We start from the raw sequence: 144,179 nt of genomic DNA on the forward strand, positions 1-144,179 counted from the left end.
TACTCCCTTGTCCTCTTCATAGACGCACTCATACACCACAAGTGGAAAACTGCGGTGCTGTGTGGTCTGAAATCCAGTGTAGGCCTGTCACACCCCGAATGCCAAAAAAGCAAACCCAACACAAGAAAAATCTGAACACTGCCCCTGTTTGAAAAGAAGCAAGGGGAATTTCACCACAGTCTCTCCTTGCAGGAGAAATTTTCTTTTTTTTTTCTCCTCACACTTTCACCTTATTAGAGTTTGAACTGTGCATGCATACTTTTAGTTTTTCTTAAAAAACCCCCCAAAATATATAAATATATATATATATATATATATAAAATTACCAATATATGCATAACCCTGGAAGCTAGCTTCTTTTTTTAATATTAATATTTGAGTATCTGAATTTGCCATTTTAGATTTGGTTTCTCTTATGTTTGTGTGGGATTCTGGCCATTGCCACCATATTGCGAGTAGTTTTTTCCCCCTGAAGAACAGAATATGGACTTGTGTATTAAATTATGATGATGCATACTGTGAATTCAGGTCCTTGTTTTGTCCTTTTTTATTTTAACTTTTTTTGTGAGGGGGAGGGGTGGATTGTTGGTCAGTGGTAGACGTTATGACCTTACTTGACTTGAGGCGATGTAAATGGTGTTTATGTAAAACAATCATTTCTTTCAAGGACTCGATGCCCTAGAGAGAGGTGGCCTGAATAATCTAAGCTTTTCATGTGTGCTACCACTTCTGACTAAACTGAGATGTTGCTCAATAGTTCTGCTCTGAGGGTTGACGGTGGGTGGCCAGTGCAAGGAAGACTTCGTGAACAAAGGGTTTCTGGTCTTAAATGCAAAGCCTGGCTTAGGAACAAGAAATTAGGAAAGCCAGTGAAGAAGTTGTACATTAGTGTTGTACACATCACCCAGCTGCTCTCTGACGTTAGCCTGTTAGCCGCTACACTGGCAGCACTCTGGACAGATGAAGTATCCTGTGCAGTCCAAGAGCGCTGGCTCCCTGCACGTCGGACAAGCTCAACACACCTGGACCAAAAAAAAAAAAAAAAACCTGGCTGGATGTGATTACCTGCAAGTCCTGCTGGGTCCATGGTCCACTGCTCTGGCTGAGAAGCATCCAGAAAAAAACCTCCAGCCCAAGGCCCTTCACATTCACTCCAACAGAAACTGCGTTAAAAGTCTGCATCGCCACGCCTGTGAATTCTGCCATAAAGTTTTGACTGAAGCTTGTCATACCTAGTTCACCTGCTTTTCTGACATCTTTCTTCAGTGTTTGGTGGAATAATGAAAATGTGAGAGTACAGAACACTGTAGAGTGACTAATTTAACTTTTATATTCAACTAGTGGTGGACACGCGGGTATGCAGTTCGGGCTGTTTTGACGTATTAGCTTTTTAGAGTTACTAGAGTAATTCTAAATAAGAGAATGTTATAACTAGATGATGTTTAGAGAGTATATTCCCATTTAAAGTACTTCTAGTCCATTGTTTAAGTCTGTATTTTGTGTGGATGAAGCTTTACTGTTTCTTTGCCACCAATCTCACATCCCACTGTTGCTGTAAATGTGCCTTTCGATTAAAGCTCTCCTGTAAACCCTTCAGTGGATGTTGTGAGATATTGTCACCACCTTGTGATGATTTTGCAATGTTGCAACATTGTTTCTGTGGCAGACCAGGGTGTACTTCAGCTCAGTGAAACTCAAAGTGCAGTTGATACTTGGAAACGTCTGTAGATTTTTGTCTTGGAGGCAGTGTTACGGAACTAAGCTAAATAAAAAATTACCATGCTATTTATAACTGATATTTCAACACCCAAGTTTTATGGAACTCAATCTAAACTGTAGACTTAAGCAATTGGAAATACATTTGTAAAATCACTGACTGTGGTCATTAAAGACCCTGGAGTGCTTATCCCAAGGAGAAGGATATTTTATCAAACCCTAGTTTAATTGCTTATATACAGTCAGTGAGCAGTTTATAAGGTATTTATAAGACTTGAAAAATCTGAAAAATAAGTCTTCTGCTGCTGTAGCCAACCACTAAGTGGTTTGATGTTCAGAGATGCCCTTCTGCATACCACTGTTGTAATGAGTTACTGTCACATTCCTGTCAGCTTTGACCTGTCCGGCCCTTCTCTGATTCTCTGTTATTAATAGTGCTGCTCACTGGTTGTTTTTAGTTTTTTTGCAACATTCTTTGCAAACTCCAGAGACTGTTGTGCGTGAAAAAAATCCCAGGAGGTTTCCGAGATACTCAAACCACCCTGTCTGGCACCCGCGATCATTCCACGGTCAAAATCACTTCAATCACATTTCTTCCTCATTCTGATATTTGGTCTGAAAAGCAGCTGAACATCTTGACTATGTCTGCATGCTTTTATGCAATTAGTTACTGCCACATGATTGGCTGATTAGATATTTGCATCAACAAGCTGGTGTACAGGTCTACCTAGTAAAGGTCTCACTGAGTGCATGTCCCTGTGTCTTCAGCAGATGTGAGTATTGTAATGGAATTGTGCCTGGCCTGGGGGAACATTAGGGGTGCCTAACCCACACTCTTCTCTGTAGCACAGTGTGGGTTTCCTGGAATGCAGTACAGCAATGGATCAGTGTCATGTTGCCGTCCGGGTTTGAAATTGACTAAGAGAGAAACAGAATAATTTAACTTGTGTAAGCTATTCAATGTACAGAGCTTTTAAATTGTATAATACCTATTTTTCTGAAAAATTGGTTCCCTAGAAAAATAATTTCTCACCGATATGTAAGATGATGCAATACTGCCTCTGAGAAACCGTTTTTATACGTACTGTCAACTAGATTTGTTGGGTTTCATCTGAACTAAGATGGTGAGTGATTTGAGAGAACAACTGTAGCGCACCCATGCCTGTGTCCACATCCAGAGAATTTCTGAGCGCATGAACTTTGACCTTAAGAAGTGAAAGGTTCACTTTAACATGGTGGTGTGTTCTGTGCTCATATGGCCGTTCTGAGAAGTGTTCATTGCTTTTATGTCCTTTTTAGATCATTTGAGATTAGTCACATTTGTGGGAAGTGCGTGGCGTCCTCAGCACGCTGAATGAGCTGTAGAAATCACTGATGTTCTCCCCTCTCCTCAGTTACATAGCTCTGTATGAGAATGTTAAGTGATTGTAATGTAATCCCTATTACTGCTCTGGTGGAAATATCACACAATGGCAATATTAGGATTGCATCTTAGATTGAGGCGGCACGGATGGTGCAGTGGGTAGCACTGCCGCCTCACAGCAAGGAGGTCCTGGGTTCGAATCCCCGTCGGCCGGGGCCTCTCTGTGCGGAGTTTGCATGTTCTCCCCGTGTCTGCGTGGGTTTCCTCCGGGTACTCCGGTTTCCTCCCACAGTCCAAAGACATGCAGGTTAGGCTGATTGGAGAGTCTAAATTGCCCATAGGTATGAGTGTGTGAGTGAATGGTGTGTGTGCCCTGCGATGGACTGGTGACCTGTCCAGGGTGTATTCCTGCCTTTCGCCCAATGTATGCTGGGATAGGCTCCAGCCCCCCTGCAACCCTGTTCAGGATAAGCGGGTTAAGATAATGGATGAATGGATGGATCTTAGATTGATCTTAGTGTATTGTGACATGGTGGAATCTTATCTGGAATCCAGTTTCTGTGTTTAAAGGCATACTCTGCGGGACTTGAAAATATTATAAAATAGCCATGCTCAGTTATTACTATGATGCACAGGTAACCTGTGTCTGTGTTCACTTCTGCCCAATACCATGCCTGTGTCTATAACCTATTTGTTATTCTAAAAATCGTTTTGAGACATTTCAAAGCATTGCTGTATCTGAAAAGCATGTGGCCAATAGAAGGAGGAGGAGCTGAGCAAGAGGAAACGTGTATAGATTGGCTGTACAGCTGCTGCTGGGTTAGTGAAAGAAAGGGTTGCCTTGGCGGCCTGCTAACCAAATAGCTGGTCAACAATGCATTCAGTGTTGTTAAATAGCTGCCATTAGGAGCTAATTAAATTCAGTTACAGTATGTTTGGTAATGTTAGCTGGCTGGTCATAATGGCCTGAGGATTTGCTTTCGGTCTGATATTTTACAAAGTAACAACTGGCTGGAGGCTCATATGCGCTAGCTATCGTTAGCTAGCTAGGTAATCAGTACCATCTGTAATAACTATAGCTACAAACCTGTATAATTTTTTTTATTTTTTCCCGGATACAATTGCAGTTTTGCGACTACGGGGTGAATGTGCATGCCTTTTTTAAGCCTTTTTGCCACGGGGGTTGGCTGGTAGGCCGCAGCCGGGAGATCACCTAGCCTACTAAACCCGATATGCTGATTGGGAAAGGCATTCATGTAGCTAGCACAAAGCTAGACTGCTAAGCTGCAAAAAATAAATAAAAGCAAGAATGAATATATGTTTTTTTTTAGCATGCCTGCAGTAGTTACAAAGCTACCAACAGCTAGCCAGAATAAAACCTCTAGTTATATAGGTGGGTGAGCTTCATCCTGAGAGTGTAGGTGGGGTTGAGGATGGGGGCATAAATGTTTTTTGATGGTAAACACAGGACGTTAAGCAAGGAAAGAAATCATGCATAGTATTCCTTTAAACATGAATTATTAATCATTTTATTCATAGAATATGGTTACAATCATATTTATATGAGAGAAAGATGCACAACTGCTTGTCCAGTATTCCATGACCAGATCACTGAATATCAAAAATGGAAATCTCTCATTTAGATAAGTATTCAGACCCTAAATTCATTATTGCAGAAGCCCCTTTGGCAGCAATTACAGCTTTGAGTCTTCTTGGGTAAGTCTCTACAAGCTGTAAATGCCTGGATTTAGCCAAGCGAGCTGTTATATGCATTTTCATAAAGAGTGGCTTCCAGCTAGCCACTACCATAAAGGCCTGATTGATGGAGTGCTGCTGAGATGGTCGTCCTTCTGGCAGGTTCTCTCATCTCTGCAGAGGACTTCCAAAGCTCTGCTAAGAGTGATCGTTTGGTTCTTTGTCACCTCCCTGACCAAGGCCCTTCTTGCCTGGTTACTCAGTTTGGCTGGACGGCCGACTCTATGAAGAGTCCTGGTGGTTCCAAACATCCATTTCACAATTATTGAGGCCACTGTGCCCCTGGGAACACTCAAAGGTTGGTTTTATACCCTTGCCCTGATCTATGCCTTGCCACAATTTTATCACAGAGGTATACAGAGAGTTCCTTGGACTTCTTGGCTTGGTTTTTGTCCTGACTTGCAGTGTAAATTGTGGGACCTGAAGATAGTTAATTTCCACGTGGAATGAGAAGGCTACAAAAACTCTGTCAGTGTTTCAAACTACATATTTCCACTGTCATTATTACAAAATGGAAAATAAATGGAGCAGTTTAAGTCAATACAAGGTCTGGAAGTCCAAGAAAGATTTCAGATAGAATGGGCCGAGACCTGGTGAAAAATATTGAAAATAACCCCCACATCACTGCAAAAGTGCTGCAAAAAAGACTAGCAGACACAGGTCTAGCTGTTCACAGGACAACAATACAACATACTTGAAACAAGAAAGACCTACATGGCAGAGTTACAAGAAAGAACAACATCAACACAAAATTCAGAAGTATGCAAAAGAAAACATTGAGAAGCTTGAAGCCTTTTGGAACATTGTGCTTTGGACTGAGGAATCCAAAATTCAACTTTCTGGCCACCACCAAAGAACATATGTTTGGAGAAAAAAGGGTGAAGCCTTTGTCGAGAAGAACACCTTGCCAATTGTGAAGCATGGAGGTGGATCCATTATGCTTTGGAGTTGTGTGGCAGCTGGGGGCACAGGAAATAGTGGAAGGAAGAATGGATTCCACCAAATATACATTTACATATACAAATATACAAATACAGACATTCTAGAGGCTAATGTTCAAAGGTCAGTCCATACATGGAAGTTGAAGAGAGGTTGGGTATTCCGGCAAGACAATGATCCAAACCTAAAAAAACAAGCATGAAGTACCTCCAGGAAATTGGAATAGCCACCACAGTCGCAGTCTTGAATATTACTGAAATATCTGTGGTGAAATCGCAAACATGGCATACACGCAAGGCCAAAGAATATTTGTGAGCTAGAGGTGTCCTGCCAGAGAGAATGGGGAAAAATTCCAAAAGCGAGAATTGAAGGACTCTTAACTGGCTACAGGAAGCGTTTTCAAGCTTTTATAGTTGCCCAAGGAGGAGTTGCAAAGTACTAACTGACAGGGTTCCCAAACTTTTACACAGGACCTTTTTTTATTTTTTTATTTAAAAAATAATCTTGCTTTAAACATTTAGAGGTCAGGTTCACTTCATTACATTAATGGCATTTGGCAAACGCTCTTATCCAGAGCGACGTACAGTTGATTAGGCTAAGCAGGAGACAATCCTCCACTGGAGCAATTCAGGGTTAAGGGATCTTAACCGGGGATCGAACCACCGACCTCGTGGGTCCTAGTCATGTAGCTTGACCACTACGCAACAGGTCACCACTGTTCAGTTAGATATTAATTGTAAAAGGCTTTTTCACCTGAGGTGCCCAGATTTTTGTACCGCACACAGGTGTGTACCTTTCTTAACCAAGTCTCATCAATTAAATGTGCCACAGGTGGACTCCAATCAAGTTCCAGACACATATCAGTATAATTAAAGCAAACAGGATGCACCTAGCCACAATTTTGAGTGCCATAGCAAAGGGTTTGCATACATATGTAAATGAGAAATTTCAGTTTTTGATTTGTAATAAATTAGCAAAAGATTCTAAAAACATGTTTTCATTTTGTCATTATCAGTTATTGAGTGTAAATTGATGGGCAAAAATTTTAACCATTTGAAATGAAATCTACAACACAATAAAGCATGCAAAATGTGAAGGGGTCTGAATACTTCCTGAAGCCACTGTATAATTATCCGAGTACTTTTAGAACAAGAGACTGTGTTCTCTGGCAATGCAATTATCAGTTTTCACCAGCAGAGAGAGCAAGTGTTTTACAAATGCCTAATACAACATGCACATGGCAATTGATCGTTAAGCACTCAATGCAATTTAGTAATTTGACATTTGTTATCTTTAGGAACTTAAAATGTATGATGTAAGGCCTGACTTAGCAGCCTTAAATAAGTTAATGATACACAATATTTTCCATATGAGCATATAGGCCTGGATCTGGTGACTAAAGCCTTGTGATGGTATCATTAGACAATAAAAAATGTGAAATATGTGAGTATTTCATACAAGGCACATAATAATCAAATTGTAAATGTTTGTGTATGTCTGTGTTTGCAGGCTATCTAGCAGTACTATAAGCCACCACAAGAGAGTGCTACAGCACTGCACTTCTGCTATTTCTTCCCCTCTTCTGAATTCGTTTTGTTTCCAGGTTTTGTCTACCTGGCTGTCGTCAAGCTTTGTGTTTTTTATTTGTATTTTTAACTGAAGTTTTGAACAGGGTGGGAAGACGAGGACTTCACTGCCACAGACAGCTCAGAAGCAGAAGAGACAGTTTCTCACCTTTCTGGCCGTGACTAATTTCTGACAATCGGATAACCTGTCAGTTCAGCCTCTGTGCGCCCCCCAACTCCCCAGCAGTGGCCTGTCAGCCTGAGCGATGTGCTGAGTAATATGCCGGGATGATTCAGACTCCTCCTCACTTTCAGCAGCGCTGCTTTCGAAAATGTCACCCGCATCAGCTCGCCGTGTGCCTGCTTCCAAAAACCCGATCTAGTTTATTACGCACAGTCCTCATTGAAGACTTGCATATTTTTCCTCAATAACTATCAAACCAGTTGTTTTTTTTGGTCTTTTGGGAAAGTTATACGTTGGGGGAAAAACAATAGTACTACTTTCAGTGGAGAATAGCCAGGGACGTTACATTACATTAATGGCTCTTATCCAGAGCCAGATCGATGTACAGTTGATTAGACTAAGCAGGAGACCCTGGAGCAATGCTCAAGGGCCCAACGGCTGTGCGGATCTTATTGTGGCCACATTGGGGATCGAACCACCGACCTTGCAGGTCCCAGTCATGTACCGTAGCCACTACAGGCCGCCCTACTATATAGCCGACATATTCCATCTACCCATAGAATCCCAATGGGCCCCTTCACAGCCTAAAATAACCTTACACTCTAAAACATAAGGGCTGATCTTTTAGATGAGATCAAGATTAATCGCTCAATTTTTGAAAGCAGAAAAACTTTTTGGGGCAGGAAAACTGCTGTTATCCCATGTCACTGTATGCCTACGACCTGTTAGCCACTAGGTGTGCATGGGGACGCACTGCCATTTAGCTGGCGCAAATCTGCATGTCAAATCACTGAGGCTGTGCAATGCAGGTCTGATCAGTTCAAAGGGTTCTTTCACACCTGGCTTGTTTGGGGGGAATGTTTTTGGATAAGAGTCCAGACACTTTTGACAGGTGTGAGACCACATTTTACACCTGTCAGTGCGGCTTGCTTTGCAGCTCGACTGCACAATTCATTTGTACGCGGCGCCTCTGGACTGATGGTGAACAAACTGCAACGAGGCTTCCTTTAAAAGTATTGCTACATGAAACCAATTGGCCGAATCCTCGACAAAGCGGCTTTTTTTCTTTTCTTTTTTTTTTAAACGGTGTTGGAAGAATAACCTGCAGTTTTCATCATAGATATGCTGTAGTGTTCGCATACGTTAATATGTTAACACATTATTGTAGCCTATCACTATGGAAAAAAAATTAATCTGACATTAAAATATTTTTTATAAGAATATTCAACGTATGAAAGTTGTTTAATAGTGGTTAATGAAGAGTTCATCGATTGGGAAGCAGAAGCCTACTGAGATGACAAATTAAATTAAATTAAACAAGTGACAGCAGCCGATCAGCCTCGTGACTGCATCCAGACGGCTCCTGTCCACACATGACATCTGGAATATTGCGCCTGACACCGCGGTGGCAGCCTTAATGAAACTGTCCCGTCAAATTAAGCGTCTTCAGAAAATGAACTCCCCTTGGCACCGATGGTGTCCCTGATCTGCGTTTCTGCCTCTATCTAAAGCTAGTCTTGCAGCTCCTTCACTAGCATAACACACCACGCAGGGCAGGCCTACCGGCTAATAGCCTAACGGCGGCTACAGTAAACCCAGCGAAAGCAACCGCGGAAAGCGAGCGTTGGAGGTCGTGTGGGCGTGTGGCAAATTCCATCCAGGCAGACTGTAGCTTACTCTGGGGTTACGGGTTTAAAAACACTACACTCCGACATCCACCTCGATGTGATTCCCATTCAGCCTAGGACCGATGAAGAGAACGCTGACGTATCTCAGTGTGGACTCGGCTCAGGAAGCGGCCAGTCCCTGCATTGTATCTGTGCAGAGACTTCGCCGTGCCCTGACCACAGGGGCCAAGCTGCTGACGACGGTAAGTCCATTACATCACCTCCTCCACCTTCGCCACCTTTCTTCACAGCACAGTCGGATCCCATGGCACCTCATGGCCTTGTTAAAACATCACACTGCAGCTAGATGGACGAAAATTAACCAGAGCAAAAAGTTTGAGGAAAACAAGTCGTTACCCCATTGCAAACCCATATATGTTTAGCTCGTGTACTGATCCCTTTGGAATTCTAACATCGACACAAGTTTCCTTACATGATCCGCAACTGTAGTGTCTTTTTGTTACCCTCTAGGGGGCAGTATTACCCTCTAGGGGACAGTATTACCGTCTGCATGTGTTCTAAATGCATTCACAAAAAGCCTTTTAAATGTCTCTCATTGTAGACAGTCCTCGCACACAAACGCACAATAAATGTTGTTTGGCATGTGCCATTATCCATAGTACATGACCTTCGCTACATTTTACATAAATCCATTCATACGGCTTGATATGTACTGAAGCATTATTTTGTTCAGTCGTACAGTGGATCAAAGGGCGCAATCCCTGTGTTGTCTAAAGCACACTAAGGTCAAAGTGTTTTGCGCATACCAGTGTGCACGTATAAACAGACCCACTGTGTTATATGCTTGTTTAGATTTTTTAGACTTTTGCTCCTTCTAGAAATCAATGTTCTTTCACTTACTGTAATTCATAGAATGCTCAAAGGCTGCCATTTGCCATAGTTTCTTTCTTTCTTCTTTCTTTCCTTTTTCCGGCGTGCCTGTAGGGTCTTACAGCGCCCCACAGGACCTCACATCAGTGCCCATTGATCCGAGTCACAGCACCGATCACTGTGCTGTGAAACGCATGTCAAAACTCCAACCGCGCAAAAACCGCACGCTATCGCGTTATGGGAAGGAGAGTCTGTGTCTGTGCCAAGCGGGAAGATGAAGAACCTTACCCCAAGCTCATTAAATAACCAGGCTCGCACACAGATGCTTCCCACTATAGAAACTTTGCAATTAGGATTTTATTTTTGGTCATAGTGACAGCTCTCTCTATCTCCCTCTCTCACTTTCTCTCCCTCCCTCTCTCTCCTTATCGCTCTCATTCGCGCACGCACACACACACACACACACACACACACACACACACACACACACACACACACAAAACCCAACCAAGGGGCAACAGGGTCTTCTCCGTATGGGTTTAACATCCCGGGCAAAATTAGCTCAATCAATTTGGAAGCAAAGCCCAAGCTAGGGCAGATCATGAATAAGACAAATAAAAATGACAAATAAAAATGAAAATCATGACTGATTGATGGAATATAAATAACTCTCAAATTATGCAAATGTCTATAGTGCCTATTAAGTTCACTCACTGATTTAATGACCCGGCTTGCAGGCTTAAGGGGGTAATCCTTTCGTGGAATTGAAATTGGCAAAAGAAGCATTGGCTGGCGCACGGCGGAGAATCCATAGGATATGTGAGGAAAGAAGGAGGGAATGTTGTGTTTATTGCGATCTTACACAAATACGGCAAATCATAAGGTCACATTTCCAAATGCCATTGCCATGTGCACTTTGACAGAATATTTGCTGAAAGAATATTTGCAAATAAAAGATGCTGTGCGTGAGCAGGATCTGTTGAACACGCATGCATGTAGACTGATATTCAGTTCTATTGCATTTTCATGATTTGAATTAATCATGGAGAGTCATTTCTCTGAAAATATTTCTCTAAAATATGTGTCTCTGTGTTAAACTGTCTGTTAATAACACGAGTACAAGTATCCCTGCAAATTCCCGCTACTGAAGCCTTAAACACTAAGGGTGCACATCTTTGTCTTAATAAGGCATAGATTAAGTGATGGGCAGCAATGATAATAATTGCAACTTCACATTATTCGTGTTAGTCGGGATGACAGATTGCTTGCATCCGTGCAATTCAAAGGGAGAAAACAGATTTCTTCTATTCCTCTAATGGTAAATAATTTATGGGCTGCAATTTATTTTAATTAGATTTTTTTATATGAAATTGAAAAGACTTGGTACATGGATTCAATGTGTCATTCATTTTTATTGAATGACATTTCCAGTGAATAATTATCGCTCTGTACCACCACGCTGAATAACTGTCAGGGCCTTTGGAATCACGCTTGGCTTCCATAGAATTGAATGACCTCTTGATTCTTCCCCCAAGCATTCTGCTCTGTGAATGAAAGGACATTTAATGGAAACACCCTTATTCATTCACAGGCAGCGAGAAACCCTGCGACTCCACGAGGAGAACAAACACAGAGGCCGTTCTCCTTCAGCTGAATGCACTGGCTTTCAGTGGCTCCATAACACGCGGCTTAATGTCACATTCGCCGCTAGTTTTTGCCTTGGGGAACAGAAAAAAAAGACAAGGTGCTGAAGTTGGGACAATGCCATATAAACGGACGCTGTTGCTAAGACAATCGGCTGCTGTTTTTATTCCGGGCCTCTTGTTTGTTTGTCTCCTGACCTTGCCTTTCCTTTACGAGAACGTGTGGAGCCGCGGCAGTGTTTTCTGAGATAACGCTCTGTAAGGCCGGTAAGTGCCTCAGGTTTCCAGGAGACGGGAGAGGTGTCATGGACCTTGAGGGAAGGGACGAGGCGCGTTCGCTAGGCTGCGGCTCCAGCTGCCTCTCACCGGCCGCGCGCTGCACCTGCCCCGTACGGCCGCCGAGGTCTGTACGCGCAACCTCCTCTCCACGGCTCTCCGTGAAAAGCACACCGTTTAATAACTCCCATGGGGCAGAGTTTACCTTCGCTGTGCGATTGCTCTATTGTTTTCATTCATGGTTTGGACATGAAATGCGCCATTTCGCTTGACTGCCGTTTAAAAAGCACATTTAAAAGATAACCTCAGAGTTAATGTTATACTTTCATCTTGGTAATTCTCTTTGAACAGCATTTCTGAGCAACCTGTAGGGCTTTACCCTGCTTAGGTTTTTGAAACAGCAGGTAGCTGGTTGACCAGTCAGACCTACTCCGTAGTCAACATGGTTTGACAAAGCTGAAGCTATGTTTTGAAACAGCTGGTAGCTGGTATTTCTAGTTGGTTATCGCTGGATTGTACACCGGTGCACTGTGACTTTCCTGTTCAGAATGCCATGCTATCCCTCTATGAAGCGATTTTTCATAGAGGGATAGCATGGATAGATTCTGAACAATGTGATATTTTCAAAATAAACATGCATATGCCCTGCTATAAGTCTCATGTGGGTAGGGAACCAAAGTTGATTGGCTAGAGCCAAAGTTGTTTTACCACTCAGCCGAGTAATCAGATCGATTGTGTTTCCTGTTCTCCTGCAGTCCAGTTACTAAATCTAGTTGAGAAAACCCCCACAGCTGTTCAGTGTGATTACGCACTGTACACAATGGCCTTCAGTTGGAGGTAATTCGCTAGCAGAGGGTCTGAGAGGAAGTGTGCTGTGTGCTGTCTCCCTTTACCCATCATGCAACAGCACAAATTTGTCCCCAAAGTGTTATCAGGTGGGTTAGGCTTGTTTTTATTCCTGCCTTCATCCCTGTGGAGGGAGCAGACAGGCTGTGAATCACAGGAAAAGGAATTTAAAAAGACTGCAGTCTGAGCCAGCATTCTCTACAGAGACTCTTATGTCATTAGATGTGTTAATAGATAGCATTCCCTGTTCTGCTTTCTGAAATGGAAGTGTACCATTGAAAAGCTACACTCGATACCCCTCTAACCCGCCATCATTGCCAAGCGCCTCCGAGAGTCGCAGCTATTATCTCCTTGTGTGCCAGTGAACTCATTTCAATGATTTCAGCGTTCTGGGCCCCTTGACTGGGTGTGATTGGTGCCGGCACTGTTTCCTGCTCTGTGTTGTGCCTCCCTGTCGAGGCCCAGGGTCACCGCACGCTGCTCCTCGCCACCGTGACATCATGCCCCCGCAGCGTCTCCAGGCTCACAGTGCACCGTGTCTGTGAACCTTTGACCTTACGTAACCATCCAACCCCAGTGCGTTTCACAAAAAAAAGACCTCTAACAACAAACCAGACTGATTGTTTTCAGAGGGAATTAAGGTAACCAAGGCAAAAAATAAATAAATAAATGAAGCAAGAAAATAAGAATGTTTGAGGTGTATGTTGACAGGAGGTTGCCATACCCTGGGTGTATGATAGACAGGAATGCAGTTTTTGGCCATGTAGTTATGTAGATGTGTTTACCTGTCTGTTTCAACACTGGTCCACTGAAAAATGGGTTGCATGGTATCAAACTGAATTATGTTGCTTGCTCTGATGTTGAATACTACAGGTAGGCCTATAGGGGTGTCTAAAATAAATCATTTGATGCAGTTTTCTGACTTCAGATTCAAGAGACACTGCTGTTTATCAGCTGGGAACCATTAAATGAGGGCCAATTAAGCAGCAATATTTCCATGTCATTTAAAGGGGCATGGTAGGGCGATACCTAAGGAAGTCAGTGATGCATCAGGACACAACGAAGTGTTATTGTGTTATAGTGCGTAAGTTGAAGTTCAATCTGGGTCTGAGACATGGATCTAAGAATGTCCTTCCTCTGAGATACATTCAGGGTCATTTCTTTTTGAATTCCTTCAAGGGAGCTGTAATTCTGCATAGAAGCATCTTTTGAAATGATTCATACAACCGCCCCCCCCCAATACAACAGACAGACAGCTGAAAGCTAACGATTACGATAATTCACACCACTTTGGCTATGGCTTTAGTGCCGACCTTGTGCCATCATTTCAAAAATCCATCTGAGAAAGCAGCTTGCACTTTGTAAAGGTCAGAACTGCTGAAGAGATCCCACAGATTCCCAATTTAACCAAACACAATGATGCCAGGGAGCACTGCAGGCTGTGTAGGGGGAACGTCTTCCTCCCTGAAAGAAGGAAGGCTCTCAATTAGTGCTGACGCTTCAACACAAAGACGAGGATAGCGAGGGATCTCTGGAAATGATTAAAAACAGTCAATTACTGATTCTCGAATAAACCTTCTGACATTCAGGCAAACACTACCTTGAATTCAGTTTCCTAATGCTCGTTATATTGATTTGCAGATTTTGGAAATGTGAAATGCTGATAATTGCTCGCTGAGAGAAATGACTTCTAAAGTTTTGGCTCCTGAAAAGTTTAGGTGTGCACTTGAGTGCACACTCAAGGACTGATTCAGACATGGAAACGATGCCACAGAGGACTAATTAGAGGCCATTGCTTTGTGTTGCCGTGTTGGGAAGCCCCTTAGAAACAGAGAGACCAAGCAAAAGAAAAACTGATGCCACACAAGAGTTAGAAATGTGACCTCTCTTTTCAAGGTCAAATAATCTTTTATTGTGTTTAAACACTACAATACAGTATATAGCCATATAAAATTCTATTGTGTATATAAATTATGCTTTCAGTACAGCAGTCCCATTACAGCTTTGGTACAGTATAATTGTTTTAGTTTTAATATATATATATATTTTATATATATATATATATATATATGTATCTATATATGTGTGTATATATAATATAGTCTTAAATACTTTCAGCTTCACAAACTCAACACAAAGTACAAAACTAATCCAGTTTTAGGTTTATTACAATCTACACAGTGGTGATCAGTGAAAAGGAAGAGATCTTCACCCAGTGAATGCATGTCACCTCGCTAAGCTACAAAGGCCTCCTGTGAAGGAACAGGACTAAAGTATGCACCATTTACCAGCAAACATATCAATTATTACTGAGTTTTTCTCTTTTTTTACAGAATATCTGCCACTTTTGCTCTCCTCCCCTGCAATTAAAGGCCATGGTTAGAAATGTCCAGTGCACTGGTTGGTGTTGGGGGTGAGGGTTGGGTGGGGTGGGGGAGTGTGTCATGAACTAGTCATGTGAGATTGGGGCTTAACGGATCCTCCTATAATGGGTGGAGCTACCATGAGCTGTCGATTCCTGATTCCTCAAAGAACTGTTCTCCATAGTGAAATGCTGTGATTGGTTCAAACCGGTAAGTGACTGTCGGCGTTTTCGAGTGATGTCGGTTTGTTAGCTTGATCACAACTCGGCCACCCGACTGCTTCACACGTTCACACGCTTTGTGGCCGGAAAATTGCAAGATAACTTATGTGTGGCTACGTGTTAGCTCCTATCGGACTGTTTACATTCTAGGCTAGCAATCGACTAGCAAGTTACATAGCAAGCAATTTTTGTCTATTTCTTGGGGTCACAAATGCAAATACCACAGCTAATTAAACGCTGCAATATTATCTTTATCAAAGGATGTCTGTCTGTTTCAAATTTGTAGCTGCGGCGCACTTATGGTTTTATTGTACGACATTTCGTATGGTTCACAGAGGACTTGGTGTTTTGCTCGGCCATTTTCGATCCCCGTTTCCGACGTGATCATCTGATATAATAAGGTATTCACGCGGGTCTTTCCGGTGGGAAACTCGAACTGATCGTAAATCCGACATCACTTGAAAGCAGGGCGACAGCTCATAATAGCCCTACCCGTGTTGAGGCTGACAAGGCCTCACTCTGCCAGCACTAGTAGTGACTGCCTGCAGCCCCCTCTGGTGTCAGTACTTGACCTGCCAGCCTGGGCTGCTGAGGCTGGTGCAGTTGGTTCGGCAGCTGGCTTGGACGACGGGCACAGTGCTGGATGGGCAGGGGGCGCCCACCAGTCGCAGGTTGCCAGGCGGGGAGGGTGGCATCACGTTGCAGTACACAGGGACGCCCTGGTTGGGCACCGCCCCTTGACCTGACTGACCAGGCAACATGATGGTCTGTTGGTAAGACTGCTGGGGTATCCCTGGAGAACCCTGTGTCATTTGTACCTGGGTAAGGGAGATGAGGTGATACACATAAGGGCCACAAGCTCCACAAAAGCACCACACACAAGTCTCAGTTACTCAGTTTCTTTAACCTGCAATTGTGCAGTTTAATCAGTGGCATAATGCTAATGAGTACGCACGTGGTACTATGGCTTATTTTCCTGGAGAGAAGCTTTTTGAAAGTTTACTTTTTAATTGAATAAATATCACCAGTTGATTTATGCTGCTATATAATTCCATTGATTATTTGCTAGCTAACATCTTAACATATTCTTGTTTTGCTGTCTTCGGCCAATATTGTTTGGTAATATAATTTAGCAATATAATGGCATCAGTTTTCCTAACTCTGATTGATGTTGTTTGTGTGCTCGGATAGGCCTGTTTTATGGATAACCCCTTATGACTGGATGCGGATGAGAGGCCCACCTGATATGAAGACATAGGGGGGTATGGAACCATCACACCGTGAACCTGACTCCCCTGTTGGTTGGACATCATGTTCTGGTTCTGGTTCTGGGGTTGCTGTGGTACACCCATCAGAGTTTGGAATCCTGGCTGCTGATTGGATAAAACAGGTGGGTAACCTGGTGAGAAAGAGAGAAAAAAAGAAATAGCAGTCACATTATTATCTCAATTTCTTTTCTCAGAAGACATCTAAGGTAACTTCCACAATGTGTAGTTTACCATTCTGGACAGCTGAATAGTTAGTAATTTAGCTTCCAAGTACCAAGTTTAAGGATACCACAACAGTTCCCTGAAATGCCGAACACACCTGCCACCTTATGGTTATAACTCCCAATTCAGGCAGGACACCGCGTCTTACATTGTTTTGGCTTTGGGGTCATTTCAGTACACTACCCGATGGCTTTGTTCCATGCCATGCCGTCGTAATTTTCTCTGGTTCCTGTTTGCATTTTTGGTACCTGATGTAATGCCTCTAGGATTTCACTGTCGGCATTAGGTGCAGCACTTAATTTGATGAAAATCCTCTCCATGCCGGATTAATCGAATAAGTGATCATCCCTTGTTTTCAGATGGGTGAAAAACAAGTGTCCAGGTGTAGCATGCTGGATGAATTATTTATTCATGGGCCAAAAACAAAGTATAGTTGTAGTGGATGCAAAAATCCCCCCCAGCCCCCCCCCTCTGTGAAACTACTCTACAAACATCTCACGTTTCCAGAGTACAGGAGGAATCTGAGCTTGTCCTGGCATCCAGAAGAGAGAGTGGGAGGGTGAATCCACACGAACCATAGTTCTGTAATAACCATGTTGTTCTGCTAGAGAGGGCACCATCCCGATTGGTTCACAGGAGTCAATGATTGACAACATACTTGTATGGTGGCCCCACCAATCATAGGGTTGATGAAACCTCACTTGACTGTGCTTCCGTAGCCTGTCCCTGTGTGTCAGGTTAAGCCTGCGTAGCTCAGCACTCCGTAGCAACCCTAAGCTCTAATTAAATCTGAAAGGCTAACTACTATGCTGCTCTACAGAGCTGAAAGCACACAAAAGATAAGTTATAAGCTGTCATAGAAGTTGTTGGCGTAGAACAATGTTTCTAAACTGGCCCTGGGGGCCACTGTGTATGCAGGTTTTCATTAATTTCAGGGCCCCCCTCCTACCATGCCCCCCCCCCACTACTGAAATGACGGATTATTTTGCAGACCCCCTCCCCTCAGAGCAAATTTGTAACCGTTATAACTGGTCGCCTCCTGGTTTCTGATTCAGCTTGAAGGATTGGGAGGTTCAGATGAAAGTATGAACTAAGGTCAGTTCAATTTATCCTTTGTACCAACCCAATTTCCTTTAACAGAACAAATCTAGCCAGAGGTCTGTCTATTTTTGGAGGAAGGTTAAGATGAATCTCACTGATACAAGAAAGAGCAAAGGGTTTCACTCAACATCTAATACAGGATAGAAAACAAAGGCAGGAATTGTACCTCTCTCTGTCACGTTCTCCCGCTCTGTCACGTTCTCACTCTCCCTCTCTCACTTCCCCTCCCTCTCTCACTTTCTCTCTCCCTCTCTCTCAGAAAAAAACGAGAGCAATAACAACGAGACGAGGGACTGATATTTATCCGGCTCCAGTTTCAGCGCGTTGCGTAAAAACCGAATCATTCTGATTAGCTCCTTTCCGCATCCGACAGAAAACACGTCGGCCAATCGCTGAGAGACGGGGGCCTCGTGTTTACACAATGTAATGAGAGAGAAGATGGCAGACAGAACAATGGCCCGGGCCCGCCCCCTTAGCCTTCCCAAAACCCTGCCGGTGCCAGGGCCGATTCATCCTGGACCGCAGACCGCACGCTGAGGGTGGGGTGGGGTGGGGGGGAGCTCTGGGGAGCACGAGCGAGCTAATTAGCGCTCTCCTGAGTTCGCGGTGCATTCGGAAGAAAAGCATCCCAATTAATCTTGCAGACAAAGTGTCATTGTGCAGCCTGGCAGAGGCTCTATGCTGAAAGCCACACAACAATAACCCATCAATTAGCGGGAGTGAACGGCGCTGCGCTGCAGCTGAGCCCCCCCACCCCCACCCCGCCGCAGAGCTAAGAGCTCACCCCAGCCATCGCTCCTACCAGGAAAACAATATTTGAACAATGCGCAGGACGCCATTGCTAACCCCCCCATACACACACACACACACACACACACACCTCATTCCAGGTTTTTTGATTTATCTTCTAATTAAAGCGGCGAAAGACTGCGTCTGGAGAGGCGGCCGCGGGGCTTTTGTGCGTATGAAGGATTGCCGGCGCCTCCCCAGGACCCAAACGCCTCTCCGTAATGGATCGTTCCAAACCGGGCCGTTTGGGGGTGGTGGTGGTGGGGGGGGTTTAAGCTCCCTTTATCAGGCATCTGGAGGTGAACCGGGAAACAAAAGCCACCGCGCTCCTGACCTCCGATGGCGGGGCCAGCCGGCAGGCGCTCACGCTACCTGCATTACTACCTGCCAGGATCTTTCTCCCTTTTATTGTTGGCGGGATGGCGCAGGGGGGAGGGGGGGTTCGGCGGTATTGTGGGCAAAGGGAAGGAAGCGCATAAAGCTCCCATCAAAGCGCCATCTCCTCGCAGCGAGGCTGCCTGTGTTTCCCCCTGTTTAATGAGCCGTAGCCACGCGATGCTATCAGCCTTCCTATAATGAGCCCGAGCAGCCATTGCTATTCCTGTGGCACCCACAGCTCGCCTTAATGGCGGGACGAGATCGCTCTGTACACCGGCTCTCAGGACACGGGCTACTGGGCCGGAGAATTCGGCTCAACTCCCGGACCTCACCGGCTGGCACGCCGCCATTTCCGCCCGACCGCCGGGCCTGCCACCTTTCTGACGGGGGGGGGAGCCAGAGGCTAAAATGGAATTACAATAGCAGAAGCATTTATAAATTAAAAATATTTTTTTAAATAAAAAGGTCAGAGTGATCTGAGAATTAACTGACATTTGACCATCCAGTGATTTGAGTTGCTTGTGGTTATATTTGTTGGACTTAAGTGCTCTCATAGACACAATCAGGTTTTCAAAAAAGGCTGCTAATTGGTCCTTATTTTAATCAGGGTATGCTTATTAATCATGCGGAACAATCAAACAGTTTCACGGTGAATACCAAATGAGCGTGCGCTCTCTGTAGAGCTTATTTGTGGCTCTGACGGCTAGCGATTATGCGTTTCTCCTTACGGCGCTGACGGTGGATAAACACTTGTCGCCTTGCCGTGCCCTGACCTGGCCGATGTGGAGGAGGGAAGTGAGAGCTATAACAACCCTTTCCACAGGGAGGTGCAATCACGTACCGGGTGAGCTAACACGCATATTCATAGGGAATGAGCAGGGCTATGACTGTACTGATAACTGACTATTGCGGTCACAGTAGAATTATGATGCTGATATCAGGCCACATTGAGGATATTGTGCGTATTTCATCCCCCCAGACTATGAGACTCGCATCCCATAGTCCTCTTAGCAAATCCGCTCTAATGGCTTAATATCAATTTGGTTTGATATTAATGTCCGTCAATGAATGAGTAACATCTTCATTTGAACATTACCACAACAACATCCACTTAATGAGAGCTTGGTTTTCTAAAACGTGAATGAAGGGGTAAAAAAAAAGCATTCAGCCAGTGAATAAAACGTATGTCATGAAGGATCATATTGAAAAATATGAATAATTAACCAAACCACACAATTACTGGGAGCCACAATTCCTGAAGACTGAAGTAGGGCCCGCTGTGGTAAGTGAGCATCTCCGGTTTAGAACCTTGTGGAAGATACAGTTATACATCTACCTATATGAACACATTGAGGGTCTACAGCAGACAATGCAGACTTCTCTTACAAGGGTACAGTATGAGAAAATGAAAAGCTGTTAGTTGTCAGATTCTCATCTCCGATGACCATAAAAACTTGTCTTGAAAGTCTTGATTGCTTTTGCGTCACCATTCTGAAATGACGAGCAACTTTGAAGCAAATCCTGGTTTAATGTCACACAAGTCAGCACCAAGCCAACAGGGTAAGACCAATGATGACACGTAGGGTCGTGATACCTCATAATGCATTTATGTCTATGAATGAGCGGCGCACGTACACTACTGGTCTATTTCTCCAGCCAATGAGCCAGCTGAAGCTGCACTCTGACCTTTAACCCTTAATATGACGGATAGGCTGGGCGCTGATCTCGGAACAGCGGCAGTGAGCTGATGACTGAAGCGGTGTCGCAGTCTTAACAGTCTGCCAAAAGAGTTTCACAAGCTAATTAGAAGCAGTTAATTTAATATTCCAGTTTAGTCCTCTCCACGTTACTGCTGGACAAATAAACCCTTTACTATCCTCCCTCTTTAAATCTCTAATCCTGAATAATCAGGCTGATTTGCATATCTTTCGTGGAAGTCATTATGTGAGGACGGGAGGCTGGTCTGTTGAGGAATTCGCCGGCCGATACACACTCATTTGACACTCCATTTCATTAGCCTGGGCACTAATGAGGCTCGTAAAGTCCCCCCCCACCTCCACCTACACCCTCTGTTTCCTGAACAACTACTGGAAATGGAGGATTGTACGTGACTTAAGTATTTACTTATACTACTTAGGTCCCGTAATATAAAATGGCTATTGAAGGGACGCCAAATGCTGAATGAAAAAAAAACTGACATGACAGTACAATTATCATTGAAGTTTTTATCTTATTTGGAGGTCAAAAATGTTTTTTTAAAATAAATAATTGACAAATGTCATTCTGGGAAATATCCTTCAAAATGAGATTCTGCCTCTAGCCAACAAATAATTAGTAATGTCTAAAACTAAATTAGCTCTGGAAATATTCCATTCAGATATTAAATATTTCATGATTTGTACCTAAGACTCCATTTTCAATATAGCCCAAAATGCATTCTTTGCCATACTGTTTTTAAGTGATTTATATTATAGTCAAAATTCCATATGCAATTATTTTATTCAGTTCTCTCATAACGATAGCCAAAGACCAATTATACACTGTGACCAATGTCAGGAAGTTCTAAAAATGAATGTAACAGAAGTGAAAGATGCCATTGTATTAATTAAGTTGTGAAATACTGTACAGATTGCCAAAAATTCCTTTCATTAAAGTGTACCTTTGTAGGGGAAGCACCTAGAGGGAAAAACTCCCAATTTGTGTCACAGAAGGAGGCAGTGCTATAGAATTTCAAAAGTACCAGTTGGCTTATAATGAGGACACTTCACTATGAATTGTTTCTTGTTTCCGTGTAGATGGATTTCAAAAAGAGGCCAAATGGCTTGAATATAAAAATTGGACTGGCCTTAAGAATAAGCACCACACCATGAGGAGTTAATTTGCCTTGAGGACTGCCCAGTACTGTCTGGACAGTAATTATATCACTCCTAGCAAGTATATCTGTGAAAATGCTATGCAGTGCACTGTGCAAAAACCTGACTGTAGTTGGCCTTAACACAAAACATTTGCCAAACCAAGTTGACAATCCAAAACAAATGTGGCACAATTAGTAATTACTTTCAGAGTCCTTATAAGGCTGTGGCATCCATGAGTATACAAGTAAGCACAGCTACTGTCGTAAAAATTCCTCCAAAACGTACATCAATTGTGAGAGATACTTCATTCTCCAGTCTGTACAATTGAATAGCCTTCCACAAAAACGAATGGCAGTAAACACACGATGGAAGTATTCACTTGCTCATATGTGGAAATACTCCAGCATTCCTGTGACAATGCATAAGCAGAGTCAAGAGCAGCCTGAAATTCAGCAGCTTTGTGGCACTCTGAGAATCGGAGACAAATGGCAGTAATGTAAAAATAGCAGGTCTTTGTCTCAGAGCGTGTGTGTTTACCGCAGTGCCCAGTGGTAATCATACCCTTAGCAAAGCACTCTTTCTCCCGGCTGATAGATTGATTATGCACTGCTTCCATCTCCTCAAAGACTTAATTGTCTGAAATAAGCTGTCTGCCTCCAACTCCTCCACCTGAAAAAGACGACGCTGTCACTCACTCACTGTCTAGGGCTAGCTCCGAGCCCACAGAGCGGATGACTGTGATTACGCCCGCCATTTTGTGCCTGTCAAAATAAAGAACAGACAGTCTCTGCTTGTTTTTTTCTAATGAAAAATTTCACAGCTTCAGTCAGGTACTGCTTGCCCAAAGTTCTCTATGTATAGAGTACCCTTCGGACAACAGACTTTTCCATTTTACAATCAAACGCTATCTCTGGAACTTTTCACGCTGTCTCTAACTTCAGGGAGCAAACCGTTTCAGGTAGAGCTCAAGCACCATCGAAGGCTAACTGTTTCCAGCCCACAATACAGCTGTCATCCTCAGCAGAAATGCACTGTTACAAAACAAGGGACACATACTAAGCAAGGTTTGTCTTTATTAGCTAAACCACATGACAGTAGCATACTGATCCAAGCAGACTCGAGGTATGCACGGTGAGAGAAACTCAGTTTATTCTCGGTACCGCGGGCATTAAACTGAGTTTATAACTGCCATTCATAAGACCGGAGAGCCCTAAAAGCACTCTGATGGACGCAGCGCTCCCATTCAAAGCATAAAGCTATCTACACACTCCTACACGCAGTACGAGACGCTAGCTTTCCGACGAGACACTAAATCGGGGCCCTAACTCTCTGTGGCTATTAAAGATCCCGTGGCACTTATCAAAAGTGCACGGGTTGTTAACCTCACTGTCTTACTCAAATTCCCAAACTGAATATCTCAATCTGGGCATCTAATCACCAACCCCGTCTCCACAGTCGAGAGCCCGTACAATAAATCGCCTTGCCTCCTCGCCTTTCTTCCCCAGGTCATCAGTACAAATGAGAAATGAGTTATAAATAAATAAATACTCGTGGAATCTCTATCTATCTTCCTTTTCTTGCTCCACATCGCTCCTCGACCCCTTACATCCCAGGCATCAGGAAGTGTCTACTCCTTTGCCGAACTGTGTGAATGGTAATGAAAGATAAATAGACTCATTTGCGATGAACACGGACCTCCTCAGGGAGACTGCTGTACCTCAGACGACACTGTGAGCCACTCAATATCATCCTGACAGACAACGGAAAGGTGCCAGGTGACCGTTACCCTGCGGTTATATTAATTTGTGCTGGTATCCACTTGCTACAATGGTGGAGAATTTAAAAAATATTGTGGAGAATATTAAAGATGAGGTTTCCTATCTAGCCTGTAGCTACAACTGAGACACACTGAGAAGATAGAACGAAGCTTTCTGCTTTGAGTGTAAGGGAGCTGGGAACATAGTGCCTGGTGGTAGCTTAATCAATTGTGCAATATGGGTATAAAAAACAACAACCGCTCAATAGTAACTACCACAGATAGCCTAGGCCTCAACAACCAAGCATCTAGGTTCTTTATTTTGTATTTTTTTTTATCTTGAATATAAAAAACATATTTTTTGATTTGTGATAAAAGTGTCAATGAAATAAGGTAAAATCAATAAGCATTTTAAAATGGAACTCAGGCACAGTATGCCATTAGACAGGCAAAGCACACACTCAGTAGCAGGCCTTGCAGGGCTAATCAATAAATTCTTGGTTTAGCCAAACAAACACTTTCTCTAGTCTGGCTTTTATGTTGGGATACTTTTATGTTGTTATTCTTGGGACCTTCCCAAGGTGCCTTTTAAATGTATTTTAGTATTTTTACTCGCATCATTTCCTTGGCACACCCAGAAGGAGTGAGGATGTTTTTGTCTGTGTCCAGCCTGTTTTCATCCGTGCTGGGGCTGGGGGGCAAATCAGTCTAAAGTGCACACAGCGCCCTCTGATTGCAGGGAGGGGGGGTGACACTCTGGGATTTATTCCGGCAGTTGGGATAGTCTTGTGGCCTGTGTTCTCTGTTTTCTCTGTCAGCCTGACAGGTTGATTGCCAGTGATCATGGCCAGGGTATTAGGGAGGCGAGCGTTCATCGTGATGGGAGGGCGTTTCAAGTTCTTTCAACCCCTCCCCTCCACAGTCAATCACATTCACCTTTCTGACAACATCTCAATCTCTCTACCTCTCCATCTCTCTGTCTCTCCTTTTGTCTCTCACTTTCTCTCTTACAGACATGCTTGTTGAAAAATGCATTACAGCAATGAACAGAAGAAGTATACCTTTAGCTCCGTCTCTCTTTCTCACGCGCGCGCGTACGCACACGCGCACGAGGCGGCCGATCGTAAGAACCCCGGCTCGGGCAGTAAATAAAAGGCTTGCAGGTGATGATATGATTTCCTGGAGACGGATGCGAAACGGGGGGATCAATATGAACGAGGCGGCGGTAACGGGCGCGTCGGTCTAACAGCGGAGGGCCAGTGCGCAGCAGGACTCCAGCCCGGGCCTTCATCTAATAATCCCAAGTGCTGAGCTCTGCCTCATCCCTCACTGTCCGCCCGTCCCGATCGCCAAACCGCATTAGCGGCCCGGCGCGCCGCATCCATCACCCATGCAGATAACGGGATCAGACCAATGCAATCAGGCCCGGGATCGGACCCGCCGCGGCGCGGAGCGCGACACCGGCCGCCCCCGGGGCCCCCGGGTGCCGCTCCGTCGCCATGGCGACCCGGGAGGCGTAATTGCCGGGCATAACTCCTCATTAGGCCGCCGCGGCGGCTTCCGAGGAGCCGTCCATCTGAAAGCGTCCGCCGTTAAAAGCGCAGCCGGCCTCATTGCACTTTACTGGAAAATAGATTTGAGTTTTTATTAGTTATGTCCTTAGTCGATGCCCTTGTACAGGGGAACTCAAATAGCCCGCACGCTCTCAGAAATGAAGGTACGAACAGTGCCACTGGGGCGGTATTCTTCAGTAACGATATATAATTAATTTGTACCTTTTTTGCTTGCAAAATATATTCATTTGTTCCCAAAGAGAACATTACTGTACTGTCAGGGTACATTTGGGAAATTTGATGCTTGAAGAACAAAAATGTACCTCCACTGTCACCTTTTGATAGCGCAGTTCTACTTTCCATAGTCTTCGGTTCTAGAGGATGGGCTGAATATAATCTGTATCAAGAGCTCGGAAATGGAAGGCCGGTTGCGTCGGCGTTGTGGCTATTTCAGGCAGCGAAACGTCTTCCAGTTGCGGCCTTTGCCCCCGAAAACGTCAGGTCGCGTGTAGAATGTCTCCTCACTCAAAGTGAGGGTCCCGTCGCTGAGGTGCTCCGAGAGGGAACATTATCCCTGCAAGGTGGTGCTTATGCAGAGAATTCACAGCGTGTGCATTCTTCTCTCTCCGGCGAGAGGGCGAATCCCTTTTCCAAAGGAATTTAATGAGGAGGCGAGGGTCATCCTCATGAATATGTAAAGAATGCCGCGGGGGGGGGGGTGGTGTGGGCCGAGCACATCTGTTACTTCACATCCTCTGACACTTTTATGGAGGTGTGGTGCTCAGAGCGGTCGCTGCTCCGTCCCTGCCTCTCGCTTATGGGAGGTGGGATTTTCATATTTCAGGCAGCAGATCTAATAACGGCAGCTGGGTTTGCTGAGCGCTCCTTCCCAACGCAATCCCAGTGAGCGCTCCCCCAGCAGCCGCCGTTCTTACATCTCCGCGCTCCGAGTTCACCGCCGACCGTTTGACCGCCATTAACTCCAATCACTGGGCCAATTGGTCAATTAAGGTAGAGATTCGAAAGGGAGCTATGTGACTGAACGACCTGACCAGGGCCGCTCTCACCGCTCTCACCTGGCCACGTGTCAGTGGATCTGCGGCTTTTGACTGAATGCGGCTAGTCCTACAACGAGTGCTACAGCTAGAGCCACGACTAGTGCTAGGGCTAGAGCCACAGCTAGAGCCACGGCTAGTGCTACAGCTAGAGGCACAGCTAGTGCTACAGCTAGAGGCACGGCTAGTGCTACAGCTAGAGGCACGGCTAGTGCTACGGCTAGAGGCACGACTAGTGCTACGGCTAGAGGCACGGCTAGAGCCACAGCTAGAGCCACAGCTAGTGCTATGGCTAGTGCCACGGCTAGTGCTACGGCTAGTGCTACAGCTAGTGCTGCGGCTAGTCCTACGGCTAGAACTACGGCTAGAGTGTTGCGTCACTGTGCGTCTCTACACGTCACACTGACCCCTCTGACAGACTGCCGTTCGCAGGCGGGGCCCAGAGAAGCTCTCAGATGAGAAGGGAGTGCTATTCAGGCCCCTGTGGCCTCCTGGAGGTGTGTGGTGGAATTTGGCGAGCCCAAGAAGAGCTTGGGCTGTGAGCGAGGGGTTTCATAACTTCCCCTGACACAAAGATCACCCACATAAATCACAATTTGCAGCTGCAGTCTCCCAGCTCAGTTGAACGTGCATGCGACATGTTTGTGTGTGTTTGTTGTTTGTTGTGTGTTTGTGTGTGTATGTGTGCATGCGTGTGCGTGTGGGTATGTGCATTCCTGTTGTGTGTGTGCGTATGTGTGTGTGTGTGTGTGTGAGCATGTGTGTGTCCTGTGATACTTCTACATCAGAACCAATCTGTAATTATTTTTTCCCCATCATTTTTTCCCCAGGTTTAATCATTTTGGAGCTTTCTCTGGGTGCAGGACAGACTGGTACTGCAAAATACACGCCAATTATTTTAATGAGCAAATACTCACGCAGTCTGTGCTAACAAAGACATGGCCACAGTGTGTGAATGTGTGAGACGAGTGGGATGTGTTAAACTGGACCCTGTGGAGTGTGTGTTATTTTTAACAGGATGGGCTCAGGACCCTTCTAAGGATCTCACCCGGTGTGCTGATGCTCTTCCAACAGCAGTCCCTCCCACTGCCTTCTGGGAGCTGGGGACTGAATGTCCTCCCACTGCCTTCTGGGTACTATAGTCCCATCTAATCTAAATTGGGCAGTTTGATTTTAAATGATCTACAACTACAAGCTTCAGAATGTAGGAAGAAACAGCATACAAATTTAATGCTGTATATTTTGGTGCCACTGATGCAACCAACTGGTTTTATTGCCCATGTCATATTATTATTCAGAACCATGGGCACATGTGACAGGCAGTATTTTACTTTTTTTCAACACTGATAATTGGCTGGCTAAACAAAGAGCTGAATTAATGGGTAAAAAAACAAAATGGCTGTTGTTCAGTGAACCACCACAGACAACCTGATCAAAGTAAGCGTCTGTGTGTGATGGATTGTGCTATTTTCTGATATGTCCTCTGGCTTCTCTCTGCTGTCTGATGCGTGTACATTTTAAAAAGTGATTCAGCAAACACAGCAGGGTCTGTACACAACTGAAGAGAAAACTGAAACATAAACAAATCAATTAATCTAATTCACTTCTGGACACAAATTCCAGCCTCAGCTTCCACTAAAGAGTCCAGTTACTTCAGTCCGCTGATCAAACATTGACTGTTGCATAATTTAATGTGGAGGGAAAAAGATTTATGTGAAAAAATGATAACGGGAAGGGTAGGAAGGCGGCTGTTTCTTTTCAAATGAAAACAACAGGAAGCAGGATTGCGAAAACGCTCTTCTCTGGTCCCGACAAGATTTATCTCTGCTGGATCCTAATCTAATCTCAGCCGTGCTCCAGTCTCCAGAGCCCCCGGCTATTAGACTTCATAAAGCACGCTTCCCCGGCAGGCACTGCAGACCCGCTTTACTGCACTGCTGACAATCACCAAACCACAGCGTGCCTAAATCTGCCACACCCGCTTTACTGCACTGCTGCAATCACCAAACCACAGCGTGCCTAAATCTGCCACACCCGCTTTACTGCACTGCTGACAATCACCAAACCACAGCGTGCCTAAATCTGCCACACCCGCTTTACTGCACTGCTGCAATCACCAAACCACAGCGTGCCTAAATCTGCCACACCCGCTTTACTGCACTGCTGCAATCACCAAACCACAGCGTGCCTAAATCTGCCACACCCGCTTTACTGCACTGCTGCAATCACCAAACCACAGCGTGCCTAAATCTGCCACACCCGCTTTGCTGACAATCACCAAACCACAGCGTGCCTAAATCTGCCAGCGCTTGCACTACCAACAGCACTGCAGTGGTTTTGCAGAGGGACCGTTCCTCTGACCGAAGGCAGTGACCCGCTACCTCCCTCAGTCGCTCCCTGGTTAACTACATGTACATGTCTCGCAGTCTGCCTCTCTCAGCTGTACAGGGTTTGAACTCTCCCTGGTTCAGCAGAACTGATGACACGGTCACGATGAAAACTGCCCGACAGAAAAAATGGATGTGCAAATCACTGGGCTGAGAAGGTGCCCTTTGACCCCCCAGGTAAGAAGGTGCCACTTCACAACACGTGTTGCTTGCAGTTACGAACGAAGCTCACTGCGCTTGGATCGGTGTAGTTTAATACATCTCCGGTATCTTCCAGACAGATGTAATCAAGCGCAGAGCCGGGTGGCTGGGTGGATGTTGGGGTGGCTTCGCTGGTGAGAAGCGCCCTGGAGGGGTTTATGAGGTTGTTCCTATCACTCCATCTCTGTCACATTTACCTCCTCCCTTTCAGCCCGCCTTCTCTTGCGTATGGGCAAGTATGCTAATGAGCGCCCTAACAGAGACGGAGAAATGGTAATTACAGGGAAGGCTCAGCGAGACACGCAATACCCCTGAAGCGTGCGTAAAATAACCAAATGTAAATGACGCTCATTTCAATTGCAAATCAACTTTCACAGAAATGTGCTTCACTTATGCTCGCCTGAGAACTTTTACCATCCTTTCCCCAGGAAAAAGAGCAGCCAACTTCTGGGCGAACGTACCTTTACAGGTAAGTGATGAATGTATTCAGTATTCAGGAATATTTGAGATTACATATTTAAAAAATTATATATATACTCTATACAGTTGACACTAATACATTTATGCATGTACTGCAGAAATTGAAATATGCAGTTTTATAGTCCATGATACATATAGTCATGAAAATGGAAAAAAAAAAGAAAGTGAAAATACCTGAATTGATAATAATTGGACTTATTTATGTTTGCATGCAATGTTTATCCTTGCTATGGAGTGCTGCATTAATTTTACAGTGTTTTGAGATAGGGCTTTATGTGTATGGCCTCTAGCCATAGAAAATAATAAAGTACTGGTCACAAAACCTGCTAAATAAAACACTAACAACACATTTTTAAAACGGTATTATAATTCTCACTTCAATAAACACAGTTTTTCTCCGGGAACATTGTTTTCAAAGCGGAAGTAAAAGGAGAGCTGGTGAAAGTCAGTCAGCATTTGCGAGCATTAGCAGTAACAGGCTCAGACATTGTGAATTGAACATGCACACCGTCACACTGCAGAAGGTGCCTGGTGTCACACGCTGCGGGGCTGAAGAGCAGGGAGCAGCCAAAAAAGAGACCGGTTCACTGTGAGATCCTGCTACTCAATCTCTTACAGTGCAACGGCCCCCAGTCAAGCTGCTCAACTCCGGGACTCGAGTGTCTCATATACACACACACACACACACAGGCACGCGCGCACACACGCACACAGGCACCCACACGCTTGCATATTCACAGACATACACACACGCACACACACAAATGCATATGCACGAATGTGCACACACGCACGCATGCTCGCACATACATAATCACACACACAGGCAGGTACACATGCATGCGTACTCAGATACTCACACGCACAAACCCACAGTGCACACAACATGGTAATATCATCACTGATTTAGCCATGCCTGTCCAAAACAAATATTACAAATATTTCACCCCACCCCCCGAAAGCATAAACGTAATCTACAAACAGAAACACACACACTCACAAGCTAAACAGCATGCCTGCTTTAATGGGGTGAAATATTATACGTTCGTATGCAGCTGACATCCGAGCTCTGAGGGACACACCCGTCCAACCCGCGCTCCCTTGGCCTGGCCCACACGCACCTGTCTGCTGGGGGCTCTGTGCAAGCTGCTGGTTCCTGTGCGTGCCGTACTGGACCGAGCCGACGGCCCTGTACTGCTGACTGCTTGAGGTAGGGTACTGGGCGGAGGAGTAGTAGAACACTGGCACCTGGGGGAGGAGAAAAGTAGACGGAGGGAGGGTTTGTTTTTTTGGGATGTCACACAACCAAACTAAATTATGCGCTAGACGCAAACGGAGTTGTAGCTTTTTGAAGAGACAGCAAATGTCGCTTCAGTTCTCCCTCAAACACATTCCCTTTAAATTGTGATGTCATAACAACAGGGGAAACTCATTTCTGAGGGGGAACTTTTTTTCCGTGACACAGTCTCATAGGAGAAAAAGGAAGGGGAGCGAGGATGCGGAACCACTGTGGAGTGGAGTGACAGGGGGACATATTCTGCACAGCGCACCGTCTCTCCTGCAGTCTCACTCAGCCGATGTCCTGCTGGCAGCAATATGAAAACCACCGGCACATCAAAAAGGGAACAATGACCGCACTGGCTGGCTGTGATACGAAAACCACTTTACCTGCACCCCATGAACTGCATTAAAAAAACAAAAACAGCCAATAAATATATTCAGCCGTCTGTTATTATACTCTCTGCAAGTAAAAAAAAACCATTCAACTGGAGAGCCGTATATTTATTTATACGTATTTTTCAAATGAACATGATCCCAGTGTGATTTTAAAAATCCGAATTTAAATCATTTCTCTCACACAAAAAAAATTTTAATGGCAAAAAATGTATCTTATAAAACCAGCCTCTCTATTACCCACTGGGGTTCCCTTCTGATTGAGTACATTCATATGGAAAATCCACATAGCTGACAATCCTCAGAATTTAATAACACATGGGACCCTCTCTTGACCCACATGAATATAGACCACAAGATGTAGATTGCAATACCCTCAATTAATCAACATTACCATCGCTGCACTGCAATAAGATCCTCTCTCCATTACAGCACGGGGTATGAACCTGCCTCCCTCCACATGTGTCAAATCTCTCCTTTATGTCTCTCTCAGTCCGTGTGTCCACCTGACTGTTCTTATACGTATATGCTTTTACTCTTATTCTCTCTTTCATTCCTTCATTTCATTTGTTGTATATTTATTACTCTCTTTGCCTTAATCACATGGTATACGGGCTAGGTTGTGGGGTCGGTCACAGGAGTAGGGCAGGGGACTGATATTTGAGGAGAGGGTTTATGTTGGAAACAGACACAGTTTGCTAGCAATCTTATTCATTCATTATGACATTATAGGCAAATGTTTTACATGAATGGTACATGAAAACAGGTAAGTCATAAGGCTGAACATGACAGAGACTTTATGTGTGAGAAGATAAGTAGAACAAGCTTATGAACAAGTTCCCCTGAGAAATGAATTAGTCAAGCAGTTATATTTAACTTTCAGATTACTGACAGGAGCCATTTTGTGTTCCATCTGTAGTATCCAGTGGAACAGAATCTCTTACAGAACTGCAAGAGCAGCTGATTATGTACTACTTAAATGTATCAGAAATGACTCTCTGTCCAAGCCAGACAAAAACCTGTGAGTTTTTAATTATTATCAATGAATCATCTGAATGAATCATACTAATCGTGGTTAATTGTGGCTTCTTTTCAGCTCTATCTGAAAGTGCGGATCCAAAGCGAAGCCACCATTTTGGATTAAGGCAGTAGCATTAAAGGTTGTGCTGTGGGAGCGTCCCCCCCGCTCCCCCTCCCTCCTCGCTCTCCTCCAGAGACGCGCAGCTAGTTTGCGAGGATGTTGGAGACGGGGTCTGTGATCTGGCAGACAGTAAATCACTGATCCGCCTTGTCCGACACGTTCAAGTCAATTAAACGTGATTAATCGTCACCTGCGAAGCAGTGCTCCTCGGCAGGGGCCTCCAGAGAGGCAGGCAGGCAGGCTTACTGCGAGCAGGTCTCGCCGAGGATCATGGGAAAACAGGCAGGGGAGCCAGGAAGCCGTTAATGGAAGCGAACAGCTCGAACAACAACAAAAGACAATCGGGGCAACGCCCCGCCTCCTGCTTCCTCTTCTGTGTGGAATTAGCAATTACGCCTCTCCACTGTGCCCGTCATCTGGGCCGCACACTATTCAGTGTAGGAGCGTCAAATCTCCTGTGAGCCGGGAAATATGTCAACCATACATACCGTGTCCCCAGTACAACAGGAAAACTAGCATAAATCGAGGGAGAGGTGCTCGTGAATGACAATTAGTAAGACTGTTCATGCTTTGAGTGTGGTGGGTGGGAGCAATGTATCGGTGACTAAAAAATAGAAAAAGTATAATGCACTAAAGCCTTCAGTGAATTTCTCCTATCATGCATGTGTACCCTGAAGTAAAATCCAGCTATGACCAGGTTGAAATACAAGCTACCAGCTGTTTCAAAACATAGCTTGAGGTGGTCAAACCATGTTGAATATGGAGCTGGTCTGACTGGTCAACCAGCAACCAGCTGCTTCAAAACCTAGCCTCAGCTGTTTTTTTCAGCAGGGTACACGGCTCTTTTCTTCTTTGTCAGATTTCCTTCATCGTTTGCTGATTGAAAAATGAGCCCTACATTCCCGCAGGGGGAGGGCTCCGCTCCTGGTGCCGGCCTACCTGAGATGGAGCCTGCTGGACGAAGCCCTGCGACGAGGGCAGGACCTGCTGGGGCATGTGGGGCCCTGACGGCGGGAAGCCCCCCGGGGGCAGCTGGTGGCCGGGGGAGGGCACCACGTAGCCCGTCTGGGGGGGCGGCTGGGAGAGGAGGCCGGGGGGGTAGGTGGAGGGCGGAGGCTCCGGGGCTTCACCCGACGACTGCCGGCTGAGGCTCATCTGGCCGAACTGCGAGGACAGGTCCTCCCGCTAGGAGACAAGCGCGGGCGTTACCGTGGTGCTAACCCGTGTCACCGCCCGCCACGGGTGGCCACAATCCTATTCCTGGAGGACCGGGCGCTTACCGCGCCTGATTAACCTGATTACTGCCTTTATTGGACCAACTGAACCGTGCCTTCCAGTGCTGTTGGCAGTGAGTCACAGGGCGCTGGGGCCCTCCAGGACCAGGGTTGTGCAGCCTTGTGCCACAGCAGTAAGGATAGCAGCGCAAGTCTACTGGCTGTGATATCATAAACTTGACTAAATATATATATAAAGAAAACCAGACATGTCATGCAGTTTCAATTCAGACATTTCCTCCACTGCTCAATTATTTACATGCTATTGTCCATATTTCCCACCAAGTGAACACTTCAATCTTCATCTTTCATGCACAGCACAGAAGCTTTTAGAAATACAACCAAGGAACTCGCTGGAACAATAGTGCGCAGTTCACATATTCACCACATAATACGCCACTGTTTTGATGTCATGGACCAATTTTGCACATTAAAAACCTCTTTCCATGCTGCAGCGGAGTCACGAATCGCACTATTGTTCTGGTGACAGAAGCCATTTCAATGGATGGTGCACTTTAGGGGAGAGCTGTGAAGGCAGTCAGGTGACATCAAACCAGTTCTGCACACGTCAAAACAAAGCCACTGACGGAGAAGACGCTGCCGCAGGTCACATCCCTGCACATGCAGGAGCCCAGACGCGCACACGCGCACACATGCAAACACACCGCACACACGCACCCTCATGGCAAACCGGCGAGAGAGAAACAGAGGGAAAAGAGGAAGAGGTACCCCAGAGAAGTGGTGAGGGGGAGACACGGGCAGCAGGTGTTGGCTCGGGTAGGAGAGGGCGGAGTACGACCCTGCCTGAGAGGTCGGCTGCAGGCCCTGTGCGAGAGGGACCAGGAGAGTCAGGGGGGGCCAGGGAGGGCGGAGGGGCTGTCACCTCCACGGATTTTACTGCTCAGTCGAGCTCCTGCCCTGCGTGACTCCCCCTGGAACATTTCCTTTACTCATTGGGGCGACGTGGCACAAATCGCCACAGCGCTGGATTGTAAGGACCCGCTTTTGAGCGCTGTTGTTAGCTGTGCATTAAGCATTCCTAACCTAAGGCAGGGTGGAGAGTAATTGGATCAGTGAAAGAGCTCGGGACAGAGGCTGAAATGAAAACCAGCGGGTACCAGAAGTGCCCTCTGGGGGAAGCAGTGAGACACCTGCCGTCTCCAAAAATACCACTTCTGCTTTTTCAATAACATGCAATTTAACCCCCCCCCAGGGTGAGGGGGAGGGGGGGTTGGGATACTCTTTCAAAAAAATATATATTTTCTAATTACACACCTTTTGAAAGTCTACAGTTTGTAAAAGATTAATGACTGCCTTTGAGCTTTCGGGTGGCTATTGTGTCGAACAAGATACGGGAGCCCCGTAGGGTCATTAAAGTCTGTGCAGGGAGCTTCATTTCTTCTGCGTGTCTGTCTTTAAAAACCTGCCTCTCCAGTCTAAACGTTCATTTGTCAGATCAGTGTTCTGCAGGAAACCTGATTACATCTCAGTGAAAAACAAGACCCTTATACCGGCTCTCCCTGAAAACTACTAAACATCTAGCGGCTGACACTATTCCACAGTTATCCTGGTTATTATCGGCGCTGATACTGCAGCTTATTCATATATATTTGTATTCATGAACAAGTGGATGAGACGCACGCAGAGCAAGTCGCTTTGGATTAAAGGGTCTGCCAGACGACTGCAGCTGAATACATAAAATAGAGGGTAATTCAATGTGCTGAACTCAATTGGAGAGAAAAAAACGATCTTTGTTCAGCTAGCATCAGCTAAATGTGGGGATGGAAGGAGGTGTGCTAACACCCTGTTCTGACATGGCTTCCTCTCCTTTTGTTGCAGCTACAGTACAAACTGGGGGAAGGCGGGGGGGGAATTTAGGAGGTGCTCAACACCCTGGTGTTCCCATGCGAGCTGGCAGTCATGGGGTTCAGTAGCACATTCTAATTTAGCGAGAACAGGACAAGGTCATTTCCTGCGTTGGGGGACGCTCGGCGCTCTGTGGCGGCGGTGAGACAAAGCGTGCGAGGACAGGACACAAACATTACCCCAGGCCCGCGCGCGGCGGGGGAGGGGGGGAAAGCAAACCAACGGCACAATTGGCATCGGAAAAAACCCGCTAAATAGCAGCTGGGGGTCTATTTAAAGGCATCGCATTTCCTATGACATGCAAGATAATGTATGGCCTCGATTAAAATTTACTGATTAATTATAAAGCGCTAAATAGTATTTCTCATGTTTTCAGTATAAATGTTAACGGTATACTGTATACATACATATGTATGTCGTTTGAAAATAAATTGTGTAATTATATACAGTATGTGCAATTTTTATCATTTCATCTCTGCATACAATGTCATACTGTGAAAAGTGACAATGATTGATCCATTTGCAATATGTTATTCATAACCTGCCTTATGCTACAATGCGGTATATCCCATGGAATGTTTTCATAATTTATTTCCTAACTGAAGTGTACGTTTTAAAGTGCGCGAGGAGAAGCCGGCCCGGTTTTCCCGCATGGTGACGGGAGGCCGGGGAGAAACCGGAATGTCGCGCAGTAATCCCGGGTCCCGCCATCAACTCCATCACTCAGGAATTACCGCCCGCGAGGGGCCACAGCCACTCCGTCTCACGCCGCCGACAAACTAATCACTAATGTGCGTCCCCCTCAGGGAACACATATTGATTTCTGAGGCATGAATACACCCTGCGCGTACTTCATTAAACTCCGCTGCCTAGTGTGACTGTAAAATGATAATTGTGCTAAAAACACAGGCTTCCACACTGCTCCGGGCTCTCTATCCTTAGAAGCGGGATTTAAACGGTAAAATATTCCATCGTCCATAAATTCTGCTCCACCTTTCCAGACTGGGAGCCGGTTGCTGATGTGTTGTGAGAGGGCGTCAGACAGAACTTACCCAGCAAATAATAGACGCGCCAATATTTACTTGTTTACTTGTTTAGTCAAAAGGTTCTATCTGATTTGCGTAAAACTGTCCGGTGTAATTTCACGCTTGACGGATCCCGTGGCGTGCGGCTTCATGTTGCCGTGCACGCGACGGAAGCTTTAGTTACACTGCAGATGAAAGACCTGGGTTGAACTCGAACAAATATTTTTATTAAATCCTGTCCCAACATGGCCGTCTGGCTTCGTGAAATGTTGAACGGCAGCTTTTAGTGAATAGAGTAATTGTGATTCAGTCGGCCGCGCGCACGCCACCTGTGTCCCTGACACCTCCGCGTCGAGCAAGCCGTGACAGAGGGGACGCGAGCGCGCCCGCGAGAGAAAGGGCTTTAATACAGACCTAAAGCACCTGTGAAGTGGGAGTGGGCGAGTCGTGCACAGCCAAGGCTCGCACGCAGCCGATGTTTGTTTTTCCCCCAATGTGAAAAGTCAAAATGTATGATGAAAACGCAAGAGAATTTATCAAATTAATTCAGCTTTGTTATTTTTGCACTGCTGGATAAATTGCTCCGCTGGATAAAATTTGGATAAAAGATTTTACTGGAAGCAGCTCATATGGCTGCTTCCAAAAACTGGACCCAGCACTAGCTTTAGTTGCTGTTTTGTTAGACCAATAATGTTGTTAGTTAGTTTTTTTTTTCTCATATCTATTGATTTGCTCTTTGTACATCATAAAGTAGCTACTGTATATATTTGATATAAGTTTTGCAAGGTTTGTCAGAACCTACATAATGTACTAATTGGGCAGAAGATCTATATGGGACGAAGATACAGGGATTGCGTCACTGTTGAACTAAGATGGGTACTTCTGTCCAAACTTTACTACAGTACAAAGAACAATATCTTATTTTCTTACTTCAGATTTCCTCTCCCAAGTTGGCAAAAGTAAAAAACTATGATGCAATGCAAATTCGGAAGTTTTTACAAAAGTGTGTCCATTTGGATCTTATTTTTTTAGTTGCGCTTTGATCGAACCTTGCAGCAAACACTGCGTCAGACACCAAAGCTTTGCTTCTGCCGAGCTGGAAGGGAGAGGCATTCAGGGCATGAACACACAGATGGGAGCTGAGCCACCGAGAGCCTGAAAGCTGGGTCTCATGGGGCTTCCGGCACTTTCTCCCGTAGCGTAGGAGAGAAGAAGAGACCTGCATTCCTCCCCAATTCATCTTGATGAAGAAGGAAGAGGTTGAGATGAATGATGTAACGAGGGGAGCAGAAAGAGTTGGGCGGCTGAGGGGAAGTGGGAAAGTAGGCCGAGCAGCAACACGCAGGTCAGCAAGAAAATCCTCACAGGCTCCTCTGGAGCATCTGCAGTTTACACTTCATCTTTATCTGTTTAACCAATAAATCACCTGACCTAGTTTACCAACAAGAGCGATGCGCGCTATAAAAAAAAACAGCTGCCGGTGGAGTTAACCCTAGCGGAACAGCCACGCTGGCTAAAATGTGAAATATGAGTGAAATGCATCCAGTTACAAATATTAATTCCGTATTTATTATTGTGTTCCGGCTTAATATTTTCTCAACATTCGTTTTTCGTAAATTGAAATATTTCTGATGGATGTCTACTGAGATGGCTTCCATAAATAACATACGTGCTTCGGATACACGGTGTGGTTGTCAGTGCAGACAAACAGGATGGGGTTGTGGTGTGATTTATAAAGGTCGTCTGACATTAGTTCCTTAAATATGTCATAGTTGGGTTTAAATAGCCATTTGTTTTTCCAAGCTTTTTTGAGTGTGTATTGCTCAATGTCAAAGTTATGCTGGCTATGGGAATCACACGAGAGGAGTCAGCAGCGATTCACAGTCCCCTCTGTGTCCAGTCCACTTAGACTACTGAAAGTGTGTAATACCATCTAAAGAGCCACTTTTGAATACTAGTTGGCTGTTTCTGTAATTTCATTGATTCATTTGTACAAGCTGTAAAAAAAAGGCATTTAAAATAAGCTTTGTGTAAATTGCGAGATAGAAATATATGCCAAATGTAACACAGTATAGATTACAGACACTAGAATGAATACTCCAGTGAGTTTGGATAAGCTGTCAGAAATTGGGTTTTTGGTTTTGTATCAGATCTGAGTAAGTCACACAACATTACGGTCTAATTATCTCACTCACTGACAGGCACAGCAAGCTCCTCGTTTGGAATACAGAATTTCTTACAAATGTCTTTTTTTCAGCAATTCAGCGCCCTAATGGGAAATATCAAAAGCACACTCTCTAAAATAAAACACATTTTGCATGAACATTTCATAAGATAGTACTTATCCAAATTAGAAAGAATCAGGAAATTAATGAGGAAAAACAAGTCAAATTACATAAACAGAACCTTATTTCTTCCATCTGCTCTCATAAAAATGTTTAACTCATTTTTGAAGAGTATTATATTGCTTGTTAGAATGATTATTATAGTTATTATTATTATTATTATTATTATTGCAAACAATCTTTTCCAGGATAACTCACTTGCTTAAAGCCTTCCCATTTAACCATAAAAATTCAATAAATGCAATGATCATTACTGTAAAAGCTATGCTATGGCTAAGAGATGTACCTTCAATGTTCTCGCATACAAACCCTACATGGCTGCATCCACTAATCACAGCTTATATAGCATTTTCCCACAATATCCAGCCCCCTTCTGCAGTTCAGTGCTGCTGAGCATGAAGCTTTTATAACATCCTAACATTCATTAATTTATTATTATGACATTAATATTTGAAATATTCAGGTTTTCAAAATCCACAATGCAGAAAAGCAGGACTGTGAGTATTTCAGGAACCTGGATTCAGAATAGATCACTGATTGGTTCACTACACAATCCTACCTGGGGGACCATGTGGCTTGTCATTGGCTGCTGTGGCTGTGGTGGTGGGGGTGGAGCCTGTTGCTGAGCTTGCTGGGATTGTGGTGTGCTCTGCTGTGGCGACTGCCCCACTAGCTGGCTTCTGATTGGCTGCTGCCCAGCAGGTGGGTTATAGATGGCAGGGGTGCCATCGGGGTTTACAAATGGCTGACCTGTGAAGAAACCCAGAAAGTAGGTTAGATTGAAGGTTGAGTGGAGGGGTATCCTTCACTGCTTGAAGCACATTCATTCTTTATGGGCCAATAGGTTTTGATGCAGCAGACTACTGCGCAAGAAAAAAAGTTATGGCATTCAAACCTGAAATATTATTTTCAGAAAAAACTTAAAAGCCTGGCTCTGACTGCTTGAACAGTGTGCAATAGAGATGGCAGAAAACAGGATATGTTGATTTAGTTTGTTGCAATAATTATCCTCACAGCTTTGACCATGAGCAAGCTCAAAAGATCAATAGCCTTGTTGTGTCATTAGCGGATATTGGCGCCTTCACCAGACTGGGAGAAAAGTGGTGGGAAATCAAACTGCAAACTAAGATCACAACAGCAACATTCCTTTAGTTCTACACATTCAAGGACAAAGCCAACCATAACATCATCAAGCTCGAACACCAGTACAAAAAGTTGAACCAATATAATAATAACGTAGTCCTTGGCAAATTGACAGCTACAGTAAGCAGCAACAACTGTTCTATTGCTTTCCTGTGGAGTTATATGCATCCTTGCCTGAAGTAAACTCTCTACAACAGGAACCCAGTCACAATAAAACAAGAGGGAATATTTTCCCAGCTACTTTACACCACGTATGTTGTTCAAATAATAATCCTGCGTGGCTTGTCGCAAGGGGAGAACGCTACCTGAGGTGCTAAATTAGCCTGCTGCTAAGGGATTACATCCCGAGGTTGTGCGCTCACCTGTGTGTGGGTTTAGGAGGATGCTCCCGGGGGGGATACCGCTAGCCTCCAGCGAGACCAGGATGTAGCTGGGGCTGCTGGGAGGGGGCTGGCCCTCTGGGAAGGGGGCGGGGCCTCCACCGGAGCTGGGCGGGCCGGAGGGCAGGAGGGAGGAGCCCTGCAGCGTCAGGTGGGCCCTGGAGAGAGAGCCGGATGAGCCCCCGCTGCTGGAAGACTCAGAACCTGGAGGAGGGAGGGGGACAGCAGGGAAAGGAGGGAGAGAAGGAGTGAAGGGGTTAAAGGGAAAGAGAAGGGGCGAAAGGGAAAGGGGAGGTGAAGGAATCAGGGAGTGCGAGAAGAAAGGAGAAGGAGGAGAGTTGAGGGTTCGCACTGTACCAAACCAGAGTCTGCTCAAACGGCTCTTTGTCTGTGCTAGAACGTTCTTCGATTGTCGCCTGTGCGGTAATTATACCGTGTGTGCATGTGCATTCAGGATGTCCTGTCGTATAGGACAGCTACGCACAAAAGGAACTTCAAACCAGTCTCACAATCCTATATCTCCATATCTGTGGGGGATTGGATTATTCAATAAGCACTTTCCTTTGATTAATGTTGTACACGCCCAGGAATGCCTTGTCAGCACATTGCATGATTAATGAACATTAAGTACTGCACCAGTGCATGAAAAATGGAACTGGGGTTACCTAAATAAGTCTGGGCATCAGCTGTAAACACATTGGGGCGAATAGAGGGGCCCATGGCCCTGCCTGCCAGCTGCTGAGAGGGTACAGTATGTACCAGTTTTAGAGCTTGCTCACTGCTGAGAGGGCTACAGTTTGTACCTGTTTTAGAGCTTGCTCACTGTTGAGAGGGCTACAGTTTGTACCAGTTTTAGAGCTTGCTCACTGCTGAGAGGGCTACAGTTTGTACCTGTTTTAGAGCTTGCTCACTGCTGAGAGGGTACAGAATGTACCTGTTTTGGAGAGCTTGCTCGCTGCTAGATAGATCATTACATTTATAAAGTGCTTTTCTAGACAGTAATGAGGGGGAAACTCGCCTCAACCACCAGCAATGTGTAGTACCCACTCACTACACACCAGCTAAGGTGGAGAGGGAGAGAACAATGTTTTTGCCAATTGAATCAGGGGATGATTAGGTGGCGGTATGAAAGAGCTCGGTTTGGGAATTTAGCTAGGACACTGGTGAACCCCCTACTCTTTGTGTTGAGAGGGTGTAGTATGTACCTTGTTGGAGAGCTGCTGAGAGGGTATAGTATGTAGTGTGCCTGTGTTGGAGAGCTGCTGAGAGGGTATAGTATGTAGTGTACCTGTTTTGGAGAGCTTGCTTGTGCTGCGGCCGCTGGAGGAGCTGTCGCCCCGCGTGAGCACGGTGATCCCGCCGATGCTGGCCGTCTTGGTGACGGCGGGTTTGTAGTTGCGGCAGGAGCTGTCCGAGTCGGTGCTGCTCCAGGGCCGCGGGTCGCTCCAGCGCGAGTCCATCTCCGTGCTGCTCTGCCTGCTGCCCGACGCCCGGCCCGAGCCGTCACGGTTCCCCCTGCAGGGCCACAACCAGACCCAACCCGCCTGGTCACAGTCCTATCCCAACCCGCCTGGTCACAGTCCTATCCCAACCCGCCTGGTCACAGTCCTATCCCAACACGCCTGGTCACAGTCCTATCCCAACACGCCTGGTTACAGTCCTATCCCAACATGCCTGGTCACAGTCCTATCCCAACACGCCTGGTTACAGTCCTATCCCAACATGCCTGGTTACAGTCCTATCCCAACACGCCTGGTTACAGTCCTATCCCAACATGCCTGGTCACAGTCCTATCCCAACACGCCTGGTTACAGTCCTATCCCAACACGCCTGGTTACAGTCCTATCCTAACACGCCTGGTTACAGTCCTATCCCAACACGCCTGGTTACAGTCCTATCCCAACACGCCTGGTTACAGTCCTATCCCAACACGCCTGGTTACAGTCCTATCCCAACACGCCTGGTTACAGTCCTATCCCAACCCGCCTGGTTACAGTCCTATCCCAACACGCCTGGTTACAGTCCTATCCCAACCTGCCTGGTCACAGTCCTATCTGAACCCCTCCACTCGCCTCTCCTTCACTCGCCTCTCCTCCCCTCTCCTCTCTTCCCTCTCCTCTTCCCCTCTCCTCCCCTCCACTCCCATCTCCTCTTCCCCTCTCCTCCCCTCTCCTCTCTTCCCTCTCCTCTTCTCCCCTCTCTTCCCTCTCCTCTCCTTCCCTCCCCTCTTCCCCTCTCTTCTTCTTCCCTCTCCTCTCCTCTCCGCCACTCGCCTCTCCTCCCCTCTTCTTCCCTCTCCTCTTCCCTCCCCTCTTCCCCTCTCCTCCCCTATCCTCTCATCTCCTCCTCTCCCCTCCCCTCCCCTCTACTTCACTCTCTTCTCTCTCTCCACTCTTCTCCTCTCCTCCCCAGGCATCTGCCCCACTCTGCTTCCTCTCCAGACGTCCTGCCCTTGTTCGGGGCTTGTGTTTGACTCACAGATTGCTCCCAAAGGGGTAAGCAGGGAATGGAGATTCTACCAGAGGACTCTGAAAACAGGCCAGTCTGAGGGATATTTTTAAGCTGGCTGCCTGTCCCTGACGAAGCTGTCTTCCTTTCATAATGGATGATCAGTGGTGACCTTGCTATGATGGGAAGATAAGTTTTTTGGGGGGGCTGGGGATGTATGGAGTGGAAAGTCAGTGTAGTCACTGCATGAGATGGATGGATTAGATCAATAGAGGAGAGCTGCTGTCTATAGTATTTCACATTCTCTCTGACTTGCCCATCTTTTGATTCAAAATTATTGCTGTCAGTTCGTTGTTTGCTTTAAAAGCTGGAGGACAGTGACAGTAGTAAGCTAAATTTCCTCTTAGGTTGCAGTTGCTACAATACACAGTTTCTAAACGTTTAGCGTAAAAATCCACTTGTTGAGATTTTTACTCTGACGTGCATTTTATCTCTCCACAACAACTCTCTTCCAACGACATTAATACTGCAGATTGTAGAGTGAAGTTTGTTCTCGGTGTTCTTCAAAAACTGGCCAGCGTAACTGCACTCAAAATAACTGCACTCAAGCATCGATGTGCGAAACGGCGCTTTAGCGCGCATTAGCCGCGGCGTGAGCCTCCCTCACCGGCTGCGTGGAATTTCTCACGGCCGAATCAATAAGGGAAAGAACAGAGAGGGCTGCCGTTAGCAGCATGCTAAAGGGCCTCTTTAATAAGATGGCCTTCAGTGGCCCTGTCCTTTCGGAAGCGCCGATACCTCTTCCCCCCGTCAGACTTCAAAAGGGCACAGCGGAGCTGGCTCACGCTGGCAGCTAGCCTGTTTAATTAGCGGCAGGTCCGTACGTTTGTTACCGGCAGGCTCCGCTTCGTTTTTACCCCGCGCGTGTTTGACGGCGCTAATGGCTCGTAGGCTTTTAAACACAAACGATATCGCTCACAGCCCCAGTAGCAGCGCTTTCCGCATGCGGCAGCTTACCCAGCAGAAACGCGGGAGAATGAGTAAATCCAACCAACCTGAATAGCTGCCGTTTCTTCTGAGTGTCGTTATATAAATTGCAGTCTTCCAAGATCCTGTGAAAAGAGGAGTGGAGGCAATTTTCTCATCACTACGGTAAATGGAAAAAGCCTGTTTATTTACTCATGTTGAGTAAAGCTAATATTGAGTTCGTATATTTTACAGTTAAGGGCTTTCACCCATGCAAACATGCTCAGACTATTTACTTGGCATTAAAACAGAGCTGTCATTTCCGCTCTCATTTTTTAGATTTAGAAAAGCTGGGTATACAGAAAGAAAATAAAATAATAAATTACAATTTTTTCTATTCACAAAAATAAACAATACATATTCAGTATTATATCAGACATGTATGGAATATGTTATAATTAAAAGGCTTTCTTTTTCAAAAAAAATTTCTTCAGCAGACATTATAATGCTATATTCATAGTTAAAAAAGACAAATTTACCTTGTTTCAATGTAAACATTTTCTTGGGAACAGAATGACTGCAAAACAAACAAACCAAAAAAAACAGTTGAAATGACATTTTTCAGGTCCTTGAAAAAAGGCATGAAAAATAGTTGCATGTCTATGTTAGACAAATAATTTAAGGACTTCAGGAAAAGCATGCAGGTATTTAGTCATATAGACATATATGAGACAGAAACCCTTTTCACAAGGCTCTGTTGCATTTTTGGTCATTACGGATGTGAAATCAGCGAGCACACTTAAGTTTATGCTGCATATTTCATGTACAGTATATTCAAATTGCACGTTCATTTAAATGTAATAAACAGACTGACACTGATCCCTGATGGGACAATCATCAACACGCATCATTACAGTACATGACCAAAAAAACACAATGAAGGCTGTGAAATGTGGTGCAGAAACAATGAGGACAGAGAAATGGCTGCACACAACAGAAGCTAAATAAATGTGTGCCTTTTCTCACGCTCATGAAAAAAACACAAGACTAATAATGACCATGATGAATTCACACATTCACCAGTGCAATACATTTAGGCCCTTTTGCATTTGAATGCACTTGTTCTTTTAAAAACATATCCCTGCACACTATCGCTGCTTTTATTAAGATGGAAACGACGACAACGACAAACCCCCCCAACCCCACTTTTATATTCTGAGTCTCACTTTTAATACGCTTTGCGTTTTGCTCCCTGCACTGCCCAGCCATTATTTCCTGAATTCTAAATCCTAAACGTTTAATTGAAACGGTACAATATCTCTTTTTCCAGTTCAGCTGATACAACTGAAACTATAATTCACCAGATGAACAGACATCGCAAATTGCCTCCTGTCGCTGCCTCCATCCTTTCATGCTCGGCAATGGGAAATATAATCTCTGCGAGTCTCCGCATAACCAGGAAGAAAATACAGCTGTCTGATCAGTTTTTGTCATAATTTAAATCTGGCATAACGAGACTGCCTCAGCGTTGCATACTAAATTAAAACCATACACAGGCGAAGTCTTAAATCACTCCCTTGCATATTTATGACAAACATGATTTGAGGTTATTCCCTGGCCATAATGTGTCTTATCAATGCCAACGTCTGTACTGTCTGAGGGGGGAGGTTAATTGTGAGACTAGCTTGCATCAGCTATTTCTCTATACCTCTCTATGAGGGAAAATCTGGGCTGAGGGTATTTCTGGCTGAAATACAGCATAAGGTATAAAACTGTGACCTCTCCTTGACCCTCTGCATCTGTTCTGCTCTGTCTATGGCCTACACAAACAGTCTGTAGGCCACAGACAGTCACAGGAGCCCATCTCAAACTGACTTATTTTCCATTATATTTGAATCCCCTTTTCACTTTAATTTTGAAACCTTGTGTGCACTGTCACACTTGAGGTAACTTGGGGTTCCAACTCAAGCAAATGTGTCTTGGTGGGCGGGATATACCATGACCCTGCCTGAGCCCTGCTCAGGGATTCGCTGTCCAAACTGTTCGTCAAAAACACTGTTGTAAAACCAGGGCAGGAATGCACCCTTCTCTTAAAACCTCACTTGAGATTCACTTCTAAGATAGCGGATAGTAGTCCCCACTGTCAGCTCAAAATGATAACCTGAAAAATGTAAATTCAAACATTGAGCTGACTGAAATCATATCATATCAATGGGATACTATTTCAATAGTTCACAAAATGGAAGAGTTTACTTGAAAGCATGACTGGAAAAAAGTTGCAATCTACTTAGCAAATTAGTTACGGATCCTGTGTGAATAAGTGTGTAGTTGAATGCCATTGAGGTTATGTAAAGGGTTTCTTTGTCACAGATAATTATTTTCTGAGTCAAAATTTAAATGTTCACAAAATTAATGATGAAACAACTTCTGGGAAATGGGTCTTGCCTGGAACCCTGTGCTATTCACAAAACTGGACTCGCAATAAGAAACAAGTACAGTACACTCGGAAACATAAACGAAACATTTAAGCAGCAGCAGCGACACAAACTACAAACGACATCATGAGCACTCAACATTCTCACCATATACGTACGTAGCACATATACCACAAGCCGTGTATAAAAACAACCAACGTACGCAACTACAGTATACTGGAATGCTCCTGAACCTTAAAAGAGGAAGTATAAATGAGGTTTAAAATGAGAATATAAGGTATAAAAAGCCAGTAACATTTTCCTGGTATCATACAAAGGCTTGAGATATCTGTACTGAACAGACAGAAGACTGCGATGACATGAATTGGGTCTTTCAGCTGATCGCAAGTGCGACTGAGCCGACATCTGAGTATCATCAAATTCATGCAGTTGTAATCGGGTCATGCAGTTGTACCAGGTTTGTTTGGTTAAAAGCATCCACTTAAAATGGCCGTACTTTCATTCGAATCTCAGAGAACCACATTCCATATTGAGAGACAGATAACACAAGGTGCCAAGAATAAAAATTAATAACATCAAAACCATATTAATGGCTTTTTAAATCCGATTTTCTCAGTTCAAAACCCGTTCAGGCTGTGCGTCAGGGTCGTGAGAGCTGGTGCGCTGGGGTAGAGTATCTACGCACCCTGCAACGGCCATTTTGTTTAGCATCCAATCAAGCAGGGAAAGACCTAAGGGTTAATGGACTCTGGACCTAGAGGGTTTGAGGACACATTCAACAAGTATGTCTGCAAACCCACACTAGACAGTTTTTCAAAAGAAGAGCCTTATTGATTCACAGAAAGCCATTGAATTTGCATAGCTGGAATTACCACCAACAAAAGTATAGCTTCAGACAAATGAACAGCTATTTAGATATACTTCACGCTACAGGAAAAGCAGGGAAGCGTCATTACTTCATTACCCCGTGGTAACTGATAACTGCGCAAATCACTGGGAACGTGCATGGTTTTAAAATCATTTTTCTAAGTGGCAATTAATCCCAGATATGGAAAATTGTGCACAGCAATGTTTCCCCTCTCTCACCTCTCACAACTTCCCTGCTCTGATTAATGTCAGTGCCATTCAGAAATAAGGCGATGGTTTCACTTACATCTTGGGCAAAAATTCTGTCCCTCACTCTCTGATACTCCTCTTCCCTCTCTTCTATGGACTTACTCCTCCTGTCTTCTCTAAATGGGTGAATCCTATGTAGCTGCATGGTCAGAAATGCATACAGGTTATGCAACAGACACAGATTCATAAAACAAAATGAGAAAAAAAAAAGAATCCAATAATAATGATCACAATAAAATTGCAGCAATGCCTCAGTAACAGAGAGTGGTGAAAGAGATTTATTAAAGCAATATCAAAAATGGAGGTTGATGGATGTGCCCAATCATTCCGAGCACAAGCGATCAGAGCCAATGGGAAAGCTCTGTTTCTATGTCAGAACACGCCCCCTTGAACGGTTCAATAAAGGACCCTGTAAAGGTTAACTCTACCCACCATCATTTTTAAAATGACTGAAGCCCAAAATTTGGACAGACATTTTGAAACAGAAATATAAATGTTAAAACTAAACCGGGATGCCATGGTGACAGCAGGCAAGTAGAAAAAAAAAAAGAAAGAGGCAAAAAAGGACAACAGGCGAGGCTAACGGCAGACTTGGACCACAGCACAGACGATCTATCTTCTGCTGTCAGATGGTCTCTATCATTATCTCAGTGTGCTGCCATTTTGTAAAGAACAGCCTTTTTCTTCTTTGACTCCTGTGGTGTGAGCGGCCTGTCGTCCTCACAACGGCGTTCGCCGTGTTGCAAGCGCTCCCTCCTTTCCTGACAAATTTTGTGTCCTAGCAACACTCTTTTTGAGCAACCTTTCATGGTTTTTTTTCCCCATCCTTTTGCTCTTGCTTTCTGCAGCCGTGGCTGCTGGGATGCATATGTTCGTATAAGCACCGTTACGCTGCAGACGCCTAACCTTGAACTGTGCCACTGTTTCTTATTAATGTACTGATTTCTTCCCCTTCCCCCTCTGGACAAATGCGATTTTATTCCGTGAACGCACAGTCAATCCTTTGGGTACTGTAATGATCTGTTCTGTTTTAATTAGATTTTCATTTTTCATTATTGTTTTCTTACCTCTTTATTGTAACCTATTACATGTCACCAGTAGGATACTTGTCACTTGTAAACCACTTTAGCTGAGAAAATGAATTATGATTATCATGGAAAAATGTTTAACATTAACTTGCTATTCTGCACTAACTTGTTAGCCACGTGAGCTACTAGACATTTTAATTACATACAGTATTCAATCCTTAAGTGAATCATTTGGAATTTAATTAGTATCCATGGCTCATTTTTTGCGTTCATGCCTAAATTTGCTGCAGTCCACATGCCCATGAGCAAGCAGAGCTAGATTCAGGCCCGCAAAGAATAATCTTTTCACCAAGCCACATATTTCACATCCTCTCCTATGTACAACTAAAAAAAATGAAACCAGATTAGCATTATGAATTAAAGATCAGAAATCATTGCTGACTATATAGTTGTACATGAAACATAAACCCCCGTTCCTTCATATTTTAAAGAGAGTACTGGTCGGGCAATTTATAGCCCTTTTTGTAATGAATGTGATATGGAAGGAAAATGCATGGGTTGGTTGGCCTGATCCATGGCTATACTGCAAGGCAGCCAGGCTGGAGCCCTAATCCAATCCAATCATTTTAAAACACAGCATTATTTGAAATTGCACAAGATGTCATCATAAGAATGCATCTGTTTGAACGTGCAATTGTCAAAAGCATGAAGTATTTCATCTAACGCCTGTGTATAATTAAGCCTGGTATATACGGAAGGTAAATTAACACTGCTCTGAAGAGTAACACTGTGTTTACAAAGGCATTTAAATGTACACCATCTCCATAATGAAAAATGCAACTGAAATATTTTTTAAACAAAAGAGCTGCAAGGCATATTTTTTCCACTCTGCAGTGACTGTGATTTTCAGAGAGCCACACACAGTAAGAAAAATAGCAACAACAGCATCTATTTCCACAAAGGCAACAGTAAGTAATATTGATGGCGAAATCAACATGTAATAAATTATAATAAGATACAAAGAAAGTATATTTATTACTGCTGCTCCTCATTATTTTTGGATCAATATTTGGGTCTTGCAATAACAAAACAAATCAGATGCACCTATTTGTGCATTAACGGGCATGCAAGCCCACATAAAGAGAGAACAGCCGATTCAGCAGGGCTCTTTTTCTATGGTTTCCCTTGGGTCTCTGTCTTTGCAATTATGGAAAGGATCTAATATCCTTTGCACAAATAGATGGCAAAATAAATAAACAGCCCATTTCTGATTCACTAGCAATTGAATGATTTTGCCCAATTATTGCTAATTCCACAGCAAAATCAAACATATGTATAATCCCCCACTCGCCTACAAACAGACACTCAGTCGCGTTGCCTGTGGCCCAGTTTAAGTCGCCCAGATGAAAAATCAATAAAACATCAGATATTTAGAGCAGCATAAGTGCTGAATAATTAATACCAGTAAAGGATGTTGTTTCCAAGACAGTTCGTGTTCCTGACATAGTTTTTTACAGATTTGGTTGTTCCACTTTCTCAAACCAAGACTGACACGACAGTGACAGCAACACACACACACACACACACACACACACATACACATGCACACACACACACAAACATGCACGCACACACACACAAACACGTACACACACACACGTACACACACACACACGCACAAACACACACACAAACATGCACGCACACACACCCACACACAAGCAAACACACAAGCAAACACTCAGAAAAATGGAAAGACTCCAGAGGGAAAAAAAACACCCTGCCTGAGCTGTTAAGAGCCACCAGGAGGTAGGCGGAGTCCAAGCCCACACACAAGCTGTCGCCCTCCCTCTGTCTGAGAGAGGGACACGCAGGCGGGCAAGCTCGCTCCACCCTCCCCCTGTCTGAGAGAGTGACACGCTGGCTCCACCCTCCCCCTGTCTGAGAGAGTGACACGCTGGCTCCACCCTCCCCCTGTCTGAGAGAGTGACACGCTGGCTCCACCCTCCCCCTGTCTGAGAGAGTGACACGCTGGCTCCACCCTCCCCCTGTCTGAGAGAGTGACATGCAGGGCCCACCCTCCCCCTGTCTGAGAGAGTGACACGCTGGCTCCACCCTCCCCCTGTCTGAGAGAGTGACACGCAGGCTCCACCCTCCCCCTGTCTGAGAGAGTGACACGCTGGCTCCACCCTCCCCCTGTCTGAGAGAGTGACACGCTGGCTCCACCCTCCCCCTGTCTGAGAGAGTGACACGCAGGCTCAACCCTCCCCCTGTCTGAGAGAGTGACACGCTGGCTCCACCCTCCCCCTGTCTGAGAGAGTGACACGCAGGCTCAACCCTCCCCCTGTCTGAGAGAGTGACACGCTGGCTCCACCCTCCCCCTGTCTGAGAGAGTGACACGTAGGCTCCACCCTCCCCCTGTCTGAGAGAGTGACACGCAGGCTCCACCCTCCCCCTGTCTGAGAGAGTGACACGCTGGCTCCACCCTCCCCCTGTCTGAGAGAGTGACACGCTGGCTCCACCCTCCCCCTGTCTGAGAGAGTGACATGCAGGGCCCACCCTCCCCCTGTCTGAGAGGGTGACACGCTGGCTCCACCCTCCCCCTGTCTGAGAGAGTGACACGCTGGCTCCACCCTCCCCCTGTCTGAGAGAGTGACACGCAGGCGGGCGAGCTGGCTCACACAGAACCTTGGCACAGGTGCCGAACGCGCTGGAGAATGACGCTCTGGCAGCTCATTGTGCTGTCCCGCGGCCTCCTGGGAGCTCAAAGAGCATCCCTAACTGTGCCACCATGTATGTTTCCTCATTATCGCCAGGCCCCGCCCACCCCCGCCCAGAGCTAACAGCTGCCGGCTCCTCCCTCAGCCTCTGAGCGATGACTGAACATCTCCTTCTGTTGACATGTCTGTATGTCTGTCTGTGTGGCACCTTGCTCCCCTCGAGCTAATGCTCTACAGGGTGAACTATGACAAGACATTTACATCCTGGTGATGTAATACACACAATGCTATACAGGCTGCCGTCTACACATATTTCACTAAGGGACATCTCCCAAACTTATCAGGTTTATAGGGTTGATTTAACCTATTTACTAACAGTTTTTCAGAGTTATAGGCTTATTTTCCAGGGATGGTTAAATCTACAGAAAATTGTGCTCACTGGAAGGAATGTATTGTGTAGTTTGCATTGCCTTGGCATTAAGACAATTTGTTCAGCAGCGATCATGTTACTGAATGTAGTCCTTACAGATCGATTAAGCACACAGATGAACACAGCAATTAAACGCACACGGGAACCAAGGAAAACAAATCATTATGGGATGTATAAAAATATGCTAATCAAGATGTAATCTGCTTGCCAACTGTATTAAATCCAGAATCTGAAATATGAAGTCAAACTGAGCAATACGGTTTGACACGATTGACTGGAACTTTATATGTTTAATGTAAAGTTTTTTCTGTTAAACCTTGGCAAGAGATTTATCATATCCCGAGGGATAAGCAGGCTTGTGCATTTTTAAAATGTTGATTTTTTTATAGTCTCTGGCACTCATTGATTTTGATATGACGGCATTCAAGAACATTAAAAAAAAATCTAACCCTGGATTTTTTTCCCCCCTGAAATGCCATGACATGGTCTTTCTGTGCAAATAATGACTCAATGAATTACCACACACTTTCAGGCAGGAAAAGTAATGATGCCAATTAATTATCTGTTATTTTATGCAGGGTTCTTGGGTCCCTTCATGAATATTGATGTAAAGAATAAAGCTCTATATTTTTCTTCATTATTTCCGGAAATTAACAAGTGTTTGAATACTTATCCGACTAAAGGATCGGTGATCTGACGGTCAAACATTGGAATAATTAAGCCTCCCTTGTCGTGCCTAACATCGTGTGATGCAAGTGGCTGACACCTCGTCCCGGCTTCTGATGAGTGACAGCGGACGACATGCGGCGAGACAGCATGCGGGCGGGGCTCGGTCCGACGCGTACCTGATTGTCTTCCTTGTCGATACTGGAGTTGTCTCGCTTTAGGATGAACCTCTTCTGGGACTCGTCTGAATTCTCATCTTTAATGTGCTCTCCAAAGCGCTGCTCCGGTCTGCAACGCGGCGGAAAACGCTAAGTCAAGCTGACAGCCGGGAAACAGGTACGCATCTCAATGCGCGTCGCGACGCTCTCAGAAACACATTTGGATGCGTAGCATATTTCCCATATCCGTAAATATACGCATCAATTACTGCCACTTTTCTAATGTAACATCACGCAGGTTGGGGATAAATAACGTGTTTAATGTCAACTGATAACAACCAGTTTAAATCTAATTAATATGTTTTTTAAAAAGGCTGAGAAGAAAATGATCATTTCCACTCATCATCCATGATTCTCTTTGATAAAATGCTCTTTAGCCAGGCTAATGATGTGTTTTGGGACTTTGCGAAGCATGTAAATTACAAAGTGCTCATCCCTTTCCAGTGCTCTTCATGACACCAGAGCTGTTAGCGTTACTGTAATGGAAAGGGAGAAACTCTTTAAGATTTCCCTTCTTACTCCCATTTTCTGCCTCCATAATAAATCACAACAAAGTATGATGTAGCCTACGTCCAATAAGGCTTGCTGTTCCTGCCTGCATTGCATGCCAATTTCATATTTCTCCAGCAATAAACAATAGTGTTAAACACTTTTATGGTTATAGTTCTAAAGAAACTGCTGGAAAAGGCATTTCTCTATATACCTAATGCCACTGAAGTGTTACTCTGCACTCACAATGCGGGACATTAAGCAGACCAAACTGCAGTTCTGGCAAATAAATTTCACTATATTACTGTACAATAAGTGCTGTACATTGTGCCAGGAGAGGAGGACTGAGAGTTGAGAAAGCAGGGATGAGAAAAATCAAACTCATTCAGCGTTAGATTTCAGGAATGCGCGTACCTAGGTGGGCATGTTAACATAAAGTGAAATCTTCTGCTATGCATTATTCAGTGCAATACTACGTAATCATACTGAAGTGTGTGTGTGTTTCTATGTTCGCATGCTGAGGTGTGTGTATTTGTTACTACATAAGCATGCTAACGTGTGTGTGTGTGCTTGTTACTACGTAAGCAAGCTCACGTGTGTGTGTTTGTTACTACATAAGCATGCTGACGTGTGTGTGTGTGCGTGTTTGTTACTACGTAAGCATGCTGACGTGTGTCTGTGTGTGTGCGTGTTAGTTACTAAGTAAGCATGCTGACGTGTGTGTGTGTGCGTGTTAGTTACTAAGTAAGCATGCTGACATTCTAGCTAAGGAGCAAAAGGGCACAATAAATTCCTCTGCTGATATCAGGTGTATAAAAATCTCACAGGATGTCTCCTTCCCGGGCTGTCTAATCTGACGTCTTCTGAAGCACTCCTTCAGGGACAAATTTTATTCCACATTTTATTGACGCATTTACCACATGTCAGCTGGGTGTCTCGCAGCTCCAAACTTTAACAGCGATGTGCGTATAACAGTTCAATTTCATATTTTAATATTTTCAACGGCTCCCGGATCGATTGTTCGAATAATCAAGCTATTTTCCCCCCGCGTGCCCAGTGTGAAATATCAGCTTGTCCTGTTTGAATAATGACTTGCCCCAAAGAGACCTCCTTCATAAATATTTACAAGAAAAAGCGAAACTCTCTAGTTAATTCAATTCTTTTGTTAATAAACAAGAATTTGAATACTGATCATGTACGAGCTCCTGTTGGAATATTGAAATGTTCTGTCTCAGTAAACAGCCATTTTCCAACACATTTCTGCTTCTCTGGCACAAAGAGCACCAGACTGTCACCAGGTCAAAATCAAGACATAACACTCCATCTTTATCAGTATGTATCTGTCCATCCTACCCCTTTATCTGGGGATTTCAACTACCTGCATTTTACAGATTATTTATAGAACCAGATATTTTATAAAAGCCACTGTATTCATAATCACTTGCTCAAGGTTACCCCAGAATGCCCTGACCCGGAATTCAAACTTGCACTCCCTAAAACATTACCCCCCACTGTAAGCCCAACCCTGATTTATTTAATATTTCATACAACTACATACATAATAGATCCATGCCTCATGTTTTTTTAATAAAGACGAGACAAAAAGCATCAAACTTTCTGGATTGCAGCCTGCTTCAGTGAACGTTGCTCTCCTGCAGGAAGCCCTAAAACCACAGGTTCTCAAGCGAAATAGAGGGGAACTGGCAGACGGTACTGCTGAATATTTTCAAATATACAAACTCGTTGACATTAATGACAACTAATGACATTAAATCGATAAGGAGTAATTAAAAAAATATATTAATATGAGTTTAAAAAACAGAAGCGCTCACATTCTGGTATTGCTGGTTTTGTTGATGATTACGGACTTCCCGGTTTGATCTACGTTGTGCTCCATGCCGAAGTATGCAGCAACCCGGTGCACCAACATCCTGTGGTAAGATGACATCTGGGGGAACTTCTTATAGGGGCTACTGCAAGAGGCCAGAGAGCAGGGGGGTCATAACACAGAGAGACACACAGCATCCCATCACTGGGGCTCTGCACACACTCAATGCTCCACTGTCAGACATTTACATTTACATTACATTCATGGACCACAAAATTCACAGCGAGCAACATATAGTAAATGTACATGCCTTTTCCTATGTGTGTGGTTGTGTGTGTGCACGTGTGTGTATGTGTTTGTGTGTTCATTGTATGTGTGCGTGTGTGTATGTATGTGTGTGTATGTGTCTGTGTGAAAATTTTTATGTCTGTGTGTGTGTGTGTATGTGTCCGTGTGTACATTGTATGTGTGTCTGTGTGTGTGTATGTGCGTGTATGTGTGCATGTGTCTGTGTGAACATTTTACATGTCTGTGTGTGCGTGTGTATGTGTCCGTGTGTACATTGTATGTGTGCGTGTGTGTGTATGTATGTGTGTGCATGTGTCTGTGTGAACATTTTACATGTCTGTGTGAGCGTGTGTGTATGTGTTTGTGTGTTCATTGTATGTGTGTGTGTGTGTATGTGTCTGTGTGAACATTTTACATGTCTGTGTGTGCGTGTGTATGTGTCCGTGTGTACATTGTATGTGTGCGTGCGTGTGTACTGTATGTGTGTATGTGTCTGTGTGAACATGTCTGTGTGTGCGTGTGTATGTGTCCGTGTGTACATTGTATGTGTGCGTGCGTGTGTATGTATGTGCGTGTATGTGTGCATGTGTCTGTGTGAACATTTTACATGTCTGCGTGTGCGGGTGCATGTGTCTGTGTGAACATGTCTGTGTGTGCGTGTGTGTTTATGTTTTCTTTTTTAAACTATACAATATAAAAGCATGAAAGCCGCGTTCCCGTACTTATCGTCGGCGATGAAGGTGATAATCTCCTGCTCCAGTTTCAGCAGCATCATCCTGTCCCTGTGACACAAGCCGGTAGAAACAGCAGCGTTGAGCCGACAGTCTGGAGCACAGCACCGCCACCAACCCGGCTAATGCCAGGGCTCCGCTACACGGTCAATTATTCATATTAACCAGCTGTGAGCCGCACAACCGCATCGCACCCTCTTCAGCAAGCCAAGGCCTGCTTCCCCCTTCACGTCACGACAATAAATAACGTGTCGCATTAAGCCACTCCGCGCCTTCAAAACAATACAAGTTCATTTTAAATTCAATCAGGGCGCGCGGTCGAATAAACTAAAAGTGAGCTGTCAGAAAGGCATCAATTTACCGCTGCTCAGAATGTAACCATCCAAAGGCATGACTGGAGCAGTTCTGCAGAAAATGGAACCAATCATACTCTTGATTTCACCGTGTGGGATGACATCATCTTCAACAGCATGCCTGTGTGCCCATACGGGCTCTACTTAAAAAAGATCGGTCCTGATATAGCAATGGTGGTATCATTATATTCATATGGTGCAGAACAAAGGAGGGTAACTATTTTAAGAGATCTACTGAATAGTTTAAATGTATTGTTTCCCAGTGGTTGCTTTTCTTAGTCACTCTGATGTCAGTGGTGATGTTATAATGGCCTGACTGGGTTTAGAGCTGTGGGGTCCCAGCGAGGCCGTCTCAGATAAGCAGAGACACAAAAGGTCAGGTCATCGGGGCTAAATGAAAGCTGATAAATAATAAAAGACTTTAATGAGACGTGGAGCACAAGGCAGCTTGACTGAGAGTGATGAGTCCCATATCACCGCCAAAACCACAGAGGCACAACACAACCATAGGATGATGTCACATCTGAGTTCAGCCAACCGACTCTATAATTGCATTTTAAATGGCAAACATTCCTTTCACTACCAATAATCAATGCCATCTATTACAAAATAATTAGATTTTCTCTGTTAATGTTCATGGAATGATTTGCAGACGAGAGACTTGTTTTGCAGAGATTACAGTTTTCAGGTATTAGTACAAGCATTTGCTACAGTATGTGAAACAGAGGACAATAAATTGCATGCAGTTATTTTAAAGAAGTACAAAATTATATCAGGCAGATGGTTGAATATTAGTATTACTTTTGCACAGACTAGCAATGTGCTTTTTGTGTTTCTCCTGGGAGCAAGGGAGTGAGATTAAACATACAGAATGAGAGAGAAGGATAGAGAGAAAGAGAGGGAAAGAGTGAGAGAGAGGGAGAAAGAGAGAATTTACTGGGATCTTGCAAGCTTAATTAAATCCTGCAATGTTTGCTGGAGTCATTAAAAATGTACAAGTAAAGCTTTTAAAGGGGAATTAAGAGGCAGACCCCAGTGGAGTGCAAGGTTGGGAGGAATATTTATTAACAAACAGACATAATTTGTAATTACTGGATGATTATTGGCTCTAAATTTGATCTAATTTCTTCCCTAGGTGCAAGTTTCTCTTTTAAAATCTCTTATATCTGTTATAAATGCACAAATGTTTTAAGATACAGGAAGGTCATGGAAATGCATCTAGTGGTTGTGTAGTCACCAATCACAGGGTGAGAGAGAAGTTTATATAAAATATAACAGGCACTGTTGAAAACGTTGCATAACGTTGTTGGATCCAATTATTCGCAGTGATGGAAGAAGGAATCTTCACAAAACCAGAAAAAGATGAAGCCATCAGTGACTCACCTGATTTGGGGCAATCATTCAACAGTGATTGACAGTTTCAGTCACTGTAGTCCTAGCCATGAATGGGCTTCACGAAACCTTAATCTCCCATAATTACTTATTAATGCCATTTTGCCTTCTAGTGGCATCTAGTAGGGGAGTCACTCAACCAATAATTTATCAGTACCATTAGAGACTGAGACACAACCAGACAAAATTTTGCGTAAAACTGCACTGAATCACATCTGCTAATATGGTATGCAACAATTGCAAGTGCAATGCATCGACAAAACTTGCACACACATTAATAAACACAGACATATGCATACAGCACATATAAACAGTAATATGCACAGCACAGATACATACAACCAAACACACAAAGCACACACAACCGTGGTACACAGAAAGCACACATACACAGTCCATATGACAGTAGTACAATACATACAAACAACAACTCACCTGGGGTTATTCTGCAAGGTATTTACCAAGAACTCGTGCAAGTCAATGCCCGTGGAGTCTGTGTATTCCTGGCTGTGGTCTGAAACAGAAAGAGTCCAAAATGGAGCAGAAACCCTAGAGCGCGGACCAAAAACCATCTGTTTAATTTCATGTGACAGTCTCACCTCTCTGACCCACAGAAAAGGCCACTCGCATCAATACCTAATGTTTGCTCGACAGAAAACATACGGTTTTGCGGAAAGGTCATTTGAAAAAAAAGGAAGGTTTGGCAGATCCAGGGCCTTTACAGAGACTGGCGTGGGCTCTCTCTTCCTGGATATGATGTGTCCTATTTCCACTGCGGTCGCAGCAGGGAAGCAATGCCGTCGAAGGCAGCTTCAGGAAAACATAAAAAGGGTTTTGTGTCTGAGGTTGGCATTTCAATCTTTCTTGAAGAGGGCTGACTCTGGGGGTCTATTGTTCGGACCAAAGGCTAAAGTCGGCACGCAAAAGGCACAAAAGTCCCACAAGCGCCTGAGAAAAATTTGCAATCAAAATTTGACATCATATTGTGCACAATACTTGGCATGTGCTTTTATTTCCTTGTATTGCCTCTTGTGGTCTCTCTCTCTTCCTCTCCCCCACTCTCTCGCTCTCTTTCTCCCTCACTCATTGCGCATATACACAGCAGAGCCAGAACACGCACCCCTAACACCCGGCTTCAGCGCTGTTTTAATTCCGTATTCATAAGCAGCCGGACAACAGCACACGTGCACCACTGGGAATCCATAAAGGTGTTTAGAGGACAAACTATCTTTTCCACAGGAACTTTGCTGGAACAGGCTGGCTAATGCGGTACTTTACAATCGTGCAAAGAAACAATGAAGCAGAGTGAAGTCTCAGCAATATTACCTGTCAGAGTTTATTAGGCACCCTCCTTTTGATACGCAAGACCATTTAGATGTCCAGAGAATAAAAAGCAGGGGAAGCAATAAAGAGTTTTCTCTTCTAATTATGCTCAGAGTACGCCCATTTAAAACAGGCCCACCTCTGCTCGAAGTAATTGCTTGGGAAGTCTTAAATCATTAATCGGATGGAGGCACAATGTTGAGACACAGGTAACCCGCTGCTAATTGCGCAGGACATTGACAGTGCCAATGTGCCAGGTTACCAGCTGAGAGTACAGAGACACGCTAAGTGAACGGGTTGAAATAACCTTAATCGTCTACGCGTTTAATGACCTCTCATCAGTTACGGGACAATTACACTGTTGCTGTAATTTCGGTCGCTTCCCGCTGGTGTTTTTTTTGCATTTTCGCAGGTGAAGTATTGTCTTTAAAACCCACCTTTTGACAGCGTTCTTATTTTTGGTTTTTCATTTGGTTTCTCTGTCCCTTTGTTTTTGTCCTTCTCTGAGTCCTCTCGACTGGAACTGCCCTTTTCCTGAAGGCAAGGCAAGCTGGTCATTTGCAGCTGAATTGAACCCTGAAATATTAAGGACACAGAACAGCAACGTGCAAGATTATCAACCAAAATATACCTTCAGACCACAATTATTGTTATTAGAATCTGGATGCTCTAGTTTTCAGATATCTAAATGGAATCAACATATTTACCCACAACAGCAATTATTTACAGATTTATCATATTACAAGATGTACAGCTATGGTGTACATACTATAAATGAAATATGTATGTGTGATTTGTAAATTCTATTCAATCATACACACATTTTCAAAATGAATGAATACAGATCCTAAATCACATATGCCAAATCCCAAACATTAAAATTGTGTGCACATAAATGCTAGTATAGCTCGACCCAGTGAAAGCCCTCAGTTATCTTTATATGCTACATTACTATGGCATAGGAATATCCCATAAGGATAAGGGAGCCTGTCTTTGTCTCTGAAAGGAAGTTAAAGGTGTAATGGTCCATCCAGGAGTTCTTACAGCAGTATTAGGTCAGCACTGGGCCCTTGTATGTTCAGATGTTACACAACTGTTCTTTATAGCTATGTCTAACATGATTTAATGTTTCACTTCTGTAAAGGAATTAAAATATTATTGCTTCAGGTTGATAAATGCTATGCTGTACCATTCAAGCAATTTTCTTAATTTGATTGTGCAGTGTACAAATGTTGCTTCTCTTGTATTGGTTTAGCATAATATTTTAATACATCATCTCAATTACTAATATTTCAGTAGCCTGTTTTTTCTACAATGTATTTGTAGATATAAATACTGGGACACATCAGTGAAATGTCATATTTTTTTAAATTTTGTGCCAATGACTCACTTTTGCTTTTAACCAGCCCAACGGATACACACACTCTTCCACTTGCAGACACATTGCTCTCTTCCTGTATCACACCTTTTGTGTGATACAGGAAGAGTGTGTTTCATGTGCTGTACTGTTTCTACTATACAGCTGAACGTCCATAATGAATAGTTGATATACACAGTCACAAGACCACTCAAAAATCACTATTGCCGTGGAGTTCAGCATATGGAAATGTATGGAAACGATCAAGTATTTATAGAATATACTGCATTAAACATGCACAGAATATGTGAGCTGGGGTCCCGCTAATGTCTCAGATAATTATGCATCATTGAGCTATCCTTTGAATGTTGATGTTTATTTGACATCTCTTATAAATTGTTTGTAAAATAAATTGTGCTGGAAAGGAGTTTGTGGTAATATAATGATAAAGTTTATTTCTGCACATTCAGGGCAGCTTTCTCCATTATGTGTAATTAGTTAGTCAATTCATCGTGCCAGGCCCCATTGATCAGCCAATTATTCTTCATCAATAAAGTTGAACACTTGCCTCAATTATTAATGTAAGGGCCTCAAGTGAACAGATAACTAGCAGAAATGCCTTTAGTTGTATCCTTCTCTGCCAGTATCCAATATCAGTAACAAAGTACTAACAGTAGAAGCTGGTTAGTTGACATAAAAGAAATGAGTATTCAGTTGACAATTTAACAAAACCTAACTAGCCTAGGGTTCAGCCGGAAAGAAAGGCAGCATCGAGGCTGGGAGTCCCTAAGGCTTACTGTCAAATGGGGTTAAAATGTCTTTCTATTTCATGATTTAAATGATATAAATGTAGTAATACGCGATGGTAACCACAAATACATCTCAGAACTAATTGCATCTCGTTTGGTAACATTGGATTGGCAGGTGGGGTAGATATTTGGTTTGGATTCGGTGTGTGGTTTGGATCAGCACCTGTAGGTTTACAATAAAGGCAAGTTCAGAATTGCAATGCGACGCTCAGCGTGTTCTCTCCCCGACTTGTTCTGCACTCCGCAGCAGAGTTAAATCCATCGAGCTCTCGCTCCAGGCCGACGCCAGGGTGCTGAAATATGCAGAACTTCCGCTGGAAATTTGGCGGAACATTACATTTCTCTCTCTGCCTTATCCGTCAGGACTGTGAGATGGGGGAAGCTGAGGTGTGACTGCCCGTTTGTTTCAGTTGAAAAGTCGTGTTAATGTGGAACCGGGTGGGGGGGTGGGGTGGGGTGAAAGGGGTTGAGGATAAGAGGACAGAATGTCCTTCTGCAGAGATACGCTGGAGTCCAGAACTGCTGATGTGCAATTTTGCCATTTTATAAATGCATGGGGGATCATTCACACAGACTAGCTGGGCCCATTACAAGCAAATTGCTTCGTTGGAAGCAAAACAACAACAATAACGACAACAGTATCAACATAAACGAAGGAGAATTATTTATTTTTTTCCTGTAAATGTTTCCCTGAAAGTTTGTTGGTGAGGATGATGACTTTGTCACTTTTTTGTTAAAGGACAAGCTCTAGAAATCAAAATACCCTGGAGGCAAGCATTTCCTTATTCCCCTTCCAAACAGGTGGATAAAAAATGAATATCTCTGCCGCCCGGAAGCTTTATTGAACGTTTACAGTGATATGACGGGGATATCAGGGAAGGTGAGTAGTGTCTGTAGTCTGTAGGCTGCAGAGACCCAGAGCCTTATCTCTCCTATCAGAATGAGGCCAGTTAAAGAGCCAAGTAGTAATGTCTGACCTTGGTTTGGTGACAGTCATCTAAGCTAAAGGTCACCTGCACTTACAAAATGAAAATTTCCCCATCGTTTAATGGCAATATTGAGCCTTTGATGAGTAGCTTTTTAAAAATTCAAAGTCAGTGTTCTAGACTTAGTTTGCTTTCAGTTACCAGTAGTCATTGTTGTATCAGCATGAAAATGTTCAGTTAAGAACATTAGAATCAGAAACATCTGATATTACACCTTAAAGGGGTAATTATAAAATGCTGCCACAGTACTCTATAGTACCTGAATATAAACAAATGTACAAAGGCAAACAACACTACACATTTGATCTACAGCCAGTTACAACATCTATAACCATGAACATTATTATTATTACCAATATCTTCCTCAACATCATCATTGTCATGGCATTAATTCAGATGTGAACTAATTTATTTCAAGAGATTGTAGAGATTGTGCTGCTATCAAGAGAATTTACATAAAATAAACATGGGCGCGACCCTGATTAAAACGGGGCATCTAAAGTAAAGAACAAAACTCTGAGGGCAGTTCACTCTCTTGGCATATTTGGATTGATATTGTGCACTTGGCCAGTTTCTGGGCAAGTTGTTATGTATGTCAGGTGCAGTACGCTAAGAGACTTTAAGAAAGGGCATGTCTTCGCTAGGGTCATCAGCCAGGAATAAAATGACATGCAAACAGCCACTCTCTACTCAACAGCATCTGCTTAAGGGGTCAGGCCTTTTTCTCGCCCGTTCTAAATACCTCAGAGATGTTTGATGAATCTCATCAAAAAATCTAATATTCATATGAGATTTAGAATTTCTTATTTTCATTCCAAATGGGCTTTCAAGGTCATATCTCCACAGGCTGTCAAGGTCATTTCAAGATTCTCTGTCCTCTTGAAAGCAGCTCTGCAACGAGTGCGCTGCAAAGCTGTGAAAGGACACATTTGTTTGCGCACTGCAGTAACACCTCCCAATGTACTGAAATGACAGAGCCGGAATGGCAACTCCACGTGTGTCCTCTCCCTATGCAAACACACTGAGCCGACAGAGCCAGAATGGAGGCACCATGTGGGTCCCCTTCCCATTCAAAAACACTGGGTCGACAGAGCCGGAATGGAGGCGCCGCATGTGTCCTCTCTTTGTCCAAACACACTAGGCAGACAGAGCCAGAATGGAGGCACCGCACGTGTCCGCCCTTTGTGCAAAAGCATTGGGCCGGCAGAGCTGGAGTAAGAGACCCAGGTGTTGTGCTCTTTCGGCTTGTGTCTGGCTGGCCACCAGCTTCCATGCAGGTTACCGGTGAAGCCCTTGTCTGCCCTTGGCCAAGCAGGCAGGTATTCTGCTCCGTGGCTGTTGCATGATGGGAAGGGAGGGGGCCTCCTACCTGATCGTCCTCAGCACCATCTGTGGGTACAGGCAGGGAAGACTCTTCACACACGGCCAGGCTGCGCACCAGCCTGCCTTTGGCCTGAAAGACACAGAGAACACAGTGTCATTTTCACCTTCTTCATCCCAGTTTCACAGCACCGGGGCACCAATGACCTTTACATGGAAATAGGAGAGAAAGAGAAATGGGGGGAGGAAGGGAGGGAGGGAGGGAGGGATACTGAGACAGATTTTCGAACAGTATTCTTGCTCCACAGCAAACCACTTGTCTTGCCTTGCATTCAGAACAGCTGCCTCAAACACATGCAGACGCACAGAAAGAAGTGAGGGTGGCCTGGATAAAGCAGAGCTGGTTAAATATAGAGCGACTGCAGCCACAGAGGGAATCTGATAACAGGAACACTTCTTCTGTGAATGTGCTCAGCACGCAGGACCTGCAGAGTGATACACGGCTCTATTCTGGTAACACACCAGCGAGCAAAGAAATGCTTTACTAGTGATTTACCCGTTAGTCACACCTCACACACAGCCGTCGCACTAAAGCACCTTGCTAATTGAAAATAGGGATGAATATACACTAGTGAGCTCTTTATTAGGTATTTATTCGACATTTTTTTTAGCTATTGGTCTTCTGCTGCTGTAGCCTATCTACTTAGAGGTTTGACATGTTGTGTGTTCAGAGATGCTCTTCTGCATACCACTGTTGTAATGCGTGGTTATTTGGGTTACTGTCACCTTCCTGTCAGCTTTGACCAGTCTGGCTATTCTCCTCTGACCTCTCTCATTAACAAGGAGTTTTTGCCCGCAGAACTGCTGCTCACTGGATGTTTTTTGTCTTTGCAAACTCTAAAGACTGTTGTGTGTGAAAATCCCAGAACAGCAGCTGAGTTATTCAAACTATCCTGTCTGGCACCAACAATCATTCCACGGTCAAAGTCACTTAGACAAATCTCTTCCCCATTTTGACATTTGGTCTGAAAAACAGCTGAACCTCTTGACCATGTCTGCAAGTTTTATATGCATTTAATTGCTGCCACATGATTGGCTGATTCAATATTTCCATGAACAAGCTACCTAATGAGTGTACACAAATAATACACACATATTACTAACGCATAATGATGTCTTTGATATCCCTAAGAATATATTAGGCCTTCCCTCCTTTGTGTTAAGTGATTTTCACTATTTGTCCTCTACAACCAATCTTTCACACCTGAACATCCCTAAGGCACTGCCCTACTTCAACAATTTAGATAGCATATCAAATTACCATATTGAGCTCATAAGCAATTTCCATTAAAAGACCATAATATCTGTATGTGTGTGTGCATATATACTATATAATATATATATTTATATGTAAATGTAGTCATTTGAAATATGAAGCATATTCTGTACAATTACGTACACCTTCAAACGTTCAACCACATTTCAGGAAATGGCATTTAAGTGCTAATGACTCACTGTGAAATAACATATTCCTTTTAATTAGATTTTATAATTCATCATACATTTCCATACATAATATTTCTCAAACGCTCGCAGTTCAGATACCACGAATGTCCTTTAAAATATTTTTCTGACAAAGGTGAATGTAGAACTGAAAGCCATTCACACGTGGGAAGCTCTGGAGAATCCCCCTGTCCCAGGGCAGATCAAACACAGCAGATGCCCAGGCCCCTCCAGATTAGGATCTTCACCGTAAGGACGCATTCGGTGTGCATATGAAAGGCGGGCCGTGTGTTCTGTAGCACTATAAAGAGCATTCTGGACCCTGACCCCTGACCCCTGACTCTGTCTCCTTCACCCTGTGTGCGCGCAGCCTTTTCCCCCAGCCTCTCTCTCACGATCACGGGACAGAGCCGCTCCCCTCCGCCTCGCCAAGGCTTCTTTGGTATTCCGCGCTTCGCTTCAGCTCACCTGGCAGACTGCCCCAACCCCCCCCCCCCCCCACCCCCCTCCCCGCTCCCCCGCCACGTTTCCAAACGCGCTGTCAGACAGGAACGTCTGAGGAGCAGGAAACAAGAGCCGGACAGGACCTCCGAAGGGAGACGCCGTGCAGGTGCACACGCCAGTCCCGCGCTGAACGCGCATTTTTTTCCCCCCACCACGGCAAATGGAAAAGATACCCGCTGACAGACAGCGCTGTGATATTTACATGTAGTTTTGTTGGACAAACACTGTGAACATTTCCACGGCGCTGAAAGGTTTCACTTTAAGTGCTCCTTCAGTAAGAGCACAAACTCATTCCTCCAGTGAGTGGCAAACACGCCCAGCCTGACAGTGCTTCAGCCTCCGTACTCATTCTCATTCCTGCGCTTAAAAAAATAACGGGCCTCAATGTCGCTGAGAATCTGCACAACAGCAGATTTGGAAAATTAAGCATATCAGCACAGATGGTGCTGTCCAGTCCAATTTCAGTTCATAAATGTCAGTTGAGAAATGCTCCTGTATTAAATTGAAATGAATTAGAGTCATTTCATTTTTCAAAATATCTTACTTTTCATTGTATTTTTATGCATGGATTATACAAAGGTGGTTTGCCAGCTTAATATAAAAAAAGAACATTGGACTTGTAATGACTGCTACAAATGGAATGTTTAGCATTGGCCAGCAAGTCACAGGACAGTTGACTTTTCTGGCTCATTAACCTTCTATCAGTCAAATGAAAGATGACTTTGATGTTTCACTGGTCTTCAATGAGTCACACGACAGGTCGCCGAGGCGAAATTCCCCTGAAAAGATCCAACGAGCGAGAAACGTACGGATGGCGGCGAGGAGAGTAAAGATGTTATTGCCGTGTCCTTGAATGAACCAAAAAGAGAATATGAGCCTGAGAACAAAGGGGGTCATTTTGTAGGCCAGCCGTTCCTTCAGGCCGCTGCGCGTGATTTTATTCTGCGCTGCTGTCCCGGGTTGATAAAGTCCTGCGTTCTTCACAGCGGAACGAAGCCGGAACACCACGCAGACCCATGCATGAGCAGGCGTCGCGCAAACAAGTGACAAATTAACACGTGCGTGTTAGAAAGATCGGGCTTATGCTCTTGCACGGGCACACACAAACACACACACGCACACACACACGGACACACACGCACACAAACACAGAGTGGCCATACCTTGGATCTCTTTCTTGGCTGCCCCTGGTTTAGACCCCGTCTCTGTGTGACAGCAGACAACAAACAACAAACACGTTGGACGTCACTCGGTGGAAGGGAAGACGAAGGGAGGAGAGAGAGGGAAGGAGAGCGGGAGAGAGAGAGAGGAACGGAGGGAGGAGAAAGATAAACGGAGACCTTGAAAGCTCAGTGTGGGTGGACCGGGGGGGGGGGGGATGAGTAACCTGCTATGCCGTGTGTGCGTGGGGGAGAGGGGGAGGAGGTCAGGGAGCTGTAAGGGCTTACTGGCACAGATTAATGGGGATACTGATAGCTCAGAACAATAACCACATCCATTAAAGTGCGCTGCAATAAATGCAAACAATAATGACACATACAAATTTCGCAAATAGTCCAACAGAAGAGAATGTAGTCGTTTCTACATGTTGTGACTCCAGGAGGTATCAATGTTCATCACTTGTCATCTGCACCATGTCAAATTCAGCCGTGAATAATGAAAGACACGGGCTAAGAAACTCCTTTCTGAGAAAACTGTTGATAATCTGGTTTTATTCCTATGCGGGTCTCAGGGGCAGCTCGGAAACTGAAACATCTGCATTTATGACCCACCGTGTCCCTCATTGGACTTTGGCTTCAGAATATGCAAATTCAAACGGAAATTATGTGTCATGTGTCATGTCTGTGCATCTTTTTTGCATGAACATTTACATTTATAGTGTCTGACACCGACTAATAATCTGCGGAAGATTCTATGCTGATCTAAACCATTTGTAGTCCATCAGTATCTTCTCAAGCACCGATTCAATGCACCATGTAATGCCTGTGACTTTCAAGTATTACCACAGAGTATCATAATGAAAACATGATTAAAATGTGATTAACTTCACAACCCAGTGATTTATTTAATTAAAGCAATGTGTATGCACCCTTAACCACTTGTCGTTTTTGGTTTATTTCTACACAATTTTGTTCAAACAAACAGAATATTTATTGTTTTTACGTTTGTATTAACTTCAGTTTGTGGTGCTAAATCCAGAATCGAACAATAAGAAAATAAACCTGTCAAATACTCACAGAACAGAACACAGAATGTTTGTGGATTCGGTAAGGACAATATTGATAGCCATCATCTTTACAATCTTCCTAGAAATGGACATTTGCAATGTTTGCTTGGGGTGTACAGTTTTCCAGCTTTAGCAGACGGAGATTGATGTGATGATTACTCCCAAGGGAAGCAGGAGTAAAAGGGCCAGTGTGAGTTATAGAATGTAGTACTCTGTCTTTACACTCTGAGAAATAAAGTGATAGTGGAGGAACATTTTCACATTTCCAAAATTTCCCTGAAAGTACAGAAATGTTCTCTTTGGGTACAAATGAGTACGTGTTCCAAGCTAAAAATGTACACGTTAATTATATATTGCTAGTTCAGGAAAAAATGTTCCTGTAAGTTACTGCCCTCATTGTTCCTTTCTAAGCACTCTTGTACCGTTATTTCTGAGAGTGTAGGAGGGTGGAGACAGGAGAGGAAACTAAATGGAGGGAGCGGGGCCAGATGCGGAGAGTGCGGTGAGGGCGGGGCTAAGACGTCACTGCGAAGTGAAGACTGCTGGGACGGCAGAAGGCCGGTGGGCTGGAGCCGGGGGAGGGGCCGGGGGCCGGGAGAGGCAGGGCGCCAACAGGACAGCATGGAGGACGAGAGACAGACGGAGAGCACACCTGGAGCGCGCCGCGGCTCACCTGCTGCTCCAGCCTGTGCTCAGCCTGCCGCTCATCCTCCTCTTCCTCCACGCTGGAGCCGGGGGGCGGGAGCGGGCGCGGCGAGGGGGCCGGGGAGGGGGCCGGCGCGGGGCCCGGGGAGGCCGAGGGCGAGGCGCGGGGGAGGGGCGCGCTGCTGTCGCACACCCCCGCCGGGGACGGCTCCGGGCGGGGCTCCTGGCCTGCCGTGTCCAGCTCAGACATCCTGGCCCAAAGTGGTGCGGCCCGGGGGGGAAACAGCAGGCTGAGGAGGACCGGGTCAGGTGGGCAACAGGGAGGGAATCAATCAACACGCCAGGGGAGTAGAGAACCATATACCACATGCACGCACACACACTAACACACACACACACACACATTCACACACACACTAACACACACACTAACACACTACCGCACTAACACACGCACATTCACACACACACACACACACACACACACACTGACACACACACACTAACACACACACATTCACACACACACTAACACACACACTAACACACACACACATTCACACACACACACAAACACATTCACACACACACACACACACACTAACACACACACAGATTCACACACACACACTAACACACACACACATTCACACACACACACACACACACACACACTAACACACACACACATTCACTAACACACACATACATTCACACACGCGCAAACAGATACACACGCACACACTAACACACACACGCAAACAGATACACGCATGCACACACTAACACACACACATTCACACACACACAAACAGATACACACACACACACACACACTAACACAAACACAAACAGATACACACACACAGACACACACTAACACACACACAGATTCACACACACACAAACAGATACACGCACACACACACTAACACATACACATTCACACACACGCAAACAGATACACACACACACCTGTCTCTCTTTTTTTAGATGGGGAGCTGTGTTGGCAGATGAGCAGACCAAGGACTAAGTGCACCTCCCTCATTTGTTGTTTTTTCCTTTCACTGACTGGTGCACACGGCTCAACCCAATATGAGTTTTTACCGGGTTCCAGTAATTCAATTGAAAAAGCAATAATACTGTACGCACAAATGACAAAAGCTAACGCATCATAATAAAAGCCCTCCAAGGTCAGTATTACTCTGTGCCTCAACCTGACAGCTGGCTTATTAAAACCTGCTGCTGACTCATCATCACCCACAATCCACCAAACCTGCCACCAACACCTGCTATCCACTCAACCCACCACCACCAACACCCTCTATCCACCCAACCTGCCCCACCAACACCCGCTATCCACCCAACCTGCCCCGCCAACAACCACAATCCACCCAACCTGCCCTACCCATACTCACTATCCACTCAACCTGCCCCACCAACACCCACTATCCACCCAACCCCCCATCAACACCCTCTATCCACCCAACCTGCCCCACCAACACCCACAATCTACCCAACCTGCCCCACCAACACCCACAATCCACCCAACCTGCCCTACCAACACCCACAATGCACCCAACCAACCATCAACACTCACTATCCACTCAACCCACCAACAACACCCTCTATCCACTCAACCTGCCCCCTCTCCACCGCCCCACATTTGCCACTGCCCTGGATTCAACTCCTGCATCATAGACAGACAAAATCATGCCAAATTTGGCATAAACAATGTATTTTTGGCCCTTAAAGACCAAAGATAAGATGAGAAGAAACTAATATGTGTATTCTCTCCTGAAAAATTTTATTAAAGAGGATTTAGCAATGCCTGTCAAACCCTGTGTGAAAGTCGTAGAAGTGGTATGTGCAACATTAAGCATTAAGGCTATTTTTTAGATATATTTGGGCTTTCTATAATACTAGAGCAACAAAAGTGACACCCCTTACATTTATAATGAACAAAAATCCCATACAAATTTTCAAAAACACTGAAACATAAAAACTTCATCTAGCTTATCGTCCTAAATTAGCCAAATAAATGCAGCCCATAATTCCAGCGCAGTAATCCCGCGGACCTCACCTCCGCGGCCGACAGTAGCTGTGTTTCTGGGAAGGCTTCCGCGCTCCTCTGGCGCTGGGGATGTGGGTTAAAACACGCGCGAGTGATCAAAGCAAGCGCGAGTCCCATGTCCCCATGAAGTCGTACGTAAAGCCAAGCGCCGCTATGTTCTTCCTTACGCAGTCGGACAGCTGGCTCTCATCCTGCAGGGGGAACAAGAGACACAGCGACCATGGCGTTAGGCGAATGAAAACATGGGCGGCCGAACGGAGCGCTGGGACCGGCTGTGTGGGTGTAACAGACAGGCCGCAGGGTCTGCGCAGACCCCACCTGTCTCCCAGCTCCTTCCTCAACCAGGCCCCTGCCTGAGAGCTAAAATTAAAGCCAGGGCCTCCAGAATGCCCTGCTATTTTAACACCAGGAACAAACGGGACGGGTGTATACATTGGGCATATATATTCTACCCAATGCCGGCTGGTCATGGGAGAAAACGTTGCCTTCAGCAACAGAGGGTTTTAAAATGACTACTGGACCGTGCAACATCAAACTCTTCACTACCCTGACACAACGCTCTGAAGCTGAAGGTTTCTAAATGTTGTGTTTTCGTTTTTTTCAGTGGGAGAAGTGCCGAAGCTGTCAGCAAGTTGGCAAGTAAATAAAAAATGTCAAAATGAATATTGTTAAATAAAATGAAAATAAAATAGACACATTACAGAAACAGGGAACAGAACATGGGCTATTAAGCATGAAAGCCTACATTCTTACGTTTTTTGATCCTTAGTTGGATAAAGTGCCGTAGTGATTAGATTAAATTCCCCCTTTAATATCATTTTCAGCTCTGATCACAACAGTAGCAATGGCAAAATTGACAATTGACCTACATACCCCTTTTCATTATTTTCCAGTGCTTTCATTAAAGAAAATGCATTAAAATTTATAGTCTCATTCTATAGTGACTCGTCCCAAGTGGAGAGAGAGAGAGAGAGAGAGAGAGAGAGAGAGAGAGAGAGTTGAAGTGTTATCGTTTGGAGCAGACTCCAAACAGCGAGTTCTGGAGACAGGCTGGCAGGCTGCCAAACACAGCCTCTCCCTGTCGAAGGCCACGGAGCACTTGGGTTAGCAGTTTCACTCGGTAAAATACAAGGCATCTGTCAGCGTGTTATCCACACATCCACAGCCCCATGCGTCAGCCTCAGTTAGCACGTATGTAGGCATTTTCTACCACCCGCCTGTCACTACGCCTGTGTCCATCTGGAATAAATACCTGACTCAGAGGCATCTGTTCTTCAAGAATACTCAATCTAAGCCTCTAAAGGACACACAAACATATTATAAATTGTCATTTTTTATTTGTTTATTCTCTCAATTTTAGTTATATGCTTTAGGTCTATTTCAATTTGTTAGAGAATGTAATGAAAATGCAGTATATCTATTTTTCACAGATGAAACAGTAGTTTTCGATGACAGTGTAATGCTAGTAATAGGGGCAGGTTTTTACCATTATTATTTCAAATGCTAAATATGAAAGACATATCCATCACACTAAGGTATCCTTGAATCTATGAACATCCAATTTAACTAATAGAAGTTACATTTCCTCATACAGCCTGCTACTGAGTTCAGATGAGGTAAGATCTCTATTAAGGTATGATATTTCTAGCATCAGGAAAGCAATAACGCCATCTTTTAATTAGGCCATAACAGTCTCTCACATTATGCAAAATTATACTGAATTGGCTTCCTATGGCGGTCCTGCTAACAATTTAATTGACTCAACAATTATTTATTCAGACACAGCCTTTTTCACAGGCAGACTGCAGAAACAATTCCATTTTGAAAATGTGATATCACTCTGTAAACAATGAAAAAATGACAATGGGAAGTCGGATTTTCACTGCACAAAAACAGAGAAGGCATAACGCTTCCCACGAGGCTCGTGAGTAGCGCTGCAGTGCCAACATCCAACATCCGACACCCGACATAAATAAAACCACGTGGGACTGATTCGTTGATTGGAAACAATCTCCGTTTTTACTGCCTCATCCGCGGAAACGAACGTCCGTGTCACTAACCTCAGGCTCGCGACTCGCGCCCTGCATCCCGTTCTCATGTATGAGTAAATTGCGTTCCGAAGCCGGGGACAGCGCCAACAGTTCTGCGGAATTGGACTCAGCGGTTTGCCTCAGAACGACGGTGATTAAGACCAAACGAAATGGCTTTTTGCTGCAGGAGATGAAAGTGGTTTATGTGGCTAGCAGTGTCTCGTATTCGGTGCTGCGGGTTGAAATCCTGTTTTGGACGAATGCTGTATTCACGCCATAGGTTGATGTGACATTAGCCCTGGAGTTGAGCGTGAGTTAAGAAAACAAGTCATAGCATCACGTGATGCTTAGTTTATTTGCACTAGAATTCCTATTAAAGTTGGGGCTTTGGGTGGAAGGGGGGATATGGATCCATGTAAGAAGATATGCAGCAGGTTTTACTCCATATCAGCTCAATCAATGCATTACCTGAAATCCCCTCACATAATAGTGCAGACATTTCTCTAGTCAGGAAATGAATTGAAATATAATTAATGAACTTAAAATGGCTGAACATACACGGAAATGACAACAATCCTAGTATCTAATGTAATGTCAGACCACAGATAGTACAGTACAGAGATGCTCATTTTATTCATGCGAATCATATTGCTGAGATATTGAGAGATTTTATATGATAAAATATACCAGCTATATGTTTTTGCTTTTATTTATAGTGACATGGGGGACTTATTCAGATTCCTGATTAGCGTCTTTGCAAAATTTCCTTTGGTCTTCTAAGGAGCCATACTACCTTTTCACCCCAAGTGGGTTGGGAGGGGTGGCGGGGGGAGCTTGGAGAGATGACACCATGCCATCCACATTAATCTCTATGTCTGGCCCACTGCCACAGGCTGAACAACTGAACCCTAATAAGATAAGGCTGAGGAGTTTGGGGCCAGACGTTAGTCCTGCTCCTCGCTTGTCGAAGGCTTCATGTCCTGTGGGTGGTGAACACACCACCCCATCAAGCGCAAAAACATCCCCGACCCAAATAAATAATAAAAAACATATTAACATGTTGAGAGGGGAAAATGAACGTTTGCAGCGAAGCCTTTCAGCCTCGTCCCCCAGCACACTCTCCCAGCCTCGGCTTATTGGGAAAAAAAGACATTCTTCAATTGCTCCCGGCTTTTATGTAAAAGAATTACACATGGCGAAATGCAAATCTAGTCCCCACTTTTCTTCACAGCAGAATGGAATAAAAGACCAGGTACATTAATATCTCATAAAAATGTCCGTGCCATTTCCTAATTCATCAGAACAAAAAAGGATGAAGAAATTCGGATTTAACCAAACACCGCTGGCATTCCACCGCAATACGGGATTTTTGTGCTCAGATCTGTAAGATTTGTAAGAGCGTTTTTATCTCTGCAGCCAGTCACTCACAGCATGGCTTTATGCTGCTTTTAAAGACCCGTGATACTGCCAAAGTTGGAATGCCATTAAAACGAATCCCCTTGACATATTCTCAGGTCACTCTAACAGGAATAATAATAACAGGAATTTAATTAACTCGGAAATCAATTCTGCCTGTTCTGAATTAGCCCGTCTTCGTCCGATGCAGTCAGCGCATGGCAACAGTTTTACCGCGCGCTCGCTTAGAACCGCCAAACAGAATGAAAGCACAAGCAACAGCTCGAAATGAAAACGCTATGTATGCGCACACACCATCTTCAATTCTGATTGGCTCAGGTGCAGGAGAAGAAAGGCTGTGTGTTTGTTCTCCGTGCATCTTTCCTCGATGGCTTGCATCCGTTCTTCATCAAATCCTAAAGGACCTTGAGCAGTGCTGCTGAATCTCTTGAAATGAAATATGAGCACAAACTTAGTAAACAGTACACTGCAGAAATGGGTGGTTAATACCATACACATCCCAGTGTTATAAGCACTCCTTCGAACTGCTATTGAACAAGAAAGCATTTTCATTATATAATAAAATCATGATGTCATTTAGGAGCACACAGACAGCTTTATATCCAGGACACGTTGTTATGCAGATGTTAGTGGTACTAACACTCTCTTTAAATAAAGCGTGACCCTGTCTGCTGTGAGTGTGAAGGTTGTGATCTGATGCAGATTAAAATAATGACAGAGGCACTCGGCAGAAAGGAAAATAACCCTGAATGATTGCTGGTGTCACCTACGACAGCTGCATGTTTGCGTTCTGCGCTGCGTTTCGTGGTGTGCCTTGCCCACCTCTTTGTGAAAACTCCTCAGGCACACGCATAAATCTGAGACAGTTTGTTTGGTCGGCTATCGTTCGATTTTGAGTTCTACTGAGCCAAGAAATCAAGTAAACATCCAACTGTGATTGGATGCTGATCAAATCTAAATCAGTGAAATGGTCATCTTCATTTTGGAATCCAGGCTGCACAAACTGTACTCTAAAAATGTTCATTTGCTCCAGTCTTTTAAGAGTAAACTATTTTATTGTTTATAGTATAACAGCAGAATTCTGTCAATTTTTTTTACAAAAACCAATGTTTTCTGGCAATTATGAAATGGCACAATGGGCAAATCATTTTACAGTATATTAATTGTTAAATACATTTTAACAGGTTGCTCATTCTGACTTGAAATACAGTTTGTGGGGTAATGGAACCTTAAAAAAGCCTACCTCTTGGTGAGATGTTTGAGATGATGTTTGGTTGTGGTAGGAAATTGAGTCACATTTCTCACTCATTGCATGTGATTCAGACAGCGCTTTTGTTTTTTTCCATGAACAGTACAAGGACGGGCTTCCCATCGTGGTGTGAATGTCACAGACTGAGGACAATTGCAGGATTTTGTATGTGAGATACAACATGCCCTAGCTGCAACTGGTGTGCTGTGGGTTGATCTAAGCTTGACTAGTCCCACACTAGTGCTCCGTACACTCAGATGACCCTAACTGGTAATGGGTGTAGTTCAGGGCTCATTGACTCACTCAACTAGGGCTGTAATGTGCCTTAGTTTGAGTGCACCTTTGGCCTAATTATATCTCTTGGCAAATATACACTCAACCACTTTATTAGGTAGACTTGTACACCAGCTTGTTAATGCAAATATTTAATCAGCCAATCATGTGGCAGCAACTAATTGCATACAAGCATGCAGACATGGTCAAGAGGTTCAGCTGTTTTTCAGACCAAATGTCAGAATGGGGTAGAAAGTCACCGTGGAATGATTGTTGGTGCCAGACAGGGTGGTTTGAGTATCTCAGAAACTGCTGATCTCCTGGGATTTTCATGCACAACAGTGTCTAGAGTTTGCAGAGAATGGTGTGAAAAAGCGATAGGGAAGTGACAGTAATGCAAATAATCACGCATTACAACAGGTACGCAGAAGAGCATGTCTGAACACACAAAGTGTCAAACCTCTAAGTGGATAGGTTACAGCAGCAGAAGTCTACAAAATACATCTAATACATAATAAAGCACTCACTGGGTGTATATGATTATGAGGAATTACATTATTAGGCTTTTACATGCTCTTAAAAGTAATTAAAGAACAGCTGAGGGGTACCTCTTCTTATGGGAACCATCTCTATTAATTTCTGGAAAATTAGATACAAATGTTCCAATATGAAACTGGAGCATGGAGTTGCCCACAGTAAGCATTTTTTTTATTAATGGTAATGAAAAAAGGTCATCATTTAGAATGACATTTTCTGAAGTATATTTCTTTATTAATTATTCGTAATAATATGGGTAATTATTTACACATTTTAGTTTTTATTAGTTTCTTAATAACTGAACAATTATGTCTTGAAGCTGTGGGGCAGCAGACTCTATCGTTAACGCAGAAAAACGTGATCATTACATATCTTCCTGTATACTCCAGAATTTATTGATTATCTGTTGAGCATTTACTCAACAATGCCCATTGTGTGGCATTGTCTGAGTACACCGAGTGATGTAAAAGGCCAATGTATCCCTTTCTTGCTAAGCCACGATGAGAAATATCACCAGAATTTCACACTACAAAAGCTGAATGTTTTTGCTTTCCAGTCCCCACAATAGCTTTGCAATTTGGTAAACTGAAATCTATGATTTCCGAATTAAAAATTAAAAAATCCATGTGGCAAGGAAAATGGACTCGAGAGGAAGCACAGCAGCAGTAGTCCTTAAGAATTATACACTCAGTGAGGTATTTAATAGACTTATTTTTTAGACTTATTAAGTCTTCTGCTGCTGTAGCCTATCCGCATAGAGGTTTGACGCATTGTGTGTTCAGCAAGCTCTTCTGCGTACCACCGTTGTAAAAGTAAACCGGCTCCCCTCATCCCCCACAGCACACACTTTTGAACTTCCCCCTTTGCAAAGAAATGACACTGGAATGACACACCTCCATCTCCCCACTTAATGCGGGATATCAGGCAGGTGTTTAACCGAACACATTAGGGATCCCTACTGCCTTTAATTCCATAACGTCCTCATTAGCTTTAGTACATTATTCATGAATCTTGTACAACCTCCATTTTGTCCTGGTCTCTGTCGGCTAATGGGATTATTAATGGGTCTCCAAGTGTATCTGCTCTTTAGTAGCTTGTGCTTTCATTCATGCATGTGGCCTCTCACACTGTCACTTAAAGGCATGCAAAAAATGAGGTATATCATGTGAAACTGAAACCACAGGCATGTAAGCTATCTTACTTCTGTTAGGATAACCCTTATGTGTTGCTAGGCATCTGCAGAGATGCATCCAACCAGATGCTTAACACCAAATGAGATATATCATGTCTCAATAGTTCGACTAATCTGGAAGTAAAATTTCACCACCCTTTGACTTCACTCCAAGTACATAGTGGGTTCCCTTCAGAGAGCTTGGTAGGCCTGACAGGATTCAGGGACCACTTCATGGCAATTACACTGGAAATGCAGTGAATATACAATATAATGTACGACAATGACAATATAACAAGAGGACTGAGGGTACACTGAAGCACGGCATGCGTTGACTCAACTCAAATGTTCAGCTGGTGTGAGCTGAACGATCTCTCGCGGATACCCCTGCTGCCTGACTGTCTAGTCATACTCCTATCTGTCAAAATGCATAAATTACATTCAGGCATGGAACACAGCCATGTAAAACATAATCTATCATAAGAACAGGTGTGCAACTTCAAAGGAATAGCCAGCCTTGCAACACGATGCCACACAGCGGATTTTGATATGCAGATGGGACTGTCTGCTAGCCAATGGAATGGCTTCATGGTGGGTTCCATGCAGAAGCATTTGAGCAGATTGGGTTGCCTTTTAAAGTAACATCAATCATAGAAGTTCACAGAATAATGCAACACAAAATCTTGTGGTGGCAGTCAATGGCTTAGAGCTTTTTTGCTTACCCTACGTTCATTTCCAGGTTGACTTGTATAACACAGGTTATACAGCTCGATATGTAATGAAGCAGATTAAGTGCCAAGATCAAGGGTATAACAGTGCCCATCAAATAATGAAATATGCAGTCTTGTGGTTAAAATTCCAGCTCCATAACCATTGCATTACCCACCCACCCAGCCATATTAATACGGGCAGAAACTAGTCCACCGTCTCATTGACCAAACCAATTGCCACATTTTCCATATTACAGATTAACCTACTAACATCCAGACAAATGTTTTTTTTTTTTGTTTTTTTTTGGGCACCAGTTAGAGAATGCAGAGCTTGATGACGACTAACATAATGATGCAACATGTTTCATATAAAGAAATATTGAAAAAAAATAAACGACCTGCCATAAAACCTTATGTTTGCACAGTGATAATGTTTCAGCTATGAACAGGTTATGCATACTTTATACAGCCACACACAGTGTGATTTTTTATTAAATGGTATAGTTGTAATGTTTCTGTATTTGTCCTGTGTGTATTTATGTTTATTCTTGTTATTTATTCATTTTTCATACATCCTTGGTTATTGTTTTCCATTACAGTTCTCATTTGTCATCCCCTGTTATGTCTGCGTCTGAATGTTTACCAGCCTAGTCACTCCCCTGTCTGCGTGTCCCACTATTCGGGTGTTTACGATAGTTTCGGGTTTTCAAACGTTCCTTCCAAACTCGCGATTCTTACTTCCTGCTTTTTCTTGGTAGTTAAATGTTGTAAAGCACTATTCTTACTAACTACTACTAATCTAGGTATTGTACAGTACAAATCCGATTAATACACTTACTGTCTCTCTAACTAACTAACAATGACTTTTATTGGGTAGTTTAGAAATATTCACGTAACTAATTCACTAACGCAATCTCTTAGTTTTTCTGCACTGTTCTATAGCTCCGCCTCCCCATGCTATCCCTAATTACTCGCTTAGTTTCAGCGAAGTGTTCGCACCTGTCTCTGACTATCACTACGTCTTCAATCTATGCAAATGTCTACTCCCAAATCCGGAGCCGTATGTTTTACATGTTTGGTTACGTGCATCCAGTCCGCGTTTTCGTCTCCCTCCCGTTATTATGTTATTACCCTATTATATTTCCCCACCTGTTGTCTATTTGTTTAGCCCCCCTTTTTCCCAGCCCCGCCTAGATTGTCACCTTCTCTCATGTATTTAAACCTCAGTCTCTGTTTGAACCAGTGTCAGAACGTTGATCAGTCATAGTGCCAAATTACCCGTAAGCCTATTTCTTGAGATTCCAAAAGACACCCCTTCGCCTTTGATTTCCGAGCTTGCCTTACCCTCTTGTTTTGCCCTTCTGATTTTCTGGTTTTTGATATTCTGCTTTGTTTTTGTGACTTCAGTTTTTGCCTTCGCCCTCTTGTACTTTCGCCTATTGATATTCTGGATTTTTTAGCTTTTTGCCTGTTTTTTCAACCATTCTTTTGCCTTCTGTTTTTGTCTTTGTATTGGATCTCCTGGCTACGAAATTGGACTAATAAATTACGTTTTTGGATTATCCGCTGGTCTGCGTCTGGGTCCTCAGTGTCGTACATAACAATAGTGCCATATAACCCATGGTCTCACTATCTGCATAATTCATATTTAGATAGAAGAAAAATAACTATTCTGCTTGCATTACAACATACCAAAAGAAGGAACATGCCACACTGAAGGAAGCTACAAGCAAATTAAAATTATACCAAATATGGGCTTACTGTTGAGGCAAATCATGTAACATTATTTCATTACTTTCAGGCAACAGAAACACCAAAACTCGAACATGGACTTCCCCTCTGTCTTTGGTAAGCAACACCCACCTTAAGCCACTACAATGTCATTAAAGTAAGCCCTGGCCATGGAGTAACCAAGACAGTTTCTCGGAGCGTATTCCTATTCTTACCTGTACAATACACTGCTTGATATCAGTGCTCTTGAATACTTGTTTCTATTACATTCATGAAGTCCAACTATGTTTGGTACCGCAATTCAGTCATAAATGGGTCAAGGAGAGATTTTCTACTTTGCCTAAAAATCTTTATTTTATTTTTTCTTTATATGTTTATTTATTAATCTTGTTGCACTAAATATAATTAGATTAACTGATTAAATTGCTGACACTGGAATTTGAAGGAGATAATTCAGTGCAACATTGACACCAAAAAATTGCACATTATGTGTGGTAGCACCATGGCTATATCAATTCTGAAGTGTCTTCTTCATTCTGACTGAAGAAGGCTCACAAAAACACACCACAAGGGATAAATCTCAAACGCTGGACCCAATATTTTTCCAAGGTGCTCAGCTATTCTGTCTCTAGAGAACTCCACTATTCCCTCTTGTGTTGCTGTCTATATTTCACTGCATGGCTTAAAAATGACAGGAAAAATGAAAATTATGTCAAATAAAAAATTGTGCTTTCCATTTTATGCAAATGACCCATAATTCACTGTCGATCCTCTCTAACAGCCACTGAAATGCACTCATACGGATGCATTAGTATTTGAGCAGTCAAAAGACTCTATGTTCAGAGACTCTGCCCATGTTATGTTCAACAAGTTTTCTCATTTAATGTGGTGCTTCATATTTTTCAACGGTTTTAATGCTCACCCACTACATTAATGGGGCATACTCATCTGACAAGCAGGGTTTTTCCTAATTTTCATAAGAATGTCAAATCTGCATAGCTGTCCTGGTGATGTATGCTAAAGGTACCAATTGGGCTTTAAGGGTATGAAAAAGGCTTATCCATTGTTGATTATGGTCATTATCAGCAGCTACCTTGCTGGCAATATCTCTTACTAGACCATAGACTGTTTCAGGTGAATGCAAAATATAATGGCAGTATAAATATACACTCAGTGACCACTTTATTAGGTAGACTTGTACACCAGCTTGTTAATGCAAATGTTTAAGCGTGGCAGCAACTAAATGCATAAAAGCATGCAGACGTGGTCAAGAGTTTTAGCTGTTTTTCAGACAAAATGTGATCTAAGTCACTTTGACCGTGGAATGATTGTTGGTGCCAAACAGAGTGGTTTGAGTATCTCAGATACTGCTGATCTCCTGGGATTTTCATGCACAACGGTCTTTAGAGTTTACAGAAATGTGAATAACCAAGCATTACAACAGTGGTATGCAGAAGAGCATCTCTGGACACACAATGCATCAAACCTCTAAGTGGATAGGCTACAGCAGCAGAAGACTTAAGAAAAATGAAGGCTACATCTGTTACACATAGATTGACAGCTCCTGCTATAACTGAATTACACACAAATCCATTGCTTAGTAAGGAAATTGCGAAGCCTCGCCAAGGAAAACATCAAATACTGTACAACAAAAGCAAAGTTCTCACAATATCTTCTTTTTTTCTTTTTTAAGGAGAAAAGCTCAAACAAACAGTGTTTCAAGACAGATGATCAAAGATATCGACGTGCGCAAGAAGTAATGCCCCAAAGTAACGCCGCACAGCCAGCTCCTTACTAGTGATATTTTATTTGAAGTACGTCTTCAAATTTACATTTAAAATAAAAACAAAAACATAAAAACATAAAAGCATTTTTCTGGTTAATATGTGCGTGATCATGTGCACGTGAGAAACGATGTACCCTACTCTCCCTCTCCCGACTGGTAAAAGACGAACTGCACAAGACGGCTCAATTTATTTTAATTGCGCTCCGCACATCTGAGCTGTCCATTCCGCGTGGAATAGCGTTTATGTAGAACGAACTGGCAGCGGATCCCACAGAGCCTCTTGCTCCTTAACCCCCTCCTTTCATTACCGCTCCCGAAAACGCGGGGTTTGAACTAACCTTCGGTTAAAAACGAAGCCCTTTGAGTTATCTGCAAATGAGGAGTGGGATTAGCATTTCTAATCTCAAACAGACGGTGGTCGATTCCGTTCACCACTGGGACCGATTTAAATGACGGTAACGGAGCACCGACATCAAAGAGGTTATGAAAACAGCCGCTTGGCTGTTTTAAGGGTTGTTTGAGGTTGCGTAATGAAGGTAGGTCATTATTTCACCTTCAGAGTACGGAGGTTGTAATGACTTCATAATGTCATTCTGCAGAATTTCACATAGGATCTTATGTTATTCTAAATATTTCTACGGACTATTTCTTTTCACTTCAGGCCTAAACGTCTTAATAAGTGTGTCGTCGTCTAGATCTATCCAATTGGGACATTGTATCCATTACTAAATAAATAAATAAATAAATAAATAAATAAATAAATAAATAAATAAATAATCTCAACTATAAACAGTAATGTACGCCCATACAATTAACATGAAACCACAGATCTTATTTGTAATCTTCAATTTCCAAAAGTTGTGTTCGCGGAGCTCTGTGTCTTGATTAATTTTTATTTATTTATTATTTTTAAATAATATGTAGAGACGCAACATAATGCTCTTACAACGAAAGATGTGAAACGCTCTCAAGATCTGTCTGTGTTCACCGGAACCATTTAGTCGTCCAGATTTTATCATTACAAGGCAAAACTCTTTATTTTACGGCTGAATGGGTGTTGAACCTGTTCATTAAACAGCAGGAGGAGGAAAAAAGAAATTAACCAGGACAAAGAGGATTCCGTGTCCTGGGTGTTTTATCGAGACATTGACGGCCCTGTCGACTTCTGGGAAGTCAGAGCAGAATGTCAGTATGTTGCTATTAAAAGTACGCGCCGGCTCTACCCATCAGCACTCCGACCAGAGGGCGGGCCTTGCTCGGTTGCACTGCAGCCACCCCCCACCCCCCGCCCCCACCACGAACAAAGTCAGTAAGATAGTATGTAAGTATGTACATGAGTAAGTAAGTAAATAAATACATAGAATGTAGGCTTACTTTAGTACAAAAACCCTGAGGAAGTATGTCTTCTCAGCTGCCATAAACTCCATATCTGGCTTGTAAGTAACATTAAATCTAATTGAATACTTTAATTGTGCTTCATTTTGAAATTGACTTTTCCCTGTGTATTTTTCACAATATTAGACACAAGTGTTGAATGCTAAATCATAGGTCAGCCATTGATCGTCCTAAGGTCTGTACTTGTCATTAATCATTTGGTCAACTTGCCTTCTTTCTTGCCTCTGCTGTTAGAACCCAAATTTCTGAGTTTACAAAAGCTATGTTAACTGAATTTAGAAAATGTGGGTTTTCCCCCAAGGAAGCAAAGCATCCTCACACCATCACACTACCCTGATCTTGTGGGAAGATTCACTCAATAGAGAAATCAGGGAGGGGGCAAAGACTTTTTCACAGCACTGTAAATACATTTAGATTATATTCTGGGATCTCAAACTAATACATTTTAGGTTGAAGTATACTGAAGCACATTTTAAAATGTACTGATTTAAATTACAATGAATTATACTTTTAAGTATGCTTAAGTATGTTAATACATTCCATTTATTTAGCAGACACTTTTATCAAAAGCGACGTACAATAATTACATTCAATTACAATACATTAAGTACATTCTCATTAATAAGCATATTCATTTAAGTATATTTCCTAAAAATATACTAAAGCATACAGTAACTTGTGCTTTACTTAGTCTAAAGTACACTGGTTGAAGGCATCCATTGATCTTCCTTTTTGCAAAGACAGATCACAAGGTGTACTCAGAATCAACGTGGAGAGCTTACCTGACATTTGCTGAATGAATACACATTTTGCAAGGCTTCATTTGGTGTTTGTCAACAAAGTTATTGTTAAAAACAAGACAATACACACTATCAGTATACAAACTTCCAAAATAAAATTATTGATGGCTGTATGAGTTGGGATTTAATGTATAAGTGTGTGTGTGTGTGTGTGTGTGTGTGTGAATGCAGGATTGTTTCTAAAGAAACTATGAACTTTCAATGGGAACATGTCACACCATCCTAGGCCGGCAAAAGAAAACCGAATTATAATGTGTCTTTAAACATATTACAGTATACTATTATTTCCCAACTGGCCAGGGCCTGGTTAGTATAGCACACATAACCCAATTGGAGAGCAGACATCTTGTGAGGTTCCCGTACTACTTGAAACTCAACCAAGACCGTGCAGCGGCTAGTCCCGCCAGCCTCAGGGAAAATCTGCTGTTGTTAGTAGATGGGCTGTTTCACCGTTTCTTCACATAATTGCCAACTGCCACAAAATCAATGAACCATTCTATGCATCAGATGTCATAAAGGACTCTTTGGGCATGTGATCTTAATTGGTGGATGGAAGCTGTGCGTATGCACACCCAGAATATTAATGGTGGTGGTGGGGGTCGCTGAGGGAGGAGGGCGGGGGCGAAAGCGGGTTAGCGAAATGAGTCCCACCCTCTGTCTGGGTTACAGCACACGCAGATGGCGTTCATTAGCGAGATGTTCAATTTTGACGTTATCTAGCAGCTCAATCGCGACAGCAGTTGAGTTTTTTTTTAAATGCCAAATTAGCATAATTTCTATCAGCACGTTGTCACTGGCACGCGATCAGATGGAACTGATCTACTGTCCTCTGACTGTGTGAATCTAGCGGGTGCTTTTTTTCCCAACCCTGTTTAAATGGAAACCCTATCACAGACCGCACCGAAGTCTGCCCGCGACATCAGGTGTAATTCTATTGAACATGCCATTAGCCCGTAATGTGCGCACCGGGGTCTAATTCAGGCACTCTGAAATAGCATTGCTTTTCGTTTAAGTGGATTTGACATTGGAAATTGATCACGTTGGGTAAGATAATACTACTTCTTTCCTCTTGCATGATATTAGCATCAGAACAAAATGATTCCTTCAGAAAGAGGCAGGCGCAAAATTGCATCAGCGCTATGCTCTTGTAGCACGCATCTAATTTTAAGCAAACAAGAGGCAAAGAAAAACTTGCTATGAGACATTTCCTATCAATGGTGTGGATGATCTACCATTGTTTTAAAAGTAGCAGAACTATAAAAGTCACAAGTAGTGGGGAAATATAAGTGTTTCAGGGAGTTTTCTGTATCAGAGTCACTATTATCATGTTTCGACATAGGTTTGAGAAACAGGTGCCAGTAAAGCCATGATTGAGCTTGTTTTTTCTAGAGACAAATATATCCTCACTGGACAAGCTCACTTTGCTAAGTACAGCCTGTCTCCTTGTGCTGTGTCACTGTGGACTGCAGTACAAGTGTCTTTACTTAGAAACAACAGCTGCCGCTCACATTATATGATTTGAGGCTAATGATACTCTCTTTGCACACATGTGAGAGAGACAGAGAGAGAGAGAGAGCAAAAGAAGGGCTTGACCAAGACAGATTCAGAGAAAGAACGCAAGGAAGAGGACGAAAATAAAGAGACGGACCGAGACAGAGACAACAGGCCTATGTAACCTCACTAAATCAGCGTGTGGGAATCTGCCACAAAGCCACGTATTGCTTATGGCTGGAGGCAGCTCTGGGAGAGCCGCTCCCGCTCTTCTCCCTCCTCAAATTCAATTGCCGATCAATCCGGGGAGGTTATTTAGCCAGAGACCTCCTGATGCAGATTGGGCGCTTAAGAACCGACAGAGAAAACCTGGGGTCAGTTTCCGGCCAGGAAGCCTCCACTTGCAGCAAGAGTCAAAATGTGTGTGTGAGCGTTTGTGCATGCGTGTTTGTGCGTGTGTGTGTGTTTTGTGCATTTTAATTAGAGTCGTCACAAACAGATCCATCATCAGTTCGATAACAGATGCTGCTCAACCACTGGTGGGTTCCTACGCTGCTCCGTGCCCCTCCTGGAAACGCAGAAGCAGGTTTCACAAAACAAATTGCTTGAGGGGGAAAGGAATAAGTTTCTGCTGTTTGGGCACTTCTCTCCTCCCTCAACACCTGAAGGAGGGGGGGTGGTACTGCCTGCTGTCTAACAGCATTTCATATGAACAAACTGCAAATATAGTTTTAGCTACCATTTAAAATGCGTATTGCATGTCGCAATACATACGCAAACGTCACTCAGGTACATACTTGCAGCACAGGCCTTCTATCTACCCTATTACCTACTGAATTACTTTTTTGCTGCAGAATATTGGAGGTATTAATATTAATGGAAAAATGCTCTCAATACATGCTGGGAAGGAGGGGGCTTCTGCAAGCTTGTCTGGCTGCCATAATGTAGTGGTCCATATTCAGCAAAGCGGGTGATGTTTCGCTAAATTATGACAAACTAATACGTACAGTTTGGCGAAAAAATAGGCGAGAGACCATTTTCATGCTAGTGTATATTTACTGCAGTAATCACTGCTAGTGAGGAGGTGCACACACAGAGAATCCTCAACACCAAGGATAATCTTTTGTTGGTGAAGGGGAATTGTACAATTGTATATAATAAAATATATATAAAATATATAATATATGTATATAAAATGTAACATTCGTTGTTGATGGCAATAGAAATGACAATATTAATAATGCATAAAAAAGTATGAGCTTATATTTATTTAATATCAGCTGAATTCCATTCAGGGTTCTCTATCGCTGTCTATGATGTAAAGTAATATGAATGCATCAATTTACATTATAATAATGCATTGTTTTTACCTCTCACCCTCAGGAAACTAATATAAAATACAAGCGATTCTACAAGGCCCTCAAACATCCTGACGCACTGAGGGGCAGGTGTGAGGATGGGGGGGGGGGGGGGGGGGGGGGGCTGAGGTCATAGGTCAGATGTTCACCAGCACCCGAATGTACATAATGACATATAGAGATGTGAGATAGCACGTGTGGCGGGGGTTCTGACAGCCTGCACAGGAACACTCAGACACTCACACTCCCTGAAAACACTCCGTGCCGATCCAAGGAATATCGTGAGGAAAACCACGATCAGAAATTGGAGAATCTTGGTTGCCCCTTCCATGATGGCAGCTACTGCATAAATTCTAATCTCACTCAAAACTGGAGTATGGGGACTTCTACCTGCGTTCACGATAACAATTTTCCAGGAGCGGCAATCCAACACTCTCAGCAGTTTCATTATACAGCGAGAGGAGGATGAAAAACCGGCATCCACTGCTGGTATCACATGATTGCAATGAAATATAATACATTTACTCACTATGTAACAGCTATATAAAAGATACTGTGTAATAGCTTGTAAGACTGTAAATATTTAATGTATGCATAAAGAAAAACTATGTCGACCGACCATTTTAACAGCATTGCTGCGCACTCAGCTTATTGAAACTGGGAAGACTATTAGTTTCACGCTGAGAATGGATTGGGATCAAAGCTAAAACACTGTAGGGACATGAATACGATCACTTCGCACTGTATTGACTGACAATTTTGTGAATAGCAAGACAAACTCCGCTTTGGGATTTCTGGATTTCAGGATTTCAGGATTTCACTCAAATATATCTCAAGTTAAAAGTAGGGTAGCCTACATCAGGACTTACAGTTAGCAATCTGGCCGTGGGTAACTGAAGTGCAACGAGGTGCTTCTGTCATGTGTTCCATGAACGCAATGCAGTTCACCTGGTAGAGCCTTCTGCATCTACTGTAAACTATCATTGATGATATGGTATTAAAGGTCAGTAAAAAAAAAAATCCTTCTCCGCTATCTTACAACTGCCCTGTTCTCTGCGAATGTTGTCGTCCATCTGAAACGACACTTGGACAACAAGAACAGCTATCCAAGCGCTCCAACAGAAAGGCACAATTTTGTTTGTACTTCACGGTCAGTGTGTGGCATGGCATTACGAAGAGGCACCATTGGTGCACTTACGTCATCAGTATCTCACCTCGTGTCATCTACTCAACGGTTGAGTGCCAGAGCTCTATCTGTGAATAACTCGCTTCAGTCACCCAGTGGATGATGGTTGGGGTATGAGAGCTACGGCTGTTTTTTGATTTCTGTTGTAGATAGGGCACCGCGATGCTGACACTCCAGCCAGGTGCAGTGAGAGTGTCTTGGTGGGGCCTGGTGGCCAAGGAGCATGTTTCTTTTGCAGGTGCTGTAGTTACAGACACTGAGAAGACGTAGAGCGCTTTACCGCGCTACAGGTGTTTCTGTGCGGTTTCCAGTCTTTACACGTTTTTAGCACAAATATTCACAGCTTTCTGTGAGACTGTGAACAACAACAACCCTTTCAATACAATAAAACAAAACATCTGAACAGTAAATCGCCTCTTTCATGTGAACATATTTGTCATCTGGGCTATAAAGATAGAATCACAAAATTCTTGTATTTGATAATATCAGGTCTGTAATTTCAGAAACATATTACCAACTTTGTATGTTGGTGTATGTTGTAGGCCTATTCACCAAATTGCAAATATTAAACCCAATCTACTTTTGATGCACAACATAGACCTACTGGATTCAATGTATGTACAAATATATAGTATGTATGTATTCCTGATTAATTGCATCCATGTCTTGAAAAGACGCTTACATTTTCACCATAAGTGCATCAACTTTTATTATCTGCTATTATAACACTTGTGTTTCACATTTAAGTCTGTTGAATGGCAACAGATGTGGGGCGGGGGAGGGGTGGGGGGGGTTTGTCCACTGTGGGTAAGTGTCTGGAACACGCACCACTGTCCCAGCACTGTTTCTTCTGCCACTTACTGAAAAGGCTGCTCTCTCACCTCCATAGAAAGGCAAACGTCAGGAGGCCCGGCCAAATGAAGACATCCACGCCGCGTCCCCAGATGCAATCACGGGATGCCAACGCCGATTCTACCGCTCAGGACAGTCATAAGATCTGACTGAACATTTACTCTACTGAGGACAGGGGAACTGCAGGGGGCGGGGAGGGGGGGTGGGGGGGTTTGGGTAGTGTGAGCGGAGGCAGGATGGGTGGATGGGGGGGTGGGGAGAGGGGGTGGTGACTGGGCGGTAGATAGATTGATAGTCAGGTGATTTATTCCAGGCAAAGAGACAATGTTTCACACAGATGCCAACTCTTGACAGCCCAACACAGAAAACATGAGATTGTTAATGTTTCTCACTCTGTATATATTTGCACCGGTATCTGCCTCGTCGTGATTGGGAGGGGGGGGGGGAAACAATGCTACAAAGGTGCTTAAAGATTTCACATGATGGTATGAGAGCGACAGACTGACTGCAGCCACACAAAAAACACGCAGATCTGCGGAAACAGACAGAGACATATTAGAAATTCATTATCACCCAAATCCGCTATTAAATGTCGCTGGCTGTGAGAACTAGACTTCATTACGGAGCTTCCATTAGGAGCAGGAGACACAGGGGAGGGGCGGAGAACTCTTCCCCAGTGATGCATATTTTACCACAGGCGCTAGGATGATAAAATCCATTACCAGGAGCAAAATCTTGGGGAAAAACAGTGAATCCACGACACGGCGAACGGGTCAAAAGCACTTCTCTACCGTTACTGGTTCCGCCGTATCAGCTTTTTCTGTTTTTTTTCATCTTCCTTTTCATGGGTTCATTCTTCTTCTTCTTCTTCTTCTTCTTCTTGGTTGTGGAATGGCATACGGTTGGTACGTAATTACAGGTATGAGTCGTACACACCGCTCATTAATCCATCGGGGGTTATTATTCTTGAACACGCGGTAATTGTACTAAAGGGGTGATCAGCAGTGGAACAATACATCCTGCTGTTAAATTTCCTACCGTTCCAGAATATATCAAGGCAGTTCAAAGGCATGTGTGTGTGTGTGTGTGTGTGTGTGTGTGTGTGTGTGATGGCCGGGTGGGGGGGAATGGGGGCTGTGAAGCATGTAAGTGGGTGGGGGGGGGGGCTTGGGGACCAATAAGCGATGAGGCAGCCGTCTTCCAGCCAAATGATGCAAAAGAGGGAAGTTGTTGCTCATCAGCAGAAGAGGGTCACAGGATTGGGGCTTATTAGCAAGAGGTATTACAATGGACTCCCAAATGCTGCACACTTCACCAGAAGCAATGTATCAACGAGCAAGCTTGAAAAAAGACTGCACCGCTGTTCTTAAGTGGTGCTGAGATTTATGAAGCAGTGGCTGTGTCTGATGAATGCATTTCCTTTGGTAAGACTGTTAGCTTTTTACATTTTTTATTCTCACATTAAAAATAATGACATGATGTGAATTTTAAAAAATGAGAATTTATTTTTTAATTATATAACCTTTAGCCTATAGAACCATTTTATAACAGCCAATTTTTGGGCTGGGACTATTTCTAGGACTATTTCACAGCTTATATTGAAAAAGTATCCTTTTCTCTACATTTCAGAGGTTTTTCTTGCAAGGCTACGTTAGTTTAAATATATGAAACACATTTAAATATATAGTAGACTACATTTCACCATTTGTTGAAACATAGCAGTAGGCTATACCATCTTAGATTTACATGTAAAATAGAAGAGGGAGGCAGAGACAAAAGAATAGAAAAGTAAAAAATGTTTGTTTAAAATTAGTATACCCTATTTTGACTATGAGCCCACTGCAGTTGTCATAATTACTGAATCAGTGATATAGATATGGTTTTTAAATTATTATAATCTTTTGTTATTTTAACATTGCAATGAACAAAATCCAATTAAATGCATATGCATTACATTTTTATAAGTAATAATATTTGATTTGGAGCCATTTCTGTTCCTCTGGGCATTGTATCATTACACGGCATAGAGCACGATAAAATACAACTGCACTGTATCAATTATGGTCCATCATGATTTTCATTAAAAAAAACTGAGCCACTTAAAATTGAAACAATTTCTGTGGTAGGATAATGAACATCAACCATAAACACAGAATACTCGAATGGGAGAGCACAATGCATCGTTGCCCTAGAATAACTCCTGTACAATACAATGTCTGTACATATAATGTAGTTTTTTTTTTTTCCTTTTTTTTTTCCTTTTTTTTTCAAAAGCAAAATATTGCATTACTAGATGTGCTAGACTAGACTAGATTGAAATTGTCCTGTTCAGCAGAGATTTCCATATGGTGTTCAAGGGAACAAGTTATAGGTTAAGGGATTAAGTTTAGAGATGTTGGGTGTCTCTGGATGCTCGGTGAATGTGAATCAAGGGAGGTGAGCAGCTTTAACAATGCAGCGGTTTGACTGTGCATCACACGGTTATGAATGAAGCTGGTGCCAGTTCGGCTCCTATATGACATTACAATACAGATGACACAAGGCAGAGCAAACGGACTCTGAACACTTACTACACGACTACAGTGCAACGACAATACATCGAGGCCGATGATCAGGGACACAAACCCATACAAAGACAAGACGTTTTGTATGCTAGGAGTTGCCTTACCTATGAGATTACACAAATTATTGCGTCCATTGAAAGACCATTAACTGGTTCCAAAATAAAATAAAATAAAAAAGCCTGTGCCGTAAATGTCTGAACCCATCAATTACATTTGGTCAGTAGTTCAAGTAGCCGTAATGAAATGCTACTAATTGCGTGTATACTGGCCGCAACGAATTCATAAAAATGCACATTAAATGCAAGGCAACATATATAGTTGTCAGTTCACTACATGAAGTCAAAATGATTTGTTATATCACAGCGCCCATCACAGACCAGTAGAAAGCAATTAACACTCGAGCCAAGGAAAACATTCACAGAGCCTGCAGCCGAATCATCACCATAAACAGAGAACACGGGTAAGCTTTATTCGATGAAAATAGGCTACTAAATAGGCTACTGTCGCTAAGTCATACCAGCACACACGCGGGGAGTAAAACTGGCATTCAAAAATTCTCAATAAAGTTAAAGGATTTTATTGTAGCCCAGTCTGACAATTCTTTGCGCAACCGTCACACGTCGGTTGTTGGCGAGGGTACCATCACCCGCTGATGCTGCGATTGAGTTCCACCTGCATGACAGCGTGATCTGCCTTTTGGCTTTAATGAAGCACACTGTTCCGCACCCAGTAGCCTACACCTAAAATCTTAACTTCCCGCTCCACTCCAGTCTCTGATACTGCGACTGTGGTCTTCGATCCATTTTTTCCCTCTGGCATTTCCAGCTGCGACTGACGCTCTATATTTGGTAGGAGACACCGCCTGTTTGCGGACTTCATACTTCTGACAACTACACAAAGCGGTCTGCAATAACGGCACAGAATAGCAGCTGCTGTTTCAAAAAAAGGCAATCGAGTATTGCCTTGTTTTTATCTCTCTCCAAGTGTAGTTAGTCACCCCACTGAAGCCAAAATGTATTGCAACTGTCCGCCCTTCGCTCTGAAATTGTAGGCTATAATGAGCTATATTTTCCTGGTTAATGTGTTGTCTTAACGCCCAATTTCCCGTCTCCGCATTCTAAGAAGAACCCATGGATCACCACACGTGTAGGTATCATTTATCCGATAATATGAAGGGCACCAAAAATATTCTCTAGCCCGACTAGAAACGTCTATTAAGAATGAATACTACATTTACAAGTGCGATTTCATTTATAGGCTAGTGTGTTATGCGTCAAAAGTTTATTTTCAGTAGCTTTCCAATTCATACACTAACCACTGCTCACTTCATTTGTAACGTTGCCCATACAGTTCCATTAAATTTAGAATTTTCATTTTATTTCCAAATTGACTTTCGTCTGTTTTTGTTTGTTTGTTTGTTTGTTTTGGCGACTTTCGTCCGCAACGACTTTTTTTGGCAACGCAGCTGATGTAACCTATTTGAATAGGCTACCTGCTGCTCCTTATTAGGAAAAATATAGCCTAGAAATGATTTGATCTACGTTCATCTTAACTTTGCGCCATAGGCTATATGCTCTGAGATCAACCATACACGCGTTAGGATTCTGTAGCATTAAAACCATGTTATATCCTTGTTACGACATAATCATAACGGCCAACATGATAATTCATTCCAACACGACCAAGACACACTGGAACTCTATTAACCGACGTTATGTCAATTTCTCAAACAGAGTTAATAACGTAAACAATCATATTTTCAAAGGGCCGTTTTGAGAACACATCCAAGTAATTTCTAGCCCATGTGGTTTTTTAGCCCGCTATACGCATATTGCCTGTCTGGCCATTCTATTTCCCCTCAAAGTGTAATAGCCAACCTTACGAGTAATAACAGCAACAACAACATAACTTTGTGTACGAGACATTCACACCAACGACACAAGCAACACATAAATGAATGCTTAGACCACATAAACTCTTAATGGTGAAGATGTAAGCTACACATATACATATTTTGGAAAAAAACAAAAAAACATTATGCGATATTTTTGTCAAATTAAGGTTGGACCGTTTACCTCAAAAAAGAGTATCCTTGTCCCAGGACCCGATCTGATTTCCCGGCGTCACAGCTGAGCAGTGCTGCTAGGGACCTCTCTGGTCGGACAACATGATTTCTCCTCGCTCTCCCAAACTGCTATCAGGGAAGAGAATACGAGCAAGCTTACTCCACCCACGCGATCACACAAGCACATACGCAAACGCGCGCGCGCACACAACAAACACACGCACTGTGTGTGTGCGAGAGAGAGAGAGTGAGTGAGTGAGAGAGAGAGAGAGAGAGAGAGAGAGAGAGCTAGCGCTCCCCACACACAATGAGGTCGGTGCGAAGCTACCCTTCGCCAAAGTGATGGTCGTCATGACGACATGGCAACAGTGAAAAAGTGATCTACAGCTTACTGACTGCGGAATCATTTAATTGTGACAGAAATACTGGGTAAATTGAGTTATTAATGCCGTCGATTCAGAAATCGTCTGCTGCGCATACAGGGCAATAACCTACGCATTTTCCTAAGTACAGTCATTAATGAATAAAGCCAAACAACGGGTATGACGAATAAGCTGTTAATACAATCGTAGAATGGTATTAATGAATTAGATCTGCATATCACCACGCCAGTGTATGATGCATTACTGTGCATATAGACATGTTCCTAATTTTAAGTCTGAGCATTGGTTAGGGGAAACGGCTTCGAAGTATATTTTTATTTGCCCATTTTCGGACGTTTTACTGTTATCGCAACGTTATCTGAACGGAATTAAATTCTCAATTTCCTACCGAAGCATTTGCCCAGCTACATTTGTCTAGCATTTGTCCTGCATACTTCAACAAGGTTGTCATTCAAAGGGCAGACCACACCAACCATGTGTGAATTTTTTTTGCATGCAGAAGAAAGTGATGGAACTCTAGTTGTTGTTTCAGCTGTAGTGTATACAACGTGTATACTGGAGCCACACATATTCTAATCCGTTTCATACTTTCGACCCCATGGAAAAATATGTTTAGGAAGAAAGCTGCTGTTTCTGAAAATAGTATCAAAAGCACTTCAGATAAATAACACAAAATAAGAACTTTAAAAAGTGACTACTGTTGGCACAAAGTGCAGTGTTACTTTCTGTGCTACATTTTTGAAGGCATGTTTTTCACACTAATAGCCATGTCAGAGAAGTAAGAGCACACATGGACTTCAAGTGAATCGTGACAATAGCGATAAGGAAACGTAGCCTACTGTGCGCAGTGCTCCTGTGAGTTACATCAGCGCAACGCTCGCTCTCTCTGAACAAATTCCGCTTCCCCGGGGGATTTTGCGTTCTGTACGCTTCGACAAAAGGCCCCAGAGAGCGCCGTCCCCCAGTGCCGACCCATTAATTAATCACCCCAACAATAAAGCCAGCCACGGAGCTCACCTAGGGCGTTCACTTTCCACAATAATCCTGTCCTGTTGGAATATCAACTGTAGTGCTTGTGGTTCTTTTGTGGTTGCCTTCGCACTGGGGGAGAAAAAAAACTCACTCTTCTGAATTAAATACTCCCTTCATCATGATGGCTATTCATCTCATGCCCATTTTGAGGGGAGGGGGACTTCTTCTTTAATGCACACACACACGCATGCACACACACACACACACACACACACACACACACACACACACACCCATCGTCCCTCAGCCCTCAGTTCCTGGAACACATACTGTAAGTTGTTTTCAGGTATGCACAGTTAAGAAGATGTCAAAAATACCTTTAGGAATATTTTTAGTGCTTCCCACCACCACCGTCACCACCCCCGTCGGCCATATTGATTGCACCCTTGTGCCCTTCTCCAATGAGCCTGAGACTCCCTGTGAAGGGGCAGCAGTGGAGGCAGACCACTGAAGGAGAAGGAAGGGCCACCCAAGGTTCACAGCCAACCCAGATCTCCTCTCTCCGCTGTGGGTATGCAGGCTGACTCTCTAAAGGACAGATGAGCTGTGCAGTCGCATTGCTTTAGAGGCGCTCTGCACGCATCCTCAGGAAATGAAGGTAAATGCGCTGTTTAAAAAATAACAGTAGAATTATACAGGCTGAAAACAGATGTGTTAAAAACAACACAAAATGTGTCATTTCCGAAGACACCTCCATGTCTACCTCCAGGACAACACATTTTGTGTTACTTTCAACACATTCTGTGTTATAAAGTCTCTCTTTGAGACATATCATTTGTATATCTGTGACACAAAAGTACTAACTTTGACATAAAATGTGCTGAAAGTAATGCAAAATAGAGTAACCTAAAAAGAGTGTTGGGTACTAACACATCCTTTTCGTGAATGAGGACTGTTAAGTGAACAGACAAAGATGGTGTTTCACAGATCCCCTCTTGTCACTTGGGGCAAATCAAAGCCAGTGATGTTGCCCACTTGAGTAACTTAGCTTTAGCCTTAGTCCCAGGTCAGAGCTCATCAAGAAGACTGAATTATCTGATTCTCATTTCAAGCGACTGTTGGTTCTCATTGATTTTCCAATAACTATAACTCTCCACCCGACATGTATGTCTTATCGGCGGGTTTTGGCTTTTGTTATGTGGTGGTCTCTCATACCTGGACACCAACCGACCTGCCACCCTCGCTCAATGACCGAAGCCAGAAGTCACGGTCGACGCAGACGCGGTCCGGCACCGCCGACGCCGGTGCGAGCGCGGTCCGATGGCGGTAAGGGAGATGATTGATGAGGGCCTGGCGACCCTGTCCGCAATTAGGTCAGTCCTTTCACTCACGCGCCGCTAATGAATTAGAGAGGGAAGGGAGCGCTGCCACTGGGGTCGCCACCCGCGCTCCTGCCTCTCTCCCGCCCGGGCACATCTCGCCCTAATGACTCCCGCCGGCTTCCCCCCGCCCGCAATCTATTAAGGGACGCACAGGAGAGTGAGGCGACCCCGGGGTCATCGGCTGGCATTAGCTATCAACCCTCAGCCTCGTTATTGCGTTTAAAATATATATATTTAAAAAAAACACTTCCAGTCATGCGTGGACCTGCTAGCTGAAAAACCGCCACATTTTACATTCCTGAGACCTTGCTCCTCTGTAATTACATATGTAAGTGCTGTGTAAATGTTATGTGAGTGTGCGTGCGTAACAACTCACGGTGTGTCGGTTTTTCCATTCTGTAAGTACGGTATGGTAATTCATTTCTTCCGCACAGACACAAGCCATTGTGCAGATACATGGTCAAAAGGAACGTAAAGGGTGTCGGTGAAAGCTTTATTCTGCCGGTGGATTCGTCATGGTCACTGCCTATGCCTCCTTTACATGTATCGAAGAAAGAAAACATACACTGCATTGAACTTTACGTTGTACACAGCTCTTTCGACAGAGCAACGGTTTTCCTCAAAGAAAATGTGACTAAATATAAGCTTGTGTAAAGACTTTTATCATATTTCATTTATAAAACCCTGCATGAATGATGGTGTGTGAGAGAGAAGGTGTAGATTCATCTCCCGCAGTCTCCTGTGCATTTCTGCGTGGCGGCCAACACATGAACTCCCCAGGTGACGGAAAACGTTGGAGGGACACCAGCTTCACTCACCTATCCCAACACACAGAGGCTGCTTTTCCTTTCCCACAAAACGCTCCTGCTGCATCTAAAATGCAATAATAGCCAACAGCCTGGAATGTAGTCCCCAGTGTGTCATTAATGCATTATTGAACAGTTCCTCGAAAAAGAGAAGGCTGTTTAATTTAGCCTGTAACAAATATTTATTATAACATGCACGTCTTCACATCTTCACATGGCAGACCGTTGCCTTTTGTCCAAAATGAGCAGTAGAGATCTAGCGAATACTGATGAATAAACAGGTAGTCCGCCTTCTAAGAGCAGAGGTAAGCCAAGATAAAGTGAAGGGCATTTGATGCTGCGGTTGTCCTGGAAATAAGATGATTGTCGTCGCCTGAAATCTGCTTGATTTCAGAGACCGGCCCCTCGAGTTGAGGCTAACAGAGACTGAGTGGAAGATACCATGGCAAAAAAAAGACATGGAAATCAATATCAACAAACTGCGGGTCATTCATTTGCTTTTACCTGCACTATGATAATTACGGTTTGGAGCATTCTAAGTACATGAGTGCGGACATTATGTAAGCAGTGAATGGGCATTTCATTCCTGTCAGCAAGAGGATTGCATTCCTCAGTTTTGATCCGGTACTATACTCCACCCCACCCACGCTATTTCGCTCAAAATAACAGGTGGATTCAGGTTATGTAATTTGCATTACGTGGGCACAGGTTTGGCATGTTCTGTAGCTCTTAAATCACGCATGCGCACATACAAACACACACACACACACACACACGCACAGATACACATTGTGTATGAGGTGCTATTTCTTTTGTGTCCATGTGTGTGGGTGGTAGCGTGGCATAGCGGTTAGGGACGTGCACTTACATCCAGATGGTTGCTGGTTAGCATCCCTGCTTTGCCTCTGTTGTTGTACCCTTGGGCAAGGTGCTTGATGTGAATTTATTCAATAACTACCCAGCCATAAAAACAGATGATATGAAAAATTAAACCTATAGAGGTTGCCCTGGATAATGGAATAAGTGGAAAATACTACGCATCATGCAGTATTAAAACACATCAGAGCTGGGCATTAAGGACCATGATGTGACCTTGTGGTGCAGGAAGAATTACACTAAATTATGTTATAGATAACACCACAACAGATGGTTAAAAGGATAATTTATTTGAACAAATCCCATATAAGAGTGCTGAATGGGTGTACCTCTGACTATACTCTGGAGAGCAAATCTTTTAAAATTAGAAATGAGTGGCAATGCCACCACATTTTTCTTATCTGAGCGTGTTGTTTCCCTGATATGTGGTATCTAACATTGCACTCTTCCTAAAACTGCACGCATGCTCCATCTTAGATGAAGGTCTATGATGTAATATGAACTGAGAGTCTAATACAACATTATAAAATATAAGTGCCTCGTGCTGTTGTTCTTAACGAGCTGTTCTTCTTAGCTATTTCACAAATGTCAATATATTCCAACAGGCGCGGCTTTCCACACAGTCTAACAATGCAGCATGATTTTATTCTTCTCAACCAATCAGAGTGCATCACAAGGTTCAGGACGGCGAGGTGGGGGGATTGTAAAGAAACCCCTCTACCGCAGGCCAGCTCCATTCTGTCACAGGCCACTTCTCCCGGGAGTGCGTTGCTCAGAAGCCAAGCGCATTACTGTGCAACTCCGTGTTAGCCTGCTGATTAAAAAGACCCCTTAATTTAGCCGTGCTAGTACAGCAGTGATGGTACTGTAGTAACCAGCGGTATAGCAGCAGAATGTCAGTACCGTGCTACACCGCGGTTATACCAAATACTTTGCAGTGCTATTACAGCAATGTGCTCTGTTGTGTTCTGCCTGCCTAAGATATGCACGCGGTAAGAGACGGTGCATTTTCAGCGGGGATTCGGCACAGCGGTGCAGCACAGAGACAAAGAGGTGAAACTCACACAGAGAGACGGATGCACAGCCAGCCGCCCTTGCTTTCTTATCAGCTTGTCAGACCCACAAACACCTGCAAAGATGCACTGGCAGATAATGGCAGAATGTCCCCCCACAAGCCCCACCCCTGTCTGTGCTGCTGCACCTGGGTGCGGTGGGTCTTCAGCCCTGCTGTGTTCACGTGGAGCAGGGCACGGATACGGAGCACTACCGTAAAGAGGTTCACTGCAATGGGAGCTACTGCATTCAATGCCGTTGTGCAGAGGGCTATTAGCGTTCTGCTCTGTAGGTTGTCACTGTATACAGGTCATTGTTTTGAATGTCACTGTATAGTGGACTACTGCAAACAATGTCAATACGTAGAGTTTTGTTGCTTAGAATGTCACTGTATTATTGTATTGAAGTATTATTGTATTGAATGTCAGCGTATTGTGTTATCGCATTGAATATTACTACACAGTGTTGTTGTATCGAATTTCCCTGGGCAGATTGGTATTGTATCGTTGAGTATGTAATGGCATATTAACATAGTGTGTGGGTTTTGCTGCCCAGAAAGACACAATACAAAGTGCTTTTGCATCTAATGTTACTGCGCAGAAAATGTATATGTTAATTCCATAACTGAATTTTACTGTTCAATTGTAGTATGTATGTGAGTAGTGGTCTGAAATGTACTGTTGAATCTTTCCCATGAGTTCATTTGAGAAATAAAGCAGGTAACATGAGCAGCAGCATCTTTCAATCAATCCAGTCTATGTCAATTTCATCACAATAATGTATTCAGGTATTCAATTTATATATTTAAACATCATTTTATCAACTCGGCACTGCTGACAAATTATTCAATGACACAGCTAAACTGTTGACACAACACCTCCAAACATGACAAACAATGCAGAAGTGTAAAATGGAAGTAACAATGTTTATTTTAGCAAAAACAGATTTAACAGAGACAGGAGTCAAATTTAATACCAGCCTTAGATCACATGCATAATGACTCATTTCCATGACTTCAGGTTATATTGCAACAGCACTTAAAATACCCATTATTAGGTCACTGGAATATTTTACAGTTTTCTTTTCTCATCATAAAATGAATTTTATCCCCATGGACAAAATGTTCAGTGGCCAAATATCGATCGATATTTTTTGCAGTTAAGAGCATTTTTTCGGTGAAGCCCATTGTTGCGGGAATAAAACCCCCTGAGGGCGAGCCTTTTCCAAAATACAACGACCGCATTTCAGCTCTCTTCTGGCACGGAGAAATCAGCATTACTTCTGAATCTTCTCCAGCTCTATTTCAGCGTGCCCTCCCTGTTTGCCGTACTTCTATTATTCAGCTTTGTGACAGGACCCAAGACAGGAAGTACCCGCACTCGCTCGCTTTAGAACTTAAATTGACTTTATTTTCATTTTCGGGGGATTTCCGAGGGCTCTAGGCCTGCGTACCTCCGTTATTTTCCTCGTCGTGCGGCAAGGTGTCATGCCTGTGTTGAGGGTCACACCGCACGCTACCACTTGCCACTAAAGTAGACGGCATTAAAAATTCACACCCGTCTGTAGTTGGAATATAAATATTGAAACCCTGTATCGGATACAGCCCATAAATACTTATTGCCTCATCCGAAGGCAGTGTACTTAAGCTGGAGGATGACGGCCTTCGTGTACGAGTGCTACTTTACGTGCCGTCTCGCTGTGAGCGCGGTGGCCAAGATCGCCCACCCCTGCAACGGATTCCTTGAAATGAACTAATGCAACTGATCGTGGATTCCTGGCGGTGTTCAGTATCTACCCGTGTGTTTCTCTTCTCTTCAGTCCCCCGAATACTCTGCTGCTTCTTCTCCCGTTCGCATGCTAACTCTCGTCTGCCCTTTGCGTTTCTGTACTGGTGCTTTGCTGGGTTTCTGTCCCTCCTGTTGTCTGACTCCAGATTTCCGTCTGTCTTATCGCTCACACACTGATACCCATCGCCACAGACGTGTTCTGAGTCAGATAGGCTGGGTGTAATTCAATCCGCTCAGCCTCGCGTGGCATGCATATTCATTCTGAAAAACAATTCACAACACGCTATGGGTGCTAATCTAATGAAGATCTCCGCCTTCCCTGGCTGGAGCTCACCCAATGGAGTTTGTGTCTCGATCCCAGGTTTAAAAAACGGTAAATGCTTTTGAAATTCCTCCGTTCATAGTGCCACGGTGATAGTAATACCTTTCTTAATGATTGACTGAGCAGTTTAGCCCTCCCCCTGCAACCCCCGCGCTGCCCATTGGCTGTTGGGCTGGGTATGAGCTGTGGCTTGGTTGCTACAGATGGTCTACCCCCCCGAGTGCCCCACACTCTCACACGGACACAGCAGGTACACTCGCGCTAGCTGTGTCTGCGAACACCTGCCCTGGCCATGTGTTTCCACTTTGCTGTACGTCACATGGTTTTGAGAGCTCACAATCTGAGGTAGCCTAACAACCGTGCGGCTATGTTAAAGCACTGAGTCAATGGCTGGGAATTAGCCTTTGCCCCTATTGATCGAGGAGTTGGAATGGACAGCGGGCAAATTGACGCTCCATGTTCCGGGGCTGGGCAATATCTGCCATGGCCCTTCAGCCTGTCCCTCCCGAGTTTAGGAAATGTCTTTCTCCTGGCATGGGGACCTCCAGGAGAGTATGATGCATGAATCCACTAAGCGCAGGCCTTTTTTTAAAAGGCACAATAATAAAACAACAGGATATCAGCCCAGAGGAACTGCAGGCTGACAGAAGAGACAAAAGGAAACATTAGAACATAATCTCCACTCTCACACACACACACACACACACGCACGCGCGCGCACACACACACTCACTCACACACACACACCCCTACTCCTCATTTTGCCCTGCAGAAGAGCATGCCTAATTAGTCAGAGGCACTCTGAGAGCAGGGGTTATTATAATGGCTTCTCATTAAGGCCTCTTACGCTCCCTCAGCCGGCTCTGCCAGGAGCGGGTGGCTCTGACTGAGTGCCTTCAGTGCCTCGCTCTACAGGATCGTGTGTGCTGTTGCTGGGCAGGGAGCGCCAGGACTGGCTCACAGCCACAGAGGAGACGCATCTCAGCACACAGCCAGAGTGCAGGCAGAGCAGTCCCCAGGCTGAACGCAGCAAAGGCTCCAATCAGACGGCCGCCAGGACTCGATCACCACACAGGATCCAGTCGGAATGCCTTCGGGACCCGATTGCAACACGGTCAGGACCCAATCAGAACACAGTGATGAGCCAAATGTAGTCAGGACCCAATCAGAGCATAGGACCTAATCAGAACACAGTAGAGATTCAATCAGAACACAGTCAGGACTCGATTAAATATATAGTTGGGACCCAATCAGAACACAGCCAGGATCCGATCCAAACATAGTCAAGACCCAATCAGAACACAGTAGAGACTCGATTCAAACATAGGCAGGACCCAATCAAAGCATAGGACCCAATCAGAACACAGTCAGGACCCAATCCAATCATAGTCAGGACCAAATCAGAGTATAGGACATAATCAGAACACTGTCAGCACCAAATCGTAACACAGTGGAGACCCAATCAAAGCATATGACCCAATCAGAACAGCCATTGTCGATCAGAATACATGATCCAATAAGAACACAATCGACACACCAATCAAAATGTACTCAGCGCATAATCTGTATAGCGTTAGTCCCTTCACAAAAGCTATAGTCTTAGTGGCTACGCACAGTCAGGGCCTGAAGGCAATCAGACAAGGACAGAAAACAGAATCAGAATCATGACAAGCCAACACAGCTGTAGTCTGAGTAGAATAAGTTGGCTCATGTTAAACAATGGAGAGCTCTGAGATAAAAGCTGATGACGGCATCACATCCCACCCTTACTAAAACAGTCGTTCAGTTATTACAGCAGGTAGGTTTACAGAAAAGCAGAAACGGCTAAATGAATGTTATTTCAATTTCAAGTGCAAATGGTGGCGTAAAAAGTATTAGGGCAACGTCTACTGCAATAAGCGGGTAACAAATGATCATTTTCCAATCCATATGTTACTTCTAAAGAACAAACAACAGTAGCCACACAATGAGTGACGGCTGAGTTTCATTTCCACTGCCGCCCAGGCTCATGATGGCCCCTGGTAACACTTAGGGCTGAAAAATTAATTTCTCATCACAGTGGTATGCACTAGGGAGCCTCCTGTTGGTTGGAGACATTGATGTTTGAGCTGCGCTAATTGATTCCAGAGAAAGCGTGTGTCTCTGTCACCTCGAACACAACGGGTTCAGCAGCGATTGGTAAAACCGTGCAGCGGAAGGCAGGGAACAGCTTCTTCCTCCTGTCATATCTCTTTCCCAAACATTCAAAATCAGTGGGTTTAAAACAGTGAATCAGCCCTCAATCTAACAAATTTCAGCCAAATAGTTATAAATAACACTGACAGAGAGCGACATGCCTTCCCACACCGGGGAGGGAGTTTTCGCTGGGTCTGAGAGAAATGAAGTCACATTTCATTACAGTCAGAGGTGTCTTCAACAACACCCACTGCTGCTGCATCATATCCCCCTAGCTGCATGACTCTCCAGCCCACAATGAAATGTGCACTTTCTGGCAGATTTCAAAACTAATAAGGCCAGAATCCATTCAATACTTTGGACCTGCCCTACAGATCCATCTTGAAGTCACTTTAGCCTTGTTTAATCTGAGACCCAAAAAATATGACAGATTCAAAAGATACGAAAAGACGCAGGCAAACTTTGTGTTACATTACGGTAACGGACAGTGAATTTGAGCATAAGTGCATTTGCATTAGCTTTATCTGTGTAACAACAACACGTTAATGAGCGCAGTCACATGCTATTATATACTGCGTTAAAGCTTCCCAGCATATAGCTCTTTTCCTGGAAAGTGCTACATAATTCATTGTGTGTATATTCCCCTCAAACAAATTGTGCCACAAGACCAAATGTCGTATCGTTCATTTATGACATCAAAGCACTGTGACATTTCCCAACACCTGAAAAATATAATTACCGCTCCCGTAAATTAAAGTGCCATTTTTCTGCCTGGCCCTGCGAGAGCCAAGAATGTGTGTTGATTGGGGCTTTGCAGATGGATCAGGAACACACCACCTCGATATTTCATTAATGGGAACAGGAGACAACGGCACCCTGCAGGAATCCAGCGAGGGCTGATAACGTCTGGCAGCGCAAGGAACGCAAACCGTTTGAATAGATGCATTATGGGAAATATTCACAAAGGGGGACCGTCATAGGTTTTTAAGGACCGGCCAGGGTTTAAAATGAAAAAATGTTACGGAACCACCGTCTGAGATCAAATGAGCTGTGGTAAAACGTCTGAAGAAATGATAGTCCTCTGGCTCAGCGTGCACTTAGCGCAATATCCAGCCGACCTTTTCCGCTGTGGGAAAAGCGCGCGGCTGACAGATGTGCAGGTCAGCCAGAGCCCGTTTGAATGTGAGCCGCCGGCCTCCACAGAGGCTCCTACGCTTCTGAGAAGGGGAGGACGGCGAGGGGCGGAGGGAAAGACCGGCTTTGCCTTTCGAGAGGCCCCCCGCGAGAGCTTTAGCACGGTGGCCAGGCGAGAGGAAGGAGGTGGAATGAAAGAGAGAGGCGGCGGGGGCCACCACTTCCCGCCCACCCCCCCCGCTGGAAACGGTACACCTGATAATTGGAGATAACTCACAGAAACACCATAACAAGTTAAGCCTACTGTTGCACACCACCGTGACCTTAATACAGTCTTCATTATTCACTAATTAACCTGTCCACCCCCACCCCCCAAACATAAAAAGGAAAGCTACGTGGTTTTCTGACAGTCTCCCCACCCACCCCCTGAACTTACCACCTCCCGCTTTCTTACTAGGTGCTGCATGCCATTAAGATGAAATGTTAGTTGTACTGTTAACATAGTTTTTATGAAGCACTTTTGCAATTAGCTTCTCAAAGGCAATCAACAAGAAGGTTGTTTGCTCTTAGCACGAATCCGACGTGCTTCACATTAGCAACAAAGTATGAAATCTGAAAAAAAATCCATTAAATTTGCCCTCAATCCAGTACTTCTTAGAAAAAAAACATTAGAACTGCACCTGCTTTGTTTGTCTTTATGGTAAAATGGAGGTTCCTGGGAGCTGTTCACTCAGTCAGCCAGTGAGTGAGATAGACAATAACATGGCTCAGGCTTTGTCTTCCAGCCTCAGTTATTACCAAAATTATTATGACGGCACAGTTAAATCTAAGCGCAGCGGGCATGAAATCGACCTTGTCAGGCCTGTAAACATAAAACACGGCGAGAAAATGAAATTAGCACGTATGTTTCACAGTAACTCAACCTAACTATCTGATCAATGCCCCCACCTGACAACACAAAACAAAAAACAGCAGCAGACTTGCCCACACAATCAATATCAGACATGCCTTTGAATTTCATTTCACAGAAACCCTCAGAGAAAAGAACACTTTCTGTGCTTTTGCTATGTGTTATAAACATATTTTTTGTCAAAAATATTTTATACCAAAATAATGTTTTGTCAAACATAATTGCATGCACTGCACATACAGAAAACAGTCATATACAGTCTGCAGTACCTTCTTGTCCTACATACAAACTTCCCTTTAGCTATTGGTTGGTGCCAGCTGCTCTATTCAGTGTGGGAAATTCAATGGAATAACGGGCAGGGGTGTAGTCCATAGACAACGCTGCAGGATTTTATTAATGTAAAAATACCTATACTCTGGAAAGGCAGCATTCAACCCCCACCACCCAAACTAAATAAGCATAACTTAAGGAACTTAAGATACTGCATTATTCTCTGTGAGTTCCAGCCAAAGCGTTTGGTGCTCTGACTAAATTATTCCTATTCCTATTCTCCCAGTCTCCCTCCTCCCCAGAACTGCATTTAAAGGAGAGATTTATGGCCCTCCCTCTCGGAATGTCCTAGCACATCACTACATCACCGGTGCTCTGTGATTTGTTGACAGTACCTGTGCATCTCTCCAAATGCTAATGTGTGTCCAACTGGGCATCAACTGCATGATTCATTTCCAGAAAGCAGATGTCTAAATGCTCTCATGCTATCAAAATGACTGATGAAAATGATATGAGTGTCCCTTTAAAACCCAGCACATAGTAATTCCACACCGGCGCATGAAAATATTGCTGGTCTCCACACAGGTCCCTGTCCATATCCACACAGCTATCTGCTGCTCCCAAACTGCTTTTCACAACCGCTATTTCACAGCCTTAAAACAGTCACAAAGGCCGTCCTGAATGTTTGTTTTGCTGACAGTCCCAAACCAGGAAATTGCCGAGTGATATATGTAATACCGTCTATCATAAGGTCACAGGGAGGTCATGGTCTGATATGAAGCAGAATGTTGGATCAATTTAGGAGGAGTAAGTGCAGAAAAAATACACACCTCAGACATCTAAAGCCCGGTAGGTTTCTCCCAACTCCAGAGAAATTGCTCTAGAGATGTGCAGGTGCTTCATTTTGGTCAGAAATTCTAAATATTTTGGGAGCCAGTTTCGAGTGTGGCTTTGCCCATAAAGAGCATGTTGCTTTTTCCTGATGACAAAAAGCAGCACAATGCAATTTAATCCAAACATCGCTACATTCTTAAGTGCCCCTGAGTGCTGCCTGCCCACACCACAGCAAATTTAAGGCAACTGTTTGCTCAGCATCCACATAGCCTCCACACAACTGCCACAAATGCACAGCAAGGTGCAGGGCAAAAATATAGAAGAATATGAGCAATCTGCACTTGGTCCCAAATGAACTTACTTGCCGGGTAAAAATAAATACACATGAATTACACAGCTCATCTGTATTCACATTTTGGATCCTGGGTGTGTGGTGACGGTGTGGGTTGAATAACTGAAAGACTTTAGATTTCTGTTCACAAGTGCAGAAAGATTATCATTTGAGCAATTAATTTGTATGGAATTGAGAATGTGAAGGGGGGGGGGGCAAGTTAATTAGCTTACCATCTGAAAGAGGCAGTTATGGAATTCGACCTGGACAGAAGAATAACACACTCTATACCCTTGAGAGTGTTTGGATCTTTAAAGAGGAGAGTCAAGGTTTCAGTAAATAAGACATTGTCGTATATAGGTAGATCTTTTTTCCTTGAATATCTTTATCAGTTTATTTACTTATGAACTGGCATTATTTAATTACCCGCATTAATGTTTCCCAGGGCACTAATATAAATAAGTGCTTTCGAATTTAAATGCAAATTGCATCAATGTACTGTCATCATTATCGTAAGTAATATGGGTGTCAGCATAGCCAATTTTATTCTGTTTTACATCTACACATTTATCTGCCTGTAATATCCTAAATGCCAAATATTTTAAGTCCCACAGGCACCATGAAATAAATGATCCACTGGACGACCCTCAGCAGCCTGTGTCAGCTAATATTTTCCCTGAATAGCAGTAGTACTCATTTATGGAAGATAGCAAACCTCGGTTTGTATAAGAATGTTTTTAAAAAGACATCCCCCCCAGAGACATGCAATTTATGTAGAAATAAAGAAGCATTGTGTTTACACATACTTAACCTGCATGAAATAATGAAGCATAATTAACCTAAAATAAGTATACGACGACGTGTAAAAAAGTAACAACATACTGTGTTACGGTATTTCATATCTGTAGGATAGATTGGTGTTAGCATTACAAAAACTTTATTATCTGTAGCGACCTGTCTGTCCTTCTGACCATATGGATGTCAGTCAAAACAGCACAGGTGTATCCTTTTTATATCTCTTAATTGCTAGTGCAAGGTATTAAAAAAAACTTAACATTTTGAGGAGTTATGTCGATTACCTGTAGTGATTATTACACCAGCATTAGAATGGTCAGTTAAGAACACAGCCTTACACAGGCTGAATCTCCCATTGGCTGGAGTCACTTCTCTACATCCTTGAACCCCCAGAAAGCTGCAATTTATTTTAATTGACGGCTGATGAAAAGATAAAACTTCAGAGAAATTTAAGTGCTAAGCAAACAAGAATGAATACATAGTGAATGTTAATACAAATGGATGATTTAATTTCCATGAACATATAAAAAAGCATCTCAGGGAAGAGATTTATTCTAGATATAGCTATATTAACATTATTCTGCATCAAGAATCCAAAGATCCTAACAGCCATACCCCTTAAAGGGTTAATTCAACAGGGGCAGGGAACCGATTGTATGTTTGGTCACCTGGGAGTTAAAAGGGGCCGGAGTGCTTGCTGCAGCCTCAATCTTGGAGTCGGGTGTGTCCACAGGTCCGAATTTTTTCCTTTCCTTTTTATCTTCCATTCTGTTTGCTTTGTGTTTCCTTGGCACATTTTCATACGTTTTATGTTTGATGTAAAGATGTCTTGCCTGTGCCGGTGGACTGGGAGAGTCCTGCAGACGGGAATCAGGACTGCAGGAGGACACTGGGAGTCCGCTGAACTGAGCTGGGACAGAAACGTGGGCCGGACCCGGAACGGGAGCTGAACGCACTGGCCAAGGGGCTGGTTGCCCAGGCCGTAAGGAATGTGAATTCATCCGTATGGCGGGTGGGCATGAGTGAGACCGTATGGCGGGTGGTGGTCCTGAGACCAGTGCCCTACAGGTCTGATTCCAGGTTCATCCAGTACCAGCTGGGTGGGAAGCCCCAGGGAAGGCTGCAGCTCCCCCAGCTTTGAGCCCGCTCCTCCGATCCTTCTATAATTATTCTGAGATTAGTGTACAGCTCAGCACAACAGCATGGGCCAGTATGTCATTCTGCCTTATTTTTCCTGCTTACGTTTCATGTTTGTCAGCATGCGTCTAATCCCAGAGCTGGATGCACCATCCCAGGGTAGAGGGAGCTCTGGGAGAGCTTGGGAAAGCTGCAGAAGGGAAGTGAGAGAGTATGGAGCGGGATGTCACCCTGGGCAGTAAAGTCTACAGGTGTGTACGCATACCTGTTGGGGGACTTATAATCACGGTATTCAGGTATGGTTGGACCAAGGTGAGGGAACAAAATAAAAATGGAGCTAACTTGTTTAATGTGCATTTACCAGCTTGTTTCATGAATTGTTAAAATAAAGCATCTTTGAACTCTTACCTGGTTACTTTCGGACACACTCACTCACTTTACTTACTTACTCAGTTACTCTCTCCCACACACAAACACACACACACACACACCAAGGGAAGACAATAGAAAAATGAAAGCCTTCATCCTCCAGCCAATAGCCTAAATTCAAGCTGAGAGCTTTAACCAATAACAGAACAGACAGAACTTTTTCAACACCCTCCAACCCTGATTGATTGTTTTCTATTTTTTGGTTGCTGTTTTTGTTTAGTCGGTTGGCAGGGCTTGAGAAGGTACATTTCAGAAAGCTAAAATAAATAAATAAATAAATAAATAGCTGAAACAGATCCTTTTCAAGGCTGGAAGACAAAAGTCTCATTTTCCAAGATGAAATGTATAGGGGGGGGGGGGGGGGGGTGGGATTATGAGGGAAGCAGGTGGGGACATCAAGGCAGAGAAAAGTTAACAATTTACACATTCTCAATGCAAAGCAATTGCTCACTCCATGCAATGTTTCCAATGCTGTTCAATGCAATGTTTTCACTGAGCTTGATGAGGCACTGCGTAACTGATAGCGGATCCACTGCAGTAGTGTTGGAGGTCCTTCTCTCTCTCTTTGCCCGCAGCTACCATGAGACAAGATAAGCAGTGCATATGAGGGATCTCTAGCCATGTGTACTGCTTTGCGGTTGTCTGTGTGCATGCCTGGTGTTAAGTCATCTCTAAAAGAGTACAAATAAATCCAATCCTATGAGTCCAATATGGACCATATGTAATCTTTAATCTGTAACAGTTAATTAACACTTAACATTTTATCATGTATAAGCCTGCACAAACAGCAATGAGACATGGAAACTGAATGGAAGAAAATGATCATGCAACTGCTCATCTGTGTTATTTTGTGTATGCAGCTGACGTGCTGGATTACTGATGGATTACTGCTAACATACTCAACATGTACTTATTCTTGGTAAATTAGCAGCAATGATATCACACATAATTAGCACAACATCTATATCTGCAAATTTGCTAACAACCAGAATTATAAATGGAAGTATGTACTCAGTAAAACATCCAATGTATTCTATGAAGGTCACCATTATGAAGATATTTTAAACATATTGTTAAATATACATATATAAAAACATGAAATCCATAATTTAAGAAATGTATTTCAAATCTCATTGTCCAAGTGCCAAATGATCACTTTCATGTACTGTAACGACATGAATTGTTACTCATGCACATGCATTTACACACACAGGAAAGAACTGGCAATAATGAACACATTTCTAATGTAATGTCTAGTTTTTAATGTGGGTGGGAATTTATGCAAATCCAAAGAAAACATTCACAACACAGGCATGCAAGTTGGTCATGAAAAATCTGAACTAATAATGCAAAGAAATATGACTCAAACTGGGAACTGGATTCTAAAAACATGTACCAGGCAATTCCAAAGATAAACAGATACAATTTCAAAACACCACAGGAAATCTTTTTAAACATTTAGCAATTTATATCTGTCTTTCGTTGTTTCCTTTATCTATACAACTGTTTATTTTTCAAACTCCTTGAAGTTTTTCATTTGGAAAAAACATTTGTATGGAAGTGCCCGCAGCGGAACAATGTCTGAGAACGTTCGACAGGCGGGAGGTAAAAATACTCAAGGTGCAACAGGAGTGCAAACGAACATAATTAACACGTTTTCTATATTTGCTCTCGACAGCTCCCGCTGAATTCATTACATTTTACATTTCACAGCTCTCCATCTGTTTTCCCCCTGCCCCCTTCATCTTTCAAAGGCCCTTTTCCAAAATGGGCTTCGTGCTTTCGCATGCTTATCAATAAGCCACAAGAACGCCACTTTACAAATTGAAATCAATTTTTCACTCAAAGTGACTTTAAAGTCCAGCAGCAGTTCTTCTTTGGGGGTTGTAACGACCAGGGGGAAAAAAAAGCCTCTTTCTTGATTCAGGTCTTGTGTGTGTTGAAGCTATTTCTTGTAACCAGATGCACCCCTCCCCAAATCCCCCAACCCCCCACCATCCTATTCTTCCACAGCTTGCTCTTATGAACCAGTAAACACATTTTTATTTACGTCACTCCTAGAAATCAGTGTTTCTCACACAGAGAACAAGGCCTACTGCTGGTCTTACAATTCTAACCAGTTAGTATGAACAAATACATATGTATTGTCATTGAAATGCAAAGGCAAATCTAACCGTGGACTTGATGAAAAAGTCATAGTCAGTGTGACTTGTGTGTCCCTTGAACACACCTGAATGAAGATTGGTATACTGATAAGGGACTGTGCTTATTCCCAGACCTACAGTATGTGGTTAAACCATTACATTCTGAGCGAATAAGACTAAATACTAGGAAATATGAAATGTGTTCAAGCACACTGAGGTTCTCCAGTAAATCATCTTTCAAGTGTTCTCAAAATGAACCTGAAAGGTGTGAAATCCATTGTGTCAGAAGCCAGGGTGGGCTTGGGTAAGGTTTCAATATAAGCCTGAGATACCGGCCTGTCCCAAGCCGTCATGGACACACCGACAAATCTCTCTGATTCGGAACACCTCCTCTGACACCGTTAGGAAAAATTGCCCTTGGGTCAGTAGGCACCACGGCTTTCTCTGCGAGAAAATAAATAAATAAAGAGCGCACGTTTTTTTTTATCACAGTTGCCGTAGCGTTTAGCTTTTTCCCAGCAGGAAAGCCATGACAATCAATGAGAAGGTGCTGGTCTGCTAATGCTTGTACTGCTGTGCTGTGCTGTTGAGGCCACACATGTCCGCTAAACCACTTATCACAGTTACATCTCATTTCTCTCTTATTTCTATACAGTCTAAGCCAAGGGGACCGTGACACATTTTTTCATATCCATCACCTCTGGCATGGCTGTGCTTTGCTTTCATACGCATACTTGTTTTTCCTGTTTCCTCATTTTTGTGCTTACAATTGTTGCAAACTGCCAAAGATCAACGACTCGACAAATTGAACAAAAATAAGCACATTGAATTCTACATCAACTACAACAACAGCAAGTACAGCAGCAAAAACAGCCAATAATCTTATCAGAATCAAGAGAACAGTTCACTAGAACCAGCAAAAAAGTAATGCTGGGGTATGACAATGCTGCTTGCACACCGTCAATGAGGCAATAGGAAACGTGTTTGTTTTTATTAAATCAGTCAAACTAGATTTCTCAACTGCGCTCAGCTGTGGGAAGGCCTTAATATGAAAGAAAGTGATATCGCATTACATGGAACTGAAAAAAAACCATTCAATTTCAGATCCTCACAAGACTTCCCCACTCATTGGTATCTGTCCTCTGACAGATTTAGTTTTTAGAAAGAATGTTATCAGCAATTCACCCACAAATCTCAGACTGAATGAATTTGTAATGAGGGTTCCAGCACTTAACATTAGCCACCACAGTAATTTTGCACTTCTCTGATCACATATTTTCCCCCCGTGTTTAAGCAGATATTCCAACACAATATTTGGAACACAAATAACAATTTGTGACTGGCTGGTTTTTGTTGTATAGTGTACAAAAATACAAAGGGTATGATTGGTTAACATTTTTAGGCATCTGCCATATTTGCAAGTCTATTATAAGTTTTATGTGAAGGCTGTGAAGACATGCAAACTTTGATGAGAACATTGTTAGTCTTCATTAAAAAATGTTTTTAATAGGTGAAGTATAGCCCTGGTCGGGAGAAAGCACAAATACATATTTTCAGTGTTTACCCTTTTTATGAATGGTTGATTAATTTTGAGGCAAATATTAACGAGATTAAATAGCTGACAAATGCAGCTGAGTTTCATCATATCAAAGAGAGTTGGGATCAAAGTACTGAGCAGGAAGAAAGAAGAGAGAGAAGGGAGCCAAGCAGAGAAGGGAGGTGAGAAAAATCAAAAGATATTCTTCTTTTTTGGAGTAACTGGTAGGGGGTATCAAGGAATTTGACAAGAGATTAGATCAAATCTGCTGCTGAATGATCATTGTGAAAATGTGATTTTATTCACTAATACAGTACACACATGGACGCACCCATTCACGTATGCACACACACGCACACGCACGCCCGCACACATGCACACATGTATATGGTTGTTCTCTCTCACTCGCTTTTCTTCGAAGAACAAAATGAAGACAGTCATAATTATTTTTACTTTATAATTTACTTTGAAGAACAATGCATTTGAGGAACACCAATTTTTGATTAATTTGTTTACGCAGCCTTCATTTCAAAGGCCTCTGTAGAAGCCCTGGTTTGTTTGTGTTAGACTTGTTCGCTTTTAATTAAAATTCATAGTTTCATCTAAAACTCTGCCCCCGGATATGCTTTGTGCAAATTCAAAGCTTTGGCTGCAAAACCTCTCCTCTCTGCTAAGTACTGAGAAGTGACAAACTATATTAGAGATTTAAAATGATCCCCATTCAAATTCAAATGTGACCAAGTATTGTCCTTAGCGGAACAAGCAGTGTTTAGCCGTCATGTTCAATTGTAGATGAGCAGGAGGCAAAAGAGAAAGAACCCAATGCATAATGTTGAATATGAGCCTTAATTATCATTAACTGTCTTGGGATAATTGCTGGTAAAATTGTTGAAGCTGTAAAAATTCTCCTGCGAAAAACTAATTAGTTTCTAATTTTGTACGATGCAACACTTCAAAAAGATTTTTTTTCCCACCCCTTCCTCCCCCCTGTCTCACTTCGAGTGCCAGGCTTGGGTTATTGTCCTTGTTTGGAGGGGATGGTGTTCGTACATTTGGTGTTCGTACATTTTGATTGGCATGTGGAAGCAGTTTGTTGAACTCTTCAAAAACCATGGCCACAATGATAGAAAGAGCTGGGAGAGTGCCCTTCTATGAGTTGGATTTAGTGCTCCCAGAATCAATGTTTTTTGTACAATATTTGATGATTGTAAAGTCTAAATTAAAGAATGTTGCCTCTCGGGGTGTTGTTGTGCTATGTAGTTTATGTAGAGGGCATGTAGAGTTAAGGTAGTGTTAGCAGTCACTATTGTTTTACATTCAAAATCTCTATCTCTTCCTTCTCAATTACATTTTCTATTTTATTTTGCATTGTCTGAGCATACAAATAAGGTCTTGATGGCACCATTTATATGATTGTAACTATATCTATTTTCCTTCTGGTGCAGGCTTTTTGTATGTAAAATGCATTTCTGTAAGTTACTTTGGCTAAAAGCATCTTCTAAATGATCGCATTGTAAATTGTAATTACAACAACAGAGTACAGCATAATACAATGAAAGAAATTGTCTCTCTTCTCACTCACTCACTCACTCACTCTCTCTCTCTCTCTCTCTCTCTCTCTCTCTCTCGTTCTCCTGATCTCCCAAACCTACAGTACCATGGGGACTGTGGTGTGTGTGTAGGCTGTGGTATTTAAAGGCAGCTCGCTGATGGCCATTGATGAGTGAAATGGTCTGTCACAGGACTCCTGGAGAGAAGGCCCAGCACCACCCACGGAGCTCTCTTTTGCATGGAGGAAGAGGAACGATGTGCACCTGCCAAACGCTGAAGGCCGCTGGTACGGAGCCAGACCCACCTCCACATCGACTGCTCCCAGCTCCGCTCCTCTCCGATCGTTTAATCCCCAGTGAGTTCTGCAAAGAAGAAATAACACATTGTCGATTTGCACCCCCCGCCAACACCACCACTACCACTCGCCTAGATATGCTTCCAGATTTGATGCTTTCAAAAAAAAAAGGTGATTATTAGAAACTGCATAATATAAAATCATGACATCATTTAACACACTATGGAGATCTTCAGAACAGTCGTTGATGCACTGGTTTTCACTCAGCCCCTGACAAAGCACACCTCATTCAACACCTAGAGATCTCATCGAGATGCTAATTAGTAGGATTAGGTGTGCTACGTTTTGGTTGAAATTAAAAAGCTACAGGATGGCAGAGCAGGGTTGGGAACCAGTGCTTCAGAACATTATCTTCAGAGGAAAGCAGGGGGCTTCATCACTGCAGATTCCTTATGGTAGCATCCCACACAGCGATGTTTGGCCACTGATCTTGAGAGAGGAAAAGCCTGACTCCTACGGAATCAATAATAAACACACATTACTCACAAATACAAATATTTTTTTAGTTTTTCTATTCCCTGTGCTATGTTTTTTATTTGAACGAAGTGACCCTCCTCAGGAAATACATGGGGTTCTCATCACAGGTTTCATAACATAGGGTTTAATGCCACATTTGGTCCCCTTTAGGCAGAAATAATCACTCTGGAGGTGTTTGCTTTTTAATTTAGACCTCTACATTGTTTAACACCAAATCACACCATACACCATAACATATGTCCGACTTTAATGAGAATCAAGTATAACCATCTCTCCTGATCAAGTTTAGTGAACAGCAAGATTTCATCCATGGTCCTCTTGAGGAGATGTTACCCATTAATATGGACAGATTTTAGAATACTTAAGAATAATTCATACCTGACTCTCGTGATAAAAGCATTACAAACAGCACCTCTCCAAACTTGTATTATAGTGAGCAGGGTAGCAACCTGTATATGTTTGCGTTGGTTGGCACTTCCATTCAAAATAGCTCATTTTGAACCTCAATATCTCACCTGTTTCAAAACCAGTCTCAATGCCATTTTGCAGGTATACTACAGTGGCAACAGGCTGACCAATTGATTTTGCTACATTGCACCATTTCTGTGTTATGGATACCCTTAAAAAATTAGTAGAAAATATTAAGACTTTTTTTTGCAAAAATAACTTTTTGCAAAAATAACATTTAAATTGCACGGATCCTGATACAAGACCGCTCATTCTGTGGGTAATTCAGAAAATATGCATGCTTTTCAAATTTCGTAAGTATGCATTTTACTAATTAGACATTCAAATTCTGAATTTCGTCCATAGACTTAACATTGGGAAACACAATTATAACACAAATGAGGCTAATTGAAAGTTCTATTATTAAAAAGACATGAGAATCATGAGACCGCTGCATTCAGCAATGGTATTGCGGGCAGGCAGTAGATGATATGTAGCAAACACCGACAGTAGGGTAGTAGCAGCAGCCAGTCTGATGGACTGTCTGAAGTGGCAAGCAAACACTGAATTTATGAAAATGGAGTACAGTAAATAATTGGATACAGTAAAGCGAGGGTGGCCAAAAAGATACCAGCTAGGTCAGCGTACATAAACTGAAAACTTACAGCTCTCCAGGATAGAGTATTCTGAGCTGCTAATGTAGCTAGCTGAAACAAACGAGTAGGTTACAACAAGTCCATCAACTGAAAGCGCCAACAGCATTCTTCTAGACCTGTGTTCTGTTCAATTTTCAGATATAAATGAGTAGGGGTTATGTGTTGTCAATGTTTACTCAGTGAAAATGTTTATTACATGTCCCACACACAAGCCACGGCCATGTAGTTTCATGTTTTTGATAATGATAATTACAAATGTAATGCCACAGGGTTAGTGAGCTGCATCTTCACTGGGCATTGCAAAAGAAAAGTTAGGTTTAATATCTCTGGAGTAAAGTTTTAAGAACCGGATATGTGATATGTTTCTTAATGGTTTTGTAGCTGTATGCAGCAGCACGTAGCCTACGTGATGACGCTGTTCGATTGCAAAAGATAATGTCTGCTGTCCGAATTCATTGTTTATTTCATAAACTATATATAGCGCACTATATGGACATTCACTAGTTAGGGATTAGTAATTAGGGAATAATGAGCCATTTCATACACAGCCATAGACTGTAGAAAGTTGAGAACCGAGAATGTATCATCAATTTACGGCAAAATACCACTGTTTGCCGGTAGATGCCTATATGAGATGGGGAGAATGGGATTTTCTTTACACATGGACATGTTGGAACTAAAGCATGCGTCAGAAAAGTACTAAATAATTATACTGCATCTAACTCTAATATGCAAAATTGCCAATACACTTTACAGTGCACGACTCTTGAGATGAATTATTTGAAGGGTTTGAATCTTATACAGTTTGTCCAGTGGTGAAGACATGTTGTTAGATGTACAGTAGACATTATACATAACAGCTGTAACAGTGGTCAGAGATTTCTGTGAATACCTTGATAGAGAGCGGGCTGATGTTAGCATTAGGGCTGATTAATTACATTTCCTGTCTTTTGAGGCTTTCAGCAAATGCAAACATTTCACTTAAAAGATAGTTCTTTGTGATTAATAGAATTAAGTATGGATTTCATGAACCAATTCTGTTTTCCCAGTTGCATCTGCACATCAAAATAAATAAATGTAAAAAAAAAAGAAATGAGAAGAAATAACGATGCCTGGTAAATCACAATTTAATGAAAATAAAAAAAAGTTACATTTTAAAAGACAGTATAAGAATTACAAAGTAATTATCTGGGCTTTAGAAATTGAACCATTGACAGGAAAGGCATTTGAACACAGTTGTGACCTCTTGAGCTACATTGGATTTATTGGGCAAGTTTTGGAGGGAAACCATTGTATCTATGTTGGGGCAGATACAAAGGGAGTAGGAGTTTTGTCCTTTTCCCTTTTCTTTTAGGAGGCAAATAAAGTCACTTCCATAATGACGCAAATTAATTTGAGGACAGCTCTTATTCTTCGCACAGTTTCGCTGGAGGAAGACTGAGACTACAGAGGAACTCACATCAGACACAAACCATAGAGAGCCATTCCCACTGCGCACCACTGGGGCTGCCTCGGGAGTGCACTTGTCAGGGTCAAGGTTCGATATTCATGAGCAGCGATGGATTTTAGAAGCAGAGGGAGGAACAATAGGGTCAATACTTAGATCAACATTGGATAGGGATGGTGTGTGTTAGCAAATTGAATGCTGGAATATAAATTTCACACTTGGTTTGTACTCAATGAATCATTTAACAATTCATTTCTGACCAGAACCTGAACAATGACTGCTTTTAACGGGTGCTAGATGTAGCGAGGGCAAACAATGTCCGAGTGAAAAAGCGGAATCTCTGTATTCATACCATCGCGGCTCCGTGCAGCATACTTTCGCGATCCTGGCGAGTTTATGAAAGTGCGTGGAAATACGAGAGGGCATTTCTGAAACAAACACTATCGATCATATTCCTGCTGAGGGGATCGATGGGGCAGACAGGCTGTGTCGACAGCCAGATGATTTTAGCACAGCTGTTGCCAAAAAAGCACCCCCAGGATCAATATTTTCACGTCCCCGTCCCGTCTGCTCTTAGAGAAACTGGAGCTGGGATTAAACACAGACGCTCCTTATTTATTCTCATCGAGAGTGAGCTGAAGACCCAGCAGCCAGTGGGAGCGGGGTGAGACCAGCCTCTGAACGGTGTTTATAACAGCCGGCAGTCATTCTGGAAACGTTCGAATACGTTCAGCATGCCTCCAAGAGAACGGTCTGTAAATACCTAAAATATTCTTTGTGTAAACATACTCCAAATGTTTTCACTATATTATTTTCAACTCTGGTTTTCAAGGATCTAGGTTAATGAGGCAATGGTCATCAGAAGGGTTTAATTGACCAATGTGTCCTGAGGGTTAAGTGGGCAGATTGTGGAATGGCACTCTATCTGTACTGTACTATATCTATGAGGAAGCACGGTGCCTCTCCTCCCCCACTGGTGCTCTGCCTTCTCATAGCTTCAGAAGGGAACAGGGCACCATCGCCCAAACATCAAGATATATGACTCACCTTGATCTGTACGAACCTGAGTTATGAAACTCTACCCGTACACGAGAATCAAAATTGCACAAAATTCCATTGGGGCATACAAAATATAAGCCATATTCCCTGCATTATATTTTATAAATGTCACATTTCAACATACATTAACATATATTACTTTTTCAGAAGAGTATAGGCCTCATATTTGATAACTCAGTGTGGTTCAGGGGAGAGATTGCACCGGATAAGACAGTGATGGACTGCACTGTGGCTTATGAATTTTGACATGCCCTGGGGGAAATAAACAGGCTGAATATGTAGTGTTTATTTCACCATTTACGTGCTGTGTATGACATGGCCGGAAAAGACCCACACTTCAGGAATGTGCTTTGAAGAGGGGAGCTACTCATGCCCAATCCTCCTGGGACTTCCTCCTCTCTCTCTCTTTCTCGCATTCACTCTTCCTCTCTTTCTTTCATTCTTTCTCTCTCTCTCTGTCTCTCTCACTCTCTCTCTCCGTCCGAAAATTCACTCCCAGGATTAGTGTATGTAAATGAGCGAATCAGCAGCGTTGGTCCGAATGCCCGACTGATCATTGTGTTTCAGTGTGCTTTTACGGAAAGCTAGATTAGCACATTCAGTCAGAGGAGACTGCCACATAAAACCCAGGCCTGGAGCATTTATGAGCTATGGGATAAGAAAAGAGAGGAAGCCTTTTTATTTGTGATTTAAATGTACAGGAAGATTATATCTCTATAGCATGCTTTGGTTATGTCAAGTGCACTATCCTATCATATTTTTGTTAATGCGATTGTGCTTTGCTTGATAATGTTGTGAAAGCTTGGTGTTCCAAGTGTCTCTTTACAGGCAATTTTCTTTCTTACTCAGATTTAGATTGTTACTTCTTACACTGGTGAGTTTGATCTGAAACATTCTGTGAAATGTACTTTCTTCAAAGGTGGGTTAAATAAAATGCACATGCGATAGGAAAGTGTACATTTCTGACCATGGCAACAGGAGGTGAACAGTGCATAAAACATATTGTTTATATTATTGAATATTCAATCGTTTATTCATATTTCTGAATAACTTTGCAGTCTGTGCTAATTGGTACACTACCCTGGTGCCTTGATAGGTTAATGGAGGATGAGGTATTGTGCAGTGGTGAGAGACTTGTACCTTGGGGAGGGTTAAGGGTAACACACTGACAATATAGCACTGCCTCTCACTCCTAAGGTAACTGAAATGGAGCTCCTGTTTTGCTTGGCATGGGTCCCATGGAGGTGCCTTGAAGAGGTTTTACCGACCGTGTAAAAGCAGGCCTTGCTAGAAAACAGCTTTCTAGTTTTCACTTTTCATCCACCGTGATGGTGAGGCAAGGATTTCATTAGCCAATCAGACTGATTCAGGTTGATTGGGCATATCGGGACAGTGGTATTAGGAATCTGGCCTGGAAACCTGAGATAACAGCCTAAGTCTTTGCAGTGAGGTGCTCATAGGACCATTAAAAGGGAGTTCTGCAGGAAAATGGAGCTCTCAGGTGGCATTTTACGGGAATTCTGTAATCTCTGGAGCAGTGATGGATTCCAGTCAAGTCTTGTGCTGGTGCCAACTGTGGCTCAGAACTCCACGGGATGATGCATCGCTGGTTATAGCCAGCAAAGCCCACAAGACCAGCAAATAGAATGGGATTGGAGGGTGATGAAAATAAACAAATATCAACAGTATTACGCAATCTTATCATCATAATAAACCTGAGGAAGATGACTGGATGGATGACTGGATGTTAATTTCCATATATCATTAATTTAGTCAGAAACTGCAATAATGATATAGTTTGCAAACCATAAACCATCCAATTGGATCCAAACCACCAAGGTGAGACAGGGTCTTGATTTAGCCTCTCATAAAGAGGGGACAGGGTCTCATCTGAATGACGTGTCAGAGCTGATGAGCCCTTATCAAAAGCCCATCAAAAATCTGCTCTTACAGCAGACAGGATACATACAAAATGTGAATGAAGAGATACGGATTTATGCATCATTTATGCTTGAACTTGTCAAGATTATTTTATCAGATAAAGCAAAAATATATCTGTTCATTAATCCGTCCAGATGCTTGGAGAATGACAACAGCTGGAGCTGTCAAGTTCACTGTCTCTGCTCTGCCACCAATTGATGCTCAAAAGTGTTCCTGAACAAAAACCTTTTAAAAGAACAGATTGCCACTGGAAGTGTGAACAATTGGCGCTCGAGATGGACGCTTTTCAACAAAGGCGTTTTTGGCAGTGTGTCTTTATTCAGATGAGGGTGCATTTTGAACAAATGGCAGCAAAAGCAATCGCTCCTGACAAGAACATGATATAATAATTGGTGAGGTGTTCTGATAAAAAACCGAACACGGTATTTTCTGCAGAATTTCGTACAGAGCCTACACATTCACACAGACCAGGGGAGCGTGACTCTCCCATCTCTGGGACGGGTCGAACACTTTCTGGGTTTCATTACACCCGGCTGGTACTCTGAGTAAAACAGTAAGCTACTTGATTAGATGACAAATCTTAGACCATCAGAAAAGACCCTTAAATTTGTATTCAGTGACCTAAACAGTGGGGCTCAGTACATCCGGGATTGTGTTAAAAAGATAAAAATAAAACTTACGGTATGGGGAGTCCAGTAATGACCAAAGAAACCTGGGGTCTATCTGGTGAGACTTGATTAAGCACATTCTCAGCTCCGCTGATTGGATTGGTTGCCAGTAGAATGAGTTGCAGCGATACAGTATGATTGAAAAAAAAAATCTTAACAGGGTGAAATGTATAGTTTCAGCAATCTGAGGCATTTCAAGGTGCGCAGTTGCTATGGAGAGAGCCAGGGGCTCAGGGTGGAGGGGAGAAGGGCTAGCTAGAGAGGGAGCTATTTTTGTTCTGGTTGAGAGACAGACAATAAGTTATAGGAAAATGACTTCTGGACAGGGTGGAAATGGGGGGTGAGATCGGTCTTTTTAATGGAGCGATATGGTTGGAGATTATGGAAACTGAATATGGATTTATGACTTTATGATTGAGTGAGACTGTAAGGAGCTGGCAGCGCAAGGCTGGGCAGCATGCTCTCCCATGTGTTCAGAACTTAGATTCTACACCGCCAGGTTGTGGGTTTGAGTCCCGAACAGGACCCTGAGCTCGTTCATTTGGACTGAAAAACAAATGTAATGATGTGTACATTATGCCTTACAGTATATGTCATTATTACACACGTATTTACAGTGAAAATGATGTGCATAATATCACTCTGCAAGGACTCGCCATAGCTAACTCGGAGACTCTCTAAAATGTACATATCTAGTGTTCTGTATATATAAATATATTATATATATATATTCATACACATGTATTCATATTTATATACTGCAGTGTTGCTGTGAAGTCTCTTCACAACTTTCATAAAAACATGAAACCAGAACTGAGAATGGTGTTAAAAAATTCTTTTTCACCTCAGATCTCACCAGGAGAACCTTTCACTTTCCTACTTTTTGAACTTGCTGGAATGGACCCATGGTGACCATCCTTCAAAAACCTACACTGCTTCCACAGCAGGGACAACATTCACAGCAATCAAATCAAACCTGACACTACTCACAATCACCAGGCCATTGGACTGACAGATTACAAACCTTCTGATACAGGGCGAGGGACAGAAATCGTGGTGACTTGTTCACTCTTGGTTAGATTTGCATGCGTGTTCTGTTCTCCCCCCCCCCCCCTGTGTCTGTGCCTTTAAATGGAGGGGCATCTCATGCCGGATGCAGCCATCTCTTCTGCAATGTCCCAGCCAGCCTTGGCACTGTCTCATCACTGCCCTGTAAAGATTATTGAGGATAGATGGATGTGTCCTCAGTACAGATGGAGTGAGTGATGAAACGCTGGAAGGGAGAAAGAAATGCTCATAATTGTCTTGACACAGCAAACGCTTGCCCAATACCAGGTGGCAGTCTAGCATAACGCTTAGGAACGTGCAAATTCAAGGTTTGATCCCCTGGTGAGGTACTGGTGTTGCTCCACTGAGCAAGATACTTAACCTGACTTTCTTCAGTAAATATCTACCTAAATAAATTCTATGTACAACTAGTGGAAGCACGCTCATGCAATGTGCAAGTTAAAGTCCCTGGAAAAAGGGAATCTGCTAAAAGCGTAAAGAAATGATGTAAGTGATAGTCCTGTTCTTGGAGCAATCTTGTGGATGCTGTTTGATACATGAAATAAAGCTTCCTGAACATTTGAATCTCTTTGGCTTTTCCTCTATAGACACAAACTTGTGTGTAGAAGAAGCATTATGACCAGTAAATTCTGTTTACCGGGCATTAATAGGTAATGCTTGACTTGATTCACTGAAATAATAGAATATTATATATATTAGTTTGATATATCTAACTTCCGATGCATCAGCACTTAAATATATATGACTATTTGTTTACTTTTGAGGACTCTAACTTGAAGCCATTGCACTCGGGAAAACTTCTGATTCTATCAAGACTCGGACTATAGCTTCCATTAAGAAAAGCTCAACGCCTCAGACAGGATCAACACAGTTCTTAAAGTCATTGATAATCTATAGGATTATAGGGATGTCCTTCCTCTTTCCTTCATTTAGACACTTCTGTTGCTCAATTTGTCAGGGAGATAAACAGCGGGCTGTAATCATGTTAGTGGGATCAGGAAGCGCGAGTCGCTGAGCTGCGGAGCTGAGTATGAGCCTGCTTCTTTGCTCTGGGCAGAACAAACACCTGTAGCTGTAATTACTGTCTGCCCGGGCGTCTGACTGACTGGCCAGACTCCCTGGGATCGATGGTTAAATCAATGACCCACCCAGCACGCACGTGCACGCGCATACTCAATGACACACGCACACGCACACACATACACACACACAAATGCACAGGCACACACGCGCGCGCACACACACACACACACACACAAACGCATACGCACAAACACACACATCCACACACACACAAATACACACACACACACACACACACACACACACTCACACGCACACACACACACATGCACACAAATTCATACATTTATACATTGGTCACAGAGAATACAGAGAGAAATGTTCCTGTTTATTGGGACTCATGCTGTAACATAATGGCACAGCAGAAGTATACTTGTTGGTTAATGACATTACATTAATACATTGATTTATCTGTAATTTCATGCTGTATATTCTACATACACACTCGCTTACTTAATCATTTTCCTTCATTGGATTAAAAAAACAAAACAAATCAACCTAATTGTTATAGGATATACTTATTAGATATTTATTAGACTTATTTTTTAGACTTCTACTGCTGTAGTCTATCCACTTAGAGTTATGATGCATTGTGTGTTCAGAGATGCTCTTCTGCATGCCACTGTTGTGATGTGTTACTGTCACCATCCTGTCAGCTTTGACCACTCTGGCCATTCTCCCATTAACAAGGCGTTTCTGTCTGCAGAACTGCTGCTCACTGGATTGTTTTTTTTTTTTTCGCACCATTCTTTGCAAACTCTAGAGACTAGTGTACGTGAAAATCCCAGGAGATCCGCAGTTCCTGAGATACTCAAACCACCCGGTCTGCCACCAACAATCATTCCATGGTCAAAGGTTGATGTTAACATTAACTAAAGCTCCTGACCCGTATCTACATGATTGTATGCATTGCACTGCTGCCACAGAATTGGCTGATTAGATCATTGCATTAATAAGTAGGTGTACTAAAGTAAAAATCTTCCTAATAAAGTGCTTGGTGAGTGTAGATCTGCATGAGGGTTTATGAATTAAAACAGCTGCTGTAGTTGCAGCATGTATCAGGTTTGGGCTGGGTCCAGTTTTACTTCATGGTGAAGGGATTGGGTTAGGTTTGAGCCAGGATAAATTATTCATATTTAATCATGTAAAATATATAAATATAAAACAAAAACATAAATTCATCATTTATTTTATCCCAAAATAGGATTTATGTTACTCTTTGTTAAAAGGAGGGACTGTTTTATTTAAGTCCCTAAAATATTACTGAGGAACGAAAATGTGTATGTGTGTTCTCCTTCTCAAGTTCTGTTAGTTATTGCACTTAAAAGTTGAGCCACCAGACATATTCACCTTTGGATGTTCTATTTATTTTTGACCAAGTATTTTCCAGTCATGAAAAAATGCATTGCCTATTTGTGCCTCATGAGAAAATTAAATAGAGAACAATAATTGACTGTGATTGTATTTTGCAAATGCAAACAAGAATGCATTTACGTTTAATTGAAAGGACAACGGGTCAATTTTAAAATGCTGCTTGTTTTTCATTGTGCCTTGAATCACTTCACATTGATTGACCTCGTGCTCACGTCAGTTCAGGATGGAGGTGGCCAGGTATTATTTTCACACCAGGGCAGACTCTTATTAGACGTGTCAACATCAGCGTCCAGATCGTTTTGGATCTGTAAAAAATGTATGCATATTATGTATTTAATGATGAGCCATTTAATGATGTCTGTTTTTTAATTGGAAAAAAACATCATGAATTCATTTCACACATTTTCTACGTTTCTACAGTACATAAACATGCATTTTAGCTGTGTTTATCCTTACTTACATACATTTTTTTGATTAGCAGTTTAGTAGTGCTGCAGGGGGTTCCTCGAAAGCCTCTCGACTTCCTCCAAAAGCACCACGAGCCTTTCACACAATAATAATATCAATTTATAAGAACTGATCTTATTTCATCTTGAAAAACACATAGAGGCAATGGTAAAACAAAATAAATTGAATGTGTAATATAATTAATTTTGCTTAATGATCCAGCAAATTGAAGGCATTGTGTAGAGATTTCATCGGTAGAATGGTCACAGACCCTTCAACAAGCCGCCCTGGGGTTTACTTTACGACGGTCAAAAAACAAACTGCTGCTAATAGACTGATCCATCACAATTAAGAAAAGAACATGTGCAATATCGATTGTGTCTCGCAATACTGGCTCGGTAGGGAGAAAAAAAAACAATGCTGTGTTTTTTTATTCACACAGATCTTTGCCTAAACCTGCTTTGAGTGGCAGATGACTGCCTCAGTGGGTCTGACAGCCCTAGAGTGTGCCACTCTTCCTCTTAATTAGCTCATTTAGCCTAACTCAAGATTTCTCTGGCTTTTGGTCCTCAAGAGCAAATCTTATACAAAATACCCTTAGTTCAGTAATTGTATGGCGTTGCATCAGGACAGTGCTCTCTCTTTCTCTCTCTCTCTCTCTCTCTCTCTCTTTCTCTCTCTCTCTCTCTCTCTCTCTCTCTGTCTCTCTCTGTCTCTGACACACATCAGGGTTGCTGAAATGTAACTCATCACACTGTAATACTGTCATACTCAAAAGTCCTTATGCAACCGCCCATCTTTTTTTCCATCCTTTTCATGATCTCTCTTGAAAACCTTCCACGTTTCTATATCCAGATTCATTGAGCAGAATTGGATCACAATTTTCCTTCGATCGATTGAACCCCCCTCCCCACCCCCACAGCCGGGCTGCTCATCTGGCCCGCCTGCAGGAGCTGGCTGGCGCTCCCGTTTGTAAACAGTCCTCGGCTGCCTGCACACAGCTCCGTGTCTGACTCTGGCATCCTGGACAGCCCCTCTCTTGGAGGCCGGCCCACAACCAGCCGCGAGGCGCAGGCCGACAGGATCCCGCTCCCAACAGGGGAGATCTGAGCCCCGCTTAAGCGCCCTGCCCACCAGCTGCCCTCGGCCACTCCACACCGTCTGGTTATGTGAGGCTGGAGCCTTGTGAGCTCATCGCTCCTGGGGGGGGGGGGTTTGCATTTAAAGAGGGTGCTGAAAATCTGTCCTGCTCGGATGGGGGGTGGAGGTTGGCAAAGATCCTAAAACTGTTACAGATTGTGAAGGGGAACTATGCTTTGACGCGACACATAATATTTTGCTGCGTCATGGCAATGCCACATTTCATTTCTGCAATACCAGAGACACACCTGCTATAGGCCCTGGCACTATAAAATGGCACCAGACGAGTCAGACTGTCTGGGGAAACCGCGAAGATAATAAACAGGGCACTGAAACTACTCCCCAGACGTCCTCGCTGCAGAAGCCTCAGTCACCTCCTGTCTCTCCTTTCATCTCCTTTCTTCAGTGTCGCTGGGAGTGGCCTAAGTTTCTTTTTTCCTCTTCTCTTTTTTTGGAGACATGCGGATTCGCCGCCGCACTCCGGAGAGCGAGCCCTAATTGCGTTTGCGCTGAGGTAGCAGACGCGATGCCTTCACTGATGGATCGGCTCAGCCGTAATCACATTTGAGGCCTTTCATTGAATTTAAAAAGCACTCAGTGGCTGTAAAAATGACCACAGGGTTCAATGACATTGGAAAGTGGAAAATCCTTTTCTGTTTTTAAAATCTGACTAAAGGTCAGATTTTCTGATTCTGCACCCCCCTCCTACCCTTCCCCCCCGAACCTGCATACTGTACAAAGGCTGTAAAGTATTTATGAGCAAATGTAATATCTGTATTGTCATCATATGATAAAGGAGGGATGGTTTATTCAGTGCAAGCATGCTGACAGCAGGCTCCAAGCCCTCTTGTTTTTCATTGCTCATGTCATCAATGATGTGACGAAACTATGGACCTCAAAAATCTCAGTCAAGATCAATAAGACTTGTCAGGGTTCAGATGTATTTCTGAACTCCTACAAATTTTCAAACTTTCCCAAATCACTCACAAGATTACTGAAGCATATTTTTTCTTTACCAAATCATTGATAGAATTGGTAAAAATGCCTTTTTTTGTGAAAAAGCACCATCCAGAAATTAATTTTCACAACAGAATATCAACATTTCATCGTTTGATATTAATACATTTTATGTCATTGGCACAATTTAGACAAAAATAAATGTATCATTACCTTATAAATATTTCTACATTATTGTAGCTATTTTCAGCCTCTGGAATAGGCTGGTGAAGGAGACCTTGAAGTGGCACACAGGAAGTGATGCGGTTAAGTATTCAGTCCAGCACTACTATGGAATAAGGCAGCAGGCTGTAGCGAATTACTAGCCTGCTACTGTTTGTGGAATGATTGTTTATGGAATAATTGTTTATAATTGTTTATTCCCCAAACAGTAGCAGGCTAGTAATTCTGTTGAATTCTGCTTATGTGTCTGAGCTACCAAAGGAAAGACCGGTGTCGTGTTTCACGAAGCAGGATTACTGAGTTAGCTGGATAACTGCACTGAAATCTGGAATATGGACTGAAGTAAAAAGTAAAAACTGCTTTGCACAGTTTTACTCTGCACTGTTATCCAACTCCATAATCCAGTTTTGTGAAATACTGCTGTTGGCTCAGGCCCCTAAAAGAAATAACCGGAAGCAACGATCTGAAGACAAGCCTGCCAAAACAGAAAGTGATCTTCGGTGAAACTGGATGAGAATCAAAATTGAATTGTTTCGATGGGTGGGGTTACAAAAAAGAGAAGAACATATACAGGCTGATGCAGACAGAAGTTAAGGTTTGCACATTATCTTTTAGTAGTGCTTTTTACTTTCATAGAGCAATTTGCATGAATGCAGTTTTGGACTGCACACACGGTTCCAAATTCTGTGCGGGTAGGTTTTGTTTTCTCGTGATTCTGGCACTGATATGTCGCCATAGGGCCTTTAACAGTTTATCACTAGACGGGACCAGAATGACCAATAACATTGACAGAACACGGATGCCTGGAGAACCCTTGTGAACACCCCTAAATGATTACTTTCCTCTCCTGAAATAAGCAGTAAAGTCTGTGGAGTGCTATCTTAAGCAAATCCATCTTAAGCAAATTGATGGGCATGAGGGAGAGGCGAGAGAGCAGGACAGGTTCCCCAGGTGAAACCAGGTAAAGAAACAGTCCATGGCACAGTACCACGCCCCACGGTACAGAACCGTGACAGTGACAGCTGTGACTAGGAGTCCCCCCCCAGGTGACACACGACTAGCATTGCCATGGCATCCTCCTGGGAAGGGGGGGTCTCAGTCAACAGGCTCCCCCCCTTGTTGTGCAGTCTCTGCTTGATCGAACGCCCGCAGTCTGCCTCAGTCAGTATCTTATGAAGTGAACTGCTCTAATGCAATTACTGCGCAGCTCAGCTGGTAGACCGCAGAATGAAAAGTATTGGCAGCTGGTAACACCTGCTCTTAGAGGAAACGTCTGCTAGCCTTGAACTGACGGAGGATAGCGCAAAGGGACTGGCCTAAAAAAATTGCCCGTTCAGAATTGGAAATATACATGTTGGGTAAAAATTTTAAAAAATGGACAGAGAAGAAACACATCTATAAATACTGTAGCAATCTGTGGGGACGGAGTGGGATCTGAGAAAATTATGCATTAAAACATTGATCCTATGTTTAAACATTGATTCAAATAGCAATAGCGATTCATTCAAAGTGAAAATAATGCGGGACTCTCAGATCATAGCAATGTGATGGGAGTTTCTTATGTAGTGGATCTTTTTTCACTGCTATGATAGAATCATTCCTTTCATAGATCATAACTAAGCTCCATGTTCACTTTAGTTTAAAGGAACTGTGTCTGCAGCTGTAATTAACATTTGTAGCATTCTTAGCATTCAGTAGCATTTTTACATAATATATAAAATTTCCAGTGGCTGCCTTTCTCTCTGAAGCCATCAGGTTGAGTGTCTGAGTAATCATAACGGCGAATACAACTGGTTCCCAGCTGGGGCAGCAGATTTAGCAACCAGAGGGGGGCGCTCTTCAGCGAAATCCCCACAGAAACCCCCACTACGGCCAATGATTTGTTGTCCTGAGGAGGTGGTCACGATCTGTTATCAGACCACAGGGCCACACCACGACACTGCTTCAGCAAGGTGTGGCAGTGGCCAGTTGTGTCCTTTTTATATTCATTTCTATCAAATTGATAATGAAGGACTGCTAATTCATACCAACAATATGCTGATGTATATATATAAGAGCCATGTCCATAATTGCAACCCATTGAAAGAGGAATGCCTGGTTGGAAATCTTGGGAAACCTGGAGTTTTTGTCATTCAGCTGTTATATCACAATGTTGTTCATACAGAAATGCAGCAAGTGACAATAAACAGCATACAACATAATTTCAGCTGAAATTAATTTACAGGATTGTTTAGGGCAGAATACAACTGCAGCCTGTGAGCACTAATGTTACTACAGTATATGAATGACACACTTGCAGGCTAAAATTTCTTTGATGTTTAGCATGGGCTATCATGCCATATTAGCCTTCTAAATCAATCTGGAATGTCTGTCACATAAAACAGGCCATAGCCCATTTTATAGTCATACTGTACATTGAACAGTTGGTGCTCTCTCCTCCTTGCCAACCAATAAGCTGTAATTCATCTTGGGAAACAGCAGCTACACCTGTCAGTCAGCAGGTGTGTATGTGCCACCTTTAGAATTTCTGTATTCATTCACACTCTTAGTTTTTCCCTGGAATACCCGAAAATATCAAATTTCAACATCACGGCTTTCTTTTCGAATAATTGAAAAGATATTTCCGGATAATATTACTTTTATGTGCTTCTATGCCAAGTCTTGTGATTTCAAGTCAACAACATAAACAGATTGTATCCTGACTAAAATGGACTTGGACCATGAAATAAATTAAATGAGACATTAAATTGCTCTGAAATCCTGGATCCCTGGAGCTTAATGATTCCCTCCACCGTTTGTGACCCGTGTCTTGGTTATAAATCTGTTATTGGTAGCTTAAATTTTGATGTGCCTGGAGTGAACTTAAAGCATACATTTGTTACCTTTGCGATAAACACTTATCATTTTCCATTCTAACCACCCGAGGGTAAAGACATTACATCCAATAAAGTCTCATTTGTTTGTGTAAAACTAGCAGTATGAGAAAAGGCTGCCTGCCAGTAGAGCTTGCATCGTCAAATTACAATGGGCATGCATGGTAAGCCAAGTCCAATGAGTGCATTGTATATGGTATGGGGTGTGTACAGCAGGCACAACAAACTAAAATCCTATATAACATACTTCTGTCAAACTGTAGCTAGCAATTTCCTGAAAGTGACTCAACTCTGAATATCTGGTAAATAAATGAATAAATAAATAAATAAACAATTTACAAGTTCTGTTTTAAGTTAAACTGTACCTTTCACATTTCCAATCAAGTTCAATAAACATCAGAAATAGTTGATAGACTGAAGATATTCCGTACAAAATATTGTCACTGTTACGCAAGCGCTCTCTTAGCAATGGGGTAAAAGACAAAATGTGTTACAATGGACCCTGATCTCCCCTACTTGTCAACAAATGTCGGCATATCTCCAATCTATAAATATGACATATAACACTATAATACTTTGGTCCTCCTCCAGTCTGTTTAATTCAGTTAGAATAGGTCTGATGTGGCGGCACGGATGGTGCAGTGGGTAGCACTGCCGCCTCACAGCAAGGAGGTCCTGGGTTCGAATCCCCGTCGGCCGGGGCCTCTCTGTGCGGAGTTTGCATGTTCTCCCCGTGTCTGCGTGGGTTTCCTCCGGGTACTCCGGTTTCCTCCCACAGTCCAAAGACATGCAGGTTAGGCTGATTGGAGAGTCTAAATTGCCCGTAGGTATGAGTGTGTGAGTGAATGGTGTGTGTGCCCTGCGATGGACTGGCGACCTGTCCAGGGTGTATTCCTGCCTTTCGCCCAATGTATGCTGGGATAGGCTCCAGCCCCCCTGCGACCCTGTTCAGGATAAGCGGGTTCAGATAATGGATGGATGGATGGATAGGTCTGATGTCATCAGAAGTTTACTCTTACTCTGCTGTGAAGTAGCCTAAAGAACTTTCGGAGAGTAAAGAGTTTCTATGGCTCGGCTGGAAATGAAGCATTCTGCCAGCCTGGAGGACGTTTGATAGATTGCTGTTTATAAAACCGCCATGGAGGTGCCAACCTAATTGGTCCAAAGGGAAATAAACAAACTCAGCAGCACCAAAACAGGATGATTTTCAGTTCAAGGAAGTATCAGAAATCTGTGATGGGAGCAGCTACACAGCACTGACAAGATGTTACTGAACATAGTAATTATTCGCATTTTAAAAATGTTTTTTTACTCTGATTTCTTAAGTCAATATTTCAGTAACACTTGATGTGTGTGTACTTAATGCAATATTTAAGAAAAACAAAAACAAAACATCTGTTAAAGTAATTATTAATGTGCTCAGTTATATTAAATTAGGTATCTAAATTGTTTTGTTTTGACAACTGACTAATGTTGTCATCGATCCCAATGTCCCCTCTCCCATCACCTTGTTCATTGGCTATTGAAGATTATAAATCAACTCTACTTGAGTTTTAGCAATTGGTAAGTTATTTATACTTAATTATTTTTGCACGGAATGTTAATGAAATGTCTGAGAACTTTATCCGTTCACAAGAGTTTAGAGTAGTTTTTCTTATGGGTTGGGACCCAAAATGGATTGCGGCAGTGTATGAGGTAGGCCCCAGAATGAGTCTGTAGACCACTAGGCTATGCTAGTACTGCATGTGTATTGGATGGGTCTTTGAAAGGTACTATATTTCTCATTTGGGCACCAACATTAAGAAGTATTTCTATTCTGGGTACTGATATTAAAAAGTTTAAAAACCAGTGGTCTAGAGCAATAACTGAACACCACAAAGCTAATTAGGGAAGGATTGCAAGACTGATCACCATGGCAATAATTCAGTGAAAAATATTTTTGTTGCAAAAAATTTTTGTTTTTAAAAAAAGTTTTAAAATAGAAATTAATAAAATGAAATAATAAAGTACTCCTGTAAAATATAATTGCAGCAATGGGAAAAATATTGGAAGGTATCTTGATTTCTTCATGATGAGATGAGATAGTCTACATATGTGCCTTAGCAACTGTTACTATGGATACAGTGCTCTAAAACACAGGTACAATTCAATTCTCATCATGGTGTTTGGTGCTATTTCTCCTTAACGTTTTCAGACAATCATTTATGTCCAAATTAAAACCAAGTTTACTAAACTAATTTGCAAGAGATAGAAGATAGCCGACTATTAGTAAAATAAAAAAACAGGCCACGGTTGTCATGTGAGTTTTTAAATCAGTAAACTTAATCAATAGGCCTACCTTAACCTTTTTTCTGTAGCTGCACAAGCTTTTCGAAAATTATGTCCTAATACGTTATCTAACATAATAATTCCTAAGTAGAGGATTCACAGTTAGCCAGTCATTTGAATCATTGCAAGTGACTATGCTACTCGCCACCGCATAATAATAATTGTTTAAGTATCATCCTGGTGCCATTACACGCAATTTCCATTTTCGTATTGCCCTTTTCATCAGCGCCAAGCACACTCACACCTTTCGTGAGTCCGGCGCTGGCATTTCCATATCGCTTAATCTTTATTATTGGTCCTTACATAAAAATATGCACGCTTTTATCTGAAGCACTCAGTTAATGCCATCTGCACAAAGCAAGAAAAAGGCAATTCCGTCCTTCTCGTCGCTAGCTGTCTCTCAGTTCAGTTTCGAGTGTCAGCGCTGTGAGAGCTACGCCGGCTGGCGAGCCTCCAATTTGTCAGGGAGTAGGTCCCGCAGCACGGTGGCACCCGCAAGTATTTTCTGGGGTGCTTATCGGAGCCGCGCATCCGTCTGCGGAGCGAAATTAATTCCCAGCGTTTGTCATCAGTCGAACAATGCCGGTGCTCTTTATGTGCTTGATCATTATACAGCACATTAGCGGAAAGATGACACTTCCTCTTCCCAGAGTCTTGAGGAACAATACGTTATACCCCCTTTTCTACGTGGCTCCCTTATGCACAGACGTTTTTTTTTTTTTTTACAAGAAAAGCTTTGGTCGGTCACACTAGTGCTCCATGTTGCATTTTTTATCATCGTTGTGCAGAAATGTTGACTTCACAGTTTGACATAAAAGATACTGAGTCCGATAGAGAGATAATTTCTCATCACAATGTGGCTTTTCTTTTTCTTTTTCTTTTTTTTTTTGTCTTGTTGGCCGTAGTTCTTCACCATTGTGGATGGTGTCCCCGTGTGGCCGTCATCATTCGGCTCTCAATATAGGCAGCCCGTTCTAGGACCTGGCATCACAGTGGTTACCATACTGATGGATCCAAATTGAATTTTTCTCATCTACTACAACCCTGCAGCTGATCTACAGTCGTAGGCTTGCTTATTACCAGTTCACAACCTCTTTATCATCTATTGACCTGATGTTAAAACCATGCTTAGGATGTAGACTACTGTAATGTAATGTAGTAATGCAATAGTCTACTTCTAATTGTTTCCCAAAAGTGGTAATATATCTATAATATAATGAAAACTGCATTGTTCAGTTTCAAATCAGATTCAATTTCACGAATCATCTCTTTGATCGACTTGTGCTGTCTGTAGGCTTACAGCTCTCTGTAGTAGGCTACACAGTCACAGTCCATATTTCATATCCCATTATAGGCGCAGTATATGAATGCATATCCCAAAAACACACATCCTGGTAGTATGGGCTAGCTACAGTATGTCAGGAAATACAAGGTACATTCCTTTCATTTTTATTTGTCGATTAATTTAAATAAAGCTTTCAGTTTTAAATTGGGTAACATGCTTTTCCAGTCTCAGCTTCTCAAACTACCTCTTGTACAGTAATTAAGGCTTGAAATGGTAAATATGGAAGTAGTCTTAATAATTATTAATGACAGTATTGGTACTTTTTAATAGTCAATGACAAGCACATTACTGTTGGATGCAATGTTATAATTTGTGTATTATATTAAGTTGTTAAATAACCAGTTTATTACTGAGGCTTAACATACTGTACAAGGAAATATAACCCTTCAAAATGCGTGCTTGTATTTAATGTACCATATCTGAACAATGCAAGTGTTAATTGCAAAAAATAATTTGTGTATTATGATGTGTCAGGCTGAATGTTGCGTGCATTGTCACAAGGTGTTGAAAGTTCTTTTCTTTACATAAACACTGTCATGTGTATTGTGTATAATATTGCCCATAGTTATCCCCACTGTCTTCTCCTAATTGAATGACTAAACAGTTGCTTGACTGACTATTGGCAGCTATTTAAAAACCATTTGACACATTTGATGGATCAGCCTCAGGCTTGTCTTGTTCCTGCAACTATGGGGTTGATTTATTTGCAGGAGGCTAAACAGAGCGGTTTCTTCGTTTGAGTGATTATTTCATAAAAAATGATTGAATGATTGATCGAAGGGCAGCTTATGCAAGCTAAAGCAGACAGGGTGTGCACTGCAGAAAATATCCCATAACAAACAGCAGCAAGGTTGCCAGGGAAAGCACACAAAGAGGAAAACACAGTATAAATCCTGTTTTATGGGATTGCCAATAAATAATGAGTTATCATTATTGACTTTGACAGTGCTTCGGAAAACAGTGATCCTGTAAACATGTAAATGTATATTTTTACAGTGTACACCATGATGGAACATGCATGTAGCAACTAAATAGCTATGGGAGAGATAATTCTGCTTTAGTGTGCTCAAACCAGGCTTCATTCCTCATGTCAAGCCTAAAATAGAATTAATGATGATGATGATGATGATGATGATGAAAGTAGTTATGTCTGCCCGCTGCAGATGTTGGTCTGGGTGATCTGGCTGGCACAGGTAGACAGTTCCTCACTGTCCACCAGGATATGGCAAGACATCAACATCAGTGGATGATTCTATTTAGTTTTTTCAATGAAAAGGGATGATATAAAATCTATGTAATATAAACTGTCACCTGAGTGAGTTTTAGAAGGCCATCCCATTTCCCCCGCACCCCATTGTATTTTTTTTCTTCCAGAAGTAACAGCTGTAACTTGCAAAAGAGTTCTACCTGTTGTTTGGTAAAAAAAAGGAATACAAAACAAAACAAAATCAATGTATTATTTCAAACATAATTGTTTTGTTTTTTTACAGTATCAGCAAGTTTAATGCTTTGTTATTCAAATGAGAAAATATCACTTCTAACAGGAAATGAATAAGGACTGTGCCTCCTCTGTGTAAATTCATGATTGTCATTGTTCCTCTCTAAAGTTAAAGACAATCACTGTTGACCAATCAGTGCAAAGCAAAGGTGATATTCCTTCCCTATTTGGAAATGTGAAAGTAGCATAGATAATTAAGTCCAAATCAAAATCAAGTAATTAATAGATTTTTTTGAATAACCTTGGTTGCTTTGGAAACCGATTCCCAACACTGAACATTTCAGAATGCATCTAGAATGCTTGGCACTAAACCAAAATCATAATTTCTTAATTTCTACTTTGGAGCTGCCTTCTACAAAACTGCCTTTGGCTTGTAGGTACTGCCGCTTACACCACAAGAAACAGCCTTTCAGAAGCAGCAGCACACGTACTGTTCCATGACTGTTATGAAGAGAAAATGAATAGGGTTTACTTTTTAACAAGACAAGATGTTTCCTGCAGACTGCACTGTTTGATTGCATTATGTCCTCTCTGTCATAAGCTGCACACTGGATTACTCTAATAATGTCTAATTTGCTGTAATGCTGTACCTGTATGAAGAACAGGGTAATTGGGGAAGAAAGGAAGTAATGTACATATTATAGATATGAATAAATTCTGCCACATTAGAATTTCAAATTCTATGTTTATTTTTGCTAGTCTTTGACTGAGCAATAGAGACACATTTTGTCTAAGAAAACAAATGACAACAAACTATCTCTAATAATATTTGCCTCTGAGAGAAATCAGGAATGCTGTACTACTGATGTAATTCTAGTAAGCAATTAAATTGGTTACGAGCAAGTACCTTGATTGTTTTATTCTAAATTTTGGATTAAATGCGTAATTGCTTGCACCCTCCCTCCTTTTAAAAAATATGTTTTTATAGTTTAGAACTGAATATCGCAATTTCTAAGTAAATGACCAACTACTTTATATTTGTGCACAAACTTGATGTCAACCTGTGTATAAAATTTTGTAAATATATTGACAGGCATTCAAATTTCACATGAGTTTTCCGAAAACTGTCCCGAAATCTCTCAACAAAATACTAAATATCTGCATATCGTTCTGATCAGACACAAGTTTAACCTTCATGCGTGTTTCATTCATATATATGAGAATATGTTTTTATAAAATGTTCAAAAAGCTCTCCAAAAAGGATTAGATTACTCACCCTAATGCAAATTTCTATTTTCTCATTTCTAATCAACCTGCTTCACTTTGAAAATAGAACTTAAAATAAGTTTAACTAGAGCCCTGTTAGCCAGTACAATTATAGGTTTATGCCACCTCATACAATGTGGGCGTAGGGTTGGATTTTAGGAGCCAAACAAACATAAAACTATTTACAAGAGTACAATATTGGAATATACACAGACCGAAAGCAGTATGATATCTGCTGTACCACCAAACTTCAACCCACGCATTCACAAAAAAAACCAAAAAAACCTGTCCTCTGATATTGATGTATCCAACAGTAATGTATGCACAACAGCCAGATAAGTACCCCCAGGATAAACTAAAAACAGCTTTACAGCGATGTAGCCCATCCCTGTGGTGAAAGCTTAGGGTATTCTGCACAGATTTCTGTTGGACCAAGATTTGCCTGCAACGCAAACCGTCATAGGATGGTTACGCACGTCTGTATATTAATTCTGCTATGCAAACGTAGCAATATTCCTAAAGTGTTCGTCACCTGAATATGACACATTTTACCTTGTTGGAAAGGGTAGGAAACCCTGTACAAGAACCATACCATATTTTAGTCATGCATTTAAGCAACAATATGTAGGAGTAATTATTTGACATAGAGAAATGGTATCAAGGATTGTTAGAATATGCCTTTTATTGTTTGAGTCTGTGGTGAGGTGAGGGTTGTAAACCATGAACATGATGAGGGTGGAGGTCACAGTTTCATTGTTCTGCTTTGCAAATAAGAGGCTGATAAGCATCTAAATTGCGGTTCTCGCTTGCGCTTTTTTTACAATCTGGCATTGTTGTTTTGTAGTTTAATTACGTCACAGTTTTTTGTATTTTATAAATATGAATGCAACAATCATTTGGGATTTCGACAACTCAACCACAAAGGGGCAAAGTTGATAGGCTTAAAGTGCTTTACCACTAGCTAGGAGAAGATTCAAATATAAAGATTAAATAATAAAGGGGGCATTAGACTGAAACCTTCTAGAATGATGAAGAGGTCTTGGAGAGGAGGGATAGAGCAGTTCTGTTTTTGAAAGTTTTGGTTTTAGGCAATGAATCATTGTCCGGGCAGAGATTTTTGGAAGGTTTGCTGTAATGCATAGTGTGGATAGGGAGTCAGATGAGGGGAAAAAGAAAGGAGATTGGTACTATTAGCATGACAGTCAAACGGGGAAAGTCATGGGCAGAGATAGCATGACAGAGTGATCCAGTGTGTGGGTAGACCAGGAAGGGAACATGCATACTGTAGATGCAGGTGTCTGGAGATGCGACTGGAATTTGGTGTGCTGGAGAACAGAAAAAGGAACAGAAAATGTCCTTTCTAAATATAATTTGGGAGTTCACTGTGCTGTAATCAATGTGCTTTGTCTGCTAAATAGAGGAAGCTAGCATGTGAAGTTATGTCGACTCACAATTTAATTGAGATCTGCCTTTGACATTTATTTTACGATTGTGTGTGCAATCATTTGTATTGGTTTGATTATCTGTGTTATGAACGCGTGTATTTATTTTACAAAGAATAAAACTTTTCATTTTCTGAATTCGTCAAAGTTTAGCTCAGCCTTCTCTCTGAGATGCCCTTAAGAAATAAAGTGCATTTATGTCAACTCCTCTGATCCTCCTGTCAACAATGTCATCAGCCCCAAGGTCCATCAGCTCAGGATCTTCAGCCCCCACTGGACCCACCACTGCCCCCAGCACCCCCGCTGGAGAAAAAACATTTGCATATGTCTAGGACCAAGGCCTAAGTCCTGTGAGACTGTCGGAAAGAGGCAGCAGAATGCTGGGACAGAGCCTCTTTTGGCAATGAGAGCTTGGAGAGGTAGCTCAAGGCAGTGTCCAGAGTACACATACAATCCTACATGTAAATGCTACTGAAAGAGATACCAAAAATCAGCATGCAGATGCTCTCGAAGTGTACACTGAAAATAATAAATTGGACATACCTCAATTTGACTTCAATTTGTTACAGATATTTCCTACATTTTTAAACCTAAACATTTTCAATTGAGAAATCCTAAAAAAAGGCACAAGTGAAGTAAAATTTTCTGAAACAGTTTTTTCCATTGAGCGATGAAAGCGGTTTAAGCAGTGTGTCCACTCCACCATGGAAATCATATTAGTTGTGGGGTCTAGGTGGTTGTTTAGCAAAAGAAAATGCATACATTTATTTAAGTAAAGAACTTTCCGGTCTTCTGGGTGGTGGTTACAGACATAGACTGTTGCTGGAGATGGTGTACAGAACACTGTAATTTCTGCTTGTTAGAAGGCAAATAGAACAATGGCTGGAATGGAGAGTCATTAAAGGCAGAGAGGGTGAAGTGGAGAAGATAAAGATAGATTATTGAAATGGAAGAGAGGGGGCTGGGTCAGGATAAGAGGCTGGCTTGCGAGACAGCAGCAGATGGAGACGTCAGGGAGATGAGAGAAGGTGGGAAAGACTGAACCCCGGGAGAAGGAGGTGTTTGGAGGTCAACAGCATGTGTGCATCTTGAAGAATTATCCAACCTAATATGTGAAACTTTGTAATTGGAAAACATTGCAAATGGAGTAGAGGGTACGGAACAATGTACTTGAGATAGCGAGACATTCTATCTTCCCATCATAATTTCTATACAATAATCGCTACAACATTAACAGTCGATTAATAATCAGTTTCATATATAAGTTACACACTGCTAAAAAGGGGTTGAAAGCCATAAATAAAAATGACCAAAGCATACATGTACTGTATTGTTTAAAAGCAATTAATCAGTGAGACATTTTGGCAAGGTGAATTAATAGTTTTATTCAAAGTTAAATGCGAATGGCTGGCGATATCCCTAAATAGCGCAAGGGGTCCCTGGAAGCTTTGTGAAAGGCACAATACTGATTTCATTATTCTATAGCATGTGTTCAGTGTAAAATATTTTATCTTTATACCCGTTTACAATTTTGCATTAAGTTAAACATAACATTGATGGCTGAGATTTCTTTTTGTGACAGTTAATTATAATGCATGATATTGGTATGTCTTTATTGCCAGGCTCTGGTACCATTTTATCTCTGTACTGTATGCATATATGTACAGTGAACTCCATAAGTCTTATGACATGTTTTATTTGCATTAGGCTCTGTAGTTAATTTGGTATTAAAGAATTCACATGTGGTTAAATTGCAGATTTTCAGCTCAAGAGTATTTCTATATATTTTGGTTTCACCAGGTAGAAATGACAGCACTTTTTATACATAGTCCCTCTACTTCTGCGTGCCACAATATATTTCACAGGTGTCTCGTGTTAGTCAGGTGTATTCAATCCCTTCCTTGGTGTAGGTATAAGAGAGCATTCAGTATCTACTCTTGATTGTAGGATTTTGATTGCCTTCGGAGTCTGTCATTGGCATTTTAAAAAACAAGTAAAAAAATATATGCATTATTTTAAATGGAGATACTGGGGTGCTGAGGTACTGGCATGAAAAAAGAGAATCCAACAATTAAACAGCAACCGCTGCTCACCCTGCTAGTCCCTGCCTCTTCTTCACCAGCCTGTGTTTTGTGGGATGATGTAAATCGTGACAATAGTGACACACTGCAAGCATGTATAATCAGTGTTATCACAAAGAACAACAGTTTAAGTATTCAAATAACTTCAGACTGCATTTTGGGAAAGTGAGCAATACATTTTCATATTCAGCTCGATAAATGTACCATTCAGTTGAATAAAATGTCTCTCAAATTGTTCAACTGATGATGCAATGCAACAGAGTCAAAAAGTATATTCTTCAATAACTGGCTAACAATGCATTCTGCATTGTCTACATGAAGAAGTATCCCAAATGTTCTAGAATGTACAAATACAAGAATAAAGCACACCTCTTTCTTGTTATAATTTGTACAGTAAAAATGTTAAATTGCATTGTTCCCAACAAATAAGCGAATACATTGCTAAATACAATGAATGCTAGTAATGGATACATTTTAACCTGGAGTGTAAGGACTCTTCACCTATGAACATTCAGTACTCTATTTGCATAGGGCTATGACACCTCTGGAGGAATGTGAAATAGACACAATTTCAGACACTCCAGCTTTGAGACGACATGGTCACATAAGACTGTATACGTTTATGACTTACTGCATGTTATATGTCATCTGATGGTCCTGGAGTGACCCTCATGTAAAAGATACAACCAACTGATTAGCCACACTTTCTATTGGCTAAATTGAGAAACATATCAGGATCCCTAAACTGAGAGTACCTTTCAGCAATCTTCTGAAAATGGGTGGTCTAGTTGACACATTTAGGCCTTTTCTATTTATATCCGCATATTTACCAGCATATTTATATCAATGTGTGCCCCTGGAACCGCAGTGACATTAGCTTGTCTGCTACATTGCGATCATAACTATGTGGGTCATATCAGAATTTAAATTGATAACTTACTCACAAACAAGCCATCAACATCTTCATGGCATGCCTACCCTACAGAAACGATACTAACCAGTTGTTCAGCTGTAAAAACAAACAGTATGTGGAAATGGTTATATCATTTCTTCAAGATAAGAACATTTTCTCAGCACATAATGTAGTGTCAAGAATGAAGATAGAGATTTCAAAATGCATGCCATATCATGGTAGGACAATGTACACTCAGTGAGCACTTATTTTTTAGATTTATCTGCTGCTGTAGCCTATCCACTTGACATGTTGTGTGTTCAGAGATGCTCTTCTGCATACCACTGTTGTAATGTGTGGTCACCTTCCTGTCAGCTTTGATCAGTCTAGCCCTTCTCCTCTGACCTTTCTCATTAACAACGCGTTTTTGCCCACAGAACTTCTGCTCACTGGATGTTTTTTGTTATATCACTCTCTGTAAACTCTAGACTCGAGAGTGGGTGCTGTGGGTGAAAGTCGCGGGAGATCAGAAGTTTCTGAGATATTCAAATCACCCTGTCTGGCAACAACAATCATTCCATGGCCAAAGTCACTTAGATCACTTTTCTGCTCCATTCTGACATTTGGTCTGAAAAACAGCTGAACCTCTTGACCATGTCTGCATGTTTTTATGCCTTTATTTGCTGCCACATGATTGCCATATTAAATATTTGCATTAACAAGCTGGTGTGCAGGTCCACCTAATAAAGTGCTCACTGAGTGTATTAAAAAATATTGAGTGACAGAGAAAAAACAGGATGTGAAAATAATTTCCCAAATCATATTTCCCATTACTTAAATTTCAACTTAATGCACAGTATATGCTCTTGGTAAATAATATGTGCCTTTAATATTATGTTTCCAAGCCTTTGTGCACATGTCCAAAGTACAGTCAGTTTAGATGTTTTGATTGAAAGGAGCACTGACCCTGCTGTGGGTATGTTTTGAAGGATATGAGGAGATGTGTCATGTACAGAGACCTCTAATGAAAATATGACTGGGCAGTTCATAGTGCAAAGCATGCTGGGATTTACAGAGCCTCAAAAATAGAGCCTTGCTTACACATCCCTGACACCCTTTCTCATTTACGGAGGACATGTAGAATCTCAATAAAATGGACACTCTTTTCCTTTATTTAGGAGATTTAGGACTTTCCACGGGACAGTAAGTCATACCCTTATCTTGCTAGCGGTTCAAGAAAACCATTGTAAATGCTATGGTTTGATATACGAGCTCAAAGATACCAGGCTTTGACAGTTTTTGTTGCTGTTCTGGAATCGTTTTTTCAGTCTGAAATGATTTTCAATTCTTGGAAGTGGAGCAGTTTTAAATGATAGATTCTGTGTCATGGCCTACATAGAGAATACCATGCAGGACATACTGTAATGCAAAAAATCTGAAATTAAACATGCATTGCTCAGATTTGTATCCTTTGCAATGGGATCCATTGCTAGATTTTTTTAAAAGGTGCTTTCCAGACATCGTAGTTTTTAGGCGTCACTTTTGCTTTTTTATAGGCACAGTGCAGTGTGTCTGTTTACTTCAATATTACATTACCATGTCATTAAAAAAAATCAGAACAAAACAACAGCCAGCCAATGGTTTCATTCATAAAGTAGTTCCTTCAATATCTTCAATAACTGTTCAGGACTGGACAGGACTGTAAATGTGATCTAGTTAAGCTCTGATAGAACATGAATGACTAATGATCATTATATGTAAAACTCAGTAGTTGATATTTGCATTTTGAAAAGCCATTGGTGTAGACTGGTGGGATAACTGGCCTTTTGCACGGCCTGTCCTGTTCTCTTGTCCTGTAATTTGGTGACTTCTGTCTTCTTCAGGCAGCAGCTGAAATAAATGTGAATGTTTTGTTAATTAATGTCTGCTAAGTACAGCCTTAATATAAAGTATTACCTGCCGATGTAGCGCACTGTGAATGTGTGAAAGTTCCATTCATTCCAACATTATGTCAAGCACAGACAGACAGGGTTTTGTACAAAGTGAAGGAATAAAAATCCCGTAGCGATTCTGAGAACTCTACACTGCAGATGATGAAGGGGCATCTCTGACAGCCCTTATTTCTCCTGCACTAAAACTCTAATTAACAATTTATTTTTTTGTTCTGGCTTATTGGCAAGGTGACATTTGACGCAGATCCCATCCCCATACACGGGGTACTGAACTTACGCTGAGCCCGGAGGGAATCCTGTAACCTTTGGAAAACGAACCAAGGCCAATTAACTGGTGTTCTTTATATGACTGTTACCAGAAATAACAATTGCAACACAACCCACGACAGCACTATTAGAAAATATCAACTTTTCTCATTATTTAATTGACCAAAGTAACTTTTGTTTTCCGTTATCTTATTTCCTCCTCCCTATAATATTCATAGCCTCTAACCCTTTTTGTTACATGCATAAAAAATACAGCAGACTGTCTGCAATGTTTGTGTATTTCTCACTTTATTTAGACAGGGGAAAGTGGGGACAGGAACTGTACAGAGGACAGTGTTATTGAGTGTAACATATGTGTAAGTAAAAAACACAACTTAACTGTTAATATTACTGAAATGACAGTTCTCTGGTTAGCAGTAGATAGATGATAGATAGATAGATAGATACTTTATTCATCCCGAGGGAAATTTTAGAAACCGTACCATACCATGAAACAATTAATAATGATAATAATAATAATAATAATTAGAATAATATCATAATAATGATAATACTTATAATTATTATTATTGTTGTTGTTGACGTTGTTATTATTGTTGTATTCATTATTATTATTATTATTATTATTATTATTATTATTATTATTATTATTATTATTATTGGTAAATGGACTGCATTTAGTTCTTTACAATTAATGCTTCTCATTCACCCATTCACACTCACTCACGCACCAATGGTGATTGGTTGCCATGCAAGGTACCAAACAACTCAGGAGCAACTGGGGGTTACGTGTTTTGCTCATTCTTCTCATTATTATTATTATTATTATTATTATTATTATTATTAACAATAGTCGCAATAGTAATGATTTATTTATCTGGTGGCAGAAACTGATCACAGCAAAATCCATCGACATTGGCAAAAATAATCCATAGGAACATCACATTTACATTACATGCACACTGAATGGTGAAGGCACACTGCATTGTGTTCTCATGGGTCCAAAACAGAGATACATAATTTCCATTACCTTGCATCATACTATCATACCATTAGTGCCCAGCAGTAATCTGTAGGCAGCACATTACACTCACATTTCACTCCGGGTTTGGAGTAATAATGTATGGGGGTATTGGTTGTGTATACATCCCAGTTTCCGTGAGACTTTGAGTTAACCCATACAATTCCAAATGACACCACCGCATCATGACAGAGAGTAATCAATTTATGTTTATGAAATTTCCCAAAGGTGTGAGTGACAGCTATGGTGCTGGTTACTCATCCCAGCTTATTAAATCTTTGTTGTCTCATTAAAGTTCAGTAAATATTGGCACAGGCATCCTGGATGTTGAGACGCACAGATGCTATGCAACAAGGTCCCCCTCGGAAATGGC

General features: G+C 42.7%; 1 protein-coding gene across 6 annotated transcripts; it reads right to left on the reverse strand.

The window, feature by feature from the left end:
- Nucleotides 1-14,655: 14,655 nt before the first annotated feature.
- arpp21 (cAMP-regulated phosphoprotein, 21) lies at nucleotides 14,656-92,863 on the reverse strand. Of its 6 annotated transcripts, XM_061254122.1 has the most exons (22): nucleotides 92,743-92,844; nucleotides 73,859-73,990; nucleotides 70,128-70,309; nucleotides 68,073-68,334; nucleotides 66,336-66,377; nucleotides 63,215-63,298; nucleotides 59,131-59,269; nucleotides 57,806-57,884; nucleotides 55,617-55,676; nucleotides 54,611-54,751; nucleotides 52,251-52,359; nucleotides 47,265-47,366; nucleotides 44,216-44,253; nucleotides 43,766-43,822; nucleotides 41,551-41,777; nucleotides 40,245-40,466; nucleotides 39,299-39,489; nucleotides 34,233-34,328; nucleotides 33,169-33,414; nucleotides 30,536-30,662; nucleotides 16,611-16,768; nucleotides 14,656-16,187 (listed from the first exon to the last, which is right to left on the reverse strand). In XM_061254122.1, exons 4-22 carry the CDS (start codon nucleotides 68,292-68,294, stop codon nucleotides 15,930-15,932), a joined length of 2,598 nt encoding a protein of 865 aa, XP_061110106.1. In that variant the 5' UTR covers nucleotides 68,295-68,334; nucleotides 70,128-70,309; nucleotides 73,859-73,990; nucleotides 92,743-92,844; the 3' UTR covers nucleotides 14,656-15,929. The 6 variants fall into 6 exon arrangements, with proteins under 6 accessions (XP_061110106.1, XP_061110107.1, XP_061110109.1 ...); XM_061254123.1 differs by lacking the exon at nucleotides 73,859-73,990 and having other exon boundaries at nucleotides 92,743-92,863; XM_061254125.1 differs by lacking the exon at nucleotides 66,336-66,377.
- Between the last annotated feature and the right edge of the window lie 51,316 nt (nucleotides 92,864-144,179).

Source organism: Conger conger, chromosome 9, assembly GCF_963514075.1.
Source record: "Conger conger chromosome 9, fConCon1.1, whole genome shotgun sequence".
Lineage (NCBI taxonomy): Eukaryota > Metazoa > Chordata > Actinopteri > Anguilliformes > Congridae > Conger > Conger conger.

Excerpts from the sequence above, each read along its gene's own strand:
- arpp21 (XM_061254123.1), bottom strand. The coding sequence starts at position 68,294 with ATGTCTGAGCTGGACACGGCAGGCCAGGAGCCCCGCCCGGAGCCGTCC. Across the intron at positions 40,467-41,550 it reads AAGCAAGCTCTCCAAAACAG|GTTCTGAGTCTTCCAGCAGC; the intron begins GTACACTACATA and ends TCCCTCCTCCAG. Across the intron at positions 39,490-40,244 it reads CCTCCTAAACCCACACACAG|GTCAGCCATTTGTAAACCCC; the intron begins GTGAGCGCACAA and ends GTTTCTTCACAG.